We start from the raw sequence: 121749 nt of genomic DNA, 5'->3' as shown, positions 1-121749 counted from the left end.
AAGGATGATGACATGGCAGAGTCACCATAAGAATGCATGAGTTGGGGCTCAAGGAAACAGAACAAAAGAATAAGGCATGCATAGATTATAGACAAGTGAACTCGCAAGCAAGCGGTATTGCTATGGAATTACACTGCTATCATTTATGTACTACATGATGTGAAATTATGAAAATCGTCTGGAATGTCCATTTAAGAGTGAGCGGGGATATTTGTAACTGATTCTTCAGAAGGTCATGTGACCTGCATTCATCTAATCAGATGGCAATAGGGTGAAGGATCTATACATCTTTTTTTTTTGTTCTAATCATCTATTTCCTTTGTTTTGTATTGTTTATTGACTAATAATATAACAAAATAATCTGATATAAAGAACCAATTGTCTTGGTCCCAAGGATCTTGTTACACTGAGTTTGCACTGTATAATGTACAGTATACGTTTGACACTAAGTTCTACTTCTTTTGGTGGTCCGATTGGGACACCAACAATTTTTCCTTTAAAAAGTCGTGGCCTGGTATCTATTTCTGGTGACCCTGACCCAGCCACCAGGGTACTGCTAACACACACACACACACACACACACACACACACAGGGGCGGATCTAGGAATTCCGTAAAGGGGAGGCGCTTCTACAAAGTTAAAGGGGGATACACGCCCCTATTTTTTCTTATTCCTTTTGTTTTAACAAAAAATAAAAGAGGGGTGCATGCCTCCATTTCTTTCTTTTTATTTTTATTGTTTTAACAGAAAATAAAGGAGGGGTGCACGCCTGGTGCCCCCCCCCCCCCCCACCCCCCGCATCTGCCACTGCACACAGGCTATATATATTATACACATGTATACAGTCTATGAAATTCTCTTATATTTTCTCTTCATTCCACTGCTAAGACATCACAAGTTGTTGCAGCCTTCATATCAAGCAATGGCAGCACCAAAACTCTAAAAATTCATACTTTTGAATGATAGGTGGACTGTCCTCAAACTTCCCTGATGTGAGCAACCAATACTAACTGCTGCAGTCACTGAATCCACATGATTCAAACATTGTATGTTTGGGGAAAATTTACATTTGACTGAACGATTATGTAAGATGATGTGTGATTGTGTGTGTTTCCACACAAGATAACTGGAAAAAAAAATCCATAATTACTGCATATTGCCACATTCAATGCTAGTGAGTTGGAGGATGTGCTAAACTTTAACTAGGGAAGAATATGTGAATCAGACCTAAAATACCACTATGACAGTCTTGAACATGACAAAACATCAAATCCACTCAGCCACATGTTAATGCCTGTTTGATAAAAAAACAAACAATGAAAAATGCTTTGAAGAATCAAATCTAAATATTTAATGCTGATAAAACACTAACTTTCCTTCATAAAACAAAGATGTGACCCTTTAAATATCTACAAACCAATTTTACATAAATTTCACAGTAAAAAAAAATCACAAAATCATCTCCATATCTACTTCACAGATGACACCACAAACTAAATAATTCTTGGATTCTTTACAAACTGTTGATTTATCTCTCAGATACTTCATGTTTCAGAGTAGTGATTGGGAGATATTCTTTGAAAAAAGACTGACCACACATCAGATCCCCTTAACATTTTTTTTGTTCATCCCACAATTCTTCTACCATCAAAACAATGTGTCATGATACCTGGAGATCATATCAAAGACATGCACAAAACCTTTCCACAAAGTTAATACAGCTGTATTTAGTTTGAATGTCTTCCTGTTTGTCAGAAAAAAAAAATACATGCAGAGGATCTCAACAATACAGATTTCATTCAAGAGAGCAGTGCTGTGGTGCAAGTACCATTTAAAGCAAATAACATGATAACAGAGGCTATATCATAGGACTAGAAACACTGGTGCATCAATGATGTAAATGTGCTATTCATGACTTGTTGAAAGTGTTTTTTAAGTTGCCTAAAACAGTAATAAGAAATAATTGTGACACTGGTTGAGGAAAAAAGAGTTGAGAGAACACACTGCACACCAAAAACTCTTGACTCTTGCTTTCAATTGCAGACCCAGGAAAAAAAAAAAAAAAACTCACTCACGAGGCACTTGGGTCATAAAGGCAATAAACCAGTTAAACCTTTTCTAACCACCATTGTGACACCCCCCCCCCCCCCCAACATACCTGTACACACACGACGCCTGTCACATAACCTCTTATACAGTCATGACAGGCTATGTATACAATGAATCAGTCTTTAGGAAGGGGTATGCAATACAGCAAGCCATGGACTTGTTAATATGGCACTTGTCCCAACAAAATGCAAAATGTACATATGAGTTCTAATCTATTGTTCTGACCAGAGAGAGGTCAGTACCATGGTATTGTCCTCTGTTCCCTGGGTGACCATAGACAGTGTGTGTGTCTCTCTGTCTCTGTCTGACTCTGATTTACTCATCATGTTTACGATGCAATTAAAAGTATTGGCACATTCCTTTAAGGTTAGAAATTAAATTCTGCATCACGCTAGTCATGAATACATTCTATATTACATAGTTAATGACTTTTAATTACCTTAAACTTACAAAACAAACTCATGGTAACAAAATAATAAATAATTTTGGACTTCTTTACATCAAGATATTATACATCAAGATATTAGAACAAAATAGTGCAGCAGGCTTGAAATTTGAGGAAAAAGCTAACAATATCAAACAAAATTTCTCAAGACATGTTTAGGTCAGCATTGACAATTCTGACTTTCATGATGCTACACCCAAATAATAATCAGCCAATGGCTCTGCATATACAATCTACGACATCAATATGAAGACATTGAAGCCAAATAGTCAAATCATATCTAGCTTAATCTACAAATTAGCCTGAATAATGGCAAATTTTGAGAAGTTAAAACTGACATTTGACCCCTGCATTTCAGCTAGGTTTGATTCACTACAACTGTATTTGTAAGACAGATGCCTTTTAACACTACCGTTATATGTGCCAATGATAATAAATTCACATAAGACACTTCTTGAGTAATTGCATAACATAGAGCAAATTTCAAAATTTGACATGACATTTGACTTGAAATTTTACTGTATTTGTCTAGATTGAAATTATACAACTGCCTTGTAAAACTACACCTATATATATAAACCTTGTGGAGAATAATATCCTTGGCCATGTAGTCTTACCACACTAAATTGAATTTTCATTGCAATTTATCAGTGATTTCAATCTACATGAGACTTCATCCCATGTGACTTCATTGAAGAGCCTTGTCACCATACATTCATCGATCAAGTTTGATGAAATAAATGTTTGTGGAGTTACAGTGGAAATGAATCTTTGTTCATTGTTCTTGACCAAAATTTTGATATTTACCTCCTATGCCATAATTCAGTAGGAACTGCACTGAAATAACCTTTATTATTTCATATACATACATGTATGAGTTTACTTGTGAACAGTGAATTTTTGAAAACCTTTTGGCAATTATCTTTTAAAAAGAAAAATATCAATTGTCCTGTCATACTTGATTCTTTTACCAAGTTCAATGGAATTCAATTTTGTATCTTACTAGTGCCACACAAAGGGCTGATTTCAGACTGATGAACAGAAGGACTTATGTAAACTCAAACACTGAAAGCTTAGTTTGGCATCATTTGAAAGAGATTAAACATAATCATGTACACTCCAGTTATTCTATATATATGTACATTGAAAATTGGCACAACATCCCACAATTCAGAGAAAGTTGAATTCCATACACATCTTACGCAATAGAAACACATAAGCTTTTAAGGATAAATGCTAGAGCATGTTTTGTTGGTTGCATGTTTTAAAACTACCCTCTATCAACTGCCTAAATACACATAATTTGATCATCCACAAGGGCAGGTAGAGTAGATGTATGAAACATTCATATCACATTGTAGTCATTGTTCGAATCAATTGTAAGATTAGTAAATGTGGACAAGATGTTGGACACTTGCAATGTTTTAAATCTGACGTGACTCACTCTAGTCCAACAATGTGATGATAAAGTCAATTCATCATTCATACCTACAACATGAATGAGGCAGTTACAGTAACATTTTACTACGCCTGACAGCTAAAGGAGATGTTGCTATAGGATGTCTTTATTAAGTAAAGAACAAAGAAAGAGCATGCATTCATTATATGATAGAGAACTTGCTCCTTGTGAAATAATTCAGGTAATACAGTATCTGGGAAAGGGAGTTACTACATCCTATGGCAGTGTGTGTGCTTATGGAAAGAGGGGGAATGTGCCACTTACTTTCCAGGGGGTGGGTATTGTACAAGACTCATACCAGACCTTTCTCACTTTTATTGAAAGAAGAAGTACATGCATACACAACAGTCTAAAATTAGAAGATATGCCTGGCTGAATTCTGGAACTGACAAAGAAGGCAACAAATTCTAACATGTTATCTGCATTATCCATACAATGAATGTGAACACAATTCATATATTTTGAAGTAATCTGGAACGCTTTTCCATCTTCATCATAATGAAGATATGAGCATTTCTTCCCTTTACCAAAATGAAATAAGATGCCATTCATACATGAAATAATATATGTCTCTGATACTTTATGTATTTTTTGGCAATATTAGTTAGGTCAAAAGACACGTACCAATATTGGCCACATACAACTGTATAAACTAATACATTATGTGGAGGTCTACAAAGTATTATGAATCTTAGCTGGCTGTGAGGAAAATGTCTGCAGCAAAACTTGGCTTGTAGAAAATCATTTGGGCCTATACCAGAGAAACTCCGCATACTAATTCAAGAAATTACTATTGTCTCCTGTACAAGTAACACAATATACCGGTACTACCATGGAAGTGCTGCATGTGTAAGCATGTAACAACAAGACCCAGTGATATTGTGCTTTTATCTTCATGGTAACCAACATTTTCTCATTGACTGCATTTGACATTTCCTAATTGCAATCATTGAACCTCTACCTGTATACAATCAAACCTGAAGTGATCTTGTGCCTTTCGTGCAAAACTGGCACATGTGTATATTGTTCCCCATACTAAAAGCTCTGACACAGTGATTTTAATTAAAGAAAACTCCCTCCTCAAGGTTTGTTGATGTTCAGAGTGATATGTCTATTCTACTCCTAGCAGCCACCTGCACACAAACCCAAATGCCACATTCCTCCCAATAGAGTCACCTGTGCTCCATTTCAGAAAGAGTTGCTATGACAGCAACTCTGGCTGCAATGGAAAGTGTCATGGTGATGACAAGAATCCTGCTTCCTGATTGGCTGTTCATACCTTGTAAGAGGTTGCCATATTTGCAAAATTGCTGTGATCAAAGCATCTTTTATGAAGTGAGACCCAGATCTTGGGCTGTGAGAGCCTTGCATCACTCCTCAAATTTCAATCTAACCACCAATCTACCTCTCACATTAACACACATGCCATGCCATACACATTGCTCTTCCCTATTGCATATTAAAGACTACTAAAACTTTGTTCTGAAATTAGTATCAGTTAATTCCATGAAAAAGAAAGAAAAAATACAGTTTTGTTTTTTCTATAATGACTAAATTTCCATACCCCCTCTCAGTGACCACTCTGTACAAGTTTTACATTACATGCAAAGGAATGTGCTCTTTGTGACCCACTCCTGTGGATCTCTATGGCTGTTGTACTTCTTGTTGTTGCTCTGCTGGTTGCTGCTCTTGTTCTTGTGCTACATTTTGCTGTTGTTGGTGCTCTTTTTGCATTTGCAGCACTTGATTGCCTTGTTGTGGTACAACTTGCATTGCAGGAGGTTGGGCTTCATGCTGTAAGTTTTGTTGCTGCTCCCTGTTTGGTACAATACCTGGGGCTTGTGGTACGACCTGTACTCCCAAATTAATCTGAAGAGATGAAGAAAGGACATGGCTGAGGCAGTCAAATCATATTTTTCTTAAACTTAATTCAAGGCAAGACACTACAGATACAGCGTATGAAAATTACAACACACACTTTGAATGACATAACTGGTCTACACATGTAGTTCAGAAAATATTTTGACTGAAACACATGACCATATGTGACCGTGCATCACAAAACGAACAAAAAGTCGCACACACTGATTTTGCATGAGGACTGAAAATAAGTGAAATGGGTCAACCTAGCCGATCTTGAATATTTCATATTTTCTGAAAGAGCAAGTCTTCTTTTACATTATGCTGAAATTTGGGGTCATAAAACGGGTGGCAAAGTGTGTTTTTTAGCAGTTTATCTTGAATTTTTTTGGTAGAATAGTGTGATTAGGTGTGTCTTTAGAGTCCCATTTTCATTTCTGAAAAACCTTGTACACACTCTTCACTTTCAACTCTAATAACTTTTGAAAGGATAGTGCTACTGCTATGAAAGTCGGCATTAATTATGGACAGAATGTGTTTATGAGGCATGCTTAATTTCAGGTTAATCTGATAATCCCTTCATTGTTGTTACTCGGGTGGTTTACTTCCTGTTTTTTGCCCCATTCATCGCACAGCCAGCACGGCTTGGTAAAGATTCAGCGCTTGAATAGACGCTGTACTTCAGAGCCTCTTTTCTAAGATCACACTTTTCCTGAGTTTGTGCTTTCTTTCCAATATTTAGATAGGTTAGGAGAGTCCATTTGATTTGGGTTATACATCATTTTAAAGTTTAACGTCTGCTCTTTCAGAATATGGTCTTCACTAAAAATTCATGTCAGGCGACTTTTTGTTTGTTTTGTGGTGCAGGGTCACATATGAATTCTCCACACAGCAATGTTGATACATTGGACTCCCATTATTACGAAGTCCTCCAGACCGACAGTTTTCTTTCGTTATATCGAAATTTCGGTATAGCCGAACAAACAAACAATAAAAATACATACAGCGGATAATGTTGTGGCCTGAATTTTTACTTCATTGTATTAACCCTAAAAGGGCCGGGGGGGGGGGGGGGGGGGGGATCTGCCCCCCTCGACGTTTCGCGCTATAAATCTGTAACGTGACAAGGCCTCGTCGCGAGGCTTCTTGACTTTCTTCGTTCAAGTCTCGCGCAACTTTTGAGACCAAATTTGCAACGTCCGCGCATACTTTTGCGAAGCCACGCCCATTTTTGTAACAGAATGTCGCCCCAAAACGGGCACAATTTTGTGATTTTGTGTACATTTCCTACGGAAAACAGTGTTCTGTCATGAAAATCATAAAAACCTGATTATTTTTACAATTAATCACTTTCACTGATTAATTTTGTGCTAATTATGGTAGAAAAGTGGTCAGTGACAATTTCCAATGAAAAAACAAAGAAAAAACAAAAGTTGAAAAACAAGGAAATACATAAGATATTCTGAAAACAACAAAATACATTAAGAATTGAAATGAGTTTTGGAAGTTTTTGTGATGTACAATTGTTGAATATGCTAAAACAGATTTACAGATCAAAAATTAGACTCTCAATGCTTTTAATTAGGCTAAAATATGATCTTGAGCTTAATTTGTATAATTAATTAATCAAAATTAGAAATTGATTGTTTCAAAAAAAATCTTATGACACAATCTTGTAGATTATGACGTGGGTCTCACGCATGCAAAATTTCATCGCGATCGCACCACCGATGGCCAAGATCTCGGGGGGGAATCCCCCCCTCCCCCCCCCCCCCCCCCCCCCCCTCGGTCTGAGCATAGCCAAAAAAAACCCGGCCCCTTTAGGGTTAAACCGGAATTTCATTATAACCGTGTTCCTTATAATGGGAGTGCACTGCAGATGGACCCTAGATGTGAAACTGAATTCCACACAAGATTGACAGTGTATTGATTGGTAGTTATTGTTATTGTTGTTTTTTTTTCTAGAGCATTGGGTAGTAGCTTGCTATTTCAGATTAATAAACTTGGCAAGTATCTAGGACCAGTACTGAGCAATCTACTGGTATATGATGTATTGCATCTCACATGTCTCTAATCTGATTTAATCTGATTGATAAACACTGGAACTTCCTTAGCAGTAGAACACTGGGCTAACAAGCAATACAGAAAACTACCAAAGTCTGCAGCTGACTATATTCACTAAACACTACCACAATTATAAGGATGTGTGGGACTCGTAATACTGCACGTGTAGGGAAAGCTTTTACTGACAGTAAATAGTAGTGTAAAAATTTTTTAGTGTAGATGATGTTTCCTTGCCTTGATTGTTCCCTGGAAGTAAATGCTATTTGATGTTTAGTTTTGAAAAAAAAAATGGTAAAGTAAAATGGAGGCTTTAGTTTTGATTCTTAACTACATGCAGCTCACAGTATTACACTAAACTTCACATTTGTTACAAAGACAGATTCAAAATAGTGATGAAAATGTGCCTGGCATGGGCTTAGAAAGTGAGACTTCTACCGAAAGAGTTGGTGTGAATAGCTGATGAAGAAGTCTGACATATGCTCACATACATCTGTATATCAGTATGGGTATTTCTATCAGTACCTATCTGGTCACACTTTAAAATAATGACCTAAAAAATAATCTACTGCTTGCTAACCTGCACTCTGTGTAAGTTTTTTCTTCTTCTTGTAGTATTTATCCTGCAACAAGGTAGTTTGCCTGACACACCATACTTCAGAAATATATATACATGTACTTGAGATATCCCATGGAGCACAGTCCCTCAAGGCTTACTGGCTGTAAAATTTACACTGATATATCTTGTGCAACAGAGTGCATTGGAGTGTTCAGGAAAAATTTACAAATTACAGATAAAGCAAGCATCATCTTCACTTGGTAAATCAACATGCAGTAATAGGGGATATCAAGATAATGATTAGCATATTATCAGGCATCTGGTTGGCATGCAATCGACTTACAAATTAAACGGTTTGCCACCGAGTCTAGCTTTTTAAGAAAGTAAATTACATGCAATATCAAGAATGTAATAATAACAACAACAACAACAACAACAACAACAACAACAACAACAACAACAACAACAACAACAACAACACATTCAATTAGATTTGCAATAAATCTTTTGCAACAATGAATGAATGAGACATAAAATAATAAAACATCATATGAAAGATTAACAAAACAATACATTCCACTATCATGAATGTCTTTTGTGAACTACTATATTCAGCAGAAAAAAAAAAATGGCCTAGTTCTGATATTTCTATGACTCAACTTTAGCTTTTCTGTTTTGCTATACTATACTGATGTAACATAAAAGCATTCTTTGTTTATAATGTAATAAAACAGTGTCAAAGTGTGTTGATGCGCATGTAAGTTTCTGAGTGTACACGCACCTGTACGCAAGCTTTCAACTTTGTGCAATGCATGTGTCTGACTGTAAGTCAGAGGCTGTAATTTCCCCAAACAATCATGTCATGGCACTATGAGTAAGCAGATTGTAGCTGCCACTATCATCCATGGACATGTCTACTGTCTCTGTTGAAAAGCTTACAAAATTTGAACAAAATTAAGTATTGAACAGAGAAACTAAAGGTGAATGGGCATGCAAAGAATCACAAACTAGACATTTCCAACTGTTCATTTGCAAGCAAGTGAGTAAAACGAGAAGACCAGAGGGAGAGGGAAATTTCACAAAATGCTATGAATTACAATGATACATGTACCTACAATTGTTATGATAAAGCCATCATCAATAAGTTTGTAACCAAAATATTCAACTCACAAATTGCTCTCTGATTCTGATTTTTTTTTTCATGGTTTTGGTTATGTTCACATATAAATCAATTAGGGAATAATTCATGTTGATTTACAAAAAATAAAAATAAAAATCTATTTCATAGAAGAAAGGGTTAACTTCTCTCCCACTGGTCACATAAAAGCAAATCAAAATCAAAATACAGTGTAAGAGATCATATGAAGAAAACGTCTGTATTGAAACTCACATGCACCAACAAATGAACAAAGAGGGATGGGTGATAAGTGTCACTATACCTTGTGTTGCAGTTACTGATGAATGGGGCTTTGATTAATATCTTAACTGTAAAACATATGTGCAAAATGGATAGTTGTTGGTGACTTTAGAAGTTGAAGCATATCACATTGATTTTACATTTCTAACATCAATGACATCTATACTTCTTGGCCTGGCATCTGCAAGGTATATGTATATGACACAGACGATGTGCTCTGTATTTTGACCAGGAGAATTACTACTTTAAAGTCAAACAAAAATGCTTGACATGTGTACATGTGATATATGTGATTTGTCCTACCTGAAATGAAAAATATTCAAGTACACTATATGTACAAGTCTAACCTGCACTGCAATTAAAGAACAATTCTGACAAACTTTCAGATCATCTCTGGAATATTATTCTTTACTGTTATGAAAATACACTATTCAGTGTCTTTTATTCTTTTAGACTTAATAGCCCACACAGCAAAAGGGAACCCACACCATAAATCTTATTGAAAATGTACACTGATGCTCTAAATTTAGGAAGTCTTTTCCAACACATTCATGGACACTTGAATTCCTCAAGATTTCAAAAAGAGGGATTGTCACAAAACTGTCACTGTCTTCCTGTAGTTTAAAGGGGAATGCTACCCACATATATACATGTTCTTTCATTATGCTTGAACAATGAAAATATGTTCAATTCTCTTTATGTTTTCTCATACAGTTGCCTTGCACTGATGTTACAAACTGTCAGTCTTCTCATCAAGTGGTGGTGGCACTGAAGCTTTAAAAATTCATATCTGATGAACAGATAGTCCAATCTTCCTCAAACTTCAATGATGTGTTCTACCAATATTGCTGCATTTACACTTTTAGTACCTCAATCCCCATATACAATGGATATGTATATCTCACAACTCTCATACACATCTGTAGTTGGTATCTTAGGGGTTGTGGTAAGTGAACAGAGACATTTCTGAATTAGAAAGAAAAAAAAACACTTAAATGTCATTTATTACCTTTCCTTCTTTTGTGTCTATAGGAGGGAGTCCTTTTGATAAATCATCCTTGATTTGTTGTGCATGTCCCTTGAAGATAACAAAGGTCAGATGGAACAAAACAACTATGATGCAGAATATGTTGATGTTGACGAGGGTTAGTGTTAATACATGACATGCTGCTGCTATAAATAAAAAAATTACGTCGGTATGGTCCATGCTATCATTCAAAATCAAAAGAAACTTGGCAAACGTTTGGACATATAATCATACACAATGAAGAATTTGTGTTTTGAAGACAGTGAAATATCTATAGGTGAAACACAACCAGGAGCAACTGTTTTATATCCATGATTCGATTCACAATGTAGCCGATTAACTACTCTGTTAAAAAACCAATGAATATATAAATAACTTTATCAAGTGATCCAATAAATTTGCTCTCAAGAAACCTACCAACTATACATCAATCTGCCTACACACTTCAAGCTCATTCAATCACTCAGACGAAATAAAATTGACAATTCCTCTACCTGGTCCATAGCGACTGGTTCTTGTCTTTGAGGCTGCCTGACTTTGACAAAGTTGTCTCCAGCCTCTGCCATTTTTGCTTTGGTTTCCTCCAAAGTCCTCCTCAGTTCTTCCTGGTATGCATTCAACTCCTCCTCCGTAAACTGATCTTCTTTATTCAAGTCCTGTTCAGGTAGAAAATGATAAATGCTCTTGTCGTAGTTCAGTGTCAAAATTGTAGTCACTGTTTAATACTTCATATCACTCTGTTTCTAAATAAAATTTAATATCTTTCCTATACAAATACAAGTCTTGAGCAAACTAAAGCTGTACTTTGTTTACAGTTCCATTTTTCTCGTCCTTCTCACAGTCTTCCTACATCCAACAGCCACCGTCTGAACTAATATCATGTTCCTTATTCTTCTCTCCTCCTCCTCCTCCTAATCCTCCTCCTTGTCCTCGTCCTCCTCCTCCTCCTCCTCCCCCCACCACCTACCTGCCATTCACTCTCATCATCAAAGTCTGAAGCTGCAGCTGCCTCCATGAACTCCTCCAAGCTCACCATCTTGTCCTTGTTTCCATCAATCTGCAAGAAAAAGACATTTAAGAAATTACTGTCAACTTTTTCCATTCAATTGATATAATTACAGCACACTCGAACCTGGAAACTGATGTAAAAACTGATCGGTGAATGCCATGTCACACAACTACAGAATATGTTGACTGCAAGCTTTCTTTCAACAACTAGTATTACAAACGGGTTGTGTACTCTAGATGAGTCTATAAGAGATACTGATGGGATTGAGGGTTGTGAGTGTGATTCATTTCTGATGGTAACCATTAACGTTACGCTAATACCCATTTAAATAAGTTTCGAGCAACATTTATTGAGATCGTTCATTTTTGTACAACTTTAATATTGTGTATTTTACATGGCGTTTCCTTCAAGACAATTCAGTGCCCAAACCCATTTCTTAAACACATGAATATGATTTCCATAATAATGTAACTTCATTCAAACAAGAACAAAACTTTGTTTCAATAATCAAGTAGACTGTGTATAACACAAAGATGAAACCTCTACGATATCAACACAGATCAAATCTGACAGCACTATTTGTTTCTATTCATGTTTGCACCAAAAAAAATTCTAGCAATAAACTCATGGCCGCACTAAAAGTTGCTGCAACTAATACTCATGACAAAGCATAATCCCGTCAGAGTGTGATTAAGAAAAAAAAAAAAATGATTATGCAAAACAATGACACTCAATGGCAACAACTTAGCAACAAACGGAAATTCCAAGTCTCATGTAATACTCAAACAAACGATCAAATTAAAAAAACAAAACAAAGAAAGATGACATTTTTTCCCCATATCCAGTATTAATCAAATAATATTTAAAAAATTTCATTCCGCATGTTACTGCAAGATGGCAAGTCACCATGAAGCACTGAGAATAAAGAATGAATGTAACTGCAGAAGTGCCATTATCCTTAGTTACCCTTCCAGGCTGAAAAATCTACCATGACACCATTAGTCTTACTTTAAGACTCTACCACATTTTGTACAAAACAAAGCATCTAATTTCAAAATGTACTTGAGTCTTTTTTCTTTTTTTGGCCATTGTCAGAATAAGAGTATCTGAAAATTGTCAAACTATGGATAACCGAAAAACAGAGTGGCCAGAAATGCCAAATAGAGGCAACCTTCTCTTTAAAAGCACCCTAGGGGCAATCACTTGAATGCTTCAATGCACCATGAATTAATCAAGAAGATGAAAGTTGATGGAATGATATTCAATCCAAGTTTTTATTTCACATGTGCTTGAAGATGTGAGATAATCTATCATCATGATCCTGCACACAAAAGAAAACAAATTAATGGATATTGTGACAGCACAGGGAACAAGGCACAATGGTATATAAACACTGGCTTTCACAAGAACACTTCAACACAGACTGACAACTGAGATAAGTACCTGGTTTACTACATGTTCTCTCATGCGGGACAACTCTTCAAACTTTTCCTGTACATCTACATTTTTGCGGCCTTGGTAGATTTTTTCCACCTAGTCAAAGGTTTGGGACAAGTGAGACAGACAAAGAAGTAGGACCACGCCAAGCAGCAGAGAAAAGATGGGAAACAGCAGAAGGTGTGGAAGGTAAAGAAAACAAAGAAATACAAAAAGAGGCAAGAAGAATCACAAGAAGGGGATATAAACATGGAGAAGAAAAAACGTAAGTTTGAAAATACCATGAATTGACGATCATGACATGGAGAAATGTAAAATCAAATAAAGAAGAATGTGAGAGCAAGGACAGACAGGAAATGTAGCAAAGGAAATAAGAAAGAAAGATAAATAGAAGAAGAGGAAAATAAAAGAAGAATCCAGACATACAGCATTCGAGAGTAAAAGGTGTGGGTGAGAGAAAGAGAGAGAAATAAGAAATTGATAGAGGAATACAGAGAAAAAAAGATAAAAATGCAGAAAATGGTAAATGAACATATATATTGTACCATGTCATGAGAAGAAAGAAAGAGAAAGCAACGGCAGGAGACAGCATTACAGGTCATCATTGATGATAAAGAGATAAAAGAAATAAAAATCAGAGCGGGTAATGGGGTTGAAGTAATACACATTCACCACACAAACAATATTTAAAGCAGCAGATAGAGAAAAGTAAGGAAAATGGGGACGGAAAGACAGATAGACAGAGAAAGAGAAGACAAAGATAGATGGAAATGAGAGAGAGAGAGAAAAAAATGACACTCATGATTATACAAACTATAAGAGGCCTCAGTTCTGATGATACTTGCTGCAGATATTTAACTCATTGACAGATACAGATAACAAAAGGGACATAAAATGTATCTTAATTTCCTCAGAACAGAGGAGATCTTTTAATGATTTCAAAGGGATATCAAAACTTCAACTTGGGTTGAACCTGGCCTTTGATTGATACACATTGTATCTATGAGCAACATCCAAGCCAAAAAGGAGGACAGGTGAAGAGTGTTCCTCTGAAGACAGAAACAATAAAATGTTTTTTTTTTTTTAAGTTGTGTCCTCTCAGCCATTCATTTACGGAGGGGCATTTCAGGAGTTAGAGCAATAGTCTTCATAGTTTGCTGCAAACTATCATAAAGACTGAGACCTCAGTACTGCAAAGCCATGTCATACAAAATGAATACATATAGATTTAAAAACATCCATGAAACTATCCACATTCAGCTCTATCAGCGCATTCTACCCGCCAAAGAATAATGAAATGTGATGCAAGAGCCAAATTTATAAGTAGCAAACACTAGTGTAGCGTACATTTCAGGGGCTTTCTCCTGTTTGCGACCAACATGCTGCATGACTATATCCATTACGGAAGTTCTACGTTACATACAAGCCCTGCCTACCTCATCCATCAAATGCTCTCGCATGCGAGCAATCTCCTCATCCAGTTCAGCAGCATTGGCGGGGTCATCCCCATAAATTTTGGCTGCCTGTTGCCATTGGCAACAGAATGCATCATTCATGTAGAGGAGTTGTCATGGTTACAAATGCACATCCAAACACAGTGAATTAAACTGATTAATCATTTCTTCACTTTCCTACTCATCAGCCCTACACTGTAGCTCTCTATGGAATTGACATGACTATACTTTCTTACTCATGAGCCCTAGCTCTCTATGGAATTGACATAACTATACTTTCTTTACTCATGAGCCCTAGCTCTCTATGGAATTGACATAACTATATCAGTTTATGTCGTTTGGATGTTATATCATTTTCAAAAGAAGATAAGTATAGATGATGATTATTATCTAGAGTGTTGATGCAAGGGATAGCCTTTGCGTTTCCTTCAATCATTTGAAGGTAAGACAACAATCGATGATGAGGCTGGTCTTTCACTTGAATAATCTCATGCTTCACAACATCAAAACTGAGAGAAAGAGTGCAGTTTTTTTTAATTTGACACACCTGAAATGAAATATATCATGTCCACAAATTCCATTTATTTCTACATCAAGTTGAATGCAGTCAAAAAGATACTAAGAGACCTGATCATATCCTGTATCAAGACCTCCTAATCCTCACCATTTAAATGTTGCACTATTGATTATATCATAACTATATTCATGTCATTCAACATTTATAGCACAATAAATGTGCTGATGTAAATTGGCAGCTAGTGGTAGTTTTTGTAGATGTGAGATGACATACCTCCTTGATGAAGAGAGCTTCCAGCTCGAAGGCATCAAGGAACCCATCACTGTTAGCATCATGGAGGAAGAAGAATGTCTTGGGGTTGAAGTCCCCTTTCTCCAGGTGATCGGTTTTCTCCCACACTTCCTCCAGCTGCTTCTTACTTCCCTTTCAATGGAAGATCATCATTTTCATATATTGTAACATTCAAAGGAAATCAACTCCAACTACAGAAAATAAAGCAAATTGAATCCAATTGTAAAGCCAGTTACTGCTATTGCTTGTTTGTTGTTATTTTGTTTGTATGTTTTTTGTTTTGTTTTACTAATCAGTCAGTATTTGTTTTATAGACAGATATAAAAGTACTTTTTCCAATTACTGCAATTACCAAGATTTCACTTATTTCAGATTTCATACACTAACACATAAATGGACTGTGTGCAGAATCAGCTCACACTATCATAAAGCAATATGTAGTGGTAATGATGCCAGGAATATATTGATGACTTCATTTACCAGGGTTTCTCTCAGCTATTATTAAAGCCTCCCTCCCCCCCCCCCCTTCCCCATGCCCGGGCAATTAACCACTGAAAGACCTTCATTCAAAGAGTGAGAAATATACTGAGAACTCACAGGGTGGTTGACCTTAGAGTGGTGTCTGAGCTGCTCTCTCTCCTCTCTATACTGCCTCTCTGCCTCTGCTCGCTCCTTGGCCTCCATGTGCTTCAACTCGGTCCGACGCTTCAACTCCTTCTCCATCTCATAGCGCTTGAACTCCTGTCGCCGCTGCCGGTCATTCTCCTCCAGATCTTTGGTGGCCTGTTGACAGAACAATGTGCATATTAAAGATGACACGCTGACCTACCTTGAGCAAGTGGCATTCTTAAAGACAATTTTAATAAAATAAATGCAATTATTGTAATAAAATATTGTAATGTCTTTGCACTATAACATGTGGTAGTTTGTCAACTTCACACAAAGCAAAATTGGAAAACTGTTTTACTGACCATATTCAGGGCACGCAGGATGAAAAAAAAAACAATAAAGTGATGACAACATAAAGAATGAGTCAAGTCTGTAAGATGCATGATTATAATTGACTACATGCATAAGTACGCTATTGCAACAAGTTTGTGGGTGTATCACCAGGGATTTTACCCCTGCTTCACTCAAACACTTATTTTCTTCACGTAACAAAAGTTGATAATCAGCTTTTGAATTGTACTCTGGCGGAGAACCAAATTTCCCTTTTGAATGGATCCATCAAGTTCAGTAATATCCTGCTTGCTTGAATTACGAATAAACTTCACAGCCAATTTTCTCAAAAGTGTGTGTTACTGCTGGCTGGCTTTCTTATCATTCTGCAGCAAGTTTCATGAAATACTGTGTGTCAAATTGTCATCGGAAAGCTTGGATTATGGAAAATGAATACAACAATTAGAAAATCAAAGTTCAGTGATCTCTATTACATGTTGTAATTCCGATATATGCAACATATTCAAGCAACATATTACAATATACATGTATTTGAATCTCCCAATTATTTTCCCTTGTGTTGCATAACCTCCCCTCCCCTCCCCCCCCCAAAAAAAACAAAACCCTAAAACAAAACAAAAACACAATTGGACACAATTTTGTTACCTACATGAAAGGCTACTGAGGGAAATACTTGGCCATAATACACTGATTAAGAACCAGTGATCTGCATAGACTATGTAAAGTGTTAACACTGGTTGTTCTCAGTTCATGGTGTGTCTGATATCTTGGACTGAGAGAAGGGCGTTAGTCATTAGTTGCTGAAATGCACATGCTGACAAGTTAGTGTCTCCAAACCACACAGACCCAAATTAGTACAAAAGGCCTTGAGTTAGAGTGACAGTATATGCATGAAATTTTGCTAGATATAACATTATGGTAATTAACTGATACAAACTCATTTGGGGCTCCCTGCCTGGAAGCTTTAGGATTTCAAATTTCCTGTTTACTCATATGAGTGACATGCATTTATGATTGTCTAATAATACATTGAAATTTCACATAACATATCACAAATCTATCTTCAAACTTCTTTCTTTCTTTTTTGTCAGAAATGGGCATCATACCTTAACAAGTACAAGAATGCAGGCCATGAATATATGTTAACACAGATGTATTAGAAAAGAAACTGACAACTGCTTGCTAAGAATACTGATTCGTGTTAAAACATGAGTGCTAGGTAGATCTGCCACTGAAATACAGGCTGTATTACACTGCTGAGAACAATGTTCTCTATCATTTTATAGTCATTAGGAAGGGAACCAGATAAAAATCTATAATTGGCCTTAATAGAGGACATAATCTACAAGAGAAAGAAGGGAATGCCATATTATGAGTAAGAAAGACATAGGCTGGACAACCCATGCCAACATGCACCACAGAATCCTTAATAGGTCACTTGGAAACTTACAGATGAGGGAACCAGATCAGGGTATAAATTAAAGGGAGAGTCAAAAATGCTACAAAAAGTGAGAACTTACATTTGATGTACATCCTAATACAAGTTTCAACATAATAAAGGCAATGTAATTTGAGTGAAATTATTGTAATTTTCAACCAATCATTTGATAATTAAGTTGCTTGCTCATATGATGTTACGGGCCACTCAGAGATTTTTAGCAAATTTCAACCCATGAAGTTATCTACTTTTTAAAAATCAAATTTAGTTCATCCATATATATATATTTTTTTTCTTTAAATGTATACGGCTTTAACAGTGATAGCTAATCACAGGATGCCATCATTTGCCCTTTGCCCTTTAATGTAAAAGTAGTTGTGTTTATAGCTCTGTTGATTGATAACATTGTTAAATAGATCAGTCCTTTGTCCTTGAATCACACTGGAATACAATTATGTGTAACTTGTACACACCTTCAAATAGAACAACACATTCCAGTCTCCATTACACTTCATGGAATTCTCTCACAAGATGGTGTTGGCAAAATTGTTGTACATACATGCAAGAGGCACCTACAACTTACTCTAAAACAAATGACACCAGTTGCCAACACAAATGATCACCTAAACACCAAGGTATAACATCAAACTGCACTACACTATATACATTATGGTATGATACACACAAAACTTAAAGGAAACCACAAAATTACAGTTTAACAATTCTTTTCATGCCAACAACATGCATTTGTGTCAATACAAACTCTGTCAGACTGCTTTATTTTTGGGGAAAGAGGGGGAAAACACTGAAGTACCTTCTGCAGCAAATTATTTAGGTCCGCCTCTTCAAACGTGTGTTCATTTCGAAAATCAACATGGGCGATGAAATCAAGGAGGTTTGTCTGTGTATCCGCACCTACACATTGCAAATAAGGGACGTGAAAGCTTTTAGAGGGGATGGGAGCCATTTCAACAGGCAAGGCTATTGAGTGAACAATTATAAGCCTATAGATATTGCATGAGGAAAGGTAGATAGATAAAGATGAAGTGATTACAATAGGTGTACATACTCACGTGCAAGTAGTTTCATACTAACATACATAATACACACACACACATGATACAACATTAATTTCTAAATACATACTACATATACACACACATACATAATCATAGGGATGAGGTCTAGTTTACAGGTCACTGTGCACTCGACAGTCAGTGCTATATCTGTAAAGCTAGACGTAAAGAAATATACATTAATTGTTAAAAAGACTTGTGCTTTTAACGTTTCACATAACATGTTGAATGATGTGCAGTCCTCCAGATGAAAGAGAGAGAGAAAAAAAAAGAAGTTAGGTTGTGGGCAGACAGCAAGATGGATGGATACAAGACACAGGATGGCAGTAGACTTGATAATCTTGTAGACTCCCACTGAGGACAAAAACATTTCTCAGAATTTTGAAGATAAAAAATATCCTGAAAATGAAACAGTGTGCAACCTGGGCTGAAGGAGACATCACTTGATTGATGGTGACTGCCATAATAATAGGGACTCTGTACATTTCAAAGTATTTGTAAAAAAAAGAGAAAATGCATTGAAGGAAAAAGAGTAGAGAGAAACAGGGCGTCAGAGTCAAGATTAATTGTATACAGAGAGAAATTATTAGGAAAACAGAAGCATCATATAGAAAAGTTAAGATAAAGAGCTTGGCAAACTGCCAAGTAAAGCATGTGTTATTAGATATTACAAGCTTGAAGAATTTTCCAAACAGTAGGAGCTGTTTTCAATAAAAGCAATGCAATGCTTGAATTATGAAGTGACCTAACCATAGTGACTAAGTTTGGAGTGTCAATGTGCATAACACTACATCAGGAAGCTTTCATTACTAACATTCTCATGTTTTAAAAAGAGTCAATTTGCAACTTGAGGTTTTATGAATGCATTGCTTTTTTATGATACTTCATTGCTCCTACTGAAAAGGACTTCATTCTGCTAGGTGATGGTCAAATTTGACAGAGTGACTAACTGTGCACATCATAACACAGCAAATACATCAAATTCATGTACAAGTGGAAGGAGAGCAACAAGAAAAAAATATAGCTCCCTGAATTCAATGGATTCTCAACTCAGTATGCACATGTGTAGCATTGAACCAAGAAAGGATAAATTCCTTGCCTCAGAATAATTTCAGATGATTTCAATTACTGTACATGCCATTCTTGCATAGATTTAAATGGAAGGGAGAGGGAGGTTCTAAGATTTTTATTTTTGTTTTAATCTATTTTGTTAAAGAAGGAATTGTACTATTTAGTTTTAAGCTGTCCAACCAATGCATATCTGTGTGTGCTCTATGGTTTTACCAGAGTTTACATCTATTAACTTTTAATTTGTCTCTCAATGAACTGCATAATTTCACCTGATTTGGCTTGCTACTACCACTGTGAGATGAGAACCCAATAAATTCAAAGATTACAATACAATTTGGTGATCAAATGTGGAACATTTTCTTTGAGGATGAAAGAAACCAAACTTCTGAAACTTCTCAAAACCTGTCCCAAGTCTCTGAAAAATTGCCTGCAGACAAAGAACTTCAAATGTCAAACATTTTGTGAAAGCTCCTGTAAAGCATGGGAGAAAATAGTGCATATAATCATCATAGTAGAAGTCGACAGCAAAAGAAGATTATGATCAAAAGGAAGTGATAATCACAATCATCAGTTAGTGATATAAATGTACGAACAATGGGACATGAAAACTGCAATAATCAGTACGAGTACCATACTCTATATAAATTCAGGATTAGGTTTCCACAATGACAACCAGTGAGTTATTTGAGACAGGCTTTGATACAAAGCTTGATACAAAGTTGTTTAAGAAGTACCCAAAACATTCCTAGCGGGATTTGCATCCTATATGGTCATAACCTATGTGCAACTTCATCTGGTCCAGACCTTACAAAATAATAAATTTGGGGCTGCATTGAAGGTGGATATATAAAATTTGAGACATGCAGGAGAGCAAAAAGGAGTCCAAAACCATTTCTTTTTTCATTAATCTAATTCTAATACAAGAGATGAATCATAATTATATTCTGATATATTTTGACAACAGATTTATGGAAAATCAATCACTAAATTGTCACTGAATTGTTTTTTAATGTGAGTAGAATTTACATATGAGCTGATTTACCACTGGTTATGGAATTAAACTTTAGATTTAGGGTTCTATGATAGTGGAAAGTTGGTCAGAATTCTCACAGACAACATTACATTACTGCTCAAATGTGAAAGAGAGCTAGAGAGAGAGAGAGAGAGAGAGAGAGGAAACCCTTCCACCACAACTATATTTGACAGTCTAAAATTGAAATAGATGATTTTATGATGCTTCTGATGTATAGTATTTTATATGCAATTTGACAATGAATATACTGTCAAAGAAATCCAATGAAAAGATACAATGCATACAGCATACAATTGTAGATAAGCCTTATCACAGTAGTTTGAGACTACATAGTATTTCTCAATTAAATAGGTTTGTTCCTGCATTGGTGATTTTAGTGAAAATGCACAAATGCTATGTTAAGAAAATAACAGAAAGACACAAATCCACAAGTGCAGAACACATAATAAAGTCTTATCTAACAACACAAGAAACACAAAGGAAACATAAGAAACATGCATAAACACAGTTTACACAAGCGCACACAAACAGAGATGGATGCATTTGCTACGAAAATGCAAAAAGTGTGATATTCAGGGCATTCCAGGAAATGTTAGGGCATCATTTGCACCAAGTGACTGTGAACTGAGTGTCAGTCTGCCAAGCACAGCACCATAACACAAATTTACTTCAAGCTGTGATGAGCACTGGCCGAGTTGATTGCTAAGTACTACAACACCAAACATTCATGTGTTGGTGAAGAGGGAAGAGGGTGTACCTTTTGCAATAATTTAGTTATATCATCAGGGCTGAAACTGCTAATTGAAGATGCATCCAGATGGCCAATGAGGTTGTCCAAATACGACTGGTCTGGAACTCGATTACCTTTGGCTTTTTTATGAAGTAATATCACGGAAGTGCAAAGAAGGGGCAAGGAAAAAAAAAGTAATCACAAAATACATGCACAAGCTGGGATTATTGCAGCAACACATCACACCCCTGCAACAAAAATTGAATTTCAAGTTAATAAATGATGAAAGGGAAATGTGATATGTAATATTCTTTGCATAAAACATACAATTTATGTAATTCAAATAATCAAAGACATGAAGGAGAGCAAATGGGCAGACACTTCTAAATGCTACAAAACTAACTATGAGATTTGCTTTAAAGTCTCTAGTAACAACTGCTGCTGGGATTGAACAAAGTGGCTTTTGAATTCTCCAAACCTAAACACTTTGAAATCATTGATGTGTAGCCACAGATGTCTGATGCCACAGCAAATACTTTTTATTCTACAGGCTTCAACTTCATGCATTTTCACTTTTAGACATAATACAAGAAGTTATATTTCCAGTACTATCATCAGTGGTGTTGAACAAATTTCTATTTCAGAAGTGGTGTTTGGATGCCCGGCTTGCAATTTGTTCTTCCCTCTGAGTCTTCTATTCTTGTTAAGTAAAATATGCCAGCTGAGGTATAATGCATCCTTACTGTACAGCCTTAGGTATGATATTCTACATACATGTACAATGGGAAAATTTTGTGTTTGCAATAAATTGCAAGTCCAGATGTTGGTATGCCAGTATTTGCAATATCTCAATGTTAAAAGCTTCATGAATTGACTCAGCTTTACACATCAGTCTCCTGTTTGCATGTACTGAAACTAAATCCCTGTTTTCAAACAGGCAAAATAGACATTGATCTGCAGAATCAATTAATTCCTTGAGTCAAACACACATACAGTTACTTAATTTAAACATACATTTCAAGAAAAATTGGCTGAAAGGCTAATATTGCTTGTTCATGAATCTACTATTACAAGAAGTGACTGAGGTTAAGATACAAAAATCTAAATTGGACAATAGACATTGGAAAGAGTCAATGTAAGCCATGAGAAACTTGTATCATTATTTTGTGATTTTAAACAATACTCTTCTTGAGTGGCCAGCAGAAGTCCGGTTGATCCCACTTCAGACATGTTTAAGTTTTCCTGATGCTAAATGCCACCAACAAGGCCCATTTCACAAAGACTCAAAACTGCTGTAGCATATATGTGCAGTTATCACACAGTCAGGCCTGAAATAACTAAACAATATTAATCTTTATAGCTAATCTCAAATGTAGGTGCAGTCTTTGAGACTTTTATACAACAGTAGTAAGGCTTTGGATAACACAAAGTGATGGCACCCATTTCAAGTTTGCAATCAATATAGAATAGTGGAATAACTGAAGTTAAGGCAGTGACAACTTAATGACTCACAGCTGATTATTTCATGGCAGCTGAAATAACCACTCTCATCAATGGAACATAAAATAAATACATGCCTGTACATGAACTTAGTCCAAGTTGTCAAGGGAAGACTAATGGCTTGACAAGGTAAATCATCACCTACCTGCATGCTCCTCCATCTTCTTACGGGCAACAATGCGCAGTCGCTGGATCTCTTTACGTTTCAGGTCATCAAGTTGACTGCGAATGTGGTTCCCCACATTGTTGAGCTGCTTCCCGAACTTCCCACTCTGATACATGTGCCAAAAGACAAATTACCATCAACAATCAGTGGAACTTTGCATAACTACTAAGTAGTGGCTTTTACAATCTGATCATGCTAGGCTAATAGAATTTACACATTTTTTTTCCACAACTTTGTCCATGGTTTTAGCCAAGAAAATGTATAAAATGTAATACTTACATCAGTGCAGTGTAAAATTCAGGAATTGTGTTTTTCAGTGACCAAATATAACTGCATAACACAACAAATTTATATGTAATGTTAACAAATACAATTTCTTGAAGGCCTAAATTTTGATGATAATTGATTTTGTCATACAGCGGCCATTCCTAAACCCATATACAAGCAAATTTTTCTTGACATGTGTAATATTCACCATGCAAACCAGTCTCATTCTCAAAAGTCTTACACATCTCTGTGCTTTCATGTTTCTGTTTTATACTCACAATCCAAAGGATTGAAAATTTGCCAATTCATTCTAATGCAGATGCCAGTTTCTCTCAAAATAGATTTATGTCATAACACTATATTGGGGCACCAAAAAAAAAGAAGTTAGCAGTCTTGATGAAAGGCAAATTTACTCACAAGGAGGTCATCAGTGTCCATCTCATCCATCTTAGCCTTCATCTCTGGGTCAGCCTCCAACACCTGGATGACCTCTCGTAAATAGCGCTCATACTCTAGGCCCAGGGGCTAACGTCACAAACAAAAGGGTACAGGTCATAGTTCAAACTATACACTTTCACCACTGGCCATAAAATGTAATTTGCATTAGACAGCTTAGTGACTTTCTTATGTCAGAAAATTAAAATCATTACAGAGTGACTTTTTACATACGTATGTGATTTACAAAGTTTCTATTTTCAGGTTGTTGTTCTTTTTTTACAGTGATCACATCAAAGGATGGGAGAAATGTAGAAACAAAAGTTTCATGTATATCAGAAATTGTACAGAGACAGTGATTGCACAGTCTGCATGTTATACACTCCTTCATTCAAAACTACCTGTAGACATCTACACATGGTATACGCTCCACATGTAATTAGATGATATCAGTCATCAGCCAAAGTATTCATCAAATTGGAAAGAAAACTTTACACCCTTAAGGTACTTGCCCCCACACCTCATATAAGGGAGTAATCCCATGTTCTTCTCAAGAAGTGCCATTTTAGAATTTAGCATCTCATCTCTATAGAGCCAAAAGAACAGACATGAGAGGAGCGATTCTGCGAGGGAGCAGAACGACCAGTGTATCAGGCATCACACACACAGCATCCATCAATTTCTGTAGTACAAGTAATATTCAAGTAGTACGGCGGGATATGGTGGCTGCAAAATAAGGGGGGAAAAAGGGGGGGGGGGGAAAGAAGAAAAATTGTGGAAATTTTTCCAGATGGTGTATTACTCCCCCACAATTTCAAAATCCGCAGAAATCTCATGCTGAAAGAGATTAAACAGTTCAAGACAGAAGGGCATGATGCTTCCGGTTCATCTACCAACCTTACCAGCCAGCTCAAGGATAACATACCTCTGCCTCTTTGTTGTCACCCTCTCCAGCTACCCCCTCAACTTTAGGCTCCTCCTGCTTCTCCTCTGCAGGTTTGGGGTCAAGAGGTGCCAGGTGGGCCAGCTGGACAATGACCAGTAGCAGTAATGCCAGCTTCAACTGTGATGTAGCCATAGTTCTTCCTTCAGTGCAGAAAAATTTTACAATAAAAAACATTATACCCTATGGGTTATGACAGGTGGTACATGCATCCCAACCAGTAACAAATAAAGTTTATCTGCAAAAGCTTCTGGGAAGTCGACCACTACAAGGTTTTAATACTAAAGTGTGAAGTGTTAATTATCTGAGTAAAAAGTTTCATGTACGGTATCAATGCTCTGTGATACCAGTACTAAAATAAAAAAATGCAAATATTGTTTACCGGTCCTCAGCTTTATCAACACTAACTTATGGTATTACGTACAAGTATGCTATAAAGTACACAGGTTATTACACTAAATAAGTATGTGGTAATGATTTTATGTGTAAATGGAATTAAAAACATGCAAAATTGTCATAGTAAAACAGTTACCAGAATATCAAATTTTACAATGATTATCAGGCAATTTCACGAGAAAATAAACCCAATGCTTTAAGTTTACCTGCTTTCTGTTTCCAAGATCCAAATCTAGGTAATATTGTTTTCTATATATATTTTTCTTTCTCATTCCAGTTTTGAAGAAAGTTCCAAAACAAGCTTAGATACCAGATAGTTCCAAAACAAAGAACTCACTGTAATACAGCCCCACAAAAATACCATTTGGGGGGTCAAATCGATACCCTCATAAAGAAGTATAGATGTACCATGAGGCATGAGGAGTGTTACAAGAGCCACCATGGTACAATACCCAGACAATTCATCACACTTGCTGGCTAGCTTCAACAAAACATGTATGTACAGTGTAAGCCAGGCATACATACGTATACATAATAATACTACTTTCTACATGCATTTCGAAAAAAATGAATTGCAATGATTGCATTATTTATGGCCAAAGACAATGTTGCATTGCAATGACATTGTAGAGAAGGTGAAACATGTGAGAATACAATTCTGTAATCTAAAATATCACCTAAATTAATATTGTTTTGAGGCAAGGTGCTACATTCAAAGATAATAAAAAGTTTTGGTACCTCAAAAGTTTCCTTGAATTTCCTTGTCTTAGTTTGTGTTTCAGGTTAAATTACCTTTCATATAACTAACACTGTGAGACTTACTCGCCCCAAAGTGCTCTCATGTCTTTAATAGTAATCATGCAATTAACTGCGACCAGCAGCCCCATACGCATAGCGACCAGCAGTCCCATACGCGTAGCGTAATCGGGCTTCGCATTGTATCATTCAGGATCATGACAGATTTGTAGTATCGCAGGATACATGTTAACTTAAAATCCCAAAAATTCTTCAATTTGAAGACTTGCCAATTAAGGTGCAGTATTGAAAACAGGCTTCGGGCAACGTTTGGTTCTGCCTATAGTCCCTTTCTGATTGAATTGATGACTGAATGTGACTTGGCCGAGAGGACCTTGGGAGAGCTACATACACTGAATACTACAGCCAGTGCATGCGAACACATCACATGCGCACAAATTTCAAAGCCATCAACGGATAAGATGTTTGTGTGCGCATGCGTTGACCGTAGTAGTCAGTGTATGTAGCTCTCCCAAGGTCCTCTCGACCGAGTCACATTCAGTCATCAATTCGAAAAGAAAGGGACTATTGGCAGAACCAAACGTTGTTCGAAGCCTGTTTTCAATACTTCAACTTAATTGGTACGGTAAGTCTTCAAATCGAAGAAATTTTTGGATTTTAAGTTGCCATTTACCCGCGATACTAATTCTGTCATGATCCTGAATGCTACAATGCGAAGCCCCATTACGCTACAATGTATGCGTATGGGGCTGCTGGTCTCAGTTAGCTATGCGTACAATGGGCTGCACGCTGCTAGTCGCAGTCAGTGGTTTCGTATAATATTTATCGACGCTGTACGGTGACGGCTCTGGTACGAAACCATTATTGCATGATTACTAAGACATGAGAGCACTTTGGGGCAAGTAATTCTTACAGACAACGTACTTTAACGTGAAACACAAACCAAGACAAGGAAATTCAGGGAAACTTTTGAGGTACCAAAACTTTTTATTATCTTTAAGCAATTGCCTGATTGCCCGGGGCAAGTGAAAAATCAAAGCTGGGCAAGTGCTTTGGAGCAATAAGAAAAAAAGTTCTGAAGCCACACGTTAGCCACCTTTCTTTCATTTTTCCCCCATACAAATGTACATGTAAAAACCCACAAAATCAACCATACAAAGGCCCAAACATAATGACTGTTTAATGTCAATGCAACACACTTTAGTTTCATTTCAGCAACTTTCCAACACTTACAAGAAGAACCCCATTGCAATGCAATGTCAAAACTTGATCAAACCAAGTTTGTTACTCCAATGTATTCAAGCGTGCAAATCGATGTGCATGTTTATTCAAATGATTGTGTTTTATTGAGCCCTTGACGTACTGTATACGTGATTTCCTAGAACCCTATCAGTTTCTTATATTTTTGGACTTCCTTATGGGCAAGTAAAGTTGACGTTTGGGCAAGTGTTCTGCAACAATTTGAAAATCTGCTTGCCTGACTGCTGGGCCTGGGCAAGTGGTCAACATTGAAGAGGTATTGTATGAACATAGTACCTAGACAGAAAAATCTGTCTGTCCGGAGGAGTCTTTCATCATTTTTTGACTTTATCGTCTCTTCTTTGTATAGCTGTATAGTAGGGGATTCTGAAGCCAGACGCAGTCTCTGCAGAACATATCCCCGACGACCAGATACTGACCGATCTTTCGGTTGATGTAGCACCATGTTTAGAGGTCAACACTAAGCATGACCCCTGCCCCTAAACCCTTGCCCCTTGTTTTGCTGATACAGTGCTCACTGCTCGGGAAGGGTCGGGAGACATGCTTTTCTCTCGTTTAAGTGGTGCTCCTGCTTAGGCGGTGGCTGGTATTGGCCCGTGCAAACTACACAACATGAAGCCCAGTATGTGGGCATTACGTTCACTAAACCATGCAGTTATCAAATCCGCTGATAACCACAGCAACAAATGCACGTACGCTATAACACACAGACACCAAATGGCGATAAGAAAAGACACAGCAGTCTCATAATTTTGGTAAATGCATCATCGGAACAAACCTTCATTCATTTGATCCACATAATAACCCTCTTTTGGAGTTCAAAGGTTACCAAACAAGTCAAGATGCACACCCTATTAAAGTCGGACGATCGTCACCCCTAATGGTGCGTTATTTCGTAATCTCCCGAACAACCGAAGTTTGTGCATGCAATTGCGCAATGCCAGACTCGGTGCTATATCCATAAATGTGTAGGACAATGCTGCCACTGAGACACGTGTGTGTGTGTGTGCATGTGTGTACGCATCATACACAAACATTGTGACCGCGAGCTGTGGTGATTGGAGGAGAGAGGCCAGAAGACGCGTGGCTCTTTTGGCCTCTCTTCATGCGCATGCACACTGTGAGTGTGCGTCCATTCAGAAGCTCTCGTGGCTCGGGCAGTCATTTTGGGTCAGGAGATTTGTAGTCTAAAGTGTTGTTCGCTGACCCATTAAGCCAGCCAGCGCTATTCTCATTCGGCGTCACTGCATTTGGTACAGAATGGGGGAGGCAGCGTGTTGCGTTCGTCTCCGTGCCGCACAAACCACTCGCCACGATTGTAAGGCTTTGATGCAGAGAAAGAGGCAGCTATGCTATAAACTTCGACACCCTGTTTAACATGCAACATATTACGATGACACTGATTGTGACAATTGTACAAACACATTTGTCTCATATCCATGGCCCCTGCCCCGTTCATGTTCTGCTGTCACACACAACAGTTCGGGAAACCCACTCACAAGGGGGGCCCCTCCTTATAAGTAACCCGTCCCCTTATAAGTAACCCCGTCCCCCTTATAAGTAACCCCCGGGGCACCCCTTATAAGGAGTCTCCACGCTTTTTTGCAATGCAACGCGAAAATGAAAGGACTGCTGCAATTCGCTTGATTATGTCCATAAAGCTTCACAAGTTTCCTAGTTACTCACGAAATTTGAGCAAAATCGGTTTGAGGCATCATATCTAAAATCATGGATTTAAATGCGATGTCAAACGACCCATGCGAATGCTGAAATGCGAGCGATTACTGGCGTGAGTGTCGCCAGGCGCGGCGGCGCGGCAATGCTTGAGTGCAGACGTGGCGACTGAGTACGAAAGTCTCCGTACTCAGTCGCCACGTCTGCACTCAAGCATTGCCGGCCCGCCGCGCCTGGCGACACTCACGCCAGTAATCGCTCGCATTTCAGCATTCGCATGGGTCGTTTGACATCGCATTTAAATCCATGATTTTAGATATGATGCCTCAAACCGATTTTGCTCAAATTTCGTGAGTAACTAGGAAACTTGTGAAGCTTTATGGAAATAATCAAGCGAATTGCCGCAGTCCTTTCATTTTCGCGTTGCATTGCAAAAAAGCGTGGATACTCCTTATAAGGGGTGCCCCGGGGGTTACTTATAAAGGGAACGGGGTTACTTATAAGGGGGACAGGTTACTTATAAGGAGGGGCCCCCCTTTTGAGTGGGTTTCCCGAACTGACAAACACACACAATTAATGCATGAACAGGAAGATTAAATGGGCCGCACGCGAGGAAGATGACTCTCTGTATCGCACTGAAGGGGTGGTACAGTGTAAGTGCATGATTAGAAGCTGACAACACACGATAAGGTGACACTCGATAAGACCTTCTTTGCGCTATGTCTCACTGTCTAACGGCAAATGTCATGAATGTTTAGACTGCAGTCAGCATAATTTATCGGGAAACTGATTAGAAAAATAATCCTTCTGGGGTAATCTGGTAAGGAAATGAAATCCCTGCAATTTTTTTTTTTCTATGGATTTACTTACAGTACATTTTTAGACATTAATACAAAGACAATGGAAGTGTTTCAGCCAGATTTGTCCTAAAAGCAGTTTGTGGTTCCGATTAAGCAGTGGAAAAAAACATGTGACTAATTTGTTACACCAAGTTTTTGTTGAAGCAGGGTTCCCGCTAAAGCAGTTCCCCAACGGGTGAGCACTGTTTATACAATGAAATATAGCTTTTCATCAGTCAAAACCCACTTACCTAACGTTAGACTTCTAGTTCTGAGGAATTATATCTAGGTCTAATGACCTTCATATTTAAATCAATCGTGAACTAGATATTCCTAACCAGTTTTTGAGAACATAAAAATTTCTAGTTGATGAATGATGTATTGTAACAGTCTGCCTAATATAAGCTTCCTAAAGAGAGCCTCACATTATACATATGATGGGCAATGTAGGGTTCACGTTAGGTAGGCAGCTCCAGATTTTTCTTTAATACATCTAGGTTTAACCACTCTTTTCACTTGCATTCGTAGTCTCTTGCTATCTCCGACATATTCGATTACGAATGGGACTAGCTTTGCGGAAGACGAGCTATTGGTATACTTCTCATGACAAGATGACCAGCTGCTTTATGACTCTGTCTTTAACCTGTTTGCTGTTAAAACTGTAGCAAATTCAGATGAGAGTGAATAAACTTTAAAAACTTACCTTTGAACACTTCTATGCTACGATGGCTTGATTCTCTGAACAATTACAACGCAACGAGACTCAGGTTCCAACGTGTAATTAGACGTGTCGCAGTTCAGGTTCAGCGAATCCACCCTGACGTCAAGAGTTTTCCGGTGTCAAAAACACTTATTGTACATACATGTAATATCAGTGATGCGTAGTGTGCGTCAACTTGCACCAGCCCACTGATCGGATCTAAACTCTTTTGACCTCTATTGATTTTTCAAATCAGGAAAAATTGTAAGTAATTTTTGGTTCTTGAATATGTCTCATGAATTCTTAGATTACTAAATTAAAAGAATGCAATTAAGAATTTTTTTTTTTCATATAAAGTCTCTGTGCCTTACTCCCTATGTCATTAGAAGATTGAGTTGACAGAAAATTCTTATTTTCCCCTTTAGTTTCCCACTTTGCTTTTGTTTAAGGTTAGAAAGAGATAAAGAGAACGAACAATTATTTTGCTATTTCATTCAAGTCTCTCATTGTGTTGAATTGGTCTTTTGTTATCACTGTTATCTTGAAGAGCATTGGCAAAGGAACGTCAACATGTAAATTTTTGCAATTTTTACTTTTATGACTTGAAAAATAAAAACGAATGTGTTCACTCATGCGTAAAGTTTCCCTTAAAATTGACCTAAGGTAGATAGCCAATTAAATAACCTTCAATATGGTATATGATTCACTGATTTTCATTAAAATCTTCTATGAAAAGTATAACCTCGAAAAAAAAAAATGTCTACTTTCTTCTTCTTCTTTTTTTCCCCTGAGGTTATGCTGATTTTAAGGTTATGCTGATTTTACCTGTGATTAAAATTCTGCTTGCCATTCTCATTTTACCTTCTTATCTTTCTCTTTTATTTCTTGAACGTGATCTCATTTATTGCTGTTGCTAAGCGAGAAAGGAGAACTTTTGCACACTCTTGTAATCTTACACACATGGTTCTGGTTCTCATTTTGTTGCTGTACTAAAGTATAAAATGCATCGAAATTGACACTGTATTTTTATCATATATCTACACTTAGAATCAATATTATTTTCTATCAAAAACTGATTAAAAACTAAGCTTATAGAGAATCATTTAGAGCTATATTCCGCACTTACCACCCCTCTCTATCTCTAAATGTCTGTCTAAACCACTGATTATTCACCTCGATTGCCCCAGCCCTCAATCATTATCTATAGCCAGTATCACCCCCATGGTCTATAACTACATGTCACTATCTCGTACCATTCCATACAGGCTCACTCAACTTCAAGAATTAATTTCCATCTTTACCTCGATCAACATCGTCATCTCTCACCATCACATTACAATCTCTTACCCATCTCTCCCCATCTAATATCTCTCACATCTCTCAACATCTCTTTTATCTCTCCCCATCTCATATCTCTCCTGTCTTTCAACATCTTTTAATACCTCTCCCATCTCTTGACATCTTTTAATAATCTCCCATCTCTTAACATCTCTCAAATCTTTCCCTACGTCTTAATATTTCTCCTCATCTCTTAACATCCCTTGATATCTCTCAACATTTCTTATATATCTCACCATCTCTCCACATCTCAATATCTCTTATTACTCTCCCTACATCTAAATACAAAGTACAATGTATTTCTCCTCATCTCTCGATATCCCTTGATATCTTTCAACATCTCTTATAATTATATCTCACCATCTCTCCCCATGTTAAACTGTATATCTCACCATCTCTCCCCATCTTAACATCTTTGTATCGCTCCCCATCTCAAGATCTCTTATATCTCAACATCTCTTATATCTCTCAACATCTTTTAATGTCTCTCCCATCTCTCAACATACCTTGATATCTCTCTCACCATCTCCCTCCCCATCTTTCAACATCTTTGTATCTCTACTCATCTCTCAATATCTCTTATATCTCCTCATCTCTCCCCATCCCATAACATCATTTCTCTCTCATAATCTCTCAACATCTTATACATGTATCTCTTAAAATCTTATATCTCTCCCATTTCTTTTTATCTCTTATATCATCACTTACAATTTCTCATCATCTTTCACTGCCTAGCAATCTCTATATACTTTCCCAAAATGTCTTAATATCACAAATCATCGCTGACCATTATTTCTTTTAATTCACAATAATTTCTTGTCTCTAATTGTCTACTACCTCTCATAATTTCTGCTCACATTTCACTATTTCTCACTGCATCTTATTTCCTCACCCCACAGATCACTTAACTTCAGTATGTCATCATCTGTCACCATTTCTTAAAACTCTCCCCCATCTCTGATCTTGTCATCCCAGCCCTCATTCTAGCTTGTCATCTGTTCTACAAAACCAAATACAGTACTCTCCGCGTAATCGGGTATCGCTTATACGGGTACTCCGTTTAATTGGGTAGAAAAGTCAAAATCAGTTCCAATGCACATTAAAATCACCTGATAATCGGGTTGCCTCTCCGCATAAATGGGTAAATAATTTTCTTCTAATCTACTTTCTACCCGCATTTTATCACAGATATAACACTTTAAGAAATAATGAATGTCAAATTTTCCACGTTAGCGAGGAGTCTTAGTCAAACCACAAAGTTTTATGAAGGCATATTTGTCCATAAAAAGAGTGTAAATTAATGCTCCTGACTGAGCAAGTGTAAGGTATGTACAATGTGCCGTGCAAGCACGCGTGTTAAGCATACAGTGTAGGTGTTCGGTGCAGTGTACAATGCATGTACATACACATTGTGTGTGTCAAATGTGAATGAGACATGTTCTTCTGTTAATCGGGTACTCCGCTTAATGGGGTAAGAAACGCTCTGCCCGAGCCTACCCGATTATGCGGAGAGTACTGTACATGTATTACTGAGAGTTCATCATATTTTCACTTTCCTGACAAGATGATGGCCCCCTTGGCTTACCTCTTCCAAAAAAAAAAAAAAAAAAAAAAAAAGGGGGTGGGGGGGGGATATTACCCTTAAATTTTTTTCCCCCAGTAACAATATTGTAAAGAATGTGTGATTCTCATAAAAAACAAAATTTTCCTTCTCATACAACTGTGACATCGCTAATTGTACAATTTTGTAGTCTTCTTAATATCCAACAATGGGGGTGCCGATGACTTAGAAACTTTTGCACAGATTGTCCGAATTTCCTCAGACTTCACAGATATGTTCTATTGATATTTCTGCATTCATACAAATCACATACTGCATACTCATACAATTTTACCAATACAATTGTACAATCATTCACACTGCACTCTTTCAATTTAGACTTGCAATACCATTTTGTCTGACAAACAAGACCATGGGCATCATAATGTAATGTTATCTCTGCCTCAGTCCAAGGCTATCAATTCAGTGTTTGTTGTGGCACACTGTTCACCATTTTAATCAGCCATTTTCTCCATAAGCTTAAGTGGCATTACTTGTAATCACCAGTAATCAGCAGTCTATTTTCATAGATATATGTACAGGATATGTGCAGATGGGCAATACACTACAGTGTATTTACATGAACTGAGTCACAAGCACTTGCAGAAATGGAAGAGATGGGTATATACAAATTTTGAACCTCATGTCATCATATCATATTCTATGAAGGTTGGAGGAAAAAACAAGAATTGCACTAAATAAAAGAAGCACAACTTAGTTTTAATTTCTCACCTTTACAAAATACATTGATTTGCGCAATCTTTATGTCAGCAGTTCTGAAATCATGCTGGATATATCGAGGTTGTGGAAGATTCAAAAGAATCAGAAGTTTAGAAAATTGTTCTAAATGACATCCTTTATCAATGGAATTTAACAGGCACAATAGCTTTAATGGGCATGAAGAAACGGTACAGCAAGTTTACAAAATGTAAATTGTACTGCAGGTTATAAATCCTGAAATACCCACAAGGATATTAGTTAGAAAAAAGCTAATGTCCACGCAATATCATAAAATTTGGCCTACATGTGATTGTTGGTCTTATTACGTGCTCATCAAGATTTCCTGTCCTTCTTTGTAGAATGAGGAATTCACATTAACATTTTGTTTGTTACAGTGCACTCCCGTTATAACGAAATGCTTGGGACCGGCAGTTTTCTTTCATTATAACGAAATTTTGTTATAATCAAATAAATACTACATATAACAAAAAAAAAAACACCAAAAAAACAAACACGCATATATCATATTTTGTTTGTTGAATACTCATCATACACTCGAAAGCTATGTGAAATGGGATGGCACCATTTTAATTCTGTTTGAATGTTACATTTACAAGAAAGCATAAAGTTGTTTGTATTGTCACACATGTATAGAAAATGACGGTTTAGGATTCAGTTACAGTTTGCTATAATTCCAAAGGTTCATTTCTTACTAAAGTTCGTTACTCCGAAGGCTCCTTATTCCGCAGTTTCGCCATTCCCGGGATTCCGAAGGTTTGTTCATTTGAAGCTTCACTCTTTCAAAGATTCGATCGTTATTCCGAAAGTTCATAATTTAGATATAAATATAATGTTATTCGTTTTCCGAAGATTCGTTGATCAGACAATGAAATGAGGTTCGTCATTCTGAAGGTTAGTAAATCAAGAAATGAGAAAGGATCACTATTCTTAAGGTTCGTTGTTACTCCGAAGGTGTGATAATAAAAAAGAAAATGAGAAAGGTTAGTTATTTAGAAGGTTCAGTTAACTTAAGATGATTATAAGGTTTGCAATTCCTCAGTTTTGTTAGTGGACTTACCTTTTTCACTTTTGGATTAACAAAACGTTTTTTTAATGTTGCGATTAATGAATGTTTGAAATTCCTATCATTTTCGGACTAATGAACCATCGTAATAAGAACCATATTTCTCTGTCGGATTAACAAACCTTATTGATAACGAACCCTATTTCATTTCCGAACTAACAGACATTTAAGTCAATTAGAATCTGTGTGTTTTGTAAAAAAGAACCTTTGGAACAATAAAGCGAACCTTATTTAATTTCAGATTATTGTATTACAATAACGCAAGTTCCCCTCAGAAACTGTGCTTGACACATGGAGCGAACACTCAATGATGTAAAGCGTTCGCCCATGCAGAGACGCTATAATGCTTGTTCCGCTACGTATTTTCGGAAGCGATCCGCATTTTGTTATAACAGAGCACATTTCTTTTGTTTTTCTTTGTCAGTGGTGCTCTGAGAAGACTCCGTTATAACGAAATTTCGCTATGACCGTGTTCGTTATAAGCAAATTTTGTATCATAGACCTTAATGCCGATAATTTTGGGACCAGAAGTTTTACTTCATTATAATGAATTTTGATTTAACCGTGTTCGTTGTAACGGGAGTGCACTGTATTGCCATAAAGGTTCTCCAAACCATACTTGGAATCTACAACTCAGCAATTTCACATGCACAACACAGACGTTTGAAGAGTTTGCAGTTTTCTCGGCTTTAATTGTTACAAATGTCAAAGTAAATTCCACAATGCTCACAGCTTATTTATTGTTTTCTAGCTGTTGCCATTGTTGCCGACCAAATCCTGAAAAGTAGAAGTATGAGCACAAATATACACTGCTTATAGATGGATCTTGGGTGTTACTCTGAATTTTTTGTGATAAAATTAATGACATTGTCAAAAGCATGAAAATACAAAATACAAGATTGAATTATCAGCTAGAGTGACTGTGCATATGAATACACAATTTAAAGGAAGGTTCAGTGTGCTAACTGCCTCCTTATACCTAAAAATACAAATCACTCAAAAGATTTTACTGACTGACTACATGAGAATGGAGAAACTGTTCTAAACAACTCCATACCCTGAGTTTTACAGTTCATATGCATTACAGTTCATCACACAGGACTGCAAACTAACCCATTTTTTTTTTTTCTAGTTTCTACCCAGTTTTTCCATTTTTGTACTGGTACATTCCTGAATAGTTACTGGTCTGACACTGATTTTTACTGATCTGGACCATTGGACCAGTGTCAGTGTGTTATGCACAAGGTCTTAACCACAAAAGTACTCTGAGAGTGAAGACCTCAGATAGGCAGCTCATTTTAACTCATATACACATAATATGTTTAAAATGGCCCCATTTCCAAATAACAGAGAATCCTTTCTAGTGTCTCTACCTTAAATTCTGATGCGCTTTGATTGTGCACATCAAATATGCACAGCTTGAATTCTCTCTTCTGTTGGCCCTTTTTGCCTCTGATAAAGAATCCTTCAAAAAAATTAAAAAGAAATTCCTGGATGCAGATGGTAATCAAGATGGTAATCTACATCATTACATGTACAAAAATTAAATTATCTGTTCCTTGTGCCACTTTCAGTATTTCCTGCAAATTTCATTCAAATCCTTTTTTGAGTAATTTTGAAAGCAGAGAGACACACAGACAAATAAACTGACACCAGCAAAAAATTACCTCCTTGGCGGAGGTAATTGTCACAGGTTAAACCTTCACGACACTGCTGCCAGCAATGCATCTTCACATGCTTGATATACTTCACATTTTTTTTTTTGGTGGCATAGTCTGTTTGTTCCAATCATTCCACTTCACACTGGTGATTATTTTTGGCCAAGGGCTTGGAATCCAAAGCCATGGCTTGTCATCCACAAGCTGGAAATGCACAGTGGTGGACAATAAATGTCTACAAATTAAAAGATTGTGATGAAATAACCCTGAAACCAATTTGGTCATCAAGGTTTGTAAATCCCTCAAGACTCACGTGCACACCATAATCTGCACCTTTTGCAAACATTTCATTGACTTTACAGATAGTACTACAGTCATGTTCACAAGGAAAGAATGAAGGTTGTCTGCCATGTACGGTCCATCAGTTAGTCAAAGTGGATTTTGTCTTACAGTTAGTGGCAAATGTTCAAAATGCAATGCTTTCTTGCTTTTTGAGTCTACTTCCAACAAACTTGAATGTTCATTCTTAAATATACTTTGGTCTGATAGGTGATATACTGTATTTTGGCAATGAGCATACATCTCAATTCACTCTTTGTACCTTGCTAATCTGAGGTGACACAAAATCAATTTCATAACATGTACTTTTAAGTTCATCCATAACTGAACTGAAGGACAAAACAGTGATAAACAGATATTGTGTGAAATATGAATAAACAGAAAATATACTCTCCTCAAATAGGCATACTTCTTTTCTTTTGCACATCTCTGAGATATTTTGCATCCATAGTTTCCTTTGCTTCACATAGGTGTGTAAACCATAAATCATTTAAAGTACTATGTTGTCTATACAAACTGACTCAGGAAGGCACTTATTCTTCAGTCTATTTTTGTCTACTGTCCAAGGTTTTGATAAGACCATTTGCAAATTACATATTACATTTAACAATGAACAGCCTTATCAATGGAGACAATGGGATATACACACATTCTATCACATCAGGAGTGTAAATTCCACTCCCTTTATACACTGCAACAAAGGCAATTTGTGAATGAATCTTTCTCCACAGAAATGAAGGACAGAGTAAACTTGACATCTGACCTTGAGCCACCCAGTTCAAAATCCAGGAGAGGGTTAAACTCCTCAAAGATTCTAGAAAGTGGTGGCGAAAAGAAAGTCCACTTGGAAAGTCTTTCTCTCCATATCCAGCATTTATGCAAATTGGGTTGGCACCAGTCTGACCATCCTAGCCTCAGTTCACCCTTGATTCAGTACAAAGAAGTACATTGTCCATTTATGAACTCTTGACCTCTTGAGTTACGGGTATCTCGATACCCTTCACCAGCAGGGATTGCCGAATCGCTTTATGAGGTTGTCTTGGTCTGCGAGATCCTTCTGGACTTTCTTGCGCATGTAAAAGATTGGGCAGTCTCGACTGAGCAGTGAGACAAATTATAAACAATATGGAAGAAAACAGATATGGTTAGTATTAGTCTCTGTGTTCTGGGTGTATGCACAGCATATTCCTCAGTGTGAGCTATGCTGCATGAAATATCAAAGCTATAGAAAATAAGTTCCAGGAGCTGTTGAATCAAAGAACAGATCATAGGTATTTTTAATTCAGAGCAAACAAAATTTGAGAAGAAATGACTGAGTGCATGTTTTGTACAGTAACATTTATGATTGAATTGACATTTGATACTCCTTTTTCATGATGAAAGCTGCACAAAAAATCAAAGACATTATCAGAACTATTGCCTTCGATTGACAGAGGTAAAGGAAATGTAATAATTATGATAACTGCATATTATTTATTCTCTACATGTGCACGGCAACCATGAAAAAGTTTTAGGAATTGAAATTTTGCCTTGAAAATCTAGCCCATATAACTGAAATGCCATATTGATGCCTCTTGTTTATTGATGTTAATGAACAAACATGTCAAACTTTGAATTTGTAAAAAGAGAGAAAGATAAAGTGAAGAAAAAGACTGAGAAGGAGACATATAAAAAGAGAAAATTAGAAGAAAAATAGACTTGTCAATGCCATGAAGACTATAATTTGAGGATTGTAATTTCTCCAAAAAGGGATATGAAAACTGCTTTCAATTGAAGAGATCCAAATATAATGTTTTGATAGCTAGAAATGCATAGCAAAAATCTTCTCAATGCTTGGTCTTTCCAAATTCACCAGCAGAGAATTTGGGCTATGATGGATGGAATAAAATACAAGTTGGTTCTCACCTGGTGCAAAGAATGTCCTCATGCAAACTCCCTTGGCAACGCTGACACTGTGTCCAGAGACGACCAAATTTCTCCTCCAAAGCAGCAAGCTGGATGATCTAAATTATTATTGTTGAAAAAGGAAGCAATTCATAACATTACATATAAAATAATTAGGCATATATTCATGTACGTCAGATATGTATAACAGAAAAGAATTATCATAGAACTAGAAATGTCGCTACGGCGACTGGTGTATGCCTCCACAATAATGCATGGTTCTCCTAATAGGTCTATAGTACAATGTCTTGACAATGTGTGATGACAGTTTCACACAATTGGCAAAATATTAAAATGACAGGTTTGCCACAAATGTGCTGAATGTTCACTTTCCTAGAACTAGGTTCAATTGGATGAATGATTAAAACGTCAGAGTGCAGGTATTTGGGGGAACTGATGATTTTTACTTGACTTTTGACCCTTTTATAAGTTTATGCATTGAGTAATTTTCAAGGTATTGAGAAAAAGTATAATTTCAGTATCAAATGGTAAAATAGTATTATCTAAACCTGGCCTTTGACCTTTGACCTCACAGTTCCAAAGAGAATCACTGTTAGGTAGAACATGCATAAATATGTAAGTTTCATGATAATACCTTGAGTTACTTTTGAGATATGGAGGAAGAAGTGCAATTTAGCACTTTCACTTGACCTTTGACCTTTTGGCAAGAAACTTCCCACAGAATATATATTGGGTTATACATGCATACATCAAGTTAAAAAAAAAATACTTCGGCATTGCATAAATATAAGGAAAGTAGTGATATTTTGAGGAGTTGACCTTGATCTTTGACCCCTGACCTTTGACCCATGACCCCCAACTTCCCTAGATAATCACTGCCCATCGGTGGCATACACACTAAGTTCCATGAAGATACCTTGAACCATTTGCGAGATATGGAGAAAAACATGAAATTTCAAACTTTTTTCACAAAATAACCTGTGACCTTTGACCTTTGACCCCGTGACCCTAAAATCTAAACAAAGTATTATCCCCCAAGGTTATACCCTCATACCAAGTTTGATGTAAAACCACCACATGGTTCTTGAGATATCGACAAAAACAAAACGGGACGGACGGACGTACAGACGGACGGACGTACAGACGGACGTACGGACGGACGTACGACCCGAAAACATAATGCCTCCTGCCACTTCGTGGCGGAGGCATAAAAAGCAGTTGCTCTTTATTTTCCAAAATGATGGTTTGGAGTCTTGAAATGAGGCTTACAACACAAGACAACAAGTGACCTCACATACATCCCATCTTTCATCAAACGTAAGCATGTACCTAAAGATTAAAACTACTTTCATAATAATAAGTAGATGCTGTTATTATTCAAAGAAAATATATTTACATTAACAAATATTACATCATACATTACATCAAAACTCAAGAAGCTTTGAGGTGAGATTTGACATGTAATCTCAAGAATAAATTTTATTGAAAATTGGAAAATAGAGTGGAATCTAAGAATCTAAGAAACAAGATGAATTGGGTTTTTTAATCAGTATTGGAGAATGAAATTTATTATGAAAAAAAAATGTAGATTTGATGATATCTGGTAAACTATTCTTGCAGGAAGATAGAATTTACATTGAACTATCATAAAAACAGAAGAATAGCTTCAAAGATAGGGATAACCCATGCCAGTGGATCAGCAAGCTAAGACTCATGTGACTGAAAGTTCGGGAAAGACCTTGAATTTTTTTTTTTTTTTTGAGTGAGGAGGTAGGAGGATAATGCTTTCCTATGATGATATATGATTTTTCTCTGTGTTAAAATTCTGTAATCAGGAGACATACCTCCTTCTGGTAGATGGCTGACTCATTTGGCTTGCAGAACTTGCAGACAGCCACACCCTCCTTGTCCATTCCCATCTTACATCCTAGACATTTGCTGCGCTTCTTGGTAAATGCCATCAGACCTCCGACCTTTGATGTGACCTTTGTCACTGTCATTGTGTGTTCTCCCTCTGCAAATTAAATTCATATGAAGCGAGTCAAGTTATCTAAAACTCTGTTCCCTCTGACAGCACTCAAAGAGAATTTGCAGCAAATGCACCTCATGAGTGTTACAGCACTTGCCATTCAAAAACTAGCAAGAGATGCCCTGTTCATATCAGTGCTCAGCCTGTCTTAAATGCAATGTAAAATGTAACATTTGCAAAATCCAAACAATTCAATGGTTCAATTCAAATTGATTTAGTGTCATAAATCTGCATTCACATAAGCTAAATCAATATTTTAAATCACAGCAGACAAGAGTCAGAATTGCTATATTAGCCAATGGCAAAATAGAGAAACATTTATTTTCCTCTACAGGTACCCTAACAATCAAGAAACTTTTTCAGTGCTGCTGTTGTTTACGACATCCTGCTAGCATATATTTGGCCTTCATTATAACTCTTTAGAAGTTAACATACCTTGGTTCATGACCCCCGAAATCTTATCATCAATGCTCCTGTTGCAATCATTATCAAATGTATTATAATAATCATTATCAGCACAAACACAACCACTACCAACACCAGCATCATGCCATCACTATCATCACCATGGTTACAATTAATTACTGTGCGCATCACAATTATCATTGCCATCAAATTCTTCACTTGTTCCTCCAAGTAAACTTCAATACCATCATATTCATTATCATTGTTAGTATCACTGTCACAGATATGATCTATGTAAGATTTATCCCTGAAAAAATAATGTCATCACTGAAGTTATGACTGACATAATCCTCATCCTCACTGCACGTTGACTATCATCAGTGATCACTTGAGTGAAGCAGTGGTATCACTTACTGAGTAGAACAGACTCCACTTTGTTCTCTCCTACCACAGGTTCAAAGATTCTGAGCAGTGGTCCTTTCAGCTGGTTCTCCAGGTAGTAGGTTGTGTCAATGGGAATGTTGTTCTCCAAAACATAGATGGGATCCTGAAAGACAAGACATGGAATGACATCCAATTTTGTACTCGACAGGCTACATTGTAACATCAGTGCCACAGAGAAAGCACAAACACACACACAAAAACTGCATTTTGAAGTAGAAGTTCTCACAGGTATCGTGGCAGATTATCACATTTTTGATATCCCACTAGGTTATAACAGCTTAAACCCATATGGTTAGAACTCAGTAGACACTTTGTTGAAAATTTGCATAATACAACATTATGCACTGAAGTGCAGTGATTTTCTTCATGAAAGAAAACGGAATCAAAACAAAATGAGGAATCTCTTTTTCCAATTCAGATTGTAGGTCTGGGTTATCCTAGATCATAATAATAATAATGATAATACAGCACATTCGTATTGAGCCATCTATGTAGTAAAACTATTCAGAGGCACAACGTGAAGCTAGAAGAGAAGAAGAAATACAATATGCTACAGACAATCATGTCAGCTATGTACTGTATGCTTTTGTGTAAAAGGACTATTTTTCAGGTTAGCTTTGAAATAAATGATTGTTTGCAAAGAACAGATATGAACAGGCAACTGATTCCCCCAAAATTGTGCAACAGCTCAGAAGGCTCAGTCTCTAAATAATGACAAAACCCTGTAGCTCCAACAGCAAGTTATAACTTAGCGTGTGGACACTCCCACTCTCACATCAAAGTTTCATTACTATCTTTTCTATCATCACCGTCATCATTATCGTTATCATCATCACTGTCATTATCATCTTCATCATTGTCATCATCATCACCATCTTCACCATCATCCCCATCATCTTCCATCATCATACATCATATTTGTCATGATGACTGTCACTATCTCGCACATTGTAAAGTGCCTGGCACACCCCACCTCTGACTTCTCATAGGCTGCTGCTCCCTTGCCCTTAGCGATGATGACGTATGGCACTCGGTCACCTAAAGCTGGTGCACTCCCTGGGTCTCTCTTCCTCATCCTAGAAAATTGTCAATGAAAGAGATCTCTTAACTAGAATTCATTAGAAAACTTACAGAAAATCATCAGGAAATATTACAATTATACTTATTTTTTTCCTCTCTCATTTCTTATGTTGGTGGCATCAGCTAACCAATGCATGAGGAAGGAATGGACAAGAAAATTGTCTGCAACAATATTTTGACACTGTACTGACTGACAAAACTGTGTCATGAAGGATTATTCAAGATATGAATGAATGAATTCATTATCCAATGCAATAACCACCATAGTAAAAGTTTACAGATATGCAGTCACACAGAAAAAGCGATAGGAACCAGAAATAGCATGAATGCTAGTCGAGTTTGGCCCCTTGCAAATCAGGCAGTCACAAAGTATTTTTCTTATTTTTAATTAATTCATTTATTTTTTACTGTCCAGTAACGTGTTACTGCTGTGTAGTTATCAATAAGATATTCTCATTTGAAAGCTTTCAGAATAAACTTTCTACTTTCAGTAATTCTCTCAAATATTTGGTACTCTGGAATTTGCAAATTTACAAGACATGCAATCTATTCAGATATTTTCTCTCAAAAGTCTGGCAACATCCTGGTTTAAACACAGTTTGTGATCTGAAAGACTTCACTTTGACAGAATACAATTAAAAAAAGAACGCTTGTACTCACTGTCCACACAATACTTTGTGAGAGACAGAACACACATTGTTACCATTAGAGACAGAGCAAGAGATAAGGTATTTGTTAGTTTCTGTTTTTGTGTTACTCTGTATCTGTTCATTAATGTGCAGTGCTCCCTGATCAAACCACTGATCAAAGTCTTGTGACCTTTCACCTTGTGACCTCTCACCTTGCAGCCAGCTCCACGTGTGCCTGCTTGCCAGCGTACTCCTCACCAGTCTTAGTCAGCTCCTTGGTGATGACCAGCTGGGAGATATCGATGCGATTACACAGCAGGTCTGAGATGGTCTGCTTGGCATGCTCTAGTGCTCCCTGGGGATCCCTGTAAATACATCCACACAGAAAGTAGAAACCAGTCATAACAAGAGACCCGCGGGTCTAGCGCTCACCTGAGTATCGCAAGTTCACCTTTCACGCAGTCACTAATCTAAATTATTCACAGCTCTACCAAAATTTGACCAGGCATTCTCAAGTAGAAGATTAAAATGTACAATAAGGGCCCAAATTTTTAAGATTCCTTAATTTGGGGGGATTGGGGCCCCCTGGGGCCCTCTGGGTGGGTCATGGTGCCCATTTTGATAAATTGAGATCCTGACCCCCTAAGGATGCTACCTGCCAAGTTTGACGAAAATCCATCATGAGGTTTTCAGGAAGAAGATGACAATGTACAATTCAGGCCCCCATTTGGACCTTCCCAACCACCCCCACCCCCCCACCCCTGCCCCCAAGAGGGGCACCCCTGGATCTCCTATGAACAAACTCGAAACTACAGTCATTACTGTACTCACTCATAGTATTATCTTACTCTATAACTTCTGATTCTAGAGAAAATTTTTAAAGATTCCTTCATTTGGGGGGTTTGGGCCCCCCTGGGGGCCCCCTGGGTGGGGCATGGTGCCCATTTTAACAAATTGAGATCCTAACTCCTTAGGGATGCTACCTGCCAAGTTTGGTGAAAATGGGTCATGGGGTTCTAAAGAAGAAGATAAAAATGTACAATTTAGGCCCCATTAGGACCCCTCCTCACCCCCCTCCCCTGGGTCCCAAGGGGGGCACCCCTGATTCTGCCATGAACAAACTTGAAACTACAGTCATCAATGTACTAACTCATAGTATTAACTTAGCTCCATCACTTCTGGTTCTAGAGAAGAAGATTTTTACAGATTCCTTAATTTTAGGGGATTGGGCCCCCTGGGGGCCCCCTGGGTTGGGCATGGTGCCCATTTTAACAAATTGGTTCCTAACCTCCTATGGATGCTACCTGCCAAGTTTGGTGAAAATGGGTCATGGGATTCTCAAGAAGAAGATGAAAATGTACAATTTAGGCCCCATTAGAACCCCTCCCCACCCCCCTCCCCTGGGTCCCAGGGGGGCATCCCTGATTCTGCCATGAACAAACTTGAAACTACAGTCATCAATGTACTAACTCATAGTATAAACTTAGCTCTATCACTTCTGGTTCTAGAGAAGAAGATTTTTACAGATTCCTTAATTTTTGGGGGTTTGGGCCCCCCTTGGGGCCTCCTGGGTGGGTCATGGTGCCCATTTAAAAATTTGAGTTCCTAATCCCCTAGGGATGCTACCTGTTTGATGAAAATCGGTCGTGGGGTTTTCAAGAAGAAGATGAAAATGTAAAAAGTTTACGCACGACGCACGACGGACGCCGGACGCCGGACGAAGGGCGATCGCAATAGCTCACTTGAGCCTTTGGCTCAGGTGAGCTAAAAACCATCATCTAGGCCTTTATCACTAATTGAACAATGCACAAACTTGTAACTACACTGGACTCCTCTTATAACAATGTCCCTGGGACGAGCGGCTTTCTTTTGTTTTATCAAAATTTCATTATACTGAACAGAAAAGTATATAGAGATATAAACATGATAATTTAGGGGTCTGAATTTTTTCTTTGTTGTAACAACAATTTTGTTATAACTATGTTTGTAATAAGGGGCGTGCACTGTATTTACATTTACTGAACAAGACATAAAGATAGATAAATAGATAGATAGACAGAAAAGAGAGATAGAGACAGATAATATTGACAAATGGATAACTGCAAAATCAAAGAGAATAATGTAAATTAAAGTAATTATTGAGAAAAGCATCAATGAAAAGGTAACAGATCAAAAAGGATGGGATATAAGGAAGGAGTTATCAAACCTGCTTATGAGAATCTTCTGCAGCACAGCATTCATGAGGTTGGCCACTAGAGGGCAGTTGTCCCGCCGAACTGTCTCGATTCCTTTACAGTCCATCTTGTCGTAGGTGTCTGGTCTTGTAAAGTACAGGCCTGCGTATCGCTTCTTATTGATCAACAGGTACGGGAAGTACACCTATAATAGATATGATTATACGGTGAATTAGAATCATCCTCTCCTGCCCTCTCACACTCATTCAAAGCATAAGGTTAGTGTGTGGGTACATTAGAGGACGATGTTAGTACAACGATCACTCCCATCCCAATCTCGCATCAAAGCTTCATTATCATCATTTCTATTATCAACATCATTGTCCTCATTATCATCATTATCATTATCATCACCATCATCACAGTCCATTAGATAATCAGATTTTTCCCACCTGTGCCCTCTCACACACATTCAGAGCACAAATTCAACAGAACAGATCCTTCCCCCTCTCAATTAGCCTACCATTATCACAGGCATCTGATTAAGAATTAATCTTCCTGTTCTAAGAATCAGAAACCATTCAGCTCCTATATCTACTGTCTACTGAGTCTAAGTGAAATCCAAGACCCTCTATCCAAACTCACTTGTACTTGGGTCTAATCCAAAACACACTCATACATCATTGTCAGGGATGGGTTTTCATCAGTGGCCTACCTTACAAAATATACCTCCCTGACATATTCAGTCATCACTGAAGTTTATCAAAATCCTGCTAAAATCTATTTTTTTCACCGTGAAACTGTGCAGAATATTCATCTTTATTACAATTTCGTCTCTCTTCTCCTTGCAATAGATTTGTACAACCATCTTACATAATATGAAATATTTGATAGCTATTTTACTAAACTCATCAAGGTTATCATGACTACAATTAGGATATTACTAGAAATGAGCTCCCAACAAGCTATAAAATGATATGTTCACCTTTTCAAACTCCAGCTTGATGGGGTGTGGGAATTCATCTGAGATCCATTTTGCAGCTTCCTTTCCCAGCTCCATGCTCTCTGCTACTGTGGAAACACCGAACTTTACCATCACGGAGTCAGTATCACCATAGATGACCTAACCAGACAGAGATCAGAGAGATCACAGGAGTACTTATTATATATCCTTGGCATTGCTTTCATGTACAAATGTGAAAAGGAGCAGAAAAGGGAAACTGAAAGGAGGGAAAACAGCAAGGTCAAAGGTCGTGAAGCTCTCACCTTGGCTGTGGTCTTGTAGCCATTCTCCACAGTGTACTTGGTTTCAACCAGCTGCCGTGTTTTGTCAATCATCATGCGACCGAATGTTGTCACACTCTGTGAGATCTCTAGACAGGGCAGCTTGCCGACCTGTGCCCCGGTGAAGCCATAGACCGAGTTGGCACTGACCTTTAGAGCCAGCTGACGACCATCTAGAACCTTCCTACGCAGGGGGTCTGCCTCCTTCTTCAGGTCTGCCTTAGCCCTAGGGGAAGCAGGAAGTTCCATATTTGTTATGTTAACAACACAGAGGATGCATGCAGAGGAGCTATAGTGTGAGAAAACTTTTTTGATCATTATCTTGAGAGAAATTTCATCATGCCTTTTCACCGTAAGACATCATGGTCCAAAACATAAAACTTTAAACATTTCCCTCGCTGGGTGGCCGTGGTTTGTTGTCCTCAAGTGTGTAAAAAAAAAAGATGAGAATCTTCATCTACGGATTTTATGCTGAAGATGAATGAGGACAGTGACTCATATGAGTCCCACAGATATTACTTACAAGTTCATAATTCTCAACCTATAAAATGGGTTTGGAATAATCGTAAGGTTTTGGGAAGAATTATAAATGTGTCAAGTGTTTTCATTCTTTTCTGATATATATGAAAAAGAATATCATACAATATGGGTGCAACCAAAGTTTAGAGCAAGAAACACACACACACACACACCTACTTTTCATTACAATTTTTACAATCTGGTTTCTCATGCCAACATTCAATGAAAAAGCTGGGAGTCCAAGTGTATGCATTATGCAGAGTTTTATCCAGATTCATTTTATCACCAATTTTGGTCCCATACTAATACAGAAAATACCATAGACATTTGAAAACCATATTGGAAATTAAGTAATCCAGATAAAGTTAGTGTTTCTTGTTTTTCAAATACAGACAATTACATTTGTTATACAGAAGAGATAACAGTCTACATACTTTAACAAAGGATCTTGATGGGTTTTGAACTGATAAACAACACAGGTTTCCTATCACTCCCTGCCACAAGTGTTCACAGTGAGAGAGAAAGTGGTGACCAGACATATACAAACCTTTTCCTGGCTGATAGAAGGTCCTCCAGAATCTCTGGGAGAATGCCTCTCCTAACAGACTTCTTGACAAAGTAGTTTCCTGATGGTGTCTTGATGTACTGGTCTGGTGACATGCTGTAGAGTGTGGTAGAGGGATGCAAAATGATTTACACATTTGTCAGAATGAACTTTCCATGACAAATTACAAAGTCATCATACAATTTGAAGAGATACCAGTGCCTGTTTAGCAACTTTGAATCCATTTTTGTATTACCCTGAGTAAAATAATCTCAACTAAGTTATCAGTCCCCTCTTACCTTACAGTGCATTCCATGCAATACTTGCACGGCACATGAGATACAAATCTTTTCTTCTGTTACAGTAATCAATGACACATTAGCTACATTCTAAGCTACCTTACTAGGTACTAAAATATCATGTACTTAGACCAAGACCTGCATTACAGCATTCCCTCACATCTACATCTAAACTTCTTTGAATAAACACACATCAAAAATAGAACAATTTGATTTTTTTTTTTAAACAGTTTGCTCATTCAGATTTTTATTTTTATTTTAATATTAAAGAATCAAACCATTAACAATATGCAAAGCTTCCCTTTGTTTTTGTTCTTATGTAAGAATGAAATAATTGAAACAGTCCTAGTATGGCAATGAAAACTCAAAATCTACATCATACCATGTTTACTTGAAGCTCAGTTACATGAGAAAGAGAAACAAAGACTGCATGGGTTTTATCTCAAGATTATTGCTTGCTGAGTAGGATTCAGAAATACACATTAAACTTTAAAGTGAACTGTGTCTTTGTGATGGTCACTCACCTAGTCTCATGATGTTATTCCAGAACTAACATGGCCTTCTCTGTATACTAATAACATATTTGATTGGTAACAAACTCATTCTTTTGTGTCTGTTGTTCTCTTTGAATGGAGTTATGCAGAGAGACATTGCCAAGGGTTGGCCCCTACAGTGGGAACTTTGAAGTTTTCATTGTCAGTTCTAGTCTGGATAGACAGAGTTTCACTTACTTTTCTTTCATGGATGGGGAAAGAAGTGAGGTGTAGCACAGGTTGTGTGCTTGCATGATAGAAGGGTACAGGGAGGAGAAATCCAGAGTGGCAATGGGACAGTCATAGTACCTGTAGGGTAGATCAAATATAATCATATAATTTTCTGAGAAAAATTGGTCTACATATCCTACTTCAGTCTTATATCATATCTAGTTTGAAAAGGTAGTTATTAACCCATTGAGGATGAGTCCCGAGTATACTCGGGCAAGTGTCTATGGGAAATATGTGTTGCAGTAAAATCAGTCCATCTTCAACGGGTTAATACTTAAATGATTTTGTGAGATACTGGGTACATAGTTACACAATAATCTTGCTTCTAATCACAGGCTTTGTTGAATTTTACCCCAAAGTCAAAGGTTTGATGGTCTCATAGCAGGTAGGATGGAAACTGGACAGACACTTTTGAGGTAACAGAACAACAAAAACAAAAATAGACAGACACATATAAACTTAACAATTTGAGGAAACAGAGAAAAATGAACCATCTGAGAAGAAAAAATAAAATCTTAAATGTGACCAAAAAAAAAAAAAAAGATATCAATGAAGAAAACCATGTTATAGATCAATAAAGGTACTAAATCAACAGTCATACTTAATTTATTCTCATGATTTTATTCTATATTCTGCCTGGTATATGTTTACCCTCGAATGGGATCCAGTACATATCCACCAATGTAGTCATCCCCAGTCTCTACTTTGTGTGCTGGCATCACAAGGTCTTGCTCTTTGGCCTGAAAGACAAATTCACATAGATATGTATGATCACATAGGGCGAATAAAATATCATTCCCTCCTGATACAAAAATACAAATACATGGGATAAATTAGTGTAATTGGTATAACGGGAATAGGCTCCAACTGACTAGGTATACATCACACCATCCGGCCATGAACTGTGTGTCCAACATTTGCACCTAATAAACAGTACTGCTTCATATTCATGTAATTATAGTGCCTTGCTCAATCACACTTATCTGTGTAAGATGGATGTCTTCTATCATAAGAATGTAAGTCTTTGTCGGACAGCCCCTGAAAATCTCTTCAGCTGTAAAATATCAACGATGATGCATCAAGCTGCTTATTAATATGGCACAATGTGCCTGGCTGATACTGTTTGTGACTATTGCTAGTCACCTTGGGCAAACCACAAGGGGTCTGCATCATTGGCCTGTTTTCTTAAAACACTGGGTGCGTTTATCTAAAAATTTTCTGAGGTAGAATAACAATCCTGGACACGTTTAGGCACCTTCGGGTGATAGATAAATGCATCTGTGTTTTCCGCTGCATTTAGAAATGGGAATTTGAAAAGGCATTAAAATGTGGATTTAAAATGTGTTTGAGACCACTATCGCATTTCTGCAAGTAGATAAGTGCAATGATGTCTTGAAATGCGTTTACATCTCCTACCTGCCAAGGTTAACTTTAAGTACACGCCACTGGTTACAAAAAAGCGCGGGCCTCAGTTGACCTCTACTTCCCAGGTCTAATGGTGAAAAGGAGCTCTGCAGTGACGACACTCGAGTTGCGATTATATGTTTAGATAAACGCAGGACCCCAGAATCACAGGGCCCCAGAATCGCATTTCACACCATGTTCATAGACGCCATTAAAAACACGTTTCGAAAAGTGATTCTCTCTCTCTCTCTGAAGTTTAGATAAACACAGCCTTTGTCTCTCGAATAGGACAATAAATGGAAGCTCTTTGCATGGGGAGTCATGCAGGTAAAAGATCAAATGTTATTCATTCATCGCAAAGAGCAGAGCACTGATCCAGTGCAGCGGTCAACTGCTTATAAACATATTTTGAATTCATCGTACATACCTTGCGTAAGAGCTGGGAAACAACTTTGATCTGCTGCCCTCTGGAGAGGAGATATGTGAGTGGTACACCCGTCACTCTGGCCATCTCCATGTAGTTGATGATAGACATGAGTTTATCCAGGAGACGTAGGGGGAGCATTGCATCCTTCAGACAGTAGACGGCTAGTCTCCTGCGAGTCTGCTCATTGCCATTCTGGACAGGAGAAAGAAAGCGAAACCAATATTGTTAAAACCTGGAAAGTTTAATGCTTGAGAGCCAAGATATGTTTTAAGGATGAAAATACAGATTGAATGGGGGTGTGCTGATTGAATATATCATCCCGTTCAGATCATCCCAAGTAGGTCTATACTTGCAATCTTTTTTATTTTTTATCGGATTGCAATAATGTGAAAATATCCAAAGTGGCATTTGAGACAAAATCTCAAGATGGCAATGAAGATAGTTTTGGTCTACAATGACATATCATTTCAAGATAAATCTTGAATTTGTGAAACCTATCCTACTGACTGACTGTCTGCAGCCTGTCACACACTAACTCTGGGGTCAGCAAAGGTTAAGCATACCCAGCTCTACTGCATGCAGTCATTGTGATGCTTAGCTGTAGATCAGACATGACTCTGCATCTGGAGTCCAATCAGCAAATATGTCTAGGATAATAAATGTTTCTTTCTTACAAGATGGAGACACACCCTATACAGGTGACTCCCATCATAATGAAGTCCTCCGGACTGGCAGGTTCCCCCCCCCCCCCCCCCCCATTTGAATCGATATTTTGTTGTAGCTGAACAGCAAAGTATGTAAAGAGATAGAGATGATAATTTTTGGACCTGAATTTTTACTTTAATAGTCTATTGTAACACGAATTTCATTATAACCGTGTTCATTATGAAGGGAGTGCATTGTAGCATGAATGCACTTGTTACATTAGATTTTATGGCATCAGGGAGATGCCCATGATTCCTGTTGTCGTGTCTAGTATGAATAAAAACTTTATTCTTTTTATGAAGCTAATCAAAGTCCCATTCTTCTTGTCCTTTCTCTCACCTGAAGGTCTGTGATGATTGAATGCTGGACATCTTCTTTCTGTTCCTGTAGGAAGTGGTAGCTGACAGCATTTAGGCGATAGGAGCGCAGCTTGTAATCTCTGATCAGCACCTAAGATGAGAGCATACACCAGTCAAAAGATGGTTTTACACAACATCAGTGTTTGGTGACATTATATCAAACAAAATACTTTCATGAGTTTTTATTATTCCAATCAACATTGAGAAGTCACATATATAATCACCATCAACAAAAGATATACCTTTTCCATTTAAACATTACATCACTGATGGAGAAGAGATGAATAAATAACATTAGTGAAAAAAAAATGAAGAATTTATAATGTACTTCCTACTATGATATTTTCTAGTTTATCACCTTCACTTGCACACCCTCAAAAATGCCTAAAGCCATTATGTAACAGTGACATCAGCAACCTTAGTACAGTGCCAGCAGTTTCTCCTGAAAAAAAAAAGTGATCACGAAAGACAAATTTTGACCTGTTCATTGTTCATTGTTCATCCCTGATTTAATGAAGTCAGTCAATGTTAGTCACAGAGGAAGTGAAAAGAGCACTGGTACTGTGCCTTGTTTATGGGGCAGAATGATAACGATTTATAAATACCTGGAGGAGATCAAACTGGATTCGACCTTCTGTGTTGACGACTTTATTCTCTCGCTTGCCAAGTTGCTTCGATTGGAATGTAGCATCCTTAATGACGCTCTTTGCTGCCCTCAGGCGTCCAAGGAATGGGAATCGTGAGATGCGCAAGGCAGCTGCCCGGTTGATGAGGTATGGCATGTCAAAGTTTTGGATGTTGTAACCAGTGAGGATGTCGGGGTCTACCTCATTGACAAAGTCTGCCCAGGCCTGGTGGTTGAAGATACACATAGACAAAGAGATAGAAAGAAAGAAAGATAAATATATAGATAGATAGATAGATAGTTAGATAGATAGATAGATAGATAGATAGATAGATAGATAGATAGATAGATGGATAGATAGATAGATTGATAGAAAGAAAGATAGACAGGTAGATACCAGGGTAGATGAATGGATAGATAGATAGATAGATGGATAGACTTAGATAAATATCTCCATATGATATCAGGCATAAACCACCTATCAAAGCATTCCATCTCTCAAAAATTGGTTCCTTGTCAGATTGTTGTCCAGGTTTATAGGCTACATCAAAGAGGGGAATTGAAGTTTAAAAATGCCTTGCATACAACAAACCTGGCATATACACATAAAAAATCAATGAAAATGATTACATACACACACACACATACAAACAAAAACAAAACAAACATGTGGAGCTTTTTCCCACTCATTTACACACAAGGAATAAGTGTAAATTCCAAATTGCACAATTGTACTCATTTCAAGTTATTTCGGATATAAATTCTAAAAAATCTTTGACACAATATACATTTGTAGTGAGTCATGACTTTTCAATCCACACAATAAAAAAGGAGTTGATCTCCTAACCAAAAGCAAAATTGCAGAATCAGATGTACTATTTTGCAGATTTTCTCTAAATCACTCGCAAGACCCCAAGGCAATAAAAAAATGGTGCAATATATTCTTGGATTTGTAAAACTTGTATTCTTTTTTAATGTGTGCAGTGTAACTACTCAATACAATTGATTTTTACTGAGAGGAGGGTTGAATACTCAGTGGCTACAATTATATGATGCTGCAGAATATGTATCCATGGTAACAGTACCTGCAACATCTCATGCTCGGTCTTGAAGGAGAGAACCTGGGAGCCAATGATGGGGGCACAGGTGTTGAGGGTGAAGATGTTCCTTACAAACGGGTCCTTTTCTCCCTGTCTGATCACCATGTTGGCGATCTGGATGACTGGATCTCTCTCTGGCTCAGGAAATATCCCTGAACATGATGACATAACCATCATGGTAAAATGAGTACAAACCAATACTTTTTCCACCTACATATATTGTCATTTTCACATTTTGGAGGTATGTTTGATTAACAGAATAGCATGTTCTTATGCCAACATAATGGCTTTTTCATTTCAAGCAGAGACATATGCAATAGAGGTATACAAGTAATCATTTATGACAGAAAAGAAAAAATCTTTCAATATGGTGAGTTGGAGAAGAAAGTTTGTTGCACACATTGCTGAAAATTCAACCAAGTAACCATTACATGAAAATATAAGAAAATATGAGACCCCCTTATGTTAATGGAACTACTCTATTTCTGTTCCTGTAACTTACAAAACAAAAATTTTTAATGACTTTCTTTTTCAAACAGATGCAATTTTTTACACTTTTGCAGAATAATGCATTAGACGTGGTCTTACCTTTGCGACCTGCACACTCAATGTCGAAGCTGAGAATGCGGAATGGTGCAACCTTCTCCCAGCATCCCTCTGGTGGGTGGCTGATGAAACGGTCCCAAGCTACATCAATCTCAATCTGAGCTGAAGATACCGACCCAGGGCTCGTGGAGGAGGACCGTAACTTGTAGGTCCCCGCAGGCACTTCTATCCAGTTGCAACCAACGACATCAGTATCTACCATAAATCTATAGACAAGTATGGACAAAATAAAGGCAAATCTTTGGTCTACCTCTACAAAGTTGGGTTCAAGAAGAATTTGTGCACACCTTATCATCACATTAAATTGAGTAAAAGCATTGCAGTATTGCAAGGAAATTGATTATCATCCACTAATACCACTGAGATTTATAGTTTTTATGGCAATTTACTCGCACTGAAGTCAATACCTCTTTATTATGGGATAATGGGGTGATGTCATTAAATCAATGAAATTCTAGGTGGTTTCAAAAACATAACGGAAGCTGTATCTAGTGAATCCAAGGAAGATACTGAAAGGAATGCTACCTTGAATGTTTTACCTGATTTCAAAGTCAATGTTGCTTTCAAAAGTCTGGTATCCTCGGTTTCCATATCCTGCCAGAGATATACCGCCCTCTAAGAGTCTTCTCGCTGGAGCAATCAGTTTGGGGTATGCCACTGTAATCTTCAAGAACGGCATCATTTTGTTTCCATGGTAACCATAGATATCTTTGACAAGAACACAGATTACAGCATCATGTCATATGATAGTTTTGATATTAAGTTTAAAAGAGGAATGGATTATACTACAAGGCACAGCTGTATGATTTGTTGCCAATCTGACAATGCTAAATGAGCACAAATCTCAATTCTTCCATGCTTCTCATGATGAATTGTTGTGTTAGTTACTGAATTCAGCAATACCAAATATAGATACAAATGTGCTAGACTCATTATATTTGTCACATTGAGTCTCAGAAATTCTACAAATATACATCGTGTTTCAGATCTTAGTGTTCTCTCAAATACTTCACAGATATTACTAGTATATTTCTCTATGCAGACATTAGAGCCACAGAATCAGAGGACATACTCTCTTTCTGTGTCATGTCGATGGCAAGCACAGCCTGAGTGATGTTGTCTTTGTTTGAGCGCATGTCTGCCAAAATGGCATCATTGAGACCGCGTCGAAAGTTTGAGCAGTGCTCTGGGTTGAAGTTGGGTGGGGCTGGAACGTAGAAGTACGGCGAGAATCCATGAATGTGGCACATGACGCTGTTTCCTGCTTCTGTCACACCAAACATGCGAACAATGGGAACTGGACCTGAGGTTGCGCCAGGCATTCTATTGATGTGAGAGCCTGGATGGTTGTGATATACAATGTATGAATTAGTATAGGAAAATTCACTTCATGATTTTGCATTCCCTATTTTTTTTTTCTTCACATTATGGTTTACACTTCGAATGGAAAAGTTTGAAAATTGTTTAATCACTCACATCATTTCAATGGGGTTATATTGCAATCAATAGCCTAAGAAACTACTAAACAGTATCAATCAAATATCATTTGTAATGTCTCCAAAAAGTTACAAGAGCAGCATCTCCATTTTATTGTAAAAAAATAAAGAGGATATTTGCCTTCCCGTATATGCAACTTTGATCACTAATACGTGCAAGTTTTCTCCCCCCCCCCCCCCCCCCTCCACTCACATCTAACCTATGTTCCATGTGTACATGGTCATGTTCAATAATGAACCAGGTTCGGGTTAAAAGTAACACATTGTTAGGTGGTAGACACACATTCTAGAATTTGATCTGGTACTGCGATCCTTGTAGCATAAGTGGTTGTCTCTCAAATATTTACTAAACTTCTCATACATGCAGATCGCTCATCTACATTCCTAATCACTGACGCACATGAATCCAGTAACAAGAGTCAGCAAACTTGTATACCCTAGTACCAGAAAACCACTTTGAGTGAACAATAAGTTTGCTTGGAACCACGGGGATTGGCTAAAATTGCTTCGAAAGGTCTGGTTATCCAGGTCACTTATTCTTAGGTCAAGCCAGTATTTCACTTACTGTGCTCCACTTCCTGAAGATCATTGAAACAAGGCTGCTATTGTAGGGTGACCACTTACTACATCAAGCCATACTACAGTTCATCTTGTGATAGTGTCCCTACGTGCACATTGGGTATAGAGAGAGGGTTGTGGATACCACACCTTGGTTAAAAGACCAAAGAGAACTACCAGGACAGTGACTAAATTTGATCTGCAAAAATTTCTACCTACTGAAATACATGTAAATTGCTCACCGATGTAATGCTCAAGGTCAATCTGCTGGAATATGACTGAATCTTTGTTGGGGTTTATGGGTGGCAGAGGTGGGCGGGGCCATTTTGGGTGCTTGCTCTGAGAGGAACCTGAAGTTTTGAAAAATGGTGGAAAGACAGTAAATCATGGGAAATATTATGGTATGTACATCATAGTTCAGATGGTCAAATACAATCACATTAAATTAACACTTCTTGCTAAGTTCTTAGCAAGTGAACTGATGAAGAGAATACATTTAATTATCAACAAGTTGATAAACCAAATTATGATTTATCACATAATGCCATAGAAACAAAAAAAGGGGGAAAATGTGCTCAATAATGACTAGGCCTACAGATTGGTAATTCTGACTTATACTCCAATTGTCTGCATAACAGTTTAAACTCACTTCCTACACATTGTACAAGACATTGAGATTCAAGTGATATTGCTGCACTAAATATATTTTGTGGACTTGTAATATATGGCAAATCAAAATAACTTTAGTTATACATGTCTTCAGGCTTGTGTAAACCGTTAAGATTTGTGATGAAAGCTGCATTCATTTGATATAAAATGGATTTCTATTTCTTTTATTTCCAAATGGACCTCTGTGCAGGAAGGGAAAAGTTTTGTTCAGTCAAAGAAAAAAAAAAACTCTTTTTACAGTAACAATCTTAATTTTTGTAATCACACTCCTACACTGTATTGTACTTTTATGCTGAAAGTTATCTTGTGCTGAAGAAAAAAGGAAACCCAAGATACTGAATACATTGATCATGCATATAATCACCTTGGCTGGAGGGTGGAGTTAGCTCAGTTGCTGATCCATTGGTCTCTTGTGACTCATACTCTGCCTCAATCTGCTCCATCAGAGCAAGTTCTTCTTCAAAGACTGATGGATCATGATCATCGAAGTCGGGCAAGCGAGCTCGCTTTGACTGAGAACCACTCCCCCTTGGGGTGCCACTTGGTTTTCGTTTATTTGAATCCATTCTACACAAAGTAAAAGAAACATAAAACAAAACCTCTGATCAAAATGTACAGACATAATGACATCATGACATGAATGTTTGCATGGCAGTGAACTGTCTTCTCACTAAGCTTACCTTCATGCAATCATTTGCTGTTCATAGTTCTCAAGATGCTTTAAACACCTGCAGCATCAATTATGCTTACTTTTGCTCTCAACCATGACAGCAATGTTTCTGTGAAGTGGCCTGGAAATCAACAAGTGATGATTCGTTTCATTTGTATCTCTTAGCATCATATTTTAATTTTAGCATCTTTATAAGTGTCCCATTTTACATACTTTACACATACGTTCTGTACAATAATTCATACCCGCTGTTCACTTGCTATTTCCAGATTGATCCCATGGTCTTGAAAACATGTTTTTCTACGATTTCTTCCTTCATTTTTAAAAAACAACCTGTGTGTGGCATATTGTGCATTGGTGATATGAATATGCAGGAGTGTTGCAATGTTTTTAATCTATGGACAAGGCCCTTTTGCTGTGTAGCGGTGAGTGAAAGGGTTTAAGTGAAACACAAAAGTTGCATGTCTCCTGTTGTCAACAATTGGACTACATTTGTATGTATTCAAATTGATGCAATTTTTATTACCCCATAGCAGATCTATTAAATATAGATGTGTTTAGTATAACCCCAAAAGCACACTTCAAGATTTAATTGTTGCTGCTGCAAATGACCTCAAACACTGTACCGTGATAGCCCACCAGGGCGTTGTGTGCAGTATACAACCAGAACCAGAACCAGAACCAAACACTTCACGTTCGGGCTGGTCGCAGCTAACTTCAAAACAATGACAATGTCATTAGTGATTACATGTCTGTGCTGTGTCCCTGATGAATAGTGCTCTACACCATGTATAGTGAGGTGCCCGCACTTTGTCAGGGGCCCTTATATCGTCACCCTGCGTAAAATTGCTACAAGTGCACTGAACAAAAATGTACCCCTGGGATTGTGTTCAGTACACTTGAAACTTTGCAGGGTTACCAGTAGTAGTACCACAACCAAGCAGACTGAGGTGAAAAACGGAACAGTTTTTCTTGAAAATCTTAAATTTGTATGAAGTATGAGGGATAATTAAGTGTTATCAAGTATCATTATCGTCACCCACACACGTCTTTTACGTGCTTTGACCTTTGTCTATGCGAGTACGGGGTGGTGAGGTGCGGGCCCCTTCCTTAGCGCACATCTATTTTGCATTGTTCGCGTTTGACGATGATAGCTGCAAATTTCCAGTATCGATCATTGAACTTGCACTTGCAGTTCCATTGGCATTTGCAGTTCCATTGGCGTTTGACGATGATAGATAGCTGCAAATTTCCAGTATCGATCATTGAACTTGCAGTTCCATTGGCATTTGCAGTTCCATTGGCGTTTGACGATGATAGCTGCAAATTTCCAGTATCGATCATCGAACTTGCAGTTCCATTGGCATTGGAATCTCCGGCATTTTTCCTTTATGTACATGGTATTTCATAGAATTTCAGTGACGTGGGGTGATGACATGCACATGCGTATTAAACATTAACTATTAGAGAAAAATAAGAGTATTAAATCTAGGCACCCTACTGTTAGTCTAACGTTAGTAGCAGTATTTTATTTTTAGATGACGAGGACCACACGAGGTGCGGGTCACACGCATGTAAGTACGCACGGTACGCAGCCGCTGTCGCTTCGCGACAGCGCCACAGCGGTCTGGTCAGGCTAGTACGCACCTAGCAATCAATACGACAAGAGATCGCTAACAACTGAAAATACAATGGCTGCAAATCTATTTTCTACTTATGAATTGATAGTGCTTTGATGTGGTGTCGTTTACCTTCCTCGGTCTCGAACGTCTTGACTGTTGTGGCGGGAATATTTTGCAATTGGCGCGGGTTAGCATCAGTGTAACGTGTACGTGTGAGTGGTGGTGGTAACCACAGAACTTTTGTGTAGAATTCTGTGGTGGTGGTAAACGCGGTGGTGGAAGGGGAGGGTGGGGGGGGGGGGGGGGGGGCTCATAATAAGTGCTGGTGCATTATGAGGCCAGGAGGAGTGGGAGGAGAAAAATCTCTTGGGCTGGCATCTAAAAATTGCTTGTCCATGGCTTACATTTCCTGGAAGACAAACTACACGGATAAACAAAACTGAGACAAGACCTCTACTAACCATCATTAAAATACTGACAATGATGATGATGTACCGGTACATGTAGGCCTATCTTTTTAAAAAGGTAAATGAGCGCTCTATCATTATTTTAAGTAGGCCTCGTGATGATAATGACAATATGATTCTAGGGCCTTCTCACGGTAATGACTTTCGCCCGACAAAGATGTTACATTCTAGTGTATTGCATGACGTTGCAATGGTTGTTACAAGTTTGAAAACAAGGAGCAGTGCTTTAGATCTCATTTTGTCATTTAGGCCCTACTTTTACATAGGCCTAGGTTTAGTAAAAATGTTTCTTGACTTTCCTTGAAGGCATTAAACACTATTAGTTTCGGTTTTAATTTGCTCACTAGGGCGGCAAAAGACGATTGGACTTTCTTGAAGTTTCCCAAATATATAATTTACATGGGAGGGGGGGGGGGGGCTACTAGTTAGCTGTAGCTTCACTGAATGCAGGAACAAAACAAAACATGTTAACTGAATCATGTATAAAAGGTTTGAGACAAATTTGATAATCCGCCGTAAGTTACTAAAGTACACGAGGTTCAGAAGATTTCCAGGGCCCGATCAAGCTTCTATATTAACATAGGCCCTTGACAGCTATTAGCACATCACGATATGTTTTCAAGTTCCGATATTCATTATGACGAATACTAGCTCATTTGACAGGCTAGACCTTCTTAGCGTATTATGGTTATTATTGGGGTTTTCGGGATGGTCCATTCCATTCAATACACGCAGTCCAGTATAGGCTCTAAGTGGCAGTAACCTGGTCGGGTGCTGTTCGTTATTCCGAAGGTTCGCTATTCCGAAGGTTCGTTATTCCGAAGGGTCGTTAATCCGAAACACGCAAATTCCCCATACCTACAGGTTCGTTAATCCGAAAATGAAAAAGGGTTCGTTAATCCGAAAATATGTGGCGTTATTCCGAAGGTTCGTTATTCCGAAGATTGGTTAATCCGAAAATGAAATTCGGAACAATGAACCTTCGGAATAACGAATCTTAGGAATAAAGAGCCTTCGGAATAACGACCCTTCGGAATAACGAGCTGTAACCGATTTGGTCGGGGGGGGGGGGGGGGGGGGTGGAAGGGGCGAAATCACCGAAGGCGAATTATTGTTCCTCGCGCTTGAAGATTAAGTATGATATAATTGAATCATTTTGATTAATTATCATTAATTCAATTCAATTTTTCATTTCAAATGAAATTTTATTTCCAATTAACACTTGTTTATAGTTGCACAAATTGAATGAAAACAAACCGTACATCTATTACAAAAAAAAAAAAATGCTTATACAACTACTGTAATAACAATTATGAAACTATATTGTTCAAAATAATTGCGTTAATTCGAAATAAACCGAACTTTAGTATAATATCATCGTACGTCGAACATTATACTGAAATGATAAAAATCATAAAGAATAAAGTGCTGAAATAAAAACGAAAATTCTATAAATGAACAAGATTTCACGAATATAATCTAAATATCACACGATTAATACCACTCAAATCATATAAATATAGTGCGGTACATTGAATTAAACTTCATTGGAGATCTGTTATCAAAGTCTTATAAGTAACTATACGCGTTGTTAATGACAATTAAGGGTTTCTTGAAGTTTACACTTAAAGGGGAAGGCTAGTAACTGATCAGTGGGAATCAGTGGAAATGCTGGGAGATGATTGTTCCAATCCTTACGGGATTCAATCAAGAGTTCATTGTGTATCTATTGTTGTGTGAAAATGATTTGCTTCAGAACGGTCTCATATTCAAGTAATGTGCAGATTAATGCTCCGTCACTGACCAGGGACGCTAACCTGGAAGCATTAAACTGCACATTACTTGAATATGAGACCATTCTTAAGCAAATCATTTTCACACAACAATAGATATACAATGAACTCTTGAATGAATCCCATAAGGATTGGAACAATCATCTCCCAGCATTTCCACTGATTCCCACTGATCAGTTACTAGCTTTCCCCTTTAATGAATAGAAGAAAATGAATCAAAGTTTGATCATTTGCCATGGGCTTGAATTTTGCGTATCATTTTTTCATATCCGGAAGGTGACTATGGGAATACATAGGTTCTATTATACCTATAGATTTTTACAGGCATGTGCTTTACACGATATAATCGCTATCTGTCGATTTTCAATGAAGAGAATGCATGATGGAATAGCTGCGTGGATTCTCATGTATAAATGGGCTACTGTAAATGGCTGCTTGGCGTTCATGTACTATAACGTATAAAGTTATCGTCACCAATATTGTTCAAAAAACAAAAACAAAAGAAAGTGTGAATTTTCACCTCCCACTCCCGCATTTACAAAGACAATTAATTTCCATCATAATTGACAAAAATCGTGGTCTCAGTTACCTATTCAGTTAAGGCAACTGTCATCTGCAGAAACATTCACATCCAAACTTAAAACGTATCTGTTCCTCTCACACTGAGGACTATAATTGCTGTCATTATGTTCGGAACAATTGGTATATAATAATGTTTGTTTGTTTTGCCATTTTCTTCTCTTATGTCATGTTCGAACATGTGTATTATGCATGCATTTTATATCTTTACATTTTTGAAGCGCAATGAGCACTGAAAGGTGGACCTGTGTGCGCTATATAGCCACTTATTATCATCATCATCATTATTATGGCTTTTGAACAGGTTCGCAGATCCAGGATCTATCAAAATGCTTTAAAATAGAAAAATAAGAATTAGCAAGTTATGAAAATCAAAAGGCAGAGGGAACACATCCCCTGCTCTGTAGTGTGGATCACTATCTTTTATAGATAATGCCTTTATCAGGCGAGTGTTGCAGTCCCCCTTTCCGAAGGTTCGTTATTTCGAAGGTTCGTAAATCAGAAAATGAATTAAGGTGTATGTTGTTCCGCTAAGCGCTAATCGTTAATCCCAATAAGAAATAAGATTAGTAATTCTGAAGGTTCGTTAGTATCCGCACCTTTTTATTTTTTTTATTTTTTTTTTCAATTTTCGGACAAACGAAATTTAGCAGTGCGCGCTCAATATATTATAGTAATGGCGCGAATCGGTATGCATCAAACAATGCATAATCGATTAGCGCTGGCTGCATGTGTGGGTGTGTCTTCCCATACCACATAAAATAATTAGGAACCTTATTTCATTTTTGGATTAACGAACCTTCGTAATGGCGCCTATACCAACAATACTTACGAACTTTCGGGTAACGAATATCACCCATTTATAAGTAAAGCAAGGCGATTGTATAAAGCATCACTGTCGACAAAGTGTGTTTTCACCGTTGCGCCATCTGTATTCTAAAAGTTTAAATCAATTATTATTATCTTTTTTTTTTGGGGGGGGGGTATAATTTATTTTGCTCTCTCTTATCATGGGAGTGCTGTGAAGCGTTGAACGACACTGCAACGCTTGTGTGTAATGGTTTGTTGACTCAGGTGAGGCGAGTATACACGAATTCATATTGGTGCAAGCATTCATCCACTCACGGTTGGATCACTGCTGTGGTAGACTGATTCAAAGCAAATAGCTCTCATAATAATATTATTCTTATAGGTACCAAATCTAACCGTGTAGAATACTTTTCGTGTAATGGTCATTGATTATAATTATTGATTTTATAGTTACTAATTCAAAAATTGTTCATGTGTATATATGAGCAACCCCCATTATATTGGGAGCAAACAATATTCATCGACGATTGCAATTTGAACAAAAGCATTTTCAATTTACAGTAATTATGCTTCGATATCTTTCTTGTAATTCCGGCCATTTCACTAGCTGTCATCAGGAGTTTTGTTTTTATGCACGAGCTTTGAGAAAAGGCTGTTATTACCATGACAGTCATTTGTCCAGGCTCGCGCGTGTATGTTATAAGCCAACCTTCATCACTCAGCTCAACTTACAGGTAAGTGCACAATTATTTATTTCACTTCATGTATGTCGCAGATCATGAGTGTAAAAATTGTTGAAATTGTAGGCCTATATAGAAAATAGTCATATAGTGTGTAGTACCATACCTATTTCATATGTATGATATTGTTGAAAAGAAAGATATGAAAATGGGTGTTACACAGAGAATAAATTAAATCAAGTCAAATCAAATCAAATCAAATCAAATCAAAATTTCAATTCACAATATTTCATTAGGGCATGCAGTGACAGTTACGATCTCGATCGCCTTCACGCGGATGGCCATCCCCATGTACCGATGCACGCAATAATGTTTGACACAATAATAAGGGCGTGTCTCGGAGGGGGAGGGGGGTATCCTCCCCTCCCACACGAGGGAACTTTTCCATACTTAGAATTGAAATTCATCGATCTGGTATATAGACTTTTGGTGTACTACTGGAAAATTTTCAGTCAGAAGAAGGAAGAAAATTCAATTTCAGGGGCAATATGAATGACTTCGAGAAAAACAATTTCGATAATAGGGCCTATAATTGAAACTTACAACATGAACATTGCATATACCATGATGCTGTTTAATGATTATCTTACGGGTTTACTCCCATGCAGCAAACACATAACGTTTTCAGAACATTTCCTAAACGTTTTTTGTTTTTTGTTTTTGTTTTTGTTTTTGTTTTTTTGTTTTTTTGTTTTTTTTAGGTTCCGTACGTATTCGTATCAAATGGACGTTTTTAAAACGTACATACAACGTCAAAGTTGGGACTTAGCATTTACCGCAAAGCACAGATTTTTTTGGAAAACGTTTGAAAAACGTCAATGGACGTTACAAAACGTTTTTGTTATGATTGTCTGTTACGTCTTCGTCCTTTATAAACGTCCACAAAACGTTTTTATTATAGGTCTGCTACGTCGACTTCGTCTTTAATGAACGTTTAAAAAACGTTTTTATTTGGTCCGCTACATGTTTGTCATTGGTTTCATTATCATAAATATTCATGCCTATTTATGAATATTCAAATAAGAAAATATAAGATTTGAAAACTATAGTTGAAAAAGATGAAAGACAGTGAAATATAAAGATTTATGCTGGGTTCAAACTTTCTGTGTTAGAAATAAACTTAATTGTTCAGTTATGTACAATTTCAAATTGTGTTATGAAGAGGTATTTTCATAACAATACATAATTGTTAATAGGCCTAATTAAGGTGTGTGTGATCTAATTTTAGTAACCATGTCTTCATGCATTACAACATTTTGCTGGTATATAAAAGAATGTGATACAGATTCATCAATAATTGGGACTATAGGATGTAGTATAGGTATCTAGGTGGTAGGACATTAGGAACAGGTTAGAATAGGATATACTACTAGAATTAGGATTAGGGTACATTAATCCCAGATTGTGCATGTATAATCTCATAACTTTTTTTTTAATACCCAATAAAAAATAAACATTAGACGCTCTTAAAAGGTTTTCTGGACGTTCTAAACGGATATGAAAGGTTCTCTTCACGTTCTGGAACGGGTCATAAGACTTTTTAGACGTTCTTAAAACATTTTTTGAACGTTCTAGACTTTTTTCACAGGTTTTCTGGATGTCCGCAGAACGTCCACAGAACGTTGTGAATATTCTTAAAAGGTTTTACTGACGTCTATAACGTCCAAAAGGTTTTCTGCAGCTCCTTTAAAATTCCGAAAGGGTTTTTATCGGTTTTTTAAACGTTTAAAAAACGTTTTTATAACGTCCATTTGAAACGTTTTAAATACGTCGAAAACCTTCCACAAAGAGACGTTCTGAAAACGTTTTGACAAAACGTCCAAATAACGAACTTCGAACGTTTCAAGAACGTCTAGAAAACGTCCAATTAGCAGGGCTGTTGTGGGACTAAAGATCATTGTGGTCATTTGTCTATTGTGTGTGGTAGTGCCCGTTGGGGCGCTGTCCTTTTTTTAGTGCAGGTGTCATAAATTTTTATGTTTAAATTGTTGTTGTGTTAATTGTTTGGATGCACTGCCGAATGGACATTGTAATTTCATTTTTTTCTCAATAAAAAAGATAAAAACCCAGGAATACACGAACACAGAAGAATGCAGAAGCATTAAACATAATTAAATGCATATAAGCATGCGGGGTTGTGTATACGTCTTTGCTTGTTTTAAAGGAAACTTTCGCCCATTTCTGGCCCCATCCTCACCCCATCACCCATTCTCAAAAAAACAACAACAACAATAGAATATGTAACATATTCTAAATTGATTACAATAAGTAGGAAAATGATCATCTGAAAATGAAATTGAACGCCCCCAAAAAAGCTCATCGGGACTATCGCGTGAATTTGAATGCACGAGTATAGGAAATGCAGTGCTTTTTTATTTATTTATATATTTATTTATATGTTTTATTTTCACAGGGTGGCTCCGTCAGTGGATTAAACACTGTTGTTCTTGGAGGCCCTGCGTGAACACATACATACAAATAAACACATAACAATAATACAATACCAACATCAAATTTGCAGTATCAAATCTGTATATATAACTTAACATAGTGTATTAAACTCAAAATATAACAACAACTAAAATTATCACTGAAGGTGATTAATACCCCGGCCCCTATTAAATGTTGCTTTATAATAATATGATGTCATGAGGGCAATGACGTTAATACCAAATTTGTGCACTTATAAAAATTACAAACAAAATTATTTTAATTTACTGTACAATTACAGATTTAACACTGAGTATAAGACTTACAGCAAATGGAAACATGCTTTCCCCCAGCATCACTAATACACTTAAAGGACAAGTTCACCTTCATAAACATAAGGCTTGAGAAAATGCAACAATATTAGTAGAACACATTAGTGAAAGTTTGAGGAAAATTGGACAATCGATGCAAAAGTTATGAATTTTTTAAATTTTTGTGTTGGAACCGCTGGATGAGGAGACTTCTACAGCTTGTGAGTCATATGCGTACAACAGTATACATAAAGAAAATGTAAAAGAAAATTCAACATATTTTCAATTTTTTCGCATAATAAAAGAGCACTTGACTTGCCTCTTTCTAAAGGCAGGGGGAATAATATTACCCGTAACATTTGTCGGTAAGGAGTCAGGGGAATGTGTACTTTTTTCAAAAGATGGAATTTTGTGAAATTCTCTTTATATTTTCCTTATATTGTTGTACGCATGTGACATCTAAGTTATTCATACACTGCAGTAGTCTTCTCATCCAGCGGGTACTGCACAAAAACTTCAAAAATTCATAACTTTTGAACGGATTGTCTGATTTTCCTCAAACTTTCAATGATATGTTCTACTAATATTGCTTCATTCTCTCAATCCTTATGTTTGTGAAGGTGAACTTGTCCTTTAAAAACCATCATACACACCAAATTTAACCTTCATAACTTGAATGGCTTATTCTGATACAAAAATGAGTGGTTACCATGGCATCACATTTTCCTCGCATTACATTGGAAAATGCATGAATTTGGTTTGACGGGAACGAATAATATGGTATAGAGCTCCATTAAATTAATGAAATTGATCGCTCGGATTCTGAATTTGAATAATGCCCAAACATTTTCGCATTGAGAGGTTTAGTTATACGAGCGACGGGGACTGCGAAGTACCTGCGTGGGAGTTGCCTGCGAGGTACTGCCGCTAAGGGCCTCCTACTAGTGTTCTGCGTGTACCCCTGCGGGCAACCCCCCGCGACTCACCCGGAACAAGTTTTTATCATGCTCAATGTCTTGTCACACCGTGTCTGGGGAAGCCTTGCGGCTTTTCTTGTGCTTGTGCCTTTCTTGTGCTATTCATACCCGGAGCTCCCCTACGAGGCCTTCGTATCTCGCCCATAGTTGCCCAGAAGTGCGCACGCAAGTCCGATTTACCCGCAGCCAAGTTTTGAGCATGACCAAAACTTTTCTGGGTTAGTCGCGGGATTGCCCGCAGAGGTCCACGCAGAACAAGCAGTAAAGGCGGCAGTAACTGACCCTCAGCATGCACACAATTTGCTCGTAGATAGCTCGCTCTTCGCCCGCTCTAACAATGGACTGCAATGACCAGCTATATATAAGGGATATTGGCAGTTTCGTCACCGTTCCTTGCCAGTTAAACACCCGGTTATGCTCGTAGAATGCCCGCAGATGACACGCGCTTCCAGCGCATAGGCCTAGGCATAGATCCACGGTTAACTTACGTACTTCAAGCGGGTCAACATGCCTGTGACTTGTGGCAGCTACGGGCATCCTACCGGTGTTCTGTGTGCAGTGGACTTTTGCGGGCAAATCCCGCGATTCAGCTGGGGAAAAAAAAAGTTTTGGTAATAAATCGGACTTGCGTGCTCACCTCCGGGCAACTATACGGGCGAGATACGTGCTAGGTACTGTCAGGTGCGGGCCAACTGCGGGTAATTCTGACGCGTTGTGACATTAGTGTGGGTAATTCTGGGATCAACCTTCATCCACCCACCAAGTTTCATCCCAATGAACAGACAGACAGACAGACAGACAGACAAAGAAACGTTGATCAAATTCTGATTCGCTCCTTTTTTCATTATCATAATGCAAGCAACGAGTTTTGACATTTACAGTAAAAATGGACATTTTGACATTTGTGGTTGACGTGTTATGACATTTGTTGTCACGGACGTTTTGACACGTGGTAATTTTTACATTATTTTGTGGTTGACGTGTTTATATGACATTATTTTTTGGTATAATTTTGACATTTTGTGGGCTCTGGTACAGTCCGTCTCCCTGCTTCGATCGTGGTGGAGGCGTAAAAAAAGGGGAGGGGGGAGAAAAAAACTTAAAACATCGCTTGTATTACTTGCCCGAAAATAAAAAACACGTATCTGTAACAAAATGAAACTCCCCTTCCCTCCTCCCCCCCCCCCCCTCCTCCGTAAATCTCTCACTCGAGTCCTTCTCTGTATACTGCATGATGACAGCGACATGTGTCGAGTGTTTATTTATAGGGTTAGTTAGGCTCTATATACTTTGTTTCGTATGTGATTAGTATGTGATTTATTGCACATGACTGTGGGGAATGCACCCATTATCATAAACACTGTTGTAATTTTTTTAACATACTTACATTTCTCCCCATTTCCAGCATTGCCGTATATACTTAGATATTTTGCAAACTTATCAATTCCGTTTGTTGTATATTGTAATGTACACTGTAAAAATGCGACATGCGACATGTTTATGAACTAAACACAGTGTTATAAATCTAAACACTTTGTTTAACATCTAAACACCCGGTGTGTATAGCACGTGTAAAGTATTGAGAGTTAAAGTGTTTAGCTTGGAGTGTTTAGTTGGAGTGTTTATTCTGGTCACGCGATGTTAATCTCAATATGTCCATATATATAATATGGAGAAGTGTTGGAAATGGTGTGTAAATTGCAATTTCTAGTTTCCTTTTATCACGAGAAAGTGGAAACTGTTACGACATCAAGATGCACTATGAAATAATTCATGTTTTAGGCCTTTCACGGAAATGCCTAATCAATACGGAAAAAGGATAACCTAAAAATATGTAATAGGCCCTACAACTGTAATAAATTTATATCTTGGTTTCGCATGTACAGTCCTATATTTTAACTGCTAGAAAAAAATGGGAATTGCCTTTGTTAATGATTTCGTTCATGGTTTAGGGCATTACCCAAATGTTTGTTGGTTCGGCCTAAACACTTCTACTGTCAGGGTAAACAGACGCGTTTACATTTAGAACGCCTCGTAAACACGTTCTAAACACCGCACATGTTTAACATAAACACTGTGATACTCGTACTCTACAAGTCAGCAGCGCATGTGACATGACGGCCGCGGCCACAACGCACGCCGTGGTGCCCTGTGCGTGCGCTTCTAGCGCACACTCATGCTATGCGTATTATGACCATAATCAATGCATAATTGGCGGGAAAGGAGATGTGCGCGTACGCACCTGTGCGGATGGATCTGTCTGATTGGCTGGCTGGTGCTGCCCTAGCAGCGTGGTGTGCGTAGGCCTACAGTACGTGCGCATTCGTTCTAGGCTTGGTACATGTACACTACACTTGTACTTACGACTCGATCGACTGCACTGACTGTTACTGCATAAAGCTAAAAGGCCAAGGAGCGGATCTAGCTAAGATGGCGTCGAAGCGATAAAGTTCTAGCAGTTAGCCTGGCCGGCCTGCATGAAAGCGGTAAGTCTGCTAAGCCTGCTAAGTCGGTGAATAACAAGATTTATTGCAAAATTGCCCTCGTTTAATGTAAAACTGTAGTAGGCGTAGAAATAGGCTACGCCCTTAAAGATTTGCTCGTTTGTTTTAGTTTTCTATATTTCTAAATCTAACGTTCTATTAACGGGGAACGCTCTAACGTTAACGGTAACGTGTTAGTGTGGTTAATGTTACAATAGGCCTACACTCTACAGATTACCGGTACCGCAGTTATGGGTAAACTCGGCCTAGCGGGGAAACTCATTGTATCTTTTACGAAGTTATGAAGTATCTTTCATGTGAATGACGATGGGTTAGTGACTATATTTTGAGTGAAATTCAGTTTTATTCCCTGTAAATTCTTTATAACTCAACAGGTGGTGAAAATTGAATGTAAAGCCCATTAGGATGTCTTGGAAAGGGATGCCGATGGCACCAAAGTGGGTGACGATGATGTCCTGACGACTGTATAAATTCTGCAAGACAGTCATTACCTCCGCTGGCAGAGAACGAGGCATGGTGCAGCCAGTAGAGTAAATCAACTGGGGATAGTACATCACTGTATACTGCCCATGTGGAAAGTGGAAATCAAGTAAGTACTCAAAATTGTAGAGCCAAATCAATGAATATTATGTACTCAAAGGGCATGTAAATGATTTTCCATAAAATGCAGATTTTAGATGCTTTAAATTCTTCTGTTTGTTTGTTTATTTGTTTGTTTTGTTGTTGTTGTTGTTGTTTTTTTTTGGGGGGGGGGGGGGGAGGGACCTACTCCCGACTCCCGAATCCATTCCATTACCTAAAATAAATATGGAAAATTGATTTATTGCAAATATTGTTGAAAGTGCAAATTACAGATGTGAAAATCTTCACCCAAGAGACAAAGGATACAGTAATGGTCGTAACTCTGCTTGATAATGATGATGAATAAGAAAGAAGCAACAACAACAACAAAAAAGACTTGAACTATGTCCAGAAAATTCAGCAAAGTATAAGTAAAAACTGACGCAAGACACTAAGTGCTAATGTGACGAAGGGATTCTGTCATTCCTTTTAATTTGGACTTACTTATGGATTCAGTCAACTTCTTTGCTACCCATTCATTTTCAGAATCTATGGGAGCAGTTAAGTCCATTGTATTGCAAAGCCAACTGATTTGTTTTCCTTGTGTAATCATTTCTTTTTACCAGCACCAGTACGTCATGGAAGAATTGATCAGGGATCACGCCAAACCTGTCTGGATTAGTAGAATGAAAGATGCATGCGCTTACTTCTATACAACCCGTCTAAAAGTGCAAACATCTGAGGATTACAAGGACATCGCAAGATATACTGATATACAGTATATCTATAGGCCTACATGCCATATGAAGGAAATGAACCATGGATAACAATTTTGAATATTAATAATCTTTTTCCCGCTAGCCATGTGATGTCTCACATCGTCATGATGCACTACAGACCTATTAGGAGGCATCCCACCTGTTAGAGCAACCTTTCTACTGTTGTTTTTTTCTTCACTGACAGTGTGCATGTAAACCTGTATACTAGAATACTTAGTAAAGTAAATCATATGGGGGATGATAGGGTTTTGTATGCGATGGGGTTCAGTTCTCCGTGTCAGTGTGTTTGCGTGTGTGTATTACATAATGACGAACCTCTAAAGAAATATGAAGGTAGGGGGCCTATATAATTCGAAGAGGAATTCAATGCTTATTTGATGAAAATTGGTTTTGAAATGGCAGGGATATCTAAAACAAAGCGATTCTATTGTCCTCTGTGCATACGATAATGATCACCTGCATTCTTATTGCTCATAGATATGTGTAATTGTCTTTTTTTAACAGCTGGTACGTAAAATTGTAATTTTATCTAATATGTAAAGACACTTGCTCGAAATCGTTTTGCACTATTAAGAAAAACAGTTTTATTCACTTCATTTTATTCATCAACCAATGTCCTTGTAATTCACCTGTTAAGGTATTACTCAAGAACTTTGTTCGATTGGCTTTCTGTTATATTCTTGTGCAAAAAGGAATATAGAAATCAAAACAAATCAAATCAAACTATCTGCCATTTCATTTTTTTTCCCCTCAGGTGCTTCCTATACAATCAGCAGATATTGGACGCAAATAAGAGGCCAGTAGTTGTATTTGTTTGGAATTCTTTGCAATTTTCTTGTAGACCTGATAGGAAATGCATTATTCGGTAGTTAATATTTTCTTTCTGAGATATTCTTGAAATCGGTCACATGGAGAGAGGTATTAGAAATGTAGTACAACATGTATGGAGAATAGGGAGGAGTCTTGCAACTGACTGACAAATTGACAAGGGAGGAGTCTTGCTGATCACATTGCGTGTTCATGACAGCCTTGCATACCCTCCCGCCTCCAGTTGCAATGCATTATTTCTTCTTTGTTCATATCCTCTTGTCTTTACCAAAAATTCTGCTGTGTCGAGATTGAAAGTAGCCCTCCATACCATGCTTATGTGGAGTATGATGAGACTGATTAGACTCTAATAGACTATTCATGTATGTACCCATTGGGTTTGACTTCTTTCTCCAAGGTTCTAGCAAGGTAAAGTTGTAGAAGTTTTTTCTCACTCACCCCTTGAAATCCACTAACATTCTAATATTTCTCTCAAAATAGCAAAAGTGAAAAATCCATACAGTAACAATATACTGTTAGCCTACATGTACTTTCAGTGATCGTCGCAGTGAAAAGAACAATATCATGTATGTATTTAAGTTCCATTATTGGTACTGATCAGGGAGTGCAGATGCTCACCACAGGCTAAATACAGTGAAAACATTTCTTTTTTTTTTTTTGGTCTCTATGAAATATGATGGAGTGCATCATCTACACTCCCTGATCAGTACCAATACGACCATAGTGTTGTGCATGGTATAATTTGCCGTGAGCCTAATCTGGTTCGGGTACCCAAAGCACTTTGCCAATAATTGATGCAATCTTCAAGGTCGGCATGGATTTGTTCACAGACTGCAGGTATGTTCCTGGAGGTGTTACATACATGTCAAGCTTCCGAAGCGTTGAGTTGCAATTCACAATCAACAAGTTCATTAGTTTGTTTTACAATACTAAGAATTAGTTCTGAATACAGTAGAAAGACGGCAATTCTTGAAAGTAGGCCAAGAATTACATGTGACTGAAAAGTAATTGTTAAATGCATTTTTTCCTCCAAAATGAGTTGTGTGCCATTTCCTGCATATACAAACTTTACTGTGTGTATAGGAGAGAAATTAATTTCATTTACGTCTTCGTGTACAGGCCAGTGACTCCCAGGTATCTTGCATTTAACTCAGTATGGTGTCGTATAGCAAAACATGGCTATTTCTAAAGGGGAAATCCAGTCCAAATACAAGTTAGTCTGATAAGAAAGAATGAAATATTACGAGTTCATTGGTAAAATTTTGATCGAAATCGGATGTAAAATAAGGAAGTTATGACATTTTGAAGTTTCGCTAATTTTTGAGGAAACAGTTCTTGAATGGTTAATATGAATATGCAAATGGCAACGTGGGCATGTCATTCCCTCACAACTTACTTAAATTAAAGTTTTTCATTCAAACGCAATTATTCCCGAGGCTCAAGTCCTATTATATCTAACTGATCATTTTCTGAAGTTATTCAACCAGCAATAGCATAATGTTTCACATTTCATTAACATAAACATTGAATTTCATCATTTTTTTTTGTACACGATCAATGGAAAATTGTGAGGTTATGACATGGTCAACTCACTCATTTGCATATTCATATCCACTTTTAACTGCTTTGCAGAAATTAGCGAAACTTCAAAATTTTATAACTTCCTTATTTTTCATCCGATTTCATTCAAATTTTTACTGTTAAACTTGTTTATTGGACTCGTTTTCCCCTTTAAAGGATTTTAACTTATTATTCATCAGATATTGCCCAAGCTTTGACTGATGTTTTGATAACTGATAATTGCCTTTGACTCTTGTAGCCAAAATGTTTGTGAACGCTAACCCAGGTCTTCCCTGGTATTATGCGATGTAAGTGTGCTGATGATTTGGTACATCACTGGGTAAATTCTATATAATGTTATGCGTTTATCTCATTCCATGCAAAAGTGGAAACAATCCACTTTACATTAATAATTACACGGGAATTAACATGCATGATGAGTAACATGTCTCATTTAAACACGTAGAAATTAGCATGTATGAATGTATGATGTGTAAACATGTCTCATATAAACACGTGGAAATTACCATGTATGATGTGTAAACATGTCTCATATAAACACTCAGCATGTATAAGGTGTAAACATGTATCATATAAACACCGCTGAGAAATTGCGATGTTTAATATGTAAACATGTCACATGTTTAGTGTATGCAATTTTGTGATCGATCTAAAAATCAGACATGTGTTCTGAGAATAAACACTCAAATGGCAAATAAACATGTCGCAGTGTTTTTAATCTGTCACGGCGAATAAACATGTCGCAGTGTTTACATTGTAAACAGTGCGTCATGTTTATTTTTTGGTTCAGTGTTTAGATCTTAAACATTGTGGGTGATTAAGTGACTGTGCGGGGTTTAGTATTTAAACACTGTGAGTGATTATGGTGTAAACGTTTGGTGTTTAGGCTATAAACAGAGCAGGTGTTTAGTTTTTAAACATCAGAACCGTTTAAAACATAAACATGTGTGTGTGATAAACACATAGGGTGTGCTGAAAATAAACACAGCATGTGTTTAGTTCCTAAACATGTTTAATATATAAACGCGTCGCAGTGTTTTTAAACTGTCACAGAAAAGTGTTTAGTTAGGTGTTTAGAAACTAAACAAATTTTTTACAGTGTACTTAAAGGGACTGTACCGTACTGGTTGAGGTGATGATTCAGGTTTATATCATTTTTTGTTAGTTTTTTTTTTTGTGAGATAATGAGAAACCTCTGGAATATAAAAGAGCATACAACATGCAGTGTATTTCAAGAAGAATCCAACGTTTATTTGATAAAAATTGGTCATGAAATGGATGAGATATTGAAACAAAAAGCAATCCAATGACTGCATGGGACAGGCCATGGCTTTTATTATAAGATCTCTTCGATTTACCTTGTTTTTAGATATCTCATCATACACGTCAAATCGGTTTTCAGCAAATAAACTATTGATTCCCGTTAGACATATGCGTTAACATAGAGTGGTTTTAAAAGCTGAATCCTCACCCCAACCAGTATTGTACAGTCCCTTTAATGTGAATTACTCTTTATTATCACTAATATAGACCCTATATTGTATGTTTCTGTTGGAAATGGAAAAAATAAATAATGAATGAACCTAATACGGAAAAGTCCACCTTCATATAACATGTTGATTGAGTGAATGCAGCGATATTAGTAGAACACATCAGTGAGGGTTTAAGGAAAGTTAAAGTTATAAATTTTTAACGTTTCTGCTCAGTCACTGCTAGATGAGAAGACTATACTATATACAGCCTGTGATGTCATATGTGTACAACGATACAAAGAAAACATAAAGAAAATTCAACATAATTTCTCTTTTCTTGCATGATAGAAAAGAACGCTTGACTTGCCTCTCTCAGAAGGCAGGGGGAATGATATTACCCGTATCGTATGTCAGCGACAAGTCAAGGAAATGTGCACTTTTTTTTCAAAAAAAATAAACATTTGTGAAATTCTTTTTATATTTTTCTTATATCGTTGTACGCATGTAACATCATACACTGTAGTAGTTTTCTCATCCAGCAGTGACTGCGCAGACACTTTAAAAATGCATACTAGTAACTTGTGAATGGATTGTCCGATTTTCCCCAAACTCTCTAACATTCACTCATTCCACGTGAAGGTAAACTTGTACTTATCAAGAAGCTAGTGCGGTACGCGTATCATGTTTGAATCGTATTCAACAGCTAGGACAAGACAATTCAGTGCTGTGCTCACTATTCAGAGGTTGCTGGCAGTATGAAAATACATACTGTATTAGTGTGGCATATAAATTTATCCCTGCGACACTACCAGGGCCAGGGTGCGAAAGACGTGAGACACAGACCGACAAATCTTCTAAGCTTTTACCATATACCGTACCATGGTGTTATTAGGTCCATAATACCTTGTACATTACACCGAAGTCAGTCGTACATTGAATCTGCATTGGAAGTGAACGATATTGCTCCAGGTCGATTACTGATCATGCTGATATGGCCGTATAAATTGTAAAGAACGAGCGATCGATGTCTGATACTGTATACGCCGTTATTTTCGCGAGGGTTTAATTTTCGTGAATTTCGCGAATTGCAGTTGGATCGCGAATTTAACAACTCGCGAAATTGTCTCCATGCGCTTTGTTGATAGAGCATTAACTTAAGCGTCGGTGTCAATTCGCGAAAACAACACCTCGCGAAAATGTCTATGACCTCGTCATTCGCGAAAATATCTGTACGCGAAAATAACGGCGTATACAGTACTAGTACGTGATGTCATGTATCATAGCGGCTGCATCAGTCTCTGTTCGTCTATGTACTCTGTGTCGTCGAATCTCTGCCAGCATCAAGTCAGAACCATGGGCTACGGGTACCCTGTCATTGGTAAATCCACACACCAGTCAGTTGAACTGTACTATATCCCTCATTAATGAAATCATGTTTAGTGATTGGACTAATAGCGTCATGCTACCAAATACAACATTGTTTCGAAGTTGATGTTTAAAACAGTGCCCAAGGAGAAAGATGAAAGTAGACGACCATGCCGTATAAATATTCACACGCAAATCAATCACTGTATGTTACCACATTTTACATCGACATTATGCAGAGAGTGCTGATTGTTTTCAGCCTCATAGACCACGGCTGTACACTAATCGTCTTCGCTGCAAGATAACAAACTTTAGGCCCCTAATTTCCATTATGTTTGATATGATATTGTATCTGGCAATGGAGGGATGCAACATTGACTTAGAATACTGTAACATTTCCAGCACCGCCACTGAATATGAGGGACGTATCCACACCTCCCTCCCCCCGGCCCCCCCCCCCCCCATGAAATCCTGTTCAGTGATTGGTCTACATTTTGCACACCACAGGTTGATGATTTTGATTGGCTTCCAACAGCTATTGCGCGGGGCATACAAATAGGGTACATGGTTTTGGCGCGCGGTACGGTATATCGAGTACCGCGGGCGGTCACATACACACCTGTGTTTTGATGCTGTCTTGTTCCAGTCGGCGTTCTTTGAATTGCACTAAAATCAACTCTCTTTCTCGCCGTGGGTAAGTGCACTGGCAAATTAATCTATATTTCTGGCCGAGGGTAGAAGGTGAATATCATAAAAGTGATCGCAATCCTCGATTATTTGATAACACAGCACAAAACAAAGTGGAACGTCCAACTTCATTCATTGTGAGAATGAGATCACAGTAAGTCAGTGGCTCCATCCATACACGGCTGCTGCACCCCGGGCTCGGCACGGCAGGTGGAGGCGGTCCGTGGCCGCCGGATTGCCGCTGTGCACTCGGCCTTTTGTGTCCCGATTTCTTAAAGTGTTGTATCTGCGATAAAATGTGGGTAGAAATTAGATTAGAAGAAAATTATTTACCCATTTATGCGGAGAGGCAACCCGATTATCAGGTAATTTTAATGTGCATTGGAACTGACTCTGACAGTACTACCCAATTAAACGGAGTATCGTACGACGTATACCTGTACCCGTTTAAGCGATACCCGATTACGCGGAGAGTACTGTACTGTATTTGCATCAGTGATTGCCAGTGGACAGTGATTTCCATGGCAGAGAAGAAAGAGAGCAATGCACTCATGAACCAAAAATGAAAAACAATGCTCTTACTTGGTTGAATCTCAGTTGAAATGAATTTCTAACTAAAGAAAAGCAAAGAAAGCGGACAAGGATGCAGTGAATCGGGATGCTGTCAGAGCTGCAAAGTTGCCCCAATTTTGCAGGAGGCTCCTCGGACTCTTTGATTTATCTACAGGTCCTTTACAAGAGAATACTATAGGTTTTCCCAGTCAATTTCATACTTTTGTCATTCCAATTCATGAATGTGCATTCAAGTTCACACATCACACACACTCAGAAATATTCGGGCATTCAAATTCAGAATCCGAGCAATTTCATGTAATGGGAGCTCAGTTTCATTTTCGTCAAGTCAAATTCATGCATGGGCATTCAAGCACTGCAATTCCTACTCGTGCATTCAAATTCACGCGATTGTCCCGATGAACTTGTTTGGGACATTTAATTTCATTTTAAGATGATCAATTGTCTACTTTGTGCAAGCAATCAATTTAATGAAGGAAGTCGAATAGATTTTTGAAGAAGACGTAACAGGGTACGGACGGGGGAGAAAGGGGCGAAAGTAACTTAATATCTGCACACTTTATACACCACACACACAGGCTTATTATGCATATTATTACACTGCAAAAAGTTGTGTCTTAGATATGAAACACCGAGCGCATTTCTGGTGTTAAATTAACACCTGGGGTGTCACTTCAAAATTTAAAACTTTATCTCTTTTTTTTAGACAGGTAATTTAGTTCTTGTTCTACTTGTTGATTTTGAACTTCAACAAGATAAACAAGAACTTTCCGATAAAAAAGTGCTTGATTTTTTTGGGAAAAAAATTGTACCCACATTGACACCAGAGTAACACCAGTTGGTGAAGTATCCTATTGACATGGGGCGGATGTTATACCATTGACATTAACACCAGAAATATCGAATCAACACCATGCAGTGTCATTGTTGAATTAACTACAGCACAGTTTCAAAAATATCACCAGCTACAGTGTCAAATTAACACCACGGAGTGCCAGATGAACACTTTCCAACACTCACAACATACCTGGTAATTCCTAAACCTGTCAGTGTGGTCCTCTATTGACACTTGATTAGTGTTAGATTTAACACCCATGGTGTTAAATCTAACACCAATATTTTTTGCAGTGTACACGTGTATGTTTAAAGGTAATGTATTGAAGAATGGGGGTAATGGGATAAGGACTGGGGCAGGAATGGGCAAAAGTTTCCAATAAAACAAGTAAAGAGGTGTATATAATTCAGGCTTATGTGCATTCAGTTATGTTTAATGCTTTTGTTTTGTTCTGTGTTCATGTATTCTCGGTTTTTAATTTCAAGACATTTTGAATTATAAGGTCCAATCAGCAGTGCACCAAACAGCTTAACCCGTTGAGGACGGTTTGATATTGCTACAACACGCATTTCCCATAGACGCTTGCCCGAGTATACTCGGGACTCGTCCTCAACGGGTTAAAAGTTTAAACATACTCCTTTCTGACACCGCACGCACTCAAAAAGGACAACACTCCAACAGTAAAGCAAACAATTCATCAATTTAAAAACAAGCTGACATAAAGTGATCTTGATAGTCCCGCAAAAGTTAACAAATAGCCAGGCCTGTTTCATAAAGAATTGTGATTGATCAAATTCATTGAATCAAGCGTAAGTTCAAAATTGAGTGTAAGTCTTGTTTCCATTTGATTTCAAGAAAAATCAAGTGTAACTTTCAGTACATTGAACGTTACTTGCGATCAATCACAAAGTTTTTTAAGAAACGCAGTTTGATTGATTGCAACTTTGACTCAATCTTTATAAACAAGCCCCAGATATCAATAAAAGACAAACATAACTTGTGGGCCTGTAATGTTCGTGGTTTCTGTTTCCATGTTGTCGAAATTGTTTTTCCCGAAGGTGTCAATCAACCTCCCCTATCATGCTTGTTTGTATACAGTGCCTCATGTTCCTGCATATGGTTGCCATTTTACCATTGTCATGCTCGTTAAGTTCAAACTTTAGAATGAACAGGTGGATCTATTAGGCAAAATAAATAATCTTCATCATGTAGTTCATCTATTCAAAGCTATGTGAAAAAGATACATGGCCCCCATACATGGCCCCCATGCTACCTACATGCAAGAAGTCCTATAAATTGAATGCACTTGTTTGAAACATGGTTGCCTTTTCACGAATTTGAATGACGAGATTCCATTGCCCCAGCACACTGGCTTGAAATGAATTTGAATGCTCATTGCTGAAATGCATGCTCCTATCTTAGATTTGAATGACGTAAATGAAGAATTGATTGCTCCAATAGTGAATTTGAATGACCGGATTTTGAATTCGATTGCTGCTTCAGTGCTGCAAGGGTGAAATTGAATTCTCAGAATAGGAACTTGAATAACAAAAGTATGAAATTGAGCAGGAAAACTATCTATAGAAGTCTTCCTCATTTAGTAAATTTACTTTTAGCCATTGAGATTTCACATAACCTGTAACACACGAGTACCAGTTTTCTTGACTGCCCTTGATACAATGTACCTTTCTAATATGGATGTATGAATGTTATAAACCTTGCACTATTCTTCCTTTACTCTGAAGTTTTTTGCCTTTGAATTTTTCAATTTTTTTTTTGTAATCAGTCATAACTGTTGTTGTTTTGTTTGTGTCTTCCTTTAAATAGCAGATTTCTCCATTAAAATACATAATGACCAGCACAGCTCAGCCCCTGGGTGAGGTCGACACAAATATGGCACACCCCACGTCGCCCAAGCAAATCAAGCTTTCCACAGAGAAGATGGACTGCCAAGAGAGCACACCGTCTGGGACGCCCTCCCAAGAGGGAAAGGAGAACCCTGCAGGGACAAACTCTGGCAACGCTGGTCCACCTCTACCACATGATGAGAACCAGTACCTGGACCAGATTCGGCACATCATGACACATGGGCAGGTGAAGGGGGACAGGACTGGAACAGGAACCAAGTCCATCTTTGGGATCCAGTCCAGATACAATCTCAGAGGTAATTAGCTGACATGCTGGGATGTGTGGACGTTTTTGCAGTGTGAACATTTTCCCAGATATCATGCTTTATTGAATTGGAGCAAAAAGAACATGTAAAATAATTTTTTTTTTTTTAAATATCAAAATATGTACAGGAGTACTCTACTTGTATGCTGCACAAGTAGAATTTGCTGAAAAGCAGCCATGCTGTTTTCCTGCCTGTTTTCTGCATATACACTCAGCAAACAAAAGAAAGTAAACAGTTTTTCATTTTTGTATTTCTCATAGAATATATGACTAAAAGTTATGTATTATATTCCATATGAAAAGTAATTTAATTGCCTATCTACATAGTACCTGGTAGGTCAATTAAAAGGGAAACATTACGCATGATTCAAGTGTTCAAGTAAAATATCAAACTTGGAACAGTTCACACGATAAAATGTGATGAATCAACATCTTCTAAATCTGAGGTGAAATGTGAATTTCCTAGCGTTTTTACATATTTATGTCATGTTTGTTTTTTTTTTCAATATCGGTCCATACAATGCTCTGTGAGGCTAATCTATGAAGTCCCGCGCGTATTGAATGTCATTAGTACGCAAAAATGTGCGCGTCCGGAATTATCATGCTGTCCAGTAATACCATACCTGTATATTGATGATCGACTATTGTTTCAAGTTTGTGCATGGTGGAACCAGGGATGCCCCATTGGGATCCAGGGGAGGGGGTGGGATGGGTCCAAATTGGGACTTAAATTGTGCGTGTTCATATTCTTTTTGAAAACCCCTTGATGAATTTTCGTCAAACTTGGCACATAGCATGCCTAGGGGGTTAGAATCTCAATGTGTTCATCTGGTCACCATGCTCTCCTTTGGGGCCCCTAGGAGGCCCAATTCCCCCCCCCCCCCCCCCTCCGGAATATTTACAAATCTTCTTCTCTAGAACCAGAAGTGATAAAGCGAAGTTAGCCTGATGACTGTTGTTCCAAGTTTGTTCATTGCAGATCTGCCCCCCCCCCCCCCCCCCTTTGGAGTTGTGAGGGAGGGAGGCATCCAAATACAGGCCTAAATTGTACATTTTCATCTTCTTGAAGACAACATAATGGATTTTCACCAACCTTGGCAAGTAGCATTCCTAGGGAGATAGGGTCTCAGTGAGTTAGGGTCTCAGTGAGTTCAAATATGCACCAGGGGGCTCAAACCTCCTAAATTATAAAGGAATATTTGATTATATTATTCTCTAAAATCAGAAGTGTTAGAGCTTAGAAAAGTCTTTTTTGTGTCCATACTGCATATTCCAACTTTCTAAGTACAGTGTACAGCTGTACTTGAAAGGTATTTTTACCAGTGTGATGGAATATGCAAATGGACACCATGCCTCCAGCTCTCAAAGCTACCCCCTGCCCCAAGTTTCCAATGTTCTCAGGTAAGAGTCTGCAAGAATGCATGGAAGATGAACTTGTAATACATACTCAGGTGAACGCAAGATCCCTGGGTCTCTTGTTTTGCTTAGTGTATTTAAGATTTCACAAGTTTTTAGTAGGTCTTTTATGTTATGCAGTACCGCAACTGTAAGTTTTTGAATGCAGTACACTGAAGCAGCAGTGAACTGTGTGAACTCCAACTCAATACCGGTAGCCTACCTGAGATTGTATCTAGCCTCAACCATCCATGCAAGTGTTGAAAAATGCAAAATACCTCATGCTCAGCAGAGAATGGAATGCTATATTTCTTTGTACATTTGCAACTTAAAATGGGTGCACACATTGTACAGCTCATACACGTAGATCAGACTGCTACATCAAAGCCACACTGGGTCTTTGCTAATATGGTGGCATCAACTCAACAGTGAAAGTTTTCCTGGGATAAGATGGTGGCAATTTGTGTGCCTTCCTTGTAACCCACCCTCAATATTATGACATCAGAAATATAGAAAACATTTCGGCAGGCTTCCCAAAATTGCATCTGTAGCTGTGTTACCATCGCTTTCTACGTACAGTGCAAAACAAGGACAGCTGCAAAGCATATGGGTGCAGGAATAGTGCTGAAAATTTCCATAGTACAGTACTCTCCGCGTAATCGGGTATCGCTTAAACGGGTACTCCGTTTAATTGGGTAGTACAGTATTCATCGCATAATGGGGCATCTGATAATCGGGATCCTCACTTAAATGATATACGCTTCCCAGAAACATTTCCAACGCACGTTATTTTCACTGGATAATCGGGCGGGGACCTCTTATAAACGGGACAATTTTTCTTCAAGCGATCTTTGATTTTGTTAATATTTTACACAAAAAATCTACCAAAATACCACAACAATATTTCAAAGATTCCGTATCAGTTGTCGTTTACAACAAACTCACAAAGCAAGCTTCGGATTGGTGTGTTTTGACCTCCGTCCATCCAGTACATGTACATGCATAGCCACGAAAGCGCCGTGTATAAGTATCCATGCCATTGCAAAGCACATGCCTCCGCGAACATTCTTCTCCCCTACATAAGCAAAGCCATGTGCTCGCTTGCAATTCCTACTCGACTCACATCCCAATAAAAAACATGCCTCGCTCATACAGCCCAGGCTGTGTGCGTTGTTTAATCTCAGTCATACACTCTGAGGGCAAAGTCCATTGTTATCGCGCGCCTTCGTATCTTGTTATCTACTGTCTTTGGTTTCAACTTTCAATACAACTGTACACTGTGATCTGTGTGTACGTCACAATCTTCCTCAGTTGTGACTGGGCAAAAGTTACGTGATTGAAATGAGGGCTATGAACAGTTACGTATTCAGTGAAATGGGGGAGAGAGTGGGAGGGAGAGCATGAAAGATGAGAAGGGTTCAATGTATGTGCGAATACGTAATGTTTTATGAATCTAGACTATGAGCTGACATTGATTACGTGTACACGCGTGTTTGACAGAAGAATCGAACCCGGTTGCGATTACTCTACATCATTGCGAGAATGCAGGGAGAGCTGGAGGGTCGCGCCGAGGGGTAGCGTGTTGTGTATTCATGTACATGTACAGTACGTCAGTATGCATGTGTGTGTGTGTGTGTGCACTACATGTACATGTCGTATGCCGTTAGTGTATGGTGAGTACTCATCGCGAAATCGGGCACCTCGCTTAAAGGGGCCGTGTTTGCTACTCCCAACCTGTCCCGATTATGCGATGAATACTGTAATGTCATAATTAGTTCCTATGCACATTAAAATTACCTGATAATCGGGTTGCCTCACCGCATAAATGGGTAAATAATTTTCTTCTTATCTAACTTCTACCCACATTTTATCGCAGATATAACCCTTCAAGAAATCATGAATGTCAAATTTTTATTGGCTAATCGCATTCTCTGCTTAATTTGCAAAGAAGACCGATCAATTTGGGAGTGATTAAACATGAAAACACAATACCACTACCGACTTGCCACACGTAAACGAACATTACACATGTAGGTGGCACTCACAATTGCATAGACAGACAGGAGTTGAACACACTTGCACTCCTTCCTTGCTCCGCAACAACATTCACAATACGAGAAGTTTGCAACGAAAATGAGGCCATGCACCAGCTCCATAATCTTACTTTTCCCCAGTCACTTCTCGAAAAGTATAATACCCGACGTTCTATACGTGGCTATAGTGCACACAAAGAGACGTTTTCATTTCGGAAAGCGCCTGCGTGTTACCAGGGAGGTGATCTCACCTCCCTGGTGTTACCGAGGAGTCCATAGTCAACGACAAAGTTTTCTGAGGACATATTTGTCCATAAAAAGAATGTAAATAATTGTTCTTTACTGAGCAAGTGTAAGGTATGTATAATGTGACGTGCAAGCACGCGTGTTAAGCATACAGTGTAGGTGTTTGGTGCAGTGTACAATGCATGTACATACAGATTGTGTGTGTCAATTGTGAATGAGAAGTGTTCTTCTGTTAATCGGGTACTCCGCTTAATCGGGTAAGAAACCCTCTGCCCAAGCCTACCCGATTATGCGGAGAGTACTGTACCAGATCCCAATGCAAGAAAAGACCATAAACGTTTGGAATGGCTTCCGATTTTGAAACTGATATTGTTGTTTTGTTTTTTGTTTTGTTTTTGTTCATATTTTATAGCTTTAGACTATTCATGTGTAGATCTATATGTCCCTACATGGCACATTGCCACATTACCATGTAGACTGCTTTTGTATTAATTTAGAAGCTATAAGACCCATTTATCAATGACTCTAGATAGTAAATTCACATGGAGGGACTGTGTGAATGCTATTCCTAAATATTTTGGCAGGGCAGTCCATATGCTGAGAATGTATGTATCACACTGCATGTAGTGTGCGTTGTGTGATTACAGTTGAAAAAAACAAAAACAAAAACAACACAAATTTGGAGAAATACAAGATGTATTAATTTGTTACGTGATTACAGCTGGAAAAAAAAATACACAACCCAAAGTAAATACAAGATGTAATTCATTTGAATTGAATTAGATTTAGCATAGTATAGTTCTTGTTGATGTATAGTGCACAAATTCATGTTATTTTTTGCCTTCTCTATGATGCCAATCAGACAATTTGTGCTATAAATTTGACCAAAATGTTGATCAGATGAAATGAACTTGGACAAATTTGGAGATTTGGAATCATGCACTGCTCATCCCATTTCTGAACCACACTGCTTCTCAGCAAGCCAACCCCCCCTACCCTCCCCCCCCCCCCAAACGACAAGCACAGTAATGGCAGCGAATACCCCAACAATAACAGGCAAATAGTGAACCTGTCTAGTGTACTCATTTTTAGTCAGTCACCTTGTACCAATGGGATTCATGCGTTGTTATATTGTCAAGTTTCTTCACCTTGGCTTAACCCGTTGAAGACAAGTCCCAAGAACACTCGAGTAGGTGACTATGGGAACTGCGTGTTATAGCAAAATCAGTCCATCCTCAACTGGTTAAAAATAAGCACTGATCAGTGGAAGGTGTCAAGAAAGTAGTGTGAGAAAATTTTTGATGGCTGGCAACGTGCATAATACACCTTCTCTACAGGAGACCAGGGAGTCTGTTGTTAAGATATATTTAAAAAGTCCAAATGTAAATATGATAGAGAGAAAAGAAGGGAGGAGAGCTGTGGGGCACTTTATGTGGATTTCACACCTTAGACAATACAGGAACATTTGCTTAATAGAGTGGGCACAGTAAGAGGTACGGACTTTGGATCACAGCATCTCCAGTATCCCAGCATACACAACCCTTAAATTAGATATTTTAAAAGATGGCACGGACAAGTTGATTTGGAATGCATGTAATACTTAAAGAGGGATATCAAGTCTTGAGAAATCACCCCTCTCCAAGGAAGCAGAAGTTCCCTCATTTAACTTTCAATGTCCTTAACCCATTGAGAACAAGCTGACTCTGCTATGACACACACAATACACATGCCCAAGTACAGAGTAGTCGTCAGTGGATTAAATGGATGTTCAATCCTTTGTATGAAAACAGAAAAATCAGAGAAGTAAGTCGGTGCAAAATTTGGGAGAAAGTCAAGACATATAAAAAAGGTTATGAACTGAGTTTCAATGTAGTATGTAGACATTCTCGCACACATCCACAATACAAAGTGTATGCTGTAAAAATGCGTGCAAGGTATACAGTTGTACTTTGCCAGAATCTGGAATTATCTGTACTGTTTGTTAGTGTTAGATGTCTTGTTATTCAGATAGTTAACAGAGATAAAAAGTTAGCATTAGTTTGATGTGGCTATTCTTCAGGTGATACAGTGGACTCCCATTATAACGAAGTTCTCGGGACTGGCAATTTTCTTTCGTAATACTGAAATTTTGTTATAACTGAACAAATAAACAATAAAGAATACAGAACAAATAATGTTGTGGCCTGAATTTTTACTTCGTTGTAACCAAAATTTTGTTATAACCGTGTTCATTATAATGGGAGTGCACTGTAGTAGTATTCAAATAATCCAGACTCCTTTGTATTTGTGTTGTGTCTATGCAATCATGTCCTTGTATATTTGACTTTTTGCCTTCACTATTTCTTGAGAGGGATATCATTTCGTGGTTTCAGAAGACACGTTATCAATTATTTATTTATTCATTAAAAAAGGAAATAGGTATTTGATTGTTTATTTATTGATATATTTTTTTTATCTACCAGGGTAGCCCCATCAATGGTTTATACACTGTTATTCTTGGGGATCTGCAACATTATTAAATAAAGTAACAATTCAAGGATCTCCCATTATACATAGCAATTCTACAAATGATGGCGATATTATGTGTAAATAGACCATAGTACAAAGTTAATCAGTGAAAATAAAAACGTACATTACTGGTACTATGAAAAACAGTACGACCCCCTTAACACCATCAAGTTTACCTATTTCTACTCTAAGAGTGAGATATATGTCTGATGAATCAATGTTTGAAGGCAGGTCATGTTTTGGACTTCTGTGGGGAGCTAATTCCTAAGACATCATGCAGCATAGTATTAGAACTACATGTGTTTATTCTTTTTTTTTCTGGCTGCTTGAACTTGTGAGACTATGAGACTGTTGTTACTTGTGCTTCGCATACCATATATTACCAAGGGGTATAACAAGTTCTTGAACATATTCTGGCCTGAACTGTCCTTTAACCCTAACTAGGCCGGGCTATTCCCAGAATTCGCACACACATTGCCTATGACGTAATCTAAAGTACCACGAAGTTAGATTTTAAAAAAGATTATCATTTATGCTTAATTATGCTAATTTATGCATAATGATGCATGAAATCAGTCAATTTGGTATAAATCACTAAATAAAGCTCGAAATGGGCTCATTTTTTGTGTAAATATTCTTTTTAGTGTCCTAAGCAAATATATGAGAAAAAAATTGTGCCATCTGAAAAATTTTTTTAATGTATTTTATTGTTTTTTTAATTTCTTATGTATTTCTGTGTTTTTTCGACTTTATGTTTTTCATTGTTTTTTTAATGAAACTTGTCCGCGACATTGTTCCGAACAAGAAAATATGTCATTAATTGATTTTAATCAATAAAACCCCAAAATCATCATGCTTTTATGAAATTTGCCTGTAAGCACAGTTTGCAATGAAATTGTACACGAATTCACGTTTTTAAGCAATTTTTGGTCTAACATGCACGTACATATTTATGCGCAACTTCGGAATCGCGCACCCGGGCATCGCAAATTTGGTGTCAAAAGATGCGGGAGACTCGAAAGAAAAAAGTCATGAAACGTCGCGGCGTTAGCTTTTCGCTTAGCGATACAATGTACATCGCGCGAAATGTCGAGGGGGGGGGGCTCGGAGGCCCCCCCCCCCCCCCCCCCCCCCCCGGCCTAGTTAGGGTTAACCCATTGAGGACGGACTAATTTTGCTACTAAAAGCATTTCCCATAGACCACTCCCCGAGTAAACTCGGGACTCGTCCTCAAGGGGTTAAAACTGCTTTTACATACAATGTAATATGTTGAAATGCCACCTCCCTTCAAGCATCTTCCACCTCTGTTGTTTACAGACCAATTTCCCTTGCTGACCACAAAGCGTGTCTTCTGGCGTGGCCTGGCTGAGGAGCTGCTGTGGTTCATTAAGGGATCAACAAATGCCAACGAACTTTCTGAGAAGAAGATCCATATCTGGGATGCCAATGGCTCACGAGACTTTCTTGACAAGCGAGGGCTCTCTCACTATGAAGAAGGTAACTCTTGATTGATTTGGGAAAATGACAAAATGGGTTAAAAATTCTATAAGCCTAAAACTAGAGTTTGAGTTGTCTAAGAAGGAATGCATAATGTTGTTTGTGCCAAAGCGAAGTTCTTTTTTTCAGGTTTATTTTGAAATGTCTGTACTGGAAAAGAGAGAGAGAGAGAGAGCAAATAAAACATGCATTCTGTCCCATAGTCACTTGGCAATGGCATCTGTGAAGGGGGAAAAGTAATACATTATGGCATAATTGGAACTTGCAGGAGTCAGGAGGCTTTTTATCTTCCACATCACTATGTTATGGTAATTCAACCTTTGGTTTGCTAATCAGGCAACTTTAGTATTTGTATGACATGCATTGATATCCTAGTACTGTATATGCCGAATATTTCGCGAGGTTTTTATTTTCGCGAATTTCGCAAGTCAGGTGCTATTCGCGAAATTAAATACATGCGAAAATATTGACTCTGTTCCCGACGTGAATGTGACGTACGCGTGTAGACTTCTCCATTCAGTACAGGACTCCACAATCGAGAATTTAACCACTCGCGAAATCGTCGGGAATTCCCGATTCGCGAACATTTATACTCGCAAAATATATGGCATATACAGTATCATGGAACCAATAGAATTGAAGTAGAAAGATCTTACTCCCTAGTCACATCAACATATAAATTCTGACAAAAGAAAAAGAAACTATGTGTCGTGAATGGGGCAATCTTATAGCAGCAGACAAATATGGATCAGAAGAAACAGATTGAGATGAAAAGCGAATAAAAACAAATGGAGGGGGGGGGGGTAGGGAGGAGACAAGAAGTGCAGGTGAATAAGAAAAAAATAAGATAAAAAACCCATAACTTGAGCTCATATGATGTAAGAACAATTTAGAGAAATTTGTGTGTGTGTTAGTGTGTAACGGAGAAATTGAGAAATAAAAAAAAGTTAAAATACATTTGTATATATTGTAACTTGTCTGCATCTCATACATTTTTGTGATGATCAGGTGACCTAGGTCCAGTGTATGGTTTCCAGTGGAGGCATTTTGGAGCAGAATACAAGGGTCGCTTTGCTGACTACACGGATCAGGGTGTGGACCAACTGGCCCAAGTCATAGAGACCATCAAGAACAACCCAGATGATAGAAGGATCATCATGTCTGCATGGAATCCACCAGGTGAGCTTAACACAGTGGGCACAAATGTCTGACAAGTCAAAGCGAGGAGGATGAGCAACTGTTGTGATTGAGCGGTTAAAGTCATGTGGATGATACCTCAGGCTTCCATGCATGCCTGAGGTTCAAGTCCCAGCAAGGAAGTTGTGACCTTTGGAAAGGCACTTCACTGTATCCCTGTTGCCAAGTCTTTCAGAGGAAACTTTACGCCATCAGTCCCATACGCATGAGAACCATACCCTATGCACATAAAAATACTTAAGCAGTGGGTGATGTAACAACAGTGTTGAAGATTTGCATTTCCCTGACAAAGTAAGCAACCCTAAAGCTCAGAAAATGTCAAATGAGGTGATCTTGCTGAATTATATCAAACTTGAATTCTGTGTTAAGAAATTGAATAAAATCAATGATTTGATTTGTTATCTACCTCCAGTTCAAGTTTCAAAGTGTTTACGCATTTTAAAGTACAAAAATTGCCTATGTGGCTACACTTGAATCTGGTGGCCAGCTTTCATATGTTTACTGAGGTACAGTGGTGTGAGGACATTAGTAAATTATACAAAATAGGAGAGTTTATGTAGTCTTGAGAATGTAAAATTATCATATCATAGAATTTGTTTTTTCACTCATGAGACCCAAAACATGAGACAATGGGCCGAATGCATAAAACAAGCAATTGCTTGTAAGCAATTGCTTCAAGCAAAAGCACAAGCTCGTCTAGCAAAAGGTCTAGCTCAAGCAATTGCTTAAATCCATATGCATAACCTTTTGCTTGTGCTTATACCTTTTGCTTGTCTCGGACAAGCAATTGCTTGCGTTTTCAACAAAAGGGACGTCACGCCTGTGCGCACACAAGAACAAAGGCGAGTGTGACAGCATGTATTTGAAAGGGCGTGTGTGTGCGGAAACATTTCCTGACATAGCAGAAGAGCTATGAAATGACACTCATAAATGCACACACATACACGTACTGGCTGATTCCCATCACTGCTTATAGTAGCCCGGATGTGCCAGATCGCACGTGGAGAGAGGTCTCCTTGCTCTCCACCGAAGCCAGACATCCTACCTGTTTTTCATCACATTTTGCGTGCTAACCACTGGACATTCCCGTTGTTAAAACGGTAAAATTTCTTACACTACTTAGGAGTAATTTCTCGTAGACTTATACCACTCATGCACAAGTGTGGTCTTTCTTTTATTAATATGAATATGATACTTAAAAGGGAACGTCCCAGTTATTAAGCAAAAGCTTAAGCTCATTTTACAGAGCTTGCAAAATCGTAAGCAATTGCTAGCAAGAATAAGCAAAAGGTATGTTTTATGCATACGTTTTTAAGCAAATGTTTGGTCTTTAAGCAATTGCTTGCGGGCAGCAAGCAATTGCTTGTGCTTGCTAGCAAGAGCTTCTGCTTGCAAGCAATACCTTGTTTTTATGCATACGGATTCGAGTAAAAGGCTAGCACAAGCAATTGCTAGCGTTTATGCATTCGGCCCATTGTGAGGCATGGAAAGGGCTTCCAAAATCCAATTTAAATATTGCCCTATTCAAATGCTATATTTCGTTTCTCCAAATAATGTCAGATTTAATTGTAAACGTCATGCTTTAGCCACTTACTTAGAGCTGTCACCCTTTCTCCCATAATGATGTTTCTCTTGCTCATACACAGTGAAATAATTGTTTGCATTTTATTTCACTGTCAAATTGGCAATGCACCTTTTATACATATAGACACGTGATTGAGAGACTTCTCTGTGACAACTTTGATAAAATAGTGATTATTACAGCCTCTATGTAATGTACCTGTTGAGTGCTGAGCATGAATGTGAGTTTTCAGAGAGTCACTTTATTTTTTTGTTACAGAGTGCTTACATTCCTCTCACATGATATTTATAGCTAGGATTGCCATTAGACATAGAAAGATATTCCTGCTTTATAGAAATTAAGTGTCATGAGAGCATGGGGTGTGTTCGAGCGCTCTCTTGAAGCGAACAGTACTATACCATACTCGCGCCTGAGGAGCGCTCGAATGCTCCTAAAGTATACCGTACTGTACTGTACTAAGCCAAAAGTGGACCACTTCCCGATGTGCTAGAAGGTACCAAAAGCGTACCAAAAGTTCGCATGTGAGAATGCACGTAGCATGCACATACGTCACAATGCAAAGAGTTCATTCTCTTTGTTTTGGACATCTGTAGGTAGTTCGAGCGTGCCAGGTGAATTACCTTTTTTGCTACAAAATGCATGGCCCCCTCAAAAAATAACTCATGAGGTACGCTTTCTCCACAGAGCGCTCGGATGCTCAAAATCTGGCACAGTTCAGTACAATACGCTGTAGTTCAGTTCGCTTTGGTTCACTGTAGAGAGCTCAAACGCACCCAAAGACAGGTCAGAAAAAGCTAAAATATGGTTCTTCCTCCTGGCATCTCTTGACCCAGATCTGCCAAAGATGGCGCTGCCTCCTTGCCATGCATTTGTCCAGTTCTACGTCTGCAATGGAGAACTCTCCTGTCAGCTCTACCAGAGGTCAGGTGATATGGTAAGCCATGTGTGATATCTGTCCTAGTAATAACTGTCCCCCTCAAAAACAAACAAACAAACAAAAACAGAAGACAAACATACTAACAACAACATGGCTAATAAAGACATGAGTAGAGGCCATGCACTGATTCATTTTTGTAATAAGAGATACTGGGGATTTTTAATTTGATATTCACCAGCTTGTTATGTAATCCCAGGAGAAGTCTGAGGTAGTGAATCCCACCAATGTTGGTCTATCAGTGGTGCAATTTGACTAATTTACAACTATTACTAAATAGAAAAAAGTGACAATATCACATCATCATTTGAAGCAGTGTTAATGCAATTCTGAGCCATTAGGGACGGTGATTTCATATTTCAGGAAAAGCCTTTTGCATTCAAAAAGTCTGGAAGGTCATTTTGAATTGGCTAAAAGAATGAATATTCCTTCTTTGCCATTGATATTTGTTACAAATTAACCCATTGAGGACGAGTCCCGAGTATACTCGGGCAAGTGTCTATGGGGAAATGCATGTTGTAATAAAATCAAACCATCCTCAACGGGTTGAAAGTAAATTGACATGAGAATTCCATTACCATGAATTCCATCTGTTGTGCTCATGGATAAACACATATCCCTTTCAATACACAAGGCAAGAAACCTTGCTGATTGTTGAGGGAGGGGGAAATACATCCCATTTTAAATCTCAAGTTGATTTTTTGCCACACACGATGATAGGTAAATTAAAGAGAGAAAAAGGACTATCCTTATGGTCTGAAGGAGAACTCAGATTTCTAGCATGTTTTGTATGATGCAAGAATTTTAGTGCAGACAGAGCAAAATCACTTGCCATACAATTATTGGACCTGAGCAGATTATTTACTTTTGTGGAATTGTAAGTGCATGAGAGGATATGGACAAAAGTTGTTGGTGTATCTTGTATCCCAGAGATTACCCATAACTTTTTTCGTGAGAAAAATTAGCTATTTAAAAATGTGAATTGTAGAAGTAAGTGCCATAGCATAGTATACAGGTGGTTGTGGTTCCATCATGACCCCATGATTATGGTCCCATCGAGGGCATAAGTTTGTAAAGAATTTAAATGATTTCAATTTAAATCTCTTGTAAAGTTGGGAATTAATTGCTGGCCAAGTACTTACATTCCATGAAAGGTGAAGAGATTTAAATCACTTTATAAAGAATGTCACTGAAGCCTCTTCCTTCATATCCACCAAGAGGGGCTTCATTTAGGACAACAAATTCAGATTTTCTTTCTCTGCTTCAAAAGTGCAGTGGTAAATCATCTCCAGATGTTGCAAGGATTGCAAATTGCAAGGCAATTTTAACTTTGATCCTTAGATTTTAGTGGATGAGATATCATGCCTGGATTGCTTAATGATAGATCAACTGTGAGATTTACATGTCTTTATACCCAAGGATTCACATTAGTGTGTGTTACACCATCTATAATAAGTAAACACTCTTGGTGTAATGTCATGTTGCAGGGCCTTGGTGTACCATTCAACATCGCCAGCTACTCACTTCTGACATACATGATTGCCCATGTCACTGGACTGCAGCCAGGTGACTTTGTCCACACAATTGGTGATGCCCATGTCTACTTGAACCACTTAGAACCTTTGGAAGTACAGGTAAGACAGGTCGCCAGGGCTGAAAATAAAGAGTGTAGAATATGTGTTATTATTACAGTAAGAAAAACTGAAACCTGTCACATCTAGAACAGTGTGCTCTAGATGGGGATTTATATGCTTATTTTTTTTTTTTGCACTTCCTATAAGTGCATCTTCACCATTTTCAAGTTTGTTTTGATAAATGGAGTCAAAATAGAATGGTAGAAGTTTCATATGAAATGGACCTATAATAAGATAATTATGGACTTTACATTCTCACATTTTTTTCTACAAAACAGTGATATTATCAGCAACTTATTAGATGAAGTGATGTCATCTCGCGACTCTCAATCACCTGTAAATGGATAATAATGATAATAATAATAATAATAATAATGATAATGATAATGATAATGATAATAATAACGATAATGATAATAATAATAATATTAATAATGATAATGATAATAATAATAATAATAATAATAATAATAATAATAGTAATGATAATAATAATGATAATAACACTTATATAGCACTTAATACTGATGTTTCTAAGCACATTTTCTTCTCAATTTTTCTGTTGGACATGAAATCAAATTAACTTGTTTTCTTGGCATCAAATCATTGTAGTCTTGTAATCTAGTAACAATGATTCTGAGAGGAGTTGGTGTTGCACTTGTTAAATTGCTGACCAAATACATGATTTTTATACAGTGCGCTCCCATTATAATGCACAGTTATAACGAAATTCCGGTAACAACGAAGTAAAAACTCAGGCCACAACATTTTCCGCTCTATGTTTTTTATTGTTTATTTGTTCAGTTATAAAAATTTTGATATAACAAAAGAAAACTGCAGGTCCTGAGGACTTCGTTATAATGGGAGTCCACTGTAATATTTTTCTATACAAATCAATTGAAGTGTTGAGTTGATGGCATTGCATCCTTGGATTTGAATGATTTGAATAACCTAACTTTCCAATTCTATTTCTGAGTTTGATGAAACTTCTACCATTGTATTTGTCTGTCAGCACGTTCAAATCAACTTGAACAAGGTGTGGAACAGAATTTCAAGTAAAATTATCTTTGTAAGTCTTGAATTTTGCAGACTGTGGACAGGTTTGTATGGGCAAAACCTAATTACCAAATCTGTGTGTTTTTGTGTAGTCTTAGTATGACATCAGGTGAAATGCACAAACTGTTCACATCATGAAATACTGTAAAAATGTTTTTTTCCGCGTACAGAAACTTTCACGGTTTCCATCGGTGCCGACTTTTTCGCGTGTGTTTAAATTCGCGGTCGGTAATGATAGTGTTGTAACAAGCGACGAGTTCAAAACATTTTCACGTGATGTTAAATTCGCAGTTCAACCTCAAAGCGCGAAAAGCGCGAAAATAAAACCATCGCGAAAGAAACCACTTTTACAGTATTCTGGGCATCCAGTTATTGACTATCCAGCTGAGGTCCAAATTATCTCTAATTTTATTTCAACATCTCAAGACAAATAGCAGAAAACAAATGATGTGTTTCAATCTTCGAGGTTAGAATGCAGCAAAGTGGTTCATGTTGAGAACGATGCAATGTGCATACAGACTGTTTTCCTCAAAAAAAAAAACATAGATCAACTGTGCTAATACTAACTTATCACTGCACAGAATTCAACCTGATTCATCTCTCATATCAACAAACTTTTTGAGAGGTAGAGAAAGTATCAACAGTTCTAGTGATTGGTTCATGTATAAATCATTGAATTATAGTTCAGTAAAAGGAAATGTCTTAATTGAGGTTTGCACAATGTAGAATATTTCTCATGACTTTCCCCTCTCACTCCAACTGTCTCTACCCATTTGCTATCACAGCTAAAGAGAGAACCAAGACCATTCCCCAAGCTGGTCATCAAGAGACAGGTCTCCAACATCGATGATTTCAAGTTTGAGGACTTTGAGTTAGTGGGCTACAAACCACATCCCAAGATTGCCATGACAATGGCAGTTTGAGGCATGGTGTCGCTCACATCTCTACACTACATGTTTGAAATGAAATAGCACTTCCAGTTTGACTGATGACTATAACAACAGCAAATGGACAAGTTTCAGTACAGTCATACTTAAAAATTGTATCTATTTAATATTCAAGTCATATTTTTGAAAACCAGTCCTTAGTTGTTTTTTTTTACCTTCAAAAGTTGAGCCTGAGCAGAAATACTTTTAGTGGGGTACTCAGGACATTATGGAAAGTTTCATGTATCTATTTAATTAAGTAAAATGTTCAGGTTTTTTTTTTCATCATCAAGAATGCATGTAAAATATGTACAGATACCATGCACAATGTACAGATCAATGTACAGATGTCCCTTGTAATTGTCTAATAAAGCAGAATGGGACATTCCTGAAAAGTTTTATGTGATTGGTATGCACATACTCAGTTTAATGCTTTGGTGTTTTAGCCATCACAGGGACTACGTTTTAAAGCTGTACAAAGTAAAAGTCATGAGAGATGTACAGAGAATTAGTGTCCATTGTCACAGATGTTAGGCATTCGTCACCTAAATTCTCCTTTCATAGCTCCTCACAATCCGCAACAATGTCTCCATTTACTCGTGTGCATTTCATGTGCATGCTACATTGTAAAAAAGCTCTATGAGTACCATCAGGAACACTGCAGTTGTCTCTACATCCAGTATACCTCCTTGGTCTTGTCTTTGTGATAAGCAAAGTAAAACTGAGAGATGATGAGTAGTCGTAGTAAACATCACAATGAGTTCTTTGGGCCAGTTCTTCTATTGCTTACTTAAGTTGGTAATTTTCAAGTTTTACCAGCCAGTTCTGTTATGTTATTAAGTTAGGTCTTTTTTTTTTTTTTGAGGGATTTTATTTTGTTGTTTTTCAGTGATCTTTTAGAGTTACTACAGCTGATTTCCAGGTATACCGGTAAATAATTACAACCTAACTTCCAAGGCATAAAACTAGCTACTCAGCACCTCATCCTGGACAATTTGCAGTAATGTACCTTTACAGTGATGAGATACCTTCATGAGTGATCATAATGTTTGCCATGTCTGCAGTGATCCTGACAAGTCTGCCTGCAGAGAACTTACTCTAGTCTGAATTGTGACAGTATCATACTGCAGTTTGTCAATATTACTCGCCTGAAATACCAGTAATATGTGACACTATACCACCAGTCCAGCATTGGTGTATGTACCTAATATTTGATGTGCATGCATATGCGGATATGTACATATATGCTTGATATATAATGTAATGATATGTATTGGTATGCATGTGTTTATGTTATATGTTTGGTCAAAACTCTTTGATGAGATCAGTTATAACAAGGTACTATCCATAGCAAGCTGTTTGTGTCCCACAATGACTTATAATTTTATGTCGATGCGTATTGTGTGATTAGGTCACCTATAGTACGGTATCGCCTATAATGGGATGTGTGGAAAGATGGCATGGCTGGTAGCATGTCTACCTTGCTACCAAATGATTTGGGTTTTAATGCCATTAATCATGTCATCCCCTCCCTTAAGAGGCAAAAACACTCTTCTGTGGATAGGACATTAAATGGAAGAGCCATATGTGAGGGAGTGACAACCTAAGCATGTAAAAATTCCCACTTCATTCATTTATCACACACAGGAAAGCAGGTGGGAAATGCCGACCCCTCATGGTCCACCCCCCTCATGGTCCACCCCCTTTGACATGCAACATTGCGCAAACAGTGTCAACATGGCATGTAGTGCCATATTGGAAAAGAATCTATGTGGGTAAATTTTGTGATTCTAAATCTCATGTGAGGATGCCTTACAAAAAAATGAGTGTACCTGCACACTTGATACTCTGAAAATTGTGTGCATTGTCATTGGTCTGTGTATTTCTTCAGTACTGCATGCATTGTGCACAGTGTACCGATCAAAAGACTAATGGGGAAATCCTGCAGGTTTTCTGGAATAAAAGTGAAAAGCGCCCTCTAAACACTGCCAAGGGCCAACTTTTAAGCTCTCCCCTTCATGAGCTGTGCTGACTGAATGCACTTATCAGTGATCAGTGATTGCACTAGGACTGGGCGAATCACATGGTGGTTAAGTGGAAGAACACCAAAACATAATATGACACTTAAATCATTATGATTCCATGTAAGTACCTAAATGATTGGAGATGTCTTATATGAAATGTATGAAGCTGTCATCCTGTTCCAGCTATTTCTATATTCAATGTACATATAGAATATCAACAGTTAGAAGCATTTTACCAAGTGAACAGCTGCTTTCATATTTTCATACACTTTAATAAAACACACTCATAGAGTGAATGTATACAAAGCACTGGCACTCTGTTCATGGGCTCAGTTTTTGTGTGTCTGACAGTGTCTAGGTGGTGTCTATGAATAGTTTCAAATTGCTGAAGTGTTCAGGAAATACAGTAGTAAGGAATGATCATAGTGGCGCTTTGTACAGTGTATTACACCATGGACCATGCTACAGTGAACATGAACCATGGTGGTCAGTGTCACTTTCGTGTATGGGATGGTCCTGGGCTGTGTGTGTTCATACAATTTTGGTTTGACTGCACGATATTGATGACCTCTGGTCTGGCAGTTTAGTTTACCACTTAGGGGGTGGGAAGAAGAAAACAGCAGTTGATTGGTCATTGCTTGGTAGTCTGTGTGTGTGTGTCTGGGTATGTCAGTGTGTGTGAGCGTGCGTGTGTGTGTGTGTGTGTTGTATGCCTGGGATTGTCTATGACTATCTGTGATAGACTTTTTTTTTTCCTGCTGACTATGCACCTCAAGAAATTACTAGGTGTAGATAATAACAAGAATTTACAATGCTTGTATAGCACATAATGCATAGCATATACATATGTCCCTGTATGCTCATGAAAAGGAAAGACAAAATTTGAATACAGTTAGTATACACATGCAATAAACATCTCAATTTTGATTGAAGATACATGTATATTCACCAGGTAGCCTTATTGTGGTGGATTAGTGAGAACATCATTATCTTCTAATTGAGTTTTGAGGAAAATCTTACACAATGAAACATTCTCTAGTCAACAGACTTGACACGTCAGCAGTGTGGTGGGCATTTCAACAATCCTTGATTGCTGACAGGGCCACCCTGTGTAAATGAAACGAAATACATATTGTAAATAGATAAATAAATCCTGAAACTTTCAACAAGAGATGATCATTTTCAGGAATATACATGCATTATTAGTAATACCAAGGAGGTATGAAAGAACTCTCATACCTCCTTGGTAATACCCAGTTCCTTGTTCTCTCTGTTTTGTTCTATGAGCACTTATTGTTCAGTATATTGAGAACACAGTCTCACGCAGAGAAGTAAGGTCAAATTGTTTTGCATTAGAGGTGTAAAACCAGATGATGGTGTAGAACCAGAACTAGACGTACGTACAGTAGATACATGTATGTGCAACAACAGCAGCAGCAACAACACCACGAAAAAAAACCTTGTTACATTAATCTCCATAGGTGCTATGTATTACATGTATTCTCTGATTTAAAGAGCTCACACAAGTTATTGTACCGTACATTAACACTGATTAACTTGTGTGATAATGAGCTAATAGGAGGACCGATATTACCAAAGATCCTAGATCTTTGATATTGCTGCTAATTTTGCACAGGATAGCTCTCTTTGAATCAGAGAATACATTATTTGTTATTGTACATGACCTGCAAAGGTTTTGCTCGTTCATGGCGTCTTCAGATTGTACTTCTTGAAGAGGACAATGTAAAGTATTAACCCCCTTTTTTTAATAAGACTGACGTAACACTATGCGCAATATATGTGAGTAAGAATGATACTGTAGAATAACCACAATACCTAACCTTCAGTATTTTAGGCAATTACAAATGGATATTGCACAGTCAATTGGTTCAAAAATGACAATGATTTTTAAGTAAGTCATCCGCGCACTGTCTGAGAGTGTCTTGGGAGGAGCTCTCTTCCGTTATCGTGTACACGGAGTCTGAAAACATTACGAGAGACATCTGATGAATGCCCTCACAACCCCAAACACTGCCAAATGAAATGGTAAATGTTGGCAGGGTGGGGAAATAATCATGAAAGCGGTATGGACACAAAGTAACTATGACGTCACACAATGACTCGCGAGGCGTCTTTTCTCTGCATCTAAAGAGAACGCCGTGCCCTGCCAGCATCTCCGTTATTTCCCCATTCCTGTATCCTCAAGCAGTAAGGAAAGAAACAATACCTCTTTGGCAAATCCTCTTCATTTGATCAGATTTAGAGGACAGTGACAAAAGAGAAACAAATTCGAGTGACTGGTAATCCATTAATACCTTGAAAATCTTGCTTGTTAGTTGGCAGAATAGAAGGGAAACTGAGAAATAAATCAATATTAAACAATGAGAGAGATGTGTTTACTAAGGCGAGATTTTCTTGTCAACAACGGGCTGTGCTAATCTTCTTAGTGGAGAGAGTTGTACGTGATCATACTCTTGCTGCAACTTCCAAGACAATCCGTTTCATATCATCCCAGAGAAACAAACTTCCAACAGGTCTGATTTGTCTTTTGTCTCTTCCCCAGAATCTAAGGATGAACACGCCTTCGCTACCTCATTGGATTGTACTGGTATTTTAATTTACTTTGTGAATAGGGACCTGTTTAGCAGTTATATTAGATCTCAAACTCGATCACTGAATTCTTCAATTCTATTTTTCATTTTTATTTTAGTAGTTTCTGACAATCTACAAATGAATCCATATTGCAAATTTATAGGTTTCAAGATTTGACCTGTAATGTCTGTGGTCTTTTAATATATTGTGAATCATGATCACAGTGATTCCGACGCTAGGAAGAATCGATTTACATCCGATTTTTTATTTTTCATTTTCTTTTGACGTGCACTTTTTATGAATGTACACGCGTCAACATCCTAACACAATATGACTAAGAGACAGCCTAGATGTTTGTGCAATGTATGAGAGGGGTTGGGGTCTGCCGATTTCACGGGTAAACTGCTTTTTATAATACAATGTACTATATTGAAGAAACATCCAGGCAGTTACATCGTTAAAAACGGGAAAAGGAGATATTTTCGGAAGTGCTCTTTAATTCTAGCATAACAAGACAAATCGGATTCTGAAAACAATTACTGTATTAAAACCGTCACTGAGACAAATGCTACTCGAGCCTCGAGAAACGAAACAGAACTCTATCTGAATTTCAAACCCTACATGTTTGAATGAAATACTGCCCTCTGTTGATGTATTTGCACTTGCATCCCTTGTGTTTGGGCAGACGCGGATGTTTTTTTTTTTTTTGTTGCTGTTACAAGCTCACTTCTCATTACATTTACCAATATTATGAGATTATAACTTGTAATTTGCAATACATGACACTAGTTCCTGCTCTCTATGTACCAGTACGCCATGTTTGTATGTGTGTGTGTGTGTGTGTGTGTGTATGTGTGTGTGTGTGTGTGTGTGTGTGTGTGTGTGTGTGTGTGTGTGTGTGTGTGTGTGTATGTGTGTATGTGTGTTTTAACCTTTCACGTTATTATCGTTATATCATTAGGTAAAATTTGCCATCTCCTGAGGTCAGGTTTACCTTCCACTAGTGTTTACCTTTTAATTTAGGTGTAATTCTTCGTATTTTTCAACTGAAATTCGCATTTCTTCCTTTCCCTCTTTTCTGTATGCTTTTGAGTTCTTTTTGTCGTCTTCTTGTTCTTTCTTTTCTCCCTTGTCCGTCGATTAAAGTTTCTTCGCTCTCTTAACATGAAACAAGCTTGTTAATGAGTTGGTGTGGTTCCATTTTTTTTTTAGCTTTGTACGATTTGATCAGGCTTATATTTTGTTAAAGGGCAAAAACTGAAGTAGAAGTTTCGGCAAGTAAGCCTACAGGAAATCGAATAAAATATGTTCACTCTGATTTTTTTTTTAATGATTTAAGTATTCACAACATCAGATTTGAGACTTGATCGGCGCCTCGATGGAAAGGTTTAAGAAACACCCCTTTTCTGGTGAGTCATCTCATCTTGACAACATTCTTAACATGCCAACCTAAGGGGGAAGAAATAAGTTATTATCTACTTTTTTGTATCCTTCTGTAAACCTTGACAAGAAAGTATCATCAGAAATCACTGTTTGTAAGTTCTAAGGTTTCAAAGAATGCTTACAATCTCTTACACGCGATACAGGCTTGCGAGTCATTCTTAGAGGCAGCGGCGTGCGCATGCTGCTAAGTATACTAAAGCTGCTTACAGGGCTATATACCCGGCCATATACTCGCCCTATTTTATGCGTTTGCGTGGTTTAAGTCCACCCTAGTGTTTGGGAATCTCACTGTGAATGGGTTTTTATTCTTACAAATCTCGCAGATGATTTTATTCGAAGTGTTGGCAAGGCTTTACGTGTAAGTGGATTAATTACACAAAGCATAGAACGAGACAAATTAGTCTTTGGAAATGCAGCATATACGATTCCGGGTTCCATTGAAGAAAGTTTGACAGGTAAATTTCCCTACCTGTTCTTTGCAGTGACAAGGAAGATGCTGAAACTGGTGAGGGGGTTGGAGGAGAACTGAAGGGGGTAGGAACGCCCCCATTTGTGCCATCTCTTTTTCAATCTAGCACAAGGAACTCTGAACAACTCAGTCTTGATTTAGGCGGAAACACACACATACAAAAAAAAAACCATTCCTCATAAGGTTTCTTGTCTGCTTTCACCAATACATTCACAGAAGTGTGTCCCATTGTGTTCAATTCCCTGTCCTAAAATCGTGTAAGTGTGAGTGTGATGATTTCCATTGGACTGATTGATAATCGTATGCGCTGATTTACACTTAAAAAAATGGGGAGGGGGTAGTAGTGAAGTGAAGGCTGTTCCTGTTATCAGTAAAGAAAGAGAGATTATTATTTCAACTGATTAGGCATCATTTACCTTTATCATCAAACCGACCTGTTTTTTCTTTATTGTTTAGAAGCCATAAAAATCACTTTTAAGAACCTTTCTTTTCACATAACTGCAGAGTGAGTCATCAGATTCATAGTCAGAGGGCTATCCCAGTCTAAAGTCAGATCAATGAATTAAGAGGAGTTTAGGAACGTAAGTGTATTTTTTATTCGATTTATAGCTTAAGAAGTATTCTCGAAAGCGATACAAATTCAACTGGGATATTGAAACAGAGCTGTCTCTAGGTGTATTTGAAAAATTCGCAAGATGCCCTTATAGTGCATTTTCTTCAGATTCTATTAATTTCTATTCTTCCTGTATAGGACCTAGATCAACCTCACATGACTAAAAAGAATCTGCCGGTGCATCTAACAGCACGTCATTTTATTCTGTGTGGCAAGAGCGTCCTGTGAAAATTAGTGGAGAGATTTACTGTAAAAAGAAAATGTTGGGTATTAAACCAACCGACACTACTCATACTTCTTCTGAGTCGTGCATCGCTTGACAGGTCATTCCTAGGACGTATCAGAAAGTTAATTTTCTCTCAAGTGAGTCTGGTGTTAACGTTCCTCAGTTTTGATAAACGCGTGCTTCAGGCATTTATTGTTTCAAGAATCCACCTTTTTGTTCCGGCTAAAAGATGTCAATTTCAATAATCTTGTATACAGAGATGCTTACCAAACACTCACCTGTTAAAAATCGTGAGACTGTATCATACGGTTTGCCCACCAAAGTGAATTCTGAGATCGCTCTCGCTTCAGTTAAGTGTGTTATTATGTTGCGGCTTATCAATGAGCTCATTTTCAACATTTCTCGCTTGAGGTTTTCCTTCGCACTCTAGCTCTCTCCCTCTCTTTTTCTTGCGTCCAAACCTTCTCGGTCTGACCAATTTTTAACTTGAAGTTCCAGATTGTTATTACCATGATATCTTTTGTTGTTGTAATTATTACTTTTGGGATCGAGAAGATATAACAGGGAAGAAAGAGAAGAAATGAGATACAATGTCGAGGGAAAACGAGGGGGCGATTAGAACATAGAGAGGAAGAGAGAGAAGGTCACGAAGGTGGGGGGGAGGGTTCTTCAAAGATGTGCAGCGAGACCGCGAATCCATGGAGGATCCCTTTAGTAAATGTGTGGAGGTCGAGGTCTATTTGGTTGTCAACACCACACGGGTACGCTATCCAAAGATGGATTTTAATCACTGCCGTGACTTGTTTCATCATCGATTTCGCCATGGGGGTTTTGGAAGGGGGAGGGGGAATGGGGTAGGGTAGTAAGAGGGAGAATGGACGGGGGTATAGGGTGGTCGGTTGCGTGTGGGTTTTTTGTTTTGTTTTTTAACGATAAACTTACAATCAATGGATATTGATATTTTAAGTTGGATTGAATGAATGCTGAAAAGAATTTTTTTTTTTGGTAAGTGATTTAGTTAATAAAATTTGTAATGCAATGAAGGAATAAAATTAAAAAGAGAATGAGGGATTAGTAGTGTAAAAATAGCAAAGAAGAGATGTGTATATGGATTGTGTATATGGATTGTGGAAAAAAAATTATCAGAGTGTATCAAAATGTATCAGATTGATGTTAAGTTTTGGTATAAATTTTGTATCCATTGACGAAAATGATTATGAAATTGATCCAGAGAATTTTGTATAAATTTGTTTGTATATTATGTTTCCCATTGATGAAGAATAAAATATTCTTTAAAAAAAATGATAATCAGAACTGCTTTCATCGTCATCTCTGTCGTCGCTGTCGTCATCGTCATTCGCATTGCCATGATTAAATTCAAAGCATGCATCAGTCAGACAAGTTTCACGTGATGGTGAGTTTCTTCACTCAACATGATCCTTTTGAATGCAGGTCCTTCAACTGACCTGGTAGCTTCTATCGATCAATGTCCTTCTAAGCGACCTCATTAACGATTATCGTACATCGCTCTTGTAATCCCTGGTATTCATTCCCTACAGTTCTTCTAGCATATCATCAGATTTGGCTCCGGTATCAATTCTTTATGTGGAGATTTGGGGCTCACCCCTTGTAATCCCTTGTACCTCTTACTGGACTTCTTTTCATCACCTGTTGTCACGTGGTTTGGTTATTGTGATTCACCATTGTCGATTCCTGATCAGGCACCATTCATAGCCAGAGATTGTAGGCCGTTGGAGAAGACACGCCACAGTCTGCATTCCGAAGCAGCTTTAAACACGAGGGCGTCGGCAATGACAGCAGAGCCCCACCCACTACCACACTCCTCTCATCCCGTCCGATTTGTTGGACCCAAGCTGGAAAATTGCTGAAAGCTACATCTTATAAAGACCATAATGCGTACTGATCTTTTTGAGCAGCATTAATACAATCATAATTACACTCTTGTAATATCGTCTTATTTACCTAGGGAAGATAGCCCCTTTAGTTATAACAATGTTCTTCCGGAGGACATTGTCATTATTATCATCCCTGCGATGCCAGGTAATCGTTATATATACACCTGAGTAAAGTGGGGCATTGTGGACAAAGCATCTTGTCCCAGGAAGAACGCATCGGGGCAGGATTCGAAGCCAAATACACTTGAACGAAGTTATCTTGTAAGAAATAGAACCTGTCATATTGTTGAAATCAATTTCCTAGTAAGGAAATGTTTACAAAGTGCAGTATAACTCCCTACTATAGCTACTTTACTAACGATCAATAAAGCACGGGCTTTTTTTATACTTTGTTCTAGCAAAAGCAGTAGCGTCTTACAGGTCAACATTGAAATAAAACAATGCAGCAAAAACCCACATTCTCGCCTGGTCACGTGATTAGTATGGATTATGCGACTGAAACGTTTCTTCTTGCTGCAGATATTCTACAGAGCTTGTGATAAGAAAAACCTCAGAAGGCAGCCAGTTTTAGGGTTGAGTGTGTAATGAAAATCTTCGACGGCTTCAAGCTGGGACCAGCGAAATTAGAGGGTTTAGAGGTTTAGAGGTCGTCTTGCCGTATACTATACTGGGATATTGCTTGCAACTGTTATAAGGTGGTTTCTGCAAACTGAAGAGAATGAATAAAGCTATTATAACTAATTAAACGTTATATTCATCATAATGTCCATTTCTGCTCGTAGTGATGACTTATCATACACTATATAGTTAAAAAGGAGTTTTGAATATCTATTATAGTATGCTCAAGAGTAGACCACTTTAAGTGTGTAGGCTGATGGCTACATTAGAAGTTTTTAGTCAAATTCATTACTTGGCTTCCTCTGAGGAAGTATTGAACCAATGTTATGATGTATGCTCAGATTTAACCTTTATTTTCCCTCAACATGCATAACGTTTCAAGATGCTTAATATTAAAAAAAAAAATCTAATTTTACTCTACAAAAATGAATGTTTTTCACCTACATACGCCTGCTGTTAGATTTGGAACAACATTTGTTTTTGTATTTGCATACGCAAGCCATTATTTGAGAATCTCTCTTCTTTACAAACCCAAAAGAAGAAGAAAGAGGCTACCAGACTTGGTGCGTGTGTGGAACATGTCCGATGTTTAAAAGGTGATTATAAATGAGGAAAATTGGACAAAATGATGTATGTATAAATGTATTTGTAAATCCGTCAATGTATGTCCAGTTGGTATCTATAAGTCTTCTTTCTTTTCATGCACACGTCATGGCGGTGTACGCACACGAAGTCATTTGCGTAAAGGAACTTTCGAGAGACACTAAATTCTATGACATAGCCCTTTGCATTTCTTATGAGCGGAACTATAAAAGACGACACCCCTTCCCAGTAAGCAAAAAATAATGGGACATTCCATGTTCAAAGGAACATAACTTAAGGAATATTAATCCTACAGTTATCCGTCCTTTTTTTGTTTTTGTTGGCCGACTTGTCATTTTCTTGAAACATAGATTTCGCGTCACAGCTTTCATTCAAATAACGTGCTTCTGAGTTCTTCTTCCAGGTGCGTTCACCGTACAATGTATGCGAAGCATTACATTAATTGGTGTCTTGGCAGGTTTTAAACCTAGCACCTAATCAGTCATGATAATGAAGTGAAGACATGAGAGACTGTAAGGCGCTTTGCCATTAATTTTCGTTACACGCCTCAATAGAGATGGGCTGTAGCTTGGCTACTTGTTAAAATGAGTTTGACCTGGAATGATCCCAACTGTGTATATTCACAAAAGGTCATCATGTAAGCTGGCGTTAGAGGTCACAGTAAGCTGTAATTGCTTGCTCTTTTATATAGGTCAAAAGAAGACCGGTTGTACTTATGGTGAGTATATAGCACTAAAAGATCGTTTCTCTCTATTTGTTGTTGTTGTTGTTGTTGTTGTTGTTGTTGTTGTTGTTGTTGTTGTTGTTGTTGTAATTTCACATTTTTTGCTAGACAGTCTTTCACGATTAATGGAAGGAATATATTATATACCGTCATGGCAACAGTCTATATCATGTGATAGATAGGACTGTCTGCCCGTAACTGAACATCGCAATATCAACAGGTATAATCCACCAAAGGGATTGATACCAAATCATCAGACTGTTTCAGTGTGACTGTTCAATGAAGTTCAAATCTTAGGCTTAAATATGATATTTTTCAGCGGTGTTGATGACCATTGATGTGTATCTAAATATGAGATTGGGTTGATACGGCCTCCGGTGTGCATTCGCATGTGCTACGGGGTAAAGATGTGAGAGATAAAACTAGTTATAGTATACAACTGCCATAAGGAGAAATACTAAAGATACAAAATGTTGCAAGAAATTGATATTCAGAGGTACAAAATGTTGATGACAAGTATCTATAGACAAGAGGTCTTGGACCCCATCTTGGACCCTATATGGAAGAACAGATCTATCCTGTTGATAGATCTGAAATGGGCTGTCCACCGTTACATGTTATCATCATTGTCACATGTCAATTTGTTTTCATTATGTTTTGATACTTCAAGCTTGATTCATGTTTCAATTATGTCATGTTCAACACTGTTTATTTTGTATACGATTTTACCGCTTCGGAAATAAAAACAAACAAACAAACAAACAAGAAGTAAACGTGTCACAAAATTATGTCAGATGTAATATGTCGGGGTTGAAATGACAAAGGTTAATGTATTTGTCCATGGTACATTGGCCCTCTAATATTTTTTCTGCCAATATTTTCACTGGATGATTAGTAAAGTTCTTGCTCTGCTCCCTCTAAACAGATGCGAAAAGCTTATCAGAAGTATTTTGTACTCGGTGAAAGCCAACAAATCCAGCCGGTCCTGAGTCTAGATAAGACCAGGCACATGCCGTTAATCTCATAAATCCTTCCTTTCAAAAGTTTTGTGGCAGTCATTATCATTACCAGTCTGATTACTGAGTTACACATGTAATCCTCGGCACATGCCCATTATCCTGTATGTAATCTGGACACTAATACTGGTTTAGTTCCCTCATCGGCAAACTTCTGAAGGTTTCCTCAAACTTCTCAGTTCAACGATGCTTTGGAGAGTACGGTGTCAGCATCAGAATTGTGAAAGCACGTGAAGAGTAGCACGCACTTCTTTGTTAGGCTTTTGTTTATTCTGCTTTGAACCTTGGAACTGCATTTGCCGATAATCAGTCACGGACCAGTATCCATTACAGTGTGACCAAGAAGACAAAGTTTAAGACGAGATTAGTCTTGGTCATTGCACGTGTAGATGATATTATCCAAAACTTATTAGCGTGTGTTCATCTTGTGATTGTGCCTTGGACTTTGACGGCTGCGTCGAAGCTTGAAGGAAGTTTGAAGAAGAAATAAGGGGATAGTCTCGACTGAGAAATCTGACGTTGAAGATAGACAGAGATTGTAGAACTGGCAAGTGCCTGGACTTAGGATCAGCATCAGCCATCCAAGTAATGATTAGACATGCTATCAGGATTAAAGACAAGATAAACTTCCAGAAGAAATTACACGTATCGGGATTAACATGAACTCTCCAGTACAGTGCTTTGGTATCCGATCACCCGAAAGACGATAACGAATAAGTGGTAACTTGTGGCACAGGTGCAGCAAGTTCACTACTATCATAAGTTCACTAATATCATATTATTATTATTATTATTGTATTACCTAACGACCAGATTTTCGACAAATTGGTCAATCTCATTACTTCAGCTGAGGCATTATTTTGCTCTTTTAGTTTCACCGTGGAACTCATCTAGTTCAAGTTCAGTCCAATAATATTATTGATTTGTTTATAATTTAACGAAATTGTTCCAGAAAAAAATTGTTCCACAAAAAGAAAAAAATGTTTATACAAAAAAAAAACCCGATGCCCGCATCCCGTCATCTTAGAGAAAAGGCCGATTAATTTCTTTCGTCATCATCCAAAGCCACTTTCCAGTGTTTCTTCCCGTCGTCTATATGCAATTCATATCTTGAGTGTAATTTTACTTTCTATGTTGCATTGTCTGTATGTGTTTATATTTGTTTGTTTGTTTGTTTTATTTCCGTCATAAACATACATACAGATATAAAAGACAACATATAAGGTACAGGGAAAATGATACATCATGCATAAAAATGAAGCATACATACATAGCAATTGAATAATGTGACACATCATCGATATACAAAAAAAATGAAGAAATAGAATGTACAGTAGGATTATATAGAGAGATAACGGCTGGATAGCCCATAATCAGCTGCACTTTTCTGGTGCCGCTGGTCTTCCATGGGGACCAGTTTTTGCCTCGTTTTGAAGAAACTGCGTCTTCTCTTCTGTCTCCATCTTTTCTCTATCTTTAATTAGTTTTCTCCGCAATCGTTACAGCTTTTTTTTTTTCTGGCTATACACCTGTGTCACCTAAATTTTTAAAATACCCCGAAGGCTTGGAATCTTAAAGCCGTGGATTATCCGGCGCATGCCAGCCTCTCTGCTTTGGCAGTGCAAGCTAGGAGAGCTGCTAACAGGTGTTTATCCTCCTAATCGTATAATTCTTGTCTTTGAAAACCTTTTTTCCTGTCGCAAAATCCCTCCACGTCTCATCAGGTCCATTAGCTCGATTTCTTCTCCATGCCTTTCACCTTGTGGTCATTGAGGGCAGCAGCTAGCATTTTTTTTTTCATTTATGTACACCATATGCTAAGTCATTCGTTGTAGCGACAAGTAAGCATGAATGGAATATCAACTACATATATTAACAACATGGTTTAAAATCTGATATTTTTGTTTCACAGAACTAAAATTGGGATACACTGTCGACGAAAATGGAGCAAATGAAAAATACATCTAATGATAATTATGCTTGGACTTTGGAAACTGGGCATGGTGGGAAAAACGCCATATGAATCTATCAAATGACTGAGCAGTATAACTAATGACAAGCAAATAAATCGACAGAGATGTTGACAGCTAAAATGTGATGTATTAAGAGATATAAGAAATACACCTAGAGAGAAAAGAGATTTATTGAGAGAGATGAGAGAAATAATGAGAGAGATAAGAAATATATTGAGAGAATAAGAGACACATTCAGAGAGATAAAACACATGAGATATATTGAGAGGGAAGAAAGATTTATTGAGAGAGATATGAGATATAACGAGATATAGATAAGAAACATATTGAGGGAGATGAGAGATATATTGCGAGAGATAAGATATAATTGCGAGAAATGAGAGATTTATTGAGAGAGAGAGAGAGAGAGAGAGAGAGAGATAAGAGATGTATTAATAGAGATAAGGGATGTATTGAGAGATATAAGAGATATAACGAGAGAGATAAAAGATATATTGAAAGACAAGAGATATATCGTGAGAGATAAGATATGTACTGAGAGAAGAATATATTGAGCGGTAAAAGATGTATTGAGAGAGACAAACGATATTTTGATAGGCATAAGAGATGTATTGGGAGATGAGAGATATATTGCGAGAGACAAGAAATTTATTGAGAGAGAGAGATGAGGGATGTATTAATAGAGATAAGGGATATATTGAGAGATATACGAGATATATCGTGAGAGATAAGATATGTATTGAGAGAAGAATATATTGAGAGATAAAAGATGTAATGAGAGAGATAAACGATATTTTGATAGACATAAGAGATGTTTTGGGAAATATGAGATGTATTGCGAGATAAAAGATGTATTGAGAGAGATAAGAGATATATTGAGAGAGATTAAAAACACAACTTATCGAGATCAGAGGAGATAAAGCGAGAAACAACGAGAGAGAAGGAGAGAGAGGGAGAGAGAACAGGGGAGAGAGAGAGAGGGAGAGGGAGAGAGAGACGAAGAAAAGGACTGGGGCAACAGCGGACATAATAAATACACAGACAATATCAACTCAAGTTTTAGTAAAGTCACGAGCTAGACTTCCTCTAACGATGTTGCAGCCATCCATACATGGATGTGCAGATCATGAAAACACGAAAATGTTTCAAGAGATTTACAAGCCGGCAGTGTACCGTCCACCCCCCCCCCCCCCCCACCCCACCACCACTACTTTCCTTAATCGCCGTAAATTATTTCCTTGTAGAAGAGCGAGTAACGGGAGATAATCATTGAGATAAATTTGAATTATCATGGGGAGGGGGTTATTGCGCCTTGTTCAGGGCGTCAAACTCGGGCAAAGATTTGGTAGAATAATAGCCAGAAAAGCAAAGGAACATTTTATAGCAATCAAACAAACAAACCCTTATAACAAGAATGTCAAATAGCTGTTTTCTTTCTGTGCTGATATGAATAAAGATATTACCTCACAAGTATGCAATAACCTCCTTGGACAAGAAAATTCGACTTTGAACCTAAAGTTTGACATTGCAATTGATAACATTATCATTCTGCTTCTCAAAGGGGAAAAACCCCCAAACTTGCCAGTCCCTAAACTTATATTTACGCCGACGATTATTGTCATGTTCTCTCTCCTTCTCCCTCTCTCTCCTTTCTCTCTCTGTGTGCGTGCGTGTGTGTGTGTGTGTGTGTGTGTGTGTGTGTGTGTGTGTTCCAGCATTTTATGATCTTCGATAGGTTTATATTCTTGCACCTTATACTTGACAACATCATATTTTACACCATCAAGAAATGTAAAAATTTCGTCTCTGACAGGTAGGAATAAAATAATAAACAAACAAACGAACCGATGTCTCTCAGAATGGAGTACCTCCGGGAAACTGCACCCACCCTTCAACAAAATACAACAAAAAATGATTTCAGACTTTTCTGATTTTTGCACAGGATTTAAAAAAAAAAGGTCATTTGATTTCCTGTGTCAGCTTTATGGTGAAAATACTGAGAATTATCAGTATACTAGATACACAGAGAAGGAAGAATATTGCATTATGTTCTTATGATTTGAATTCAAAACATTTCAACATGAGCAGACCCAATTGCAGCATTGAAGGCACTCAGCCTCTGCTAAGTACTACCACCTCGTGACGGAAATGGTCCCATTTGCTGATCCATCCCCCTCGCTCATAGCTTTATGGTTATGTTAATCGAGAGAAACAAATTGAGACCACAATACTTTGGAATTGAGAGTTTAAGATCAATATTATTCTGTTAATGTGACAATTTGTGGTGTTCTTGAGAAAAAAATTGAGGAAGATATCTTCATTTTGATCGTACTGAAGGCATTGAATGGAATTAAATCAGTTGAAATAAAAACCACGATGAAGTGACACTAATCAAGAAGCAAAGTAAAAATTTCTGACAGTTCTTAGACTTCCTTCTTGGTATGACGTTCCATGGTTCAATTCAATGAAGCAAATTAAAATCATGTAACGGTTCAAATCTAGACTGAAAAATCATCAAGTTACTAAAAAAAAATGCAAGTGAGTGGAGGGAAATTGGTACCCAGATTCATGCACATTATTAGATATCGTTCAACTTACTGTGTCCGAATTGTTGTTTGAAAAAATAGGAACAGAACATCAAAGCTCTCGAAGGGACGTTTGACCGAACGTCATATGTAAGTGAGTCTGAAGGTGAGACTTGAGAGGGCACAATAGATTTGACTGCCCTGGAACACGCAATTTGGTAAAGAATAGTGTATGGGCGTTATTTTGGGAAGGGGGCTTTCCTTTGATGCCAGCTATATGACTCATCCGAATAAAATTACAAGGAGGGGGCAGAGAAAAGTTAATCCCTATACATCATACTGACACCTATCTAATATTCTTAGGGAATTCCAGGGGTTGATGAATGCAGTAAGGAGCGGGAAGGGTACATTCCTACGTTAGGATTTATGGTCTGTTCTGGTGCTGGTACAGACCCTTGATCAGATTATCACTATACTAGAAGGGCTTCGTTTTTTAAAGCAGAATGAGTCTCGAAATCAGCAAAAAGCGGAAACTACGTAACACACAACACACATACACGACATACACGCGAGCACGCGCACGCAACCCACACCTCCCTCACACACAAGTTCAGACAGACAGCTGGTCATCGCACACGCCGGGCAGGTATTAACCTGCAACATCATAAAGGGCGCCTTACGAGAACAATCAGCTTTCTTCTCTTAATATTCAACGTTCTCTAGTTTTTATACAAGAAGGAAGTAAGGTGTACGAGCTAACACAGCAACTTCTTTTCGTAACTTTTCCTGATACAAAAGAAAAAATTCTTACTTACAGAACTCAGCATTTCTTATTGGCAATTATTGGAATCAGAATCAACTGCATCTAGATGTAGAGGAAACACTTGCGGATTACCTCTGAGCTTTTTAGTACTTTTTCGTCTTTTATCGCTGCCATAAAACAACAATTGACTACTGTACACACGTACACATAAAGCACACACACACACACACCCACACACACACACGTGCGAGCGCACGCACTCACACACCCACACGCCCACACACATATGAATAAATAAATAGATACATTATTATACTGATACCCTCTCCTAAAATAATAAAAAGGCCCAAACAAACAAACCCACAAAAAAGCAATATTGGTCACATTCATACATACATGTAAAGTAGACACGACAGCTTGTAATTGCCTCACAAGCTGAACTGATCTGTACATTAAACTATCATTTTAAAAAATCCGTCTTTCTTCTTGTCAATAGTTCGGCAAGTTCAACTACTTCCTTTAACCAAGTCACAATTTCAAGGTTGTTGCATTCAAATGTGAAGGAAATAATTTCCTCGTCTTGTGTTCACGTGTAAAAAAAATACTAACACAGATCTGTCTGAAAGGAAAGTAAAGTTTTACAAGTTATTGATATTATCACCTCATCTAATTTGGAAATGAGATGGCAGATTCCTTTTTAAAACATGGGAAACTTGAACATTTCATAACCTGATTATACGATGAAACACCTTAAACATTAAATAAAGCTCCTAAAGTATTGAAACGACATTGTAATCTGGAATCCCATGACCACCAAGTATAATGAAAGCTCAGATTTCTTCCGATAGTGGGAGTGGTTAGTAGGATGACACAAATGCGAGTATGAGTGCATGATGAAAGGGGAATTGTTATAGAAGCATCTATGAATACTTGGTAATTTCAAGGTTCATTACCACAAGATCAAGATTCAGGCAAGGAACAAAGATTGCTATTCTGGGATTTAGGATATATCCAAGGATCATTGAGCAGCTCCTCATATCATAGGTAGTAGAGCACGTAATGGGCTTGGAATTAAGGACAAGACGTTGGGAGTAAACTCCTTTACAAGTGCTTCGTGTCCCCTTGTATACAGGCTGGTATCTCGTCTCTGTGATAATCATTCTGTCAAGCCTTCAATTCAATATTCCTTTTCGTTCTGCATTAGCTTAGCCTTCCCAACAGGCTCGTACTGGCCATTGTTATACTACAACATATCCGATAATTTTTTAGGAAACCCATCTTTTGGCAAAATTTTCATTTTTTCGTGTCAATGTATGAATCATAGATACAACGAATGGCTTTTTGGTATATTGTATCAAACTAAAATGTAACTATAAATTGTAATTTTTGGTCCACATTTTGACGTTGAAAAAAAAAACATTTCAGAAATTGTAATATCCCTTAATGTCTTGCTCGAATTAAAACCTCCTTTGTATAATCTTTGGTGTTTCTATGCTGTTACCATCTTTTCGTCTTTAAAAAAATTGTGGCTTATCAAAACAACTCCATTTAATTTGAGGGTTTTTTCACATATTTTCTAACCTTAGGTCTCAAGAGTTAAGGATATCCCATCTGAAATGAATATGGACCAATCTGATGTTCCGCATGACTGATCATTTTGTAGTTCAAGGGACATGGAAAAGATGTGTTACATTAAAAGTCCTAACAATCCTGTGAGGTTGGAAACATATTGACAAATAAAAATACTAGAAATATCACTGCTTGCAGATGGCCTATGCCTAAAGTAACCCTTTGAGGCATACCCTTGGTTTTTCAAAAAAAAAAATCCTCTCTCATGAATGTTTAGAACTCGAAAGACGAGCGATTATGTAAAACATTTTTAAAGGCAAGATATTGTGTCTGAAGCAAAGAACGGCATGAAGATCACGTTCGGTGGAGTACGTTTCTTCCATCTTTGATCCAGGGAATTGTTGCTTGACTCAATTGTTTCCAGGCTTAATAGTGATCCCCTTATAAACCTAAGCTTTCAAAAGACGAATAAAGACACAGGAATGCTGCTTGTTTGCCAACGATGTTGGCAACGTCTGTTTCCTTATATGGGTAGGACGTGACCGTTTTCCCCGCTTACGTCCAGCTTTGTGATGAAATTCTGGGGACGGTGCCAAACTGAAGACAACCAAGGAATCTACTGAATGGAGTCTTACCAGCCCTGCTTTGTTCCGGGGACAAAGAAGTTTTAGTCAGTTCGGTGCGAATAGTCGTCTATAGATACAGCGTCCTTCTCAGTTAAACAATAAAGCTGAATAGAATCCAGTCGACAGCGAGTCATTACAACGCCTCACCTACAAATCAAATCGTATAAGTCGGAAAACCAAAGACAAAAAAAAAAAACAAGAAAAAAGGAAGATAAGTAAAAAAAAAAATCACTGTTACATTTTCAAGCTTATCATTTCTATTGCTAATCTGTGCGTTCATACTTCGCCTGTTCTTAATACGTCTCATATGAATCAGCCATTTTTTGTTTTTGTGTTCTGTTTCTATATTCTATTTACTAGCTCCTCGTTTGAATTCGATAATAAATATTATAAAGAAATAACGATGCGGTTGAAATATGCTCTGAAGCAGTCATGAATTCTGCCTGCTCCATCTATCACAATGTGGCAAGGGGTTGCAGACATTTCTGTGACGAAACTTATTCTTGGCCCTTTCACTTTATCGAGAATTCTACGGCTAAATAAGATGGAAGTGGAAGTGAATTTCCTCTATAATAGTTACCCCATCATGGTTTTTAATCCATAATAGCAAGAATGAAATCAGATTGATAACAGCCTCGTCAGATCGCCTTAATGTTAATGTGATACCATCTGATCCTGTGGATTACGGCGAAATTCCGCCCTCTTGTGTCAGTTCTATGATAATCTTGGTCTCTTCAACAAGTGCCAGAATAACTCGAGATAACGGAATTAAGTCTCTGCCCTTCAATTCAGTTTAACTCATTAAAATTGAAGGGTACAGGTTTATATATAAAACAAAATACACAAACACCATGCAAACAATTCATTACGAAGCTACATGTAAATTGCGTAGGAAAAGTACCTAACGTTTAAAGATCCAATAATCATCTAACATTTCAAGGGCCACAAAATTTCTCTTACGAAATTATCACAATCTTTCAGCTAGCATAACCCTGACATGATTAATAACATTCATCAATATTGTGTAATACATGTATAATGCAATGCATCTTGTTAACAAAAAGGGGATTATCTTTATCATCTGATGAGCAGATCTTTAAAGAAATCGATATATCCTATGTGCTGACAGACAGTAGCTGGAGAAAAAAAAACCAGAAGTACAAAAAAAAGTACAAATGTTGTATTATGCTACATATATATACGAATTGTAAGTCCATGCCAGCCAATTGAGACCGTAATGGAAAAAGACAGATCTTCTATTTTCAGAAACCGTCAGAGTGTTGTTTTTAATTATAATCGATTAGTTATTAATTATTTATTTCTCATTAATTGTTTCCTAATTCAAGAAGATTTAAATGGGTGGAACGTTATTCTCTACCAGTGGATAGATATTTCTTAAATAATAATGATAATAATCTCTTATACAATAATGAGGGTACCGCTCTTCAGTGTGTGCCACTGTTTTACCAGAGGGCCCTGCCATTATTATTAACCTAGTATTGCCAGGTACCCAAATATACACCTGGGTCGAGAGGGACATTGTGGGTAAAAACATCTTGTCCATGGACGTAAGCACTGGGCTGGAATCGAACTCGGTCCTCCGATTGGGAGTCGGGTGTAATATCGTGTGTCTTAAAGAGGTTTGAAAATAGCCTTGAGTATAAGTGAAAATATTGTGGTTTCAAACCCAAGTATATTAGCTATAAATGAATAATTATCTAAAGATCTTTCTCCCTTCTCGATCATAAGCTTGTTCTTAGTGACTGCAGTCACTAACCTGCGTATGCTATTACTGCTATACGGATCGAAATTCAAAGACTTTCATTTCATTGTTGGTCAACATACTTTCGATAACACAACAGCTAAGTTGATATAAAAGACGTATTTATTTCCTGCAGAGTAGATAGTACTTGGAAGTTTTCCAAGAATTTCATTTTTCAATATTCCCTTCTCTTATGCGTAATTATATTGTTTAAAACTAGTTACATCATTATCCGCGTTCCCATAAGATCAGCACTACATACCATATCACCGCTTGCAGATTTACCGGTTTACTTTTATGATATGTATTATCCCGTGTTTCTTGGAATGAGCACTTTCACATTTGTATTTCCGACATATCGTCTGTTCATCACTCCGCTTCCCTGTATATCATTTTTTTTTTGTTCATTCTCACCCTTCCGTTTGTGCACAAATGTCGTTAATTTGTTGAATTGTGATTATGTGAAATAATTATCAAATTAAAGATAACGTATCACCAAATAAGATGGAATAACTGTCCTTTCAATCTTGCATTTTCCTTGTCTTGCATTCAAATCCACAATACCTCTCTTTCATTGTCTTTATATACCCAGGAGCAGTCTCAGATGCGGATATAGTGGTGCACAATATCTTATGGTGTTAGACGGCCGATGAATGCTTTCCAGCGAGTGGTACGGGTGGGGCTGAATTTCAAGCTTGCCTTAGAAATGGTAACTGCTCTCATGCTTCAACAAACGAAATGACTGCACAAGAAACGACCAAAACATGATGACAATCATAACGATGATGACGTTAGTAATGGTAAGAGAATTAAGAGCACTACAATCAGAGCAATTCGAAATAACACAACATGAATCCTACCACCTATACACCCAGCAGGGCACAGCTAAGAAAATGTCAAACAGATAAGTCTTTAATGTAGGCCAAATAGCATGTGCTATATACAAATACATACCCTTGGCAGCGATAAAACGTAAAACCTCACATAAGATGTCACTACTTAAAGAAACTAATGATATTTTTTGATTCGCGATCAGAAGATGGATCAGCAACTGCATGGATATGAAATAAGTTGATGAATTTTATCTTATTTCTCTTGAACGAAGGCCATTGCTGATAAGGAGTGAGATCAAACTCTGTATACTTTAAATGTGAAAGAGGAACTGTGCAGGTTAATACCGCAGAGTAATCAATCAAGAAAAGAAAATATGTGTAGAGAAATTACTAAGTGCACTTGAGCACGTACGGTCAGAGTCAAAAGAATAGGCTAGGATATATGCATTTATAATCCCATCTTGGTTCATTATGCACTTTACAGGTTGGAGCATTACAATCAGAGCAATTCGAATGAACACAACATGAATCACCACCACCCACACCTATCCAACCACAGCAAAGCTATGTAGGCATACAGTACATGCTGAGAGTCAAGCGACATGCTTAACAAATATGAGGGACAGCCCCTTTCAATTGCCTTTGGTAACGTGTTTGGAGAGCAACCCTCGAAGCTTTTCTCACGGGGGCAGTGACGTGGGAGGGGGTTTAACATGTCATGCGAGCACATTCCCATTCACTTTGAATAATGGTGTCATGTGTCCCTTTGTTGAGCCGTTGATAAATATATCTAATATTTATATGTTATGAAAAAAAAAATCCCTGACTGTACAGGACAACAGTACAGCGAACCAAGGCCGCTGAAATAATAATATCATTGCTCTTACTAATGATATTCATATTTCTATCGCAAAAGGAGCAACTGATTGGGCCATTTGGAAAGACAAAGTAGGGTATGTACACATACGAAGAAAAAAAAGTAAATGATAACGTAAGGCATAGGATGTAATATAATTTGGTTAGCATTAGTTTGTTCTACCTTTGTTCCTAAGTTATTCAAACAATCCCTTACATGTTATAATAACATCCACACATCCTTGCCTAAAATATACCACACTGTGCTTTGCAATAGAACAAAAATAAAATGGAGTGATCAATGGGTAGAATTCAAATGCATTGGGATTGTTTACTTTAAAATCATGACATTCTCCCGTCGAGTTCTTTTTATTGTAACTGATCGACACAGTGTCTGGCACTGAATGACGAAAATGATTTTGCTACCTTTCTTCCCCTCCCCTCTATCTATACCTCTCTCTCTCTACCTCTCATTATGTCTCATGATTCAGGGTTTTAGCAGTCCTGCTAACATCGGAGTTTCTTGTCGGGCCCTACAATGGTGAAATCTTGCTTTGCGTACAAGAGCATTCACTATCATTTAAAAGCAAAGACAGGCTGAGATATGATACTGTTATAATCAGATGTATTTGCAGACTTGATCTAGCGTGTCGCACAGGGTGATCTACCCACGTGTGGTTTAGAGACGGCTAGTTCCCCCATGCGGTTAAATAACATTCTTCCGTATGTATCTACCTACAAAGTAAACAATAGTGTCTGAATGTATTTTGTGATTTTTTGTTCCTGAATTCAAAACCCACAAAGCACAAGAAAAATCATAAAATGATTCTGTATGTCAGACGGAGAGAGAGAGAGAGAAAGAGAGAGAGAGAGAGAGAGAGAACCGCAGTGTTCCATAACATTGCTAATAAAGAGCACGTTCACGTGTGTGTTTTGTAAAACCTCAGGACTATGTCAAAGAGAAAAAACAGTAGACAGAAACGTCAGAGGTAGAATGAAAAAAAAAAAACCTGCTCTGGGATATAATTACTTTCAGTCAGTCATATAATATACATATAATGTTAATTACTAGTGGTATAATAATATATGATATGATTATGATAAAATACAATATGATACAACATAATTTGCTATCATATATGATATTATGCCATGATGTCAAGATGTCAATCTCCCATGCAGTTATGAAGCTCGCAGAGAGAAACCGACTCGTGTCAGAGTGCGGATATATAAATTTCACCATTATTTGCTTTCTCTCATTTTTACAAGGTCTCTGTCGTCTTGCTGTCTTCACAAACATGTTTGTTATCATCAAATCATCATTCTTTTTTTCGCAAAAGAAAATGACTTTCAGTGATTCTAAAGTCAGTTCAGATTACAACGGTTACCAACAGAGAAAACAAACAAGCAATTCAGTACATATCAGGGTTAAGTATCCAAAGAGCGAAACTAAATATTCTATGTATAGTGCATTGGTATTCTTTTTTTTATTTCACCGGGTATAGCATACGCGTAAAGAATCTGTTTTTGATTAACCAATACCTTGAACGCTGTTTTTGATTGGTACTGATCATATAGATAAGATGTAAGTGCAGATTAATGTGAGGATGCAGCATCAAGAAATGTCGCCAATAAGTTCGATGAAAACAAAATGTCAAATTGTCATTTTCACACAAATTAGTACGGCATGGCATGGAATGACTGATAATTTCTCATAGTATATAAATGATTTTATACATTTTCTCACAGTCGTCAATACATCAAGGGACATTTTTCAGCAACGGGCGTATAAAGTCCTGTCGGATAAGGTTATTTGTGGTCGGTTGTGAAGTTTTGAATTCAATTTAATGTCCATCGCTAAATTTACTTTCGTCACCATTGCAAGTATGCATTGCTTTTCTCATTATTTATAGCATCCATTCGTACATACATTTTGTATTGTAATATACTTTATGATGTGTCTTTATTACATGTTATTATGTTCATCACATTGTTGTACTGATTTCGTGACATTAACTTTGTATACGCGAACATTTCATTGTATCCCTAATTTGCTGGAGATAAAATAAATCAACTTGACTTGATTTATACTTCATACGAATTATTTTACAGTATGATTTGTCAGATGTATAATTTGTATTATGTATCCCCTTTGTTAGGTACAAATAAAAGTATAATTGAA

General features: G+C 37.7%; 3 protein-coding genes across 8 annotated transcripts; 1 reads left to right on the top strand and 2 right to left on the bottom strand.

Moving 5' to 3' along the window:
• Nucleotides 1-1358: 1358 nt before the first annotated feature.
• Nucleotides 1359-31017, bottom strand: LOC139731019 (nucleobindin-2-like). Of its 4 annotated transcripts, XM_071641900.1 has the most exons (13): nucleotides 30893-31017; nucleotides 25247-25407; nucleotides 24304-24411; nucleotides 23599-23725; nucleotides 21981-22093; nucleotides 16243-16428; nucleotides 15628-15777; nucleotides 13390-13479; nucleotides 11905-11994; nucleotides 11432-11593; nucleotides 10920-10988; nucleotides 9933-9978; nucleotides 5744-5882 (listed from the first exon to the last, which is right to left on the bottom strand). In XM_071641900.1, exons 2-12 carry the CDS (start codon nucleotides 25397-25399, stop codon nucleotides 9967-9969), a joined length of 1260 nt encoding a protein of 419 aa, XP_071498001.1. In that variant the 5' UTR covers nucleotides 25400-25407; nucleotides 30893-31017; the 3' UTR covers nucleotides 5744-5882; nucleotides 9933-9966. The 4 variants fall into 4 exon arrangements, with proteins under 4 accessions (XP_071498000.1, XP_071497998.1, XP_071497999.1 ...); XM_071641897.1 differs by lacking the exon at nucleotides 9933-9978 and having other exon boundaries at nucleotides 1360-5882; XM_071641898.1 differs by lacking the exons at nucleotides 9933-9978; nucleotides 21981-22093 and adding an exon at nucleotides 18858-18958 and having other exon boundaries at nucleotides 1360-5882.
• A 7560-nt stretch (nucleotides 31018-38577) lies between these two features.
• Nucleotides 38578-58219, bottom strand: LOC139731007 (DNA polymerase delta catalytic subunit-like). Its single transcript, XM_071641882.1, has 21 exons — nucleotides 58018-58219; nucleotides 57227-57334; nucleotides 56003-56269; nucleotides 55470-55638; nucleotides 54913-55136; nucleotides 54310-54476; nucleotides 53205-53450; nucleotides 52580-52690; nucleotides 51536-51727; nucleotides 50356-50444; nucleotides 49672-49782; nucleotides 48645-48758; nucleotides 47561-47804; nucleotides 47280-47417; nucleotides 46327-46499; nucleotides 44333-44485; nucleotides 43385-43487; nucleotides 42382-42514; nucleotides 41378-41547; nucleotides 39534-39631; nucleotides 38578-38725 (listed from the first exon to the last, which is right to left on the bottom strand). The coding sequence occupies exons 1-21, from the start codon at nucleotides 58217-58219 to the stop codon at nucleotides 38629-38631; spliced, it is 3309 nt and encodes a 1102-aa protein (XP_071497983.1). The 3' UTR covers nucleotides 38578-38628.
• An 18860-nt stretch (nucleotides 58220-77079) lies between these two features.
• On the top strand, nucleotides 77080-98743 carry LOC139731018 (thymidylate synthase-like). 3 transcript variants are annotated; one of them, XM_071641896.1, is made up of 7 exons: nucleotides 77080-77155; nucleotides 81065-81401; nucleotides 88909-89088; nucleotides 90097-90267; nucleotides 92701-92801; nucleotides 94289-94435; nucleotides 96277-98743. In XM_071641896.1, exons 2-7 carry the CDS (start codon nucleotides 81089-81091, stop codon nucleotides 96412-96414), a joined length of 1050 nt encoding a protein of 349 aa, XP_071497997.1. In that variant the 5' UTR covers nucleotides 77080-77155; nucleotides 81065-81088; the 3' UTR covers nucleotides 96415-98743. The 3 variants fall into 3 exon arrangements, with proteins under 3 accessions (XP_071497997.1, XP_071497995.1, XP_071497996.1); XM_071641894.1 differs by lacking the exon at nucleotides 77080-77155 and adding an exon at nucleotides 77734-77836; XM_071641895.1 differs by lacking the exon at nucleotides 77080-77155 and adding an exon at nucleotides 77757-77836 and having other exon boundaries at nucleotides 81068-81401.
• The last annotated feature ends 23006 nt before the right edge of the window (nucleotides 98744-121749 follow it).

The sequence above is a fragment of the Diadema antillarum genome, unplaced genomic scaffold (genome assembly GCF_040938485.1).
Source record: "Diadema antillarum isolate AM-2024a unplaced genomic scaffold, OU_Dant_1.0 seq00000348_RagTag, whole genome shotgun sequence".
Lineage (NCBI taxonomy): Eukaryota > Metazoa > Echinodermata > Echinoidea > Diadematoida > Diadematidae > Diadema > Diadema antillarum.
This window is presented reverse-complemented; position numbering and strand designations above follow the sequence as displayed.

Coding starts and splice junctions, on each gene's coding strand:
- LOC139731019 (XM_071641897.1), bottom strand. CDS start 25,399: ATGGCTACATCACAGTTGAAGCTGGCATTACTGCTACTGGTCATTGTC. Junction 23,726..24,303: donor TGGACACTGATGACCTCCTT/GTGAGTAAATTT, acceptor CACATGTATCAG/AGTGGGAAGTTCGGGAAGCA. Junction 13,480..15,627: donor AAGCTCTCTTCATCAAGGAG/GTATGTCATCTC, acceptor ACCTTTGACTAG/GTGGAAAAAATCTACCAAGG.
- LOC139731007 (XM_071641882.1), bottom strand. CDS start 58,219: ATGGATTCAAATAAACGAAAACCAAGTGGCACCCCAAGGGGGAGTGGT. Junction 56,270..57,226: donor TGACCTTGAGCATTACATCG/GTGAGCAATTTA, acceptor ACAACCATCCAG/GCTCTCACATCAATAGAATG. Junction 50,445..51,535: donor TTTCCCAGCTCTTACGCAAG/GTATGTACGATG, acceptor TTTGTCTTTCAG/GCCAAAGAGCAAGACCTTGT.
- LOC139731018 (XM_071641896.1), top strand. CDS start 81,089: ATGACCAGCACAGCTCAGCCCCTGGGTGAGGTCGACACAAATATGGCA. Junction 89,089..90,096: donor GCTCTCTCACTATGAAGAAG/GTAACTCTTGAT, acceptor TGTGATGATCAG/GTGACCTAGGTCCAGTGTAT. Junction 94,436..96,276: donor TAGAACCTTTGGAAGTACAG/GTAAGACAGGTC, acceptor TTGCTATCACAG/CTAAAGAGAGAACCAAGACC.